The 144179-nt window shown below is 41.5% G+C and overlaps 1 long non-coding RNA gene across 4 annotated transcripts; it reads left to right on the plus strand.

The window, feature by feature from the left end:
- The first annotated feature begins 40227 nt into the window (after positions 1-40227).
- LOC129700959 (uncharacterized) lies at positions 40228-91203 on the plus strand. 4 transcript variants are annotated; one of them, XR_008724128.1, is made up of 5 exons: positions 40228-40819; positions 49693-49804; positions 61072-61267; positions 85765-85953; positions 90482-91203. It is a non-coding gene; the product is annotated as an uncharacterized LOC129700959 (long non-coding RNA). The 4 variants fall into 4 exon arrangements; XR_008724126.1 differs by lacking the exon at positions 85765-85953 and having other exon boundaries at positions 61072-61193; XR_008724125.1 differs by lacking the exons at positions 85765-85953; positions 90482-91203 and adding an exon at positions 64795-65426 and having other exon boundaries at positions 61072-63259.
- Positions 91204-144179: the final 52976 nt, after the last annotated feature.

Consider the following 144179-nt stretch of genomic DNA (forward strand, 5'->3'; position numbering starts at 1 on the left):
GATGAAGAACAGTGATATAGTTCTAAGTCAGGATTGTGTGCAGCCTGGAGGTAAACTCCATACAGTGGTGATCTGCTGTGTCTGAAGACCTTGTCCTGCTTGGTGGTGGATGTTGTGGGCCAGTGAAAGTGGTAGATTTTGAATGTGTAGGAAAGACCTGCAGATGCTGGTTTACACAGAAGATAGACAAAAATATAGGAGTAACTGAGCGGGTAAGGCGGCATCTTTGGAGAAAAGGAATAGGTAATGATTCGGGTCGAGATCCTTCTTCCAGTCTCGACCAGAAACGTCACCTATTCCTTTTCTCGAGAGATACTGTCTGACCCGCTCAACAACTCCAGCTTCTGTAGTAACGAAAAATAGTTTGATAAATGCTGAAAGAGAGGTTTCCATGGTAGTGGATAAGGGAAATGGAATGGACCTAACTGGAAAATCATATGTAAATGTTAAATTTAAATTGAAACTAAAGAGCAGACTGGACATCTGAAATAAAAACTTAAAATGGCGGAAATACTTAATAGACCAGGCAGATCTGTGGAAAGAGACACAGATAATGTTTTAGGTTAAAGACCCTTCTTCAGAACTCCTCTGGTCCTCACTTTATATCTCACCAGCTTCCTCATTCAATGAATCATCTTTGGAAAGTCATCCAACTTCAACACAAATTCACCCCCAGACACATCTTCTCTTTCCCTTCTCTCTGAAGGGGCTGTTCTAATCTGCGACTTCCTGGTCCACTATTTCTCTTTTGCAATCACTCCTTTCTCACAGCACTTTCCATGCGACAACAAAAGATGTACAATGTTAATTAGGTCCCTTCCCGCCATCCAGGGATTCAAATAGTTCTTTCAGATAAAGCAGCAATTCATTGCACTTGCAATATAGTCTCCTCTACATCAGTAGAAACATCTTCATTTAGTCTGCAGAGGTGACACTGAGCTTCTAATTGCCTGTTAATTATTTCACCGCCTCACTTTACTCTGATCTGTCTGTTTGTTACCTTCTGCTCTGTTCCAGTGAAGACCAATATAAGCTTGATGAAAGCATCTCCTCTCCTGTTTGGCCATGTTGCAACTTTCCAGACTCAACACTGAATTTAATAATTTCGAGCATCTTATTTTCTCTGTTACTGATCTGACCAGTTCTACTAAACCATTGTCTATCTTTAATATTGACTCTATTTCCCTCCCTCCACATACAAGACTTGATCTGATGAGTATTTCCGTTTTTCTCCTTTTGATTTCAGTTGTTAGCAATGGATATGACCTGCATTTCATAGGTTTTTTATGTCCTTTTGTTTTCTTTCTAAAATCCTTAATTAATCCATCAATCAGTCGATTTAATAAACAACATATTACCATGGTAATCATGGTACTGAGGTTTCTCAGTGCAGGGGTGAGAATAAGTAAGATTCTCAGTCATTCTCAGTAATTGGCCTGTGAATCCTTGTAGCTGGTTTTTGGATCTACTGCACCATGGTAAGCAGATGAGATTAGTTTATTTTGGCATCATGTTCAGAATAGACATTGCCGGCCGAAGGGCCTATACCTCTACTGTACTGTGCTTATTAGGTCAAACATGGGCAAGGGCTTCGCAGAAAATACACTGTGCATAACAAAAGGCACAAAACTAACTCTTGGTAGGAATTTCAGTCTCCAGGACTGGCTTGATAACACCTGTATGCACTGTGCTGACTGAGTCCTGAAGGGCAGACTTCAGACTGGGAGATTACGAGGTATTGAGAGAACCAACACAATAAAACAAACCTATTTGACCTTGTCTGGACACTTACCACTCCAGGCATACCTATCTCCCTTCATTATAGTTAACTGAAACTTGTTTTCAAATTGAAGACACTCCCTACATCCTCCCCACCCCCACCACTACCCCCCAAGCCCCATTATGTCGTGCAGCAGTACAACTGCCTCTATTAGAAATATTTACTACAAAACGAAACTGAAGAAACTCTGTGTTCTATCACAAGCAGTTTCTGTTCCCTCAACATCTGGCATTTCAATATGGTCCACTGTTACCTTTAAGCCTGAAACCCAAATCTGGTTAAAAAATAAAAGTGAAGGAAAGCATGTTAGGAACAGTGTTCAAAATGAGGTGCCAATCTTGTGAAGCTACAACACAAGGATATACACATACCAGCTATGGAGGAAAGTGCACTACAGACTAATCTAAGTAGTCCCAGAATCAATGGATGTGTCGATACCCCCACCACATCCTGCCTTGAGTTAAAAACCAGAGGAGGAAACTACATGATGCTCCTCAAAGATGGTGGTGTGCAGCACACCTGCACAAAGAACAAAGATGTTATTCTTTAAACACCATTATCCAAAGAGGCTGAGCAGATGATCCAGTGTTGCAATCTCATGAGCAGTCCAACATTTCAGAGGCCAGACTGCACCCACTTTAATTCACTTCTCACAATATAAGGAAATTGCTCTCGATACCGTAAATAATGTGTATCCCAGTCAATATACTGAAGACAAGGCCCAGAGTCGGCAGCAACTCTTTGCAATAGTACAGTTTACACACATATATTAATTTGTCATTTTCTAGACATCACATTAATTGTGAATCCCCTATTGTGCCTGAAATGGTAGTGATGATGGCCTTCTTGAAACCCTGTCGTTATTCTACCTACCTCTATTCCTCAGCAACGGAACACAACACACCACTTCGTGCACTATTAGGCTTTGTTTACAAATTGTGTATTTTTGCTCTCATGTCTTGTTTTGCACAGCCTTGTTTTCACTGTCTATAATTTATGTACGATTGATATTTTTCAAGTGTTGTGTGAGTCAATGTGTCTGTAATGGTGCTGCTGAGTTGAGTTTCTGTTCAAATGATATCCAGGATGTTTTAAGACTCTTTTTGAAGAGAGCCATTGCCTGGTACTATTGTGATGTTAATGTTAAGTATCAGCCCATGACCTGAATGTTGACCAGGTTATGTTGTATGCAGGCAGGAACTGCATCATTTACGAATGAGTTGTAATCGGAATTGAATGTTTCAAATATCCACACATTTGATTATGACCTGAGGTGAAAGATTTCCCGGATTAGAATTCTCCATGTAAAAGGATAACTCCGTGATACCAGCCCAGCAATCCACTCTCAATCATCAGCAAATATGTTGGAGGTGCCTTCAACATTACAGTGCCAAATATGTGCCACTATGGAACGTCGCTTTGTACATGCCAGAATCTCTAGGTGCAAGTTATCCTGACAGCTTTGGTCTTATAGTGAGTGGTCTTAACATTAAGACAGAATTTAATGTAGCATGTCTTTGAAAATCCCCTGAAATACAGTCAGTGCACAGCAGGAGGAACAGTCTCCACTCCCTGGAGTCAAACATAAAGCAAGGAAAGTCCTATCAAAGGGTCCTGAATCTAAAACATTAAGTATTCATCTTGTCACCATTCAACCTGACCTGCTAAATGTTTCCAGAGTTTTCTGTTTTGTTTCATATTTCTACTAACTGCAATTTTTGCAAAGTAGTTGACCAAAGTTTTGACCAGAAATTCAACTGAATCGGCCTATTGAGTATAAGAGGCAGGAAGTCATGTTGTAGCTTTATAGGACTTTGTATTTAGAGTATTGTGTGCACTTGCAGGTTGGAGTTTGTGCACTCTGTGGAAAATGAAATCCTAATCCTATTATCTTTGTTCAAAGCGCAATGTCGAACAATCCTTGTTCGAGGCGAACTGTGGCCCTATTCCCGAACTCTACCTCTGCTACATTGACCACTGCATTGGTGCTACCTCCTGCATCCATACAGAACTCACTGACTTCATCCATTTCACCACTAACTTCCATCCGGCACTCTAATACACATGGACTATTTCCAACATCTCCCTAATGTTTTTAGACCTAACTATTTCCATCACAGGTGACAGACTACTGACCGACATCTTCTATAAACCCACTGACTCCCATGGCTATCTGGACTACACTTCTTCCCACCCTGCTTCCTGTAAGGACTCCATCGCCTATTCCCAATTCCTCCATCTACGCCACATGTGCACCCAGGATGAGGTGTTCCAAACCAGAACTCCAGAGATGTCCTCATTCTTTAGGGAACGGGGGTTCCCCTCTTCTACTATAGATCACCAGGGTCTCTTCTATACCCCATAACTCTGCTCTCACTCCCTATCCCCCACTCGTAACAAGGCCAGAGTCCCCTTTGTCCTCACTTTCAAACCCATCAGCCGTCACATACAACAGATAATCCTCCGACATTTTCGCCACCTCCAACGGGATCCCACCACTGGCCACATCTTCCCATCTCCTCCCCCTTCAGCTTTCCGCAGAGACCACTCCCTCTGTAACTCCCTGGTCAATTTGTCCCTTCCCACCCAAACCACCCGCTCTCCTGGTACTTTCCCTTGCAACCGCAGGAAATGTTACACTTGCCGCTTTACCTCCCCCCTTAACTGCATCCAAAGACCTAAGCAGTCTTTCCAGGTGCTGCAGAGGTTCACCTGCACCTCCTCCATCCTCATCTATGGCATCCGCTGCTCTAGGTGTCAGCTGCTCTACATCGGTGAGACCAAGCATAGGCTTGGCGATCGCCTCGCCCAACACCTCCGCTCAGTTGGCAATAACCAACCTGATCTCCCGGTGGCTCAGCATTTCAACTCCCCCTCCCATTCCGAATCCGACCTTTTTGTCCTGGGCCTCCTCCATGGCCAGAGTGAGGCCCACCGTAACTTGGAGGAGCAGCATCTCATATTTTGCTTGGGTAGTTTACACCCCAACGATATGAACATGGACTTCCAATTTCAGGTAGTCCCTGCTTTCTCCTTTCCCCTCCCCTTCCCAGCTCTCCCACAGCCCACTGTCTCCGCATCTTCCTTTCCTCTTCCTCCCCCCCCCCCCCAACCCCCACATCAGTCTGAAGAAGGGTCTCGACCCAAAACGTCGCCAATTTCTTTTGCTCCATAGCTGCTGCCTCACCCGCTGAGTTTCTCCAGCATTTTTGTCTACCTCCTAATCCTATTAAATATTTTCTCCATTTGTATGGATGAATGTCAAATAATTCAACTACATTCAAGAAAAATAAAAAATGTATTTGAAATATCATGAAGCTCTATTTTATCTTTTTCCATCACTTCTGTACCATGCCTACACTGTGTGTGAGGTGGAGGATTATATTCCAATGCTTCTTCGATAATGTCATAACTATACAGAACAATCCACTTTGACCATCCAGAAAGACGAATGTCACAGACTCATGATGTCCCAACAATCTCATCACAAATGATTGAGACTCTCAAGTTCCTAAGAACCGTGACAAGGGCCCTTGCATCATTCTCCAGACCCTCTTCACAAATCCACACTCAGCTAAGAGTTCAGCAAACATTCCCTCTCCATATCAACCATCCCAAGGTCCTCTAATTCAGGAAGGATCTGATTGGGAGGGCCCCTCTCACCATCAGTCAAGCAAGGTCTTGGTGCTTGCTGGTGACTTCTGCTGATGAGGTATTTCACCAGATAAACTGGTCAGTCTGTTCAGCAAACCACCCCACAATGTCCTCCATTGTGTCCTTGTCCTGGAATACCAGCAGCATGTTCTGTGTGAACAGCTGCCGGATGGAATTGTGGCCAATGGAGTTGGTCTGGAAGAACTTTTTCATGAAAGACAGATGGTGCAGCAAATCTCCGGTTGACTGGCACATCTGCAGCATTGGTACCAGGCCCATCCTTTGCAACACAGGGCACACATAGAACCTGAGCAGGTAATAACACTTGGGGCCCACTTTAGTGGCCAACCTCTGTGGTTGCAGATACTTCACATCAAACATTATTGCTGCTGTATCTACTTAATAACAGGCGTTTGTGCAAAATTTATGCTGAACATTTTGATGTTTTGTAATTTTGATGGTTGGAATTTGAAGTCTGCAGTGTAGGCTCAAAATAGTGAATGAATCAAGCCTGAAATTGCGGTAAGGTTTGTATGAACCTCGGTAGAAAAAAATGTAGAAACATGGCCCTCTTTGGAAGGCTGATATGGTGAAGAAGATATGGTTTATTGAAAGGCAGGATGTTATAAGCATGGCTTATTATATGTCACAAGGAATGCAATTAAGTGGTTTAGATACGTTGCAAAAATGGAAGTCGAGTTATTGGCCCGAGTGCAAATGGAACTACAGAGACGGTCAGCTAAACATTGTAGATGGCAGAATTGTCGAAGTATTAAGCTAAAATCGACTTCCAACTTTATAATGAGAACGCTAAATGATGTTTTATGCCAGAAGACGCGTCAATGAATGAAATAATAAACTTATGATGATATGGCAACGTGAACAATGCCTCTGACAAATATCAGAAGACATCAGATAGACACAAAAAATCTGGAGGAACTCAGCGGGACAGGCAGCATCCTTGGAGTGAAGGAATGGGCGACGTTTCGGGTCGAACCCCTTATTCAGACTGGTTAGGGATAAGGGAAACGAGAGATATAGACGGTGATGTGGAGGGATAAAGAAAAAATAATGAAAGATATGCAAAAAAGTAATGATGATAAAGGAAACAGGCCATTGTTAGCCCGTTTGTAGGGTGAAAACGAGAAGTTCGACGCGCGGGGGAGGGATAGAGAGAGAGAGAGAGTGAGAGAGAGAATACGCCTTTTCGTTTCCTACATGAATGCTTCTTCATGTTTAAAGGATGGACTGCTCTATTATGGCCGAGTATCAGAATCACTGGGAACGGTGAACTGATGTTAGTCGATCCCTGCCCTTTGCCAACAAAGACAACTCGAAAATAGTTGTTTTATAAGCAAGTTTTTCGCTGCTATTTATTACCATATCAGTTGCTAAGAGACGTCACAGAAATCGGAACCTGTTCTCAGGTTAAAGACCAAGCTTTAAAGCAAACATCATTCCTAACCCTACAATCATCATTCTTCTTTGTCCTTGAAGTCTTCTGCGCCCTTTCATGTATCAGAATGATGTTTTCCGCGGTCAGAGTTGACCCATACTTTGAGTGCCAGAGCTGTATAATTTCACAGGCTGGAAGCTACAAAGCAACAACCAGAGGAAGCAGTCAGTGCCCATGTGGGTCTCCGTCAGCGCACTCACTGATCGAATGCTTTTTTTCTAGGCGACAGGGAACGTTTCGAAGTAGTGAGGGTAAAAAGTTCGCCCTTGTCTGGAACACAACAGCATGGGCCGCCAGTCCCAATGAGCTAAATGGGCGATGGTGCCACTCGCCTAACAATTGGCGCATGTGTCAAATAAACGTTTTAGGAAACTCGTGAAACTACTGGAGACTAGTGCCACTGTTCGCGTATCCCTGTCGTTAGCACATCTTCCCCAGCAAGCAATGGGCCATTATGGACTCCACCCATCATGAGATCACCTGTTGCCGGTCCTATTTTGTTCTGGCCTTCTCTATCTCTCGGTCAGAAGAATGGTCTCGACCAGAACCATCGCCCACTCCTTCTCTCCAGAGATGCTGCCCGTCCCGCTGAGTTACTCCAGCGTTTTGAATCTATCTTCGGTATAAGCCAATATCTGGAGTTCCATCAGCATTTGCGTCGAAACAAAGATTTGTTCAATCAGGCCACTTTCGCAAATTCAACACATAATTCAACTAACTACAGGTGTGTTCTGTGTCACCAAACTTCCAAGTAAACCCGCCTTGGGCTCAATTTGCTTGAAATGAATGACGATTGGTAAAAGCACAATTAAATGCAATCGGAACAATCAAGCTGAGCTCTCCATTTCACGGATGTATTCACTTTATTCGATATTTTCTATACACGACTTCATTCGACTCCCCCACCCCAAACACACACAGATATCCAAAATTGTCAAATAAAGTCGTACATCCATGCAACAAATATAAAGTTTGCAAGAAAATTCCAGCTAAACTGAAATAAAAATTGTGCATTTTAATGTCAAACCATCAAAAGGTTTCAACTGGTTGTCCCCTCTGATCCCTCGGATCTGGAGACTATGGAGGTGGGGCAACAAGCTGCATATAAATAGAAAGATTATAGAGAATCAATTTCTGGTAAACTCATTAGGATTGCGTGGCATTGGCGGCTGGTTTAAGTGACCCCCTCCCCGCTCGGCTGTAATTACCGCACAAGTCACATTTGGCCTATGTTTCGTAAGTTTCATAAATGAAGGTTAAGTTTACTTAACCGCGCAGGATTTGCCATACATGTTAAGGCATAAAATCGCCTGGCCTTTGGGTGCTCCTGCTTTAAGCGGACTTCAAAAGCAATGTTGATTTAACGAAACTAAGGTTAAATAGTGGCTCCTGTGTCGGGCTAGTTTATAATAGAGGAGGTGGAAAGCTGGGGCTGGCCAAGCCGAGACCACAAGAGTTCAAGACGTAAGGAAGCTTTGCTGAACAGTTAAGATAAGATAATCACTCTCTCTTCCAACAAAACTACTGCGAGTCGGGTGCGCTGAGTTTAACGGAGTAGGTTACAGCAAACATCCCGTCGCTCAATATCTATATGTTTATATTCAAACCCTGCAAATGCGAAGAGGCTTTAAAACACAAAGCTTTGTTGTAACAAGATACACATTGGACACATCATGTTCTGTTTTTCAAATGTCAGCCAACGTAGTAAAATGATTTAATAATATTTAAGCCGCGTTATTTTACTTCATAAAGCTCCGGGGACATTTAAAATCGAATAATTAATAATATAGATCTCAACTGTTAAACACAAAGCATTACCAAACGTCCGGGGGAAACAAGGAAGATTAAAACAAATCTTAGGATGTGATCATTTTTGTTTTGAATCCTAATGTCGTCGATTATCGAGGTGTTTAGTCATAAGTATCACGCTTCATATATAAATCGTTATTTTGATCCAAAGAATTATAGATTTAATTTTTCTCAGGAGAAAACAGTGAGAATCGCAGATCCCGTCGGACCACTAGAATCTTACACGGTTTGGATTTAACGGACTTAAATGCAGATTCTCCACAGCTCCCTTCAGTATATTTGAAATTCAAAGTTATAACCTCCCAGAAAATACTTCAACCGTTTGATTCTTCATCACAAATTTGCCCTTGCCATTTCATGTTTTCTGTTGCGTAACATATAAGCGGAAAGATACACTCCCAACCACTTTAAATAAACTGAGAGCTGAACCATTCTGTGAGAATTGATCATTTGTCTCATGTGTAAACGAATGGTGTTTTTTTTTTTTGCATGCGGCCTAGTAAAGTATTATCTATAAAAGAAAATGTTCTTTCTCTCTTATGACATGTTGGAAGATGCAAATACCGCTTGAAGTTTGCTTTTCTCTGTACTACTATTATAACTGAAGCACAGATCCGGGTTCTAATTGTAACATCGCCGAAACATCATACGATATTATTTGGAATTTATTTGCAGGTTAGAAAGTCCAATAAGAATTCATTCATCGCCATGCCTGCGGGAAGGTGTTTCCTTTGCTTTTGCATAGCCTGGTATTAAACTGTTTCAAAGCACTCTCCTTATTTCAAAACGAAACAATTGTGTGAATGAACATAAAAAAATGTCAAGGTTGTAGCTGAGTTGTTTGTTATTCTCTACATAATGTTTTCAAATTCCAATTAATCTTTGAACCAATAAATCGCAACATTTAAAATTACAAGAAAATCTAACGGAATGAAATTATTCACAGAATTATAAAACTACCTCTACTGTTCTTCCTAAATGTTGATACGGCTTAAATCATTCGGTGCCGACTGGAAATACTACAATGAACAAATTAAACTAATTGTCTTTCACGTGTTTGCTACAAAATAAGTGAGTGGCAATATTGTAGGTATATTTCGTGCCAAAAATAATGGAAGCGTAATGGAAAAAAGAGGATGATATTCTCCAGGGGAAACGATTGACCGTCTTGATCAGAGCGGATTAGGGTAATGGCTCAAGATGTGATGTGGCCTCAACCAGTCAGCAATAACAATAACTGGCAAACACTGGAGAGTATAGGGCAGCGGAAAAGGGTAAATATTTTTGTTTTTACAATATGTCCGTTTCAGGGTTGACGTTGTTTCATTAAAAGTGTTAAAAAAATCCAGAAGTGTACAGCACCTTGCCAGTCTTCATTTCTCAACAATAGGCATAGACTTTGAACAGCTTAGTTTGTGGGTAATGTTGTACAAAATAAACTCTTACAAAATCTGAAGATGAGAAAAGCATAATTTATAGTGTATTAATATGATATTATAGAATCAATTTTCTGTTTTAAAACGTTATGAGATATGCGTTTTAACATTACGTATTAACAAGGTAAGTGTATAAACACCCCGATTTGCACATTTTGAGTTGCCACTTGAGAAGAAGAATCTCTCTCTATATATCCTTAAATATTTGTTTTATAATTATATTATTACATGCGATCGAATATTAGTAATATAATGTTGCCGTAAAAACATAAAAAAGACGTGATTTTTGCCCTGGTGTCTGCAGCAGCGAATTGAAAGTTCACTGCGGATAAGTATGGTGACATTAAAATTAATATCCCTTACTGGCGAATGAGTGCGTTCTTCAGTTACTTTTATAAAACGCCCATATTAAAATATAAAGTGATCTTTCACTGTTGAAAACAACTGCGCTTCATCGGCTATATATTAACATTTATACATGTTTGAAATAGATGAAACACCATGGTAGTGTTTCTGAACTCTGAACATTCGTCAACGATCACATGCAATTAGAGGTCCATTATTAGTTAATTTGCACATTTCTATACCTTCAGCTGGAAACTAGTGTGGAAGAAGCTTGAAATGTTTCGATGATGAAAATGGATTATGTGCAAAAAAATAGTTGAAAATCGACAGTTTGGCAAGATTTTCCTGTATTGCTAAAATATTGGATATATGAGTCATTGCCACTCGACACATCACTGCAGTGACTCTGGATGAGGAGGCAAACTATCCGATTCAAGGGGCGGGAAGATTGGAACCTTGTCACCAAGAGCGTAAGCTTTCTTTAGGCGAGGAGCAAGTTTTTTTTATCATTACCAAACAAAATAAGACACCGTAAAATTGGTTCAAACGTCAATGCACCATAATAACCCTAAAAATAATGAATTACCACGCTGTTACAGGGACCAAACGCAAGATTAATGCAAAAATAACCAATTAACGGATCAAAACTCCACAGACGAATTAAATGCATCATGTTTGTTGTAATAAAAAACTGTACACCTGGAATGAGTGTACACCGGATCAAATATATATATATCGGGTTGTTTTATTCGAGTAGGCGATATATTCTCAGGTGAATTAGGTATATAATCCCGCTACACAATTAGCCTAACAGGATTAGTGCTGTAGTGATTATCCAATTTGAAACTATTGGTCTTTGGCAGTGTCGAATTTCATTCTTTTATTGAGTGTTTGTTAGTAGGCTTTCTGGAATAACCTGTAACTTGTTTCCATGTGGCAGAATAAACGGAGTCAATTTGCCCTTGTGTGAACACCGTGAATGTACTAAGCAACAAACAGTGCCCTCCATAATGTTTGGGACAAAGACCTATCATTTATTTATTTGCCTCTGTACTCCACAATTTGAGATTTGTAATAGTAAAAAACATATGTGGTTAAAGTGCACATTATCAGATTTTAATAAAGGCCATTTTTATACATTTTGGTTTCACCATGTAGAAATTACAAATGTGTTTGTACTTTTTAAAGTACTTCTTGGCAAGCTGTAACCAGGCCAACCTATTTTTGCGGCTAACCAGTGGTTTGCATCTTGCAGTGTAGCCTCTGTATTTCTGTCCATGAAGTCTCCTGCGGACAGTGGTCAATGACAAATCCACACCTGACTCCTGAAGAGTATTTCTGATCTGTCGGTCAGGTGCTTGGGATTTTTCTTTATTATAGAGAAAATTGTTCTGTCATCGGCTGTGGAGGTCTTCCTTGGCCTGCCAGTCCCTTTGAGATTAGTAAGATCACCAATGCCCTCTTTCTTCTTAATGATGTTCCAAACAGTTGCTTTTGGTAAACCCAAGGTTTGGCTGATGTCTAACAGTTTTATTCTTGTTTCTCAGTCTCATAATGGCTTATTTGACTTTCATTGGCACAACTTTGGTCCTCGTGTTGATAAACAACAATACAATTTTCCAAAGGTGATGGAAAGACTAGAGGAAAGACTAGGTGCTGAGAGCTCTCTTAGCACGAAGGAGGTAATTAAACACACATGAGCAATTACAAACACCTGTGAAACCATGTGTCCCAAATATTATGGTGCCCTGAAATGGGGGGAATATGTATAAACACAGCTAAAATTTCTACAAGATGAAACCAAAATGTATAAAAATACCCTTTACTAAAATCTGACAATGCGCACTTTAACCACGTGATGTTTTCTATTATAAATCTCAAATTGTGGAGTACAGAGGCGAATACATAAATGATGGGTCTTTGTCCCAAACATTATGGAGGGCACTATATCAAAAGGAGGTGTACATCTGGCTATCTTAATGAGCAAAAATATTCCTATCGTTCAAAACATTCAGAATTATAAAGAGGGTTACAATATATGAATTTTCAATAAAGTTAAACGTGATATGTGAAGTGAATTATTCCCTTGAGCACTTATTAAAGAATACATAAATACCAAATACTGCACCTGAGCTCCATCTCAATGGAGAAATATTGCGGAACAAAAGAGACCACGTTCGCTGTAAACATTTTGTACAGGCGAAGAGCAGAGACTAGAAAGGAGCAGGCTAATGGAAGTCAATAGAGGTGAAAATTAATAGGGAAGAAAGCAAAATCGTAATGTTAATGCGAAAGGGCGACCTTATTATCATGGCCTTTGTTCCAAGTGCATTTTAATGTCCAATTTGCCTAAACAAGATTAAATTCATTGTTGTTATCTCAAGCCATAATAATAAGCATAATTATGAAAGATTTCTTGATATCTATCTATTTTGATGAATCTCATTTGAAACTTTGTTTCTGAGGATTAGAAATGCACCAGCGTGCGTTATACTCACACTATTCTTTTTCAAGTCTCACTAATTTTAAAATCTAATTCGGGTCATTTATTCGAAAAGCATAGGCAGTAGGAAAAACAAGTTTCAGAAAGACAACATAGAAACAGGAGAGGTATGTTAATCACATTTGTTCATTTTCAGGAAGGATCGTTGGCTGGACATAACTATTCATAATTCTCTCTGCACACACTGAGCTTCACATTATGGAACTTGTTTTATTTCCAGCTATATATTTTAATTGATACCAAGGGGGATACAAATCAAATGATTGTGCCTATGTATTATGAATAAAGTTAGATACATCATTGAATCTGTTGAATCTTTAGAAATGTTTATTGTGCCAGTGGAAGTCGGCGCATTCTGCTGTCTTTGACTGTGAATGTACTGCTCAACAGCAAAACGAAATCCTCTTCATTTCAGCCGAGTCGAGTATCTAAAGTGTAGTTCAGGGTTTCTTCAGGCTGTGGAGATACTGCCATTGTACAGCTCAAAACAGCGAGGTCTAAGAGAGGGAAAATCTATTGAAGGGTTGCGGTGACGAGTGGATCTTATAATGAGCAGTATATCGGATTATTTCTCACAGTTTATGAAAAGTTCTGCAGGAAGTACTTCATCGACTTTCATGGTCCACTATATGGATTGGAATGCTTCTCCGAAATAATATTCTGAGTTCGCGTCTTATATTTAGATAGAATAATTTATATATTTCTGCTCGTCTCCTGTGTTGAATGTAGAACATATATTCAGCCGCACAATACATAGAGAACAGAAAGTAATGATAATGACATTTCGAACATTACCGTCGTGACTACATTTCACTGCTCACTTAGAAGCATTTCGTTGGATTTCAAGAGCTTCGCGGTGTCATGAAGGCGAGAAATTGTCTAAAACTGCAAGATTTACATTTTGTAGCATTGTCCTCCAGCTAACCCAGGAAGTCAATTATACGTTGATTAATCGACACCATAGTTATTGTAGCCAAAACATCAACGGACTGCTTGGCCAGCGTATCAGGAGAATTTCTCTTGGTAACTGTATCATCCTTGACGAAATGAAACTAATGTGTCCTTATTAACCTTTCATGTAACAGAGTAGGTAGAGCAACATAAGGCCACGGCAGGAATTACGAATAATGCCTAACGAGCGAAATTCATCCGTCTCACCCAACCATCGTGAAAACAGGAACAATAGGTCACTAGTGTCGTTCAAACCGACATTGTAATCGGTTTCCGTTGTGGAGCTAATGTGTAGAAAGGAACTACAGATGCTGGTTTACACCGAAGATAGACACAGAAACTCGTCCAGCTGATTCACTTTTCGTAATTATGGAACAAAAAAAGAAATGAGCATCATTAAATTAAATAATGTTCTTTGATGGATACGGTTACTGATCTTTTTTGAGTCCACCAACAGCAACGATTGTACTAGCCTGCTAGGAGCCCATTTGTTGTTTTGAATATAACTGATATAGAAAAAATGAACAATTAGGTAGAAATTACCAAATTATAACATTGTGGGACAAAAGGCTGTTCTGATCCTGTACTGTTCTAAGGTCTGTGTTCAATCACCAAATATAACATAAATATAATGAAAATTACAATTCTAACCATATGCACAAATGGGAGAGGGATTGCAGGATATGTGAGGTGAGAATGTGTCCCAACTAGCTCCACTCTAGTCAATTCAGATCAGAAGGCAAATCCTAATTCAGAAAATATATTTCTTATACATTTTCATTCATTTAAAATGTCCTACATGGTTGTGCATTTGAAAACATCTACAATTATGTTATAAAGCACACTTATGCTTTTTGTAGTATGCATACATTGATACATTTTATAATTTAAGAATTAATCCAATGAAATAGTGGACATTTATTAAATAGGTATGTTTTATTCTTTTTGGGGTGTTTGATGTTTTGTCAAGCATCAGATGTGTCATTTATCACCAAGCCGATCTGGGACATCACCACCAACTGAGGGTCATCCTTCCAATCCTTGTCCTGGAAGTATACCGCCATTCCTTTATCATCACTGGGCTTAAATTGTAGAATCCCTGAACCAACAGCACTGCAGGGTCTTCATCACCAGAAAGACTGCACAGGTACAACAAGGTGGCTCACAACTGCTGTACTTTCTTAAGCAAATTAAGGGGAGGATAATAAATACTGGTCATGCCAAGGTTCCCAGACCTCCCAAAAAGAAGAATATATATATTTTTAATAGATTTACAGCATCACGTTGAAATATTTTTAAATTATAAAATGTATCAGTGGGGCTACATAGTGACGTATCCCAGTGATGTTTGACAGTAGATGGATTTTATACTCCGTGATCACCTATTGTAAGTAAATAGGTTTTAATGGTATTCTCTGGTTCCATGGTTTATTATACTCTTACAAGTCAATACTTTTACAGGAAGTGTTCAGCTTCAGCTTTCCACCTGTATATGATTCTTCCAGGTGCTCACATCGGTCTTGGATGACCAAGTAGCAATTTCCTATATATATATAGGAAATTGCTACCAGAGAATACCAGAAATAAAAAATATATATATATATATATGTCAGAGAGCATCAGTAAAATACAAATAATTACATACTGAAAACAAGCAAGGTGCTTTCCTGGATTTGGGAGAGAAGCATTGAGTTAGTGCTTGACCTTTGTGGAAATGGGTTATATATGAGTTATACAACAACAGTTTACATGGGTAAACACGCTATAAACACTTACATTTCATTTTTAGTTGCTATAACACACCTACAAATCAACAAAGTGAACCAAATACACAAACTAAAGAATGTATATGATTTTAACATAAATAATTATAAGCATTTAACTTTGAGACAATAAAAAGCCAAGTCCTCTGTCCCCCTCCATGTATATTCCTTCCTCTGGCTTCACATGTTATGCCTTTTCTATCCCCACCTCCTTATTTCACCCTTTTCGTAATCTTGTCCAACCATCTGCCAATCCACTCTTGTGTCCATCTGTCACTTGCTAGGTTTTGTCCCACTTCCGCCTCTCTTCTGGATCCCCCCCTCCCCCACCCCTCCAACTACAATCAGTCTGAAGAAGGGTCCCGACCCGAAAGATCGCCTGTCAAATATGTCCTCCACAACAGATATACTGCCTGAAGCACTTTGTGTCTTTATAAACAGAATATAAGGGCAGGAACTGTATTGAACTTCAGTTAGGTCGCGGCTTGTACAATTCTGGTCGCCGCATTACAGGAAAGATATGTTGCGCGGGACACGGTGCGGAGGATGTTGCCAAGGCTGGGAAAAACTTAGCTATGTTGAATATAACCATGTATGGGCATTGAAAACATAAATATCCAGAGTGAAAGAAAGCCAGCATCGTTGATAAAGTAGAACGATCTTTGGAAATGGCAGGGTAACAACCGTTTATATTTCAGCAAGGAGTCAGTGGCCATTCTGAAAGAGAAACGAATGGCAGAAAAGGGGAGGAAATGCAGAATGAATAGAATAAGAATAATTGTAATATTATGTTGACAAAATTATCTTATAAAATATGAGCAGATGTGACAATTTCATGGATGTATTATTTTAAAGACCTAGGTTTAAGACATCCCAAATAAAGGATAACCTTTTGACAGATGAAGTAAGCAAGCTGCTTTAGAAGTAACACCCTGGTCTTTGCACGAGCCTTTTGAACTTCTAAATAAAACCATGTCATAGAGTTCTGCACAACTGTCGAACTGTAAATATGAACAATGAGAATCTCCTCAGAGGAGCAAATACCCCACTAAGTGACGTTAGGTGTGGCAACATTTAACAGAACATGGAACAGTACAGCACAGGAATAGATTCGTTGGTCCACAATGTCTTGCCGAACATGATGCTAAGACCAACTCTTATTTGCCAACACATTATCCATATTCCTCAATTCCCTGCATATTCACGCACTTATCCAAAAATCTCTTAAATGCCACTGATGTATCTGCCACCACCACCCACGCAGCATGTCTCTGGAACTCACCACCCTCTGTGTCAAACAAATCTTGCATTGCACATTTCCCATAAACCGTGCCCCTCTCTCCTTAAAGCTTTACCCTCTAGTAATTGATATTTCCATTCTGGTAAAAAAAGTTCCGACTATCTACCCTATTTATGCTTCTCCTCATTTTACATACTTCTGTCAGATCTCCCCTCAATCTTCGGCGATTGTATTTGTGACATTTCTTCACCATTTGATTTTTGTGAGATGGAAATTAAATGAAAATAAAATTGCTGAGTGGAAATGTATTGCCTGAGAATATTATAAGTTTATTTTTATTTACGGAACATATTGGCATACAGCCGTCGTGTGTTCTTTTTATGAATGTTGTTATGCATTTTATAGCCTGATCACTCAGAGGCTACCTTTGCTGAAGGTTCTTCTGATGTATGTATACCGTGGCTCACATTTGCAGAACGAATGGAAAAGTGATTTCTCTTCTCCGCCCTGGATTTACAGATCTTCTGCGTTCTGCTGTGTAATCCGTGTCAATAGCCCCGACTGACGCATACAACCCATTAACCATTCCGTCTTATCACCTGAACTCACCTGTTACCAGGTAACGTCAAGGTTATGTGGCTAGTAAAATTCCATAGTCAATGCAATTACCTGGGAGGATAATAAAGTACGTTCTAAGTATATCATATTTTCTAGTCGTCCAGAGTCCCGAAACTCCGGCAGAACTCTTGATTACTGAGTTTGAACAATTAGGGGGAAAAAAATCTCGTTTCCTTTCACAAAGAAAGATTACGTGATAGGCAACTGTTTTTTAGAAATAGGTCCAACGTTGTTGAACCACAAGCAAGGACGCGTGCGTGTTTGTGGCAAGGAGTTGGCTGCATTAAAACTAATGTTTGCTGGAGCTTGCTAGTAGAAAACATATTAATCATTTGTCATCATTGTAGCGGCGGTCAAAGCAGATACTCTTCTTTGCTCTCTCTTCACATTGTGTTTTTGATTTTTTGTTTTTGGACTGAATTTTTTTTTAATTTGTGTTTCTGTGATGTCTTTATTATTTATTTTATTCTGATTATATGTTTTTTTATTCCTGTTAATCTCTGTAAGGTGTCCTTGAGATGTCTGAAAGGCGCCCAAAAATAAAATGTATTATTATTATTATTATACTGTATTGAGAAATGATGTACTGCAATATATAAGGCGTGGCGCGCACTTACGTTTACACAGTGTTAATGATGTTCTTTTGATGGATTCAGCAGAACAGCCCACAGTTTGTACAGAGAATGCAGAAAATAACTGCTTGCGACACTCGATTACCTATCTTATTTTTAAAATAATTCATAATCAACATATTTGAAAAGTAGTGTATGTCGTTCTTAGTACAAGTTTGAAGATATTACAAAATGATGCAGTAGTTCTAATATCTGACATGACAATGATAAGAACATAAGAACAATGTGTCAGTATGAGTAATATGTCGTGTCTGGGCTGCAGAAAATCTGCATGCGAGGTAATATCGAGGTCAATATACGGTGTTACGCGGCATACTTTTCTCTTTCAGGGGAGGAATGAACAATTTTGTTTGAGTGTCAAAACGTGAGCTGAGCTTCAACTTTATTGCAGGTGAAAATATTCCCAAACCGGAGCTTTCTACTGAGCGGTTCGCCATCAAAGCAGATCTGTAGCTGACATTTTGGCTATCTAGGATTTCACTGACATGTGCTTGTGCAAAATGCTTTCAACAAAATGACTAAAATCAGTTCGGAAAAATCGAATGAAATGTCTCAGATACAAGTAGCCACATCCTCAGCTGGAGATCAACACCTTCAATTCTTATCTCGACCATTTAAATAGCTCTGTGGCTAAGTAGTCTAGGCAAATGCTCCTCTGTGTCCAACAGGTAACTGCTAATGCGCGGTAGTTATTATGAACTACTTTGTGCTCTATGATTTGGGAATGGGAATTAGGACTGGAATCCGCTATTTTGATGAAAAACAAATCCACACATTTAATAAGAATTGTGAAGGCTCGACGATATTCAAGTTTAAGAACATAATCAAAGGCATCGTTTGTTTCCATGGGTACGGGTTTGAAATCTGGCCCTAGTGCACATTGATATTAAATATACGGTCAGCAAATTCAGACATAACTTTTAGGTAACATAATTTATGAAATTCAATACATATTGTCAAGTCTTTCCATGGGTATAATAATATATTTCTTAGAACTGAAGTAAATTTAATTCAACCCACAACGAGTGAGGATGCTATGGCATATAATGCCTATTTGAATAAAAAGCCATGAAGAGGAAGTATTTAAGAATCTTGGCAGGACAGACAGCGAGTATGGAGGAGGATGTCCTACTATTGGTCATGATTCGGGAAACATCGAAGAGCTTGGAGCCTTCGAGTTTTTTTTAATTTCCGATTCCCAGTATCCATCGTATTTTCCTTTTGCAATCTTAGATGATTCCGCCTCTCCCACTCGTAATTCCTTTCGATTCGTCTTTTATTTCTTCACGACCCCCCCCCCCCCCCCCCCCCCCCCCCCCTACCTTCCTTTTTACCTTTCACTTTCATTCAATTCATCTGATGAAATAGGAAGGGTCTCGACCTGAAACGTCACCCATTCCTTCTATCCAGAGATGCAGCCCGTCCAACTGAGTTACTCCAGCATTTTGGGTCTGTCATTTAATGTCCCCCTGTTTTCAACCCACTCACAAAACTTCCCTTCTGTTTTCACCGCTACTTAACCAGCAGGTTTCAATTAAAATCCCTATTCTTTCTCAACTTTTAAGAAAGGACCCTGAGATGAAATCTCAAAACTCCCCATCTCTCTCTTCAGATGCCGCCCGAACTGCTACATAATCCCATCACCTTCGATTTTAATTTCCTATTTTTGACATTCGCAAGGTTTGGCATCTGTGTATCTTCAGGAGTTACACTTCAGTCAAAACCAGAGAATGTTGGAGATATCCAAAAGTTCAGGCCGCATCTGCAGGAAGAGAAACAGAGTCAATGTTTCCCGTCGAAGGGAGACTTGCTTAGATTGTATTCTTCTTAATGCTGTACCGTGGAAGGAAGCAATTGGGGAAATGAAACACACGACCTCCGTCCACATATCTTTGATGCTTTCAATTTCTTGTTCTAAAAGTATTGAAGTTGGAGAAAATCCTTCTTCACTAAACTCTCTGGGATCAGAGAGTTTAAAATTTTTAACCATTAAAAAAAAAATGTACGGGAATCAAACCAACAGTGCAGTCGTTGGAAATTTCAAAATGAAACAATAAAATTCGTACTAAATTGGAGGGAAGAAGACTAATTTGTAGGACAGTGGGGTTTTTTCTGAGTGAGGCCAAAGTTACCCTTGTGATAAGCTGTAAATTGGTCGATGGGTTAATAGGAGCAAGTAGGAAGATGAAGAAGGGAATATTTTATTCGTAAAAGCTATGATATGGGAGCAGTTGGAGAGTGATATGATAGATATGTAAGCTGTGAAATATGGGGCTGCGGGACATACCCAGCACGGCAGGCTGTGTTGATGAAGATAGAAAACTGAGCCAGCACCATAGACGACCTGACCCATTCATATACTGAGAAAGCCAGATGTCTCTTGTAGACGCGATCAACTTCAGGCTATGGGATCTTGAGCAAAACACAGAATGCTCGAGGAACTAAGAGGGTCAGGTAACATCTGTGAATGGAATGGACATGCGACGTTTCGGGCGGGGACCCTTCTTCAAACTCTTGGGTGTTGAAGAATTTGACATGGAGTCTGGAATGCTCAGTAATTTCCCATGGAAGGCGATGTTCTGTTCCTCAAGCTTGCGTGGAGTCTTATTGTAACAGTATACGAAGCCACAGTAAGTTAGAGGTATAGTGGCAGAGAGTCGGAAGATCAGGGTCACTCCTGCGGAATGAACCCAGATACTCTACATAGCATTGTGTTCCCGACCCCTAACTGCTCGTATTAACCAGTGGGCCAGATGACCTTGTTTACAGCTGACCCTCAAGGGAACCCTGGCTGGCTTCGTCCTATCAGAGACATTCCCATTATCCTTCCCCGCTGTCTCTGCAACTTAATATTTACAGTGATTGTTTTCGCTTTTTTCGTTTTGAAGGAGGGGTTTCGACCTAAAATGTTAAGAGTTTCTCTTTCCACAGTCACATTCTGTGATTTGCTGAGTGTTTCTAGCATTGTCTGTCATCTATAATTCCATCAACCTTCTAAATGTGTCAAATTGGCATATTTTTCACATGTCATAAAATAGACATTAGCCAGCCACTTAATTTTGAGGGTTGATCCAGAGTTTTCGTTGCATTGTAACAGCAAATCAAGTGCGTGTGTTTCGAAGTCGTTGCTTTCGAAAACAAAATCATGTTAACGTTATCTTTATATCAAAAGGTTTAATGGAATAGAAGTCAAGTTATCCTCCGGTAGATATATACGATTTATGTCTTTCTGTGTTTATTTAAGTGCAATGCCGTCTTCAGCGTGTTGGAGGAGCAGTGAGATCGGGTCTGAAGTGGCTGAACAGCCGAAGAGATTAACGCGACCTGGCACAAAAACGGAGGGGGGTTATTAAACAAGCAATATGATCTGCCTTCCAGCTGTTATATACTGCACGTTCACACATTTCCCTAACAGATCCATCCTATAGTGTAGATATTTCGGTGACAGCAGATAATTGGCGTTGAACTATTTTGGTAAAATACAGGAGCGCCACTCGTTTCATGTTACCATACCGATGAAAGGGAAGGAGAGAGTGACAGTCTCCAAGCAAGCCAAGGGTCGAATCTATAGATAAATATTTGAACTGGTGTGCACGTTTTATCATCATCAATTAATAATTGATTATTGTTAATACATCGGAGAGAACATAATACTTTAATTTGGCTCAGGGATTTAGAACTATTTAATTTATTAAAATTCAGTGAAGTCTACTTCATATACCAGGCTTGGAAATCTTTAGAAATGGAACTGGTTTCGAGAAGATATAAATGAGACCTTAAAGATTGTTCACCTGGTTGTGTGCTCCATTCATAGCTCGAGTCATGGTGCACACCAGTCCAATAAAACATCCTTTGTAGTTTTGTAAGAATACACGGTCTTTTGTCCGTGCATTTCTATATAAATGCAATTGTGGACAATGGACGTATTGTCCCAATCAACAAATCGTTTAGGTCATTCAAAACCTATTACGGTGTTATGGACTACGAGCCCCCAAAACGGCACTTTATCTTATCACACGAACCACTGCTTTTGAAATACTTCAACTAGAAGTCCTGTTGTTCAAGCCTTTGTCCCGGTCTGTCCATTCACCAGTAAATCACTTCAACTACCCAAATATTCCTTCTGATGAAGACACTGGGTGGCATGTCCGATTTTGCTGTTCTCTTCCCCATGCTCCTTTATTCAGACTCTCTAACGTTAAGATACAAAATAACCCCCCCCCCCCCCCCAATCTGTCGAAATTATAATTTGATGGCATTTTAGTACTATTGAGATCAATGTTTACTTAATTTTTCGAGGATGATATTTATTTCATCTTGCTTTGAGTATTTTAAAAAGCTTAAGCAAGGCTATTTCAGTTCTGAAATATAATACTGTATTAGCGAAATATATTGAGATACCACCGTATCTCTCTCTCTCACTCACACTTTTAATAACAGTTTGTCCATGTCATCACAAGACATGCCGTTATTTCTATTACAGCACCCCCATACATACACTGTGTACATTTCATTACGTTTTTTTTTTTGGGGGGGGGGGGGGGATCTAGTGCATGTACGATTTGTTAAACGACTGTGGTGTTCTTTGTTGTGCTGCCTTCAGCCACCACTGATAATTATGCACCCTCTTTTGACCCTCGTTTTGTAGCTTTCTCTGAATCTTTATTCGCTGACTGTCTCCTATACAATCCGTGCCTCGTCTGAGCCAGTGACGAGTGCATTGGGTCCACTCCATCTGTCACTCAGTATGTGCTCCCACTCAATAAGCAAAATAGGGGTCATCCTTTTGGATCACACACCACAGCACATTACAAACGAATCCAAAATGCTTTGATGCTTATGTTTGGACACAAGCAATTATCTCTAATTATTGTTTTTCTTTTCAGTTTGCCCAACTTGGAGAGTTTTGCAAGAAGCTGAACGAAGTCGGCGGAGGGATGGGTGGGGGGTTGGTAGATGGCTAGATTGCAGTGGGGGCTATGTATGGGGGGCGGAAACGCATTCGAGTGAACACACTTCTGGCATTGAAGCGTCCCTCTCTCGCACTGTTTTTGTTCTTAAGAAATTGTAATGCACAGTATGGTCCTCAGTATTTATGGCGCTTTCGAGACGGTGTTTTCTTTTCAGAGCGAGATATATACAAAGTACAGATGGAGTGTATACTATTGAGACAGGATACTTAATGGCGAGGAGTGGGGGGGGGGGGGGGGGGGGGGGGGAGAGTTAAGGGGCGTAAAATTATTTTCAGATGTAAACAGCCACACATCGCCCGATTTTAAGTGTGTGTGTGGGCGAAAAATGGACACACTGCATTCGCCTATGACAACATTTGAATTGGGATTTAAGGGGTTTTTTTTGCATAAATTCAAGGGATGCAATAAGATACCATATATGAAATTTCTTAAATATTAATGGTGACTGCAAACAATCCACAAAACGCGCCCCAGTCAGTAATACCATTGAACAAAACCTGAACCAGTAACAAACATTATTCAGCAAGTGGCTTCCCCTCAACAGAGGTGACCCTTGTTTAATTTATTTCACAAGGTCCAAGTGGTCGATCCAAGCAAGGAGAAGCCTGATAATATATACCTTGCAGAGAGATATACACCCCAATCTTCTAATCAGCGAATCAAGTCGCAGATTACATTTTCGGGGGGGCGTATATATTAATCCAGTTTTGCTCTTTGTACTCCTAAACGATGCGCAGACTACACCCACATGACTGCCAAGTTGTGCATTTGCACACTCAATGAAATAAAGAGAGTTAGCGTACATTTAAGATTGATTTATTATATCATCATTCAATGAAACATGTGTAGGCTAGGTGAATCTCTCTGGTTATAAGGAGAATCGATGTGCAGGTTTCAGTCGGGGACTCGTGGTCTGCTATTTGCCGGAGCGCTCTGTGTCTGCAAGTGCGGCATGATCCCTTTGCCATGGGGTCGGCGCACTCATTCGGGAGGGAGACGCACAATTGCCAGCTAACAATGGCAGCTTGAGTAGAAATGTGTGCGGTCCCAGGCCTGAAGTTCTAATTGAACTGGTACACAATTACACACTACAGAGGCTAGCTAAAAATCAACTCCTCCTATTCAAAACGCCGTTTCTGATGTTGTCCTAAAGACCACACACATATACACCCACAGGGGTAGTTTTATTTTGGGGAAAAAATGAGCAGAAAGAAGGAAAGGCCAACCAAGCGTATATAAAAGGATTAATTAGACCATGTTGCCTGCAGAAAAATGTTGAAAAAATGACTGCTGAATCAAACGGTTAAAGTTTGCCCCCATATGTAGAGAAACACACTCAAGATCTGTTATGTTAAGTAACTGATTGAAAGTTTGAACCGCATTTCAATGTAGATGGAATACGACCCGTTTTAGTTTACATGGTAGATTTTCAAACGATGTAATGAATTTACATCTTTGAAAATAATACTGCATTATTAATAAAAGGTATTTAACCGCAAAAGGTTTCAAACCCCCTCGTCTCACCTCGAACTGCTTTTGTTAGCAATCAGCTGGAAAGTAAAAATTAAGCAGCAAATTATCATTATGTCAAATTACAAGCTTTAATGTAATTAGAATAAGATCAAGTATACACACGGTGGTGGCTGGATCAGCAGTTTTGTTTTCCTGGTGTATTTTCTCGTATGTATTTACATCAAGAACATTATGCTACATCATCCGACGAGGAGCGTCCAAGAATTGTACATCGCTTTTATGTGCGTTAAAATCTCTCAATTCAGTCGTGGCTTTTTTGTTGCACCATCTTACATTTGCAGTTGAAACAAACCTCAGTAATCAGCGTCACTATCTTTATTTGTTTCCACTTTTATGTATCTAATATGCTATGCTCGCTGTTTTAGTTAACGTATCCGTGAAGTACAAGTTGTCTTCAAACTGCAGCGGGAACTTCAATAAAATTAATGACTGACATTTTATATCAACATAAGAGTGTAGTCCGAAGAAGGGCCTTGACCCGAAAAGTCACCTATCCCTTTTCTCCAGAGATGTTGCTCGACCCGCTGAATTAATCCAGCATTTTGTGTCGAAAGGATTAGTGCAAACGATGAGAGGGAGAAGACCATCTGGGCAATGGAGCCTCCGTGAAAAGCATGTAATTCCTGAAACGCCACAATTCCTACTCACTAGCAGCCATGTATATCTTGGGAGAGACATAAACACCAGGTTAAATATCCCAAGGCAATGGCGGAAGGGGTGTAAGTGGTTGTGTGGAATGACCCCTCCCAACCCCGCTCCACCCGTTTGTTTAAATGGCCGAAAAGGTAGTCTGTTCATGTTCCCTGGTATTTCGTCTATTTTTTTTCATAACTTGTGATTTCTACCTCAGCTAACTCCAGCGCTTTTGAAGGGTTGCAGAGAACTTGTGGCAGAAGTGGAAAACTGATTCTGAAGATCCTATGGAAAACACTGTCCTGTCTACAAGGGTCTCGACCCGAAACGTGACCCATTCCCTCTCACCAGAGGTGCTGCCTGTCTCGCTGCAATACTCCAGCATTTTTTGTCTATCGTGGGTTTAAACCAACATCTGCAGTTCCTTCATACACGTAAAATCTAACCTAGTTCTATCATTGCTCAAGTTATCCGTAGTACCCCAGTTTCATATCACCAAATGCAAAATGTGAAGATATATATTCTACCCGGCGAATAATGTTATTTACCTTTATCAAATGTATTCGGCATATATCCCTTATAATGAATAATACAATCTTCTAAACGCCCTTCTCGGTCACCCTATTTCCTTGTTAAATATAAGGGCATGGAACAATGCAGCACAGAACATGCCCTTTGGCCACAATGTCCGTGCCAAACGTGATGCCAAGTTAAACTCATCTCTTTTGCCTACACGTTATCCCTCCATTCCAAACATGTCCATGTGTCTATCCAAATGCCTCTTAAATGCAACTACTGTATCTACCTCCACCGCCAACACTTGAAACGCGTTCTAGACGCCCACCATTTAAAATAAACCTGTCCCCCACAGTTACTTTAAACGTTGTCCTCTCACTTTAAAGCTATGCCCTTGTTTCCAACCTGGGATTCAGTTATGGAGGGACTATAGGCGTATTCTTAAAGCCTCATTCCTACTCACCAGGGCCACGATTTAACATGTGTGACAATTATTGTTTATTTTGTATATGTCTAAACTGTATTGCCAAGTCAATGGATATTTTCAAGGCGGAGCATGACGGATTCTTGAATGGGCCTGTCCCACTTTAGGTGACTTTTTAGGTGACCATAGAAGGCTATGCCGTTGTCAAATGGTCGGCAAATGTTCACGGGTGGTTGCCGGGCCGTCATCTTCATGGTCGTGAAGAGTTCCCGCATTCTGGGAACTAGTCGCAGCCTCAATATGGTCACCGTGAATTTTTCAACATGTTGAAAAATTAGCGGAGACAAGAATGAAGCCGCCATGGAGAGTAGCGAGAATTCTCGAGCTGTAGGTGGATCGCCAGGAGGTCCTAATGGGTTTCCAGAAGGTCGAAGGTGCTCGGAGGTTCTCTTACGTTGTAGCCGGTGGTGACCGGTGAATTTAATTGGCTCATTGGGGAAAAAAGGTTTCAGAACCAAGAACCAAGGATAACTGCCGAGTTTCACAGCCGTGTATCTCTGGCTTCTTAAAAGTTGTCTCCTCTCCTTCCCCCCCCCCCCCCCCCCCCCCCCCCCCCCCCCCCCCCCCCCCCCCCCCCCCCCCCCCCCCCGCTTTTTTAAAGGACTAAAGGGGCTGTCCCACTGCGGCAACCTAATTGACAAGTCTCGAAGATTTTAGGAGAGTTTGAAAAAATGTCATGTTGAAGACTAGCTTTGACTAGCTTCAGGAAAACTGGACACCGAATGGTGGAGAGTGAAGACGATCTCCTTCGACCTCCCTTCGACTATGTTGAAGACTATCTACGACTGCCTTTGACTACCTTCAATTACCTTCGACTACCCTTGATTACCTACGAATAACATGCCAGCCTACTTCGACTAAACCTACGAGTAAAAAAAGCATTGATTTTTCCCATGGCGACCTTTTTTTACTCGCAGGCATTTTTCAACATGTTGAAAAATACGCCGTGACCTAGCTGAGGCCTCGAGTACGCGGGCATGAAGGAGAGTTAAAAAGACCTCCTATGACCTTGCATCAACCATGCAGCGAGCATGAGTCGATGGAAAACGCGCCAGAACTCGTGGATTAGGTCGCTGCAGTGGGACAGCCCCTTTACAGTACACTGTGCTTTAGCTGTCTTTTTACAATGCCAACCTTCCTGTTCATCGTGGTGTGTGTCTATTTCACCTTGGGTTTGCACTGTGTACATTTTCTAGTCAATGCTCCCCCCACCTGCCCTGTCCCCGCCCGCATAACGGGCTGGTGAAGGAAACAATGTGTTTGCGTGTGCGTGTGTGTGTTCCACTCTGACAGTCACCGTTCCAGTTGCCGGTTTTCAGGCGACTGCTGGTAACTTGACAATCGCCGGCAGTCCGCTGAAAAATCACCTAAAAATTAGACTACAGCACGGAAATGGACCATTCGGCCCGCCAAGTCCGTGCCGACCAGCGATCAGCCCGTACACTAATCTACACACATTAGTGACATTTCTGTTTCCAATGTACCGAAGCCAACTAACCTGGACATCTTTGGAGTGTGCGCCACTGTGCCACCCTGCTTGCCAGGGGTTTAGAGAAGAAGGCGATAGAATGGGGTTGGGAGGGAAAGATAGATCAGCCATGATTGAATTGTGGAGCAGACTTGATGGGCCGAATGGCCTAATTCAGAACCTATAATGTATTAACTTATGAATTTATGTCTGACGATGCCATGGAAGAACATTGTTGACTTTTTAGGTCATTGGTTATGATTGCTCAACCTAAAAGCTCTATTACATTTAACAAACATTGATTTTATTTTCCAATATATGATCTAGTTGGTAAGCATCTCAGCAAGCTTTTCGACTTCCAATCTAATAACGCAAACAATATTGCTATTAATACAAAATGTATAAAATTCCAAAACTGAGAAAGTCAAAGTAGTTTGAAAGTAACCCATTGATTCTAATCCATCCCGTGTGCAGTTAGAAACCTAAACCATGTGAAGTATGTGTTTACATATTTCAAAATGGAGCATGACAGTTCCGCTCAGGAAAAAGGAGTTGGGTAATGTTTCTTAGATATAGATATAGATATGCCATTTATTGTCACTATACATGTACAGTGAAACTGAAAGCTGCTCGTACTCAGTGCATACATACAATTTAGCACAAAAAACAAGAAACAGAAAAAAAAAAAAAAAAGGGGAAAAGGAAGGGGGGGGGGGGATAGATGCACAATTCTGCTGCGCTATATGCATATATACATATATACAGATGGAAGTCCGTGTTGGGCGGTGTAGTCAATGCATGTGTGAATTTGAATTTATAGTAGATATAATTCTCGGAAAGCAACTATTCCTGAGTCTGTTTGTCCTGGATTTGATGCACCTATAGCGCCTTCCAGAGGGCAGCAGGTCGAACAGTCCAAACGCAGGATGGGAGCTGTCTTTGATGATCTTCTTTGCCCTGCTAAGGCAGCGGGAGGTGTAGATGTCCATCAGGGAGGGGAGAGGGCAGCCAATGATCCCTGCGCTGTCCTGGTTACCCTCTGAAGCCTCTCCCTGTCTGCCATGGTGCAGCTGCCATACCATGCTGTAATGCAGTATGTCAGCAGGCTCTCGATGGACGAGCGGTAGAAGGTCAGCAGCAGGTTAGAGTCCAGGTTGTGCTTCCTGAGGACCCTCAGGAAGTGCAGCCGCTGCTGAGCCTTCTTGATGACCGCTGTCGTGTTGTCCGTCCAGGAGATGTCAGCAGCGAAGGTTACACAGAAAAGCTGGAGAAACTCAGCGGGTGCAGCAGCATCTATGGAGCGAAGGAAATAGGCAACGTTTCGGGCCGAAACCCTTCTTCAGACTGATCAGGGGTGGGGGTGGGTGGGGACAAGAAAGGAAAAAGAGGAGTAGCCGGAAGGCTGGAGGGTGGGAGGAGACAGCAGGGGAGCTGAGGAAGGGGAGGAGACAGCAAGGACTAACAGAATTGGGAGAAGTCGATGTTCATGCCCCCGGGGTGCAGACTCCCCAAACGGAATATGAGGTGCTGTTCCTCCAATTTCCGGTGCTGCTCGCTGTGGCCATGGAGGAGACCCAGGACAGAGAGGTCAGAGGCGGAGTGGGAGGGGGAGTTTGAAGTGCTGAGCCACTAAGGTTATTGCGGACCGAGCGGAGGTGTTCGGCGAAACGATCGCCCAAACCTCCGCTTGGTCTCACCGATATAGATCTGCTGACATCTAGAGCAGCGGACGCAATAGATGAGGTTGGAAGAGATGCAGGTAAACCTCTGTCGCACCTGGAACGATTGCTTGGGTCCCTGAAAGGAGTTGAGGGGGGAGGTAAAGGGACAAGTGTTGCATCTGCTGCGGCCCGCAAGGGAAAAGTGCCCGGGGAGGGGGTGGACCGAGAGGGAAGGGAAGAATTGACAAGGGAGTTATGGAGGGAGCGGTCTTTGCGGAAGGCAGATATGGGGGGAGATGGGAAGATGTGGCCAAGGGGGTCACGTTGGAGGTGGCGAAACTGACGGAGGATTATTTTTTGTATGTGATGGCTGGTGGGGTGAAAGGTGAGGACTAGGGGGACTCGGCCCTTGTTGCGAGTGCGGGGATGGGGAGAGAGAGCAGTGTTGCGGGGTATGGAAGAGACCCTGGTGCGAGCCTCATTTATGGTGGAGGAGGGGAACCCCCGTTCCCTGAATAGTGAGGACATTTCAGATGTCCTGGTGTGGAACGCCTCATCCGTGGAGCAGATACGGCGTAGACGGAGGAATTGGGAGTAGGGGATGGAGTCCTTACAGGAAGCAGGGTGGGAAGAAGTGTAGTCCAGATAGCCATGGGAGTCAGTGGGTTTATAGTGTATGTCGGTTAGAAGTCTATCACCTGCAATGGAGATAGTGAGGTCAAGGAATGGTAGGGAAGTGTCGGAGATGGTCCAGGTGTATTTCAGTGCCGGGTGGAAATTAGTGGTGAAGTGGATGAAGTCAGTCAGTTGTGTGCGGGTGCAGGAGGTGGCACCAAAGCAGTCGTCGATGTAGCGGAGGTAGAGGTTGGGGATGGGGCCCTGGTATGTATTGAACAAGGATTGTTCGACGTAACCTACAAATAGGCAGGCATAGCTGGGGCCCATGCGTGTGCCCATAGCTACGCCTTGTATTTGGAGGAAGTGGGAGGAGTCGAACTCGAAGTTATTGAGGGTAAGGACCAGCTCCGCTAGGCGGAGGAGAGTGTCAGTGGCTGGGTATGGGTTGCTTCTCTGGTGGAGGAAGATCCGGAGAGCTGTGAGGCCATCGTGGTGGGGGATGGAGGTGTATAGTGATTGGACGTCCATGGTGAAGATGAGGGGGTGAGGGCCTAGAGAATTGAATGCGCGGAGACGACGGAGAGTGTCTGAGGTGTCTTGGACATAGGTAGGGAGGGATAACAAAGGGTGATAGGATGGAGTAAAGGTATTTGGAAATGAGTTCGGTGGGGCACGAACAGGCGGAGACAATGGGTCTTCCGGGACAATCTGGTTTGTGGATTTTAGGGAGAAGGTAAAATCAACGATGAGTTTGGAAAATCGGTCGGGTAGGGCCTGGAGATGGTGGCCTGGTGCTCGTCATGGGGTCATGGTCCAGGGGTAAGTAGGAGGAGGTGTCCGATAGTTGGCGCGTGGCCTCAGTTTGTAGAGATCGGCGCGCCAGACTACCACGGCACCTCCCTTGTCAGCGGGTTTGATAACCAAATCTGGGTTGTTGCGTAGTGAGTCGATGGCAGAGCGTTCCTGTGGTGAGAGATTGGAGTGAGACAGGGGAGTGGAGCAGTCAGCAGCGATATGGACGCCGAGAAACCGGAAGGTGTTGACCCTCTCCACACACTCGCCGTTGATGTGTAGGGGGGCTAAGTCGGTGCTGTCGGATCTTCATGCTAAGGATGATACGAGTGAGGAGTTCTCCCAGTATAAGCGTTCGTTGCCAGCTCACTGATATCAAATCTGAGATTTAAAGGTTTTTATTAGCATAGGATATTGAACTAAAACAATTAAGTAAGGATACGGATCAAGTGTAGTTTTCGTGAATGGAGTAGGCTCAAAAGCTAATCTAATTACATCTTTCCGCGTCTTCAACCTCCACGTTGAACATGATATTAAAAGCTAAATTAAAATTATTTTCATAATTCAGCAAAACACATCAGTTGTATTTCATTTTGGAGTCTGAACAGGTTTATTGACCCATAAATGAGATGTATTTGAATTATCTAACCGCTGAAAGTTTAAGTTTTTTAAAAGATAGAGCACAGAAAGAGCCCTTCGCCCATCAAGTTCATGTCGACCATCAATTACCTATTCTCACTAGTTCCATGTTATTCAATTTTCTCATCCACTTCCTGCTCACTAGAGGAAATTTACAGAGGCTACTTAGCCTACAAAAGGTTTTAGGATGTGGGGGACACTGAAGCACCCAGAGGAAACCCACATAGTCACAGGGGGAATGTGCAAACTCCACACGGACAGCATCCAACGTCAGAATCGAACCCGGGTCTCTGGCGCTGTGAGGCAGCGGTTGTACCAGCTGCTCATTGTGTTGCCTTCATTATAGTGATGGGGTGCTCTGCAATAGTGATCACCTTTCAAAGCTTTTGAAAGCCATGAAAAATATCCGTATTAAGACGGCGCTATTTGAAATAATGAGCATGCCCACCTCTCTAGTAGATTAATCAAACACATTTCCTCATTCGAATATTTCATGCGTCTCTTCAAAATATCATAAGCAGGAGATTCTGACTCAATACCATGTGCATATGCAGCGATTAAATTATGAGGGCTGCTGTGGAAGTTTTTTTTTAACTCTTCGACTGCTATTTTTCCTATGAAAATTATACATTTAAGATGATTTAATCACAAAAGTCATGATAATCATCGAACCCTTAATTTAAAACAAATTATCTAATCCAGATGTGGTACTTTCTCTGTAAACACTTAGTCCAACAGGATAATAAAATAAATAAGCATGAAGCGGGTTTGGGTTTCAAATGATGTCTAACACAGCCTGGGACCTTTGGAACTCAAACTGAAAACAGGAAAAATGTAAATATGGTAATATTTAGCTCGTGTTTAAAAATATATCAATTTTCACTTAACCTATATAGTAAAGCCCACACGCAAAGACTCCCATCTGTTTCGTGCAACATTAGTTATTACTTCAGGTTAGGAGAATATTACATGGTTTCTCGCTTTGAAAATCAGACGTACAGTAGAAATGAATTTCAACCAAACAAAAACAGTTCCATGCAAACACTTGTTATTTTATTAAATGGAACGCATTGAAGAAATAACGTGATTAACCAATATACAATCCATCTGTCTGTATCTATGCTCTTTGCTCAGATTTTGCCGAGTGTTTATAAACAGATCGCATATTATGGTATTTAATATGTTTCAGATGTTTTTTTTGTTCATCTATTCCTACTATGCCCTTCGAGAGCGTTGGTAATGAATGGAGGAATTTTACCTCAGCCATCTTCCCTCCATATAATTAAGGAATCATTGGATCAGTTTCCACTAACTTTTATTCAGCCCTTCGGTTTTTTTTGTCCATCCAATTTCATTTCATTTCAACTCAATTCCCGCCAGATCTATTACACACGTGACTGTATTAATGGTTTTGCAAGACATTTCTTCCTGCACAGGTGGTAGATGTTATTGATAACATACACTTACATTTAACGTGACATTGTACTTAGGCACTCTAACATACAATAAATCTGAGGTGCTTACATTTTATTGCATCATTGCAGTTTAAGCACAGCATAATCAATTTTAACCAAATGAAACACATATATTCCTATCAGATGTCTTGCCAAATCTTGTTGATTTCAAGGCACTGATCACCTTGATGGTATGGACAAGTTGGCCACGGGGTCCTTTTATCTCTCAATTGTTATTCAAAATGCATTAATGCAAACACTGTAACACAACACATTCATTAAACAATTGATGAAGTATGATAAGCTTTTCATTTTCTTGTATGTCCATAGACATAAAATTCAACGTTGTTTCTCTCTCTGCAGGTGCTACCTGATCTGCCGAGTAACCCCAGCAATTTCTGTTTGTTATTAATTTAATACACTATGTTCTGAAAACTAAGCTGTATCAATAAATAACGGAATGCATACATTTACACTGCTTTGAAACCAGTAATTGTTCCCAAATTACAATCACTGCACATCTCGTATTTGTATGTGATGAATAAACTTGACTTGAATGTTTCCAACTTTCATTTGACACTCTACTTCATTAGGTGGTAATAGGAAAGATAATCAATATTTGGTCAAGGATCAAACCTTGCATCAAACAAGGAGACATTAATCAAATCACAGTTACACAAAAACAGGCCTTTGGTCCAACTTGCCCATACTGACTAATCTCATGTGCCTGCATTTGCCCCATATCCCTCTAAATATGCCCCATGCCCCATATACCTACCCATGAAACTGTCCAAATTACTTTTAATGTTGTTATTGTATCTGCTTCAACTCCTTCCTCCTCTGTGTGAAAAAGTTGCCCGTAAGGTTCCTATTAAATCTTTCCCCTTCCACCTTAAATCTATGCCATCTAGTCCTTGATACCCCTACTCTGGGACCACCCTAAGAGAGTTGGGAGACAGAGACATTTAGGCCATGAATTCCGATGTGTCAGATTTTGGTAGCTGGAAACAGTAACTAACACTCAAATGCTGCAGATTAAGAATTCACAAGAAACTAGAACTGGATGCTGAGAATTCAAAAGATTGTTGAACAATAGTAAGTTACAGAGATGAAGAATGGAACGAAAAACCCATGGAAGGCTTTGAGGCCAAACCTGATAATTCTAAAATCATTGTTGTTGGGCCATGAGCCAACATAGGTCAAAGCACATAGTGAGCCAGTATGAAGAGTTTCATAGGATATATAAAGAAAATAATTATTTCCACATGGTTTAGTGTGTAACTTGAATAAGCCGCTGAAAAGAATAACTGGGGGGTTTGGGAGATTATTTTACACTAAGTTGTAAGTTTGAGAAGGTTTCACCAGAAACAATAGTGCCTATGGGATTCTAATAGCTTTTAAAAGAAAAGATAAACATTTTATTAAAACTTTGACTTATAGGCCACAGTTACTTCCCAAAGCTATGCCTCAACTTAATACTTCTGCCCTAAGTTTTGATTCCTTGTTAAGGATAACTTGCAACGTTTAAATCCATGTCATGCATCATTTAATGATCTAATGTGTTGATATATTTTTCTTTTGATTCCAACAGCTTTTTGTGTGTAGTTTTTTTTTAATATTGAAGGAAACATGAAAGGGAATATTCAAACCTTTGTTCAGATAAGGTTCATATTTAATGTATTTTTATAAAAGCTTTGTGAGTTTATTGTTGTATTTATTTGATAGAAAAGAAAATGTATAAAGTTTATACATTTGACACAACTTTTGCTTTCTTAGAATTAAAGAAGAAGTAATAGAGAATCAAAGGGAATGATTTTGACGTGCAATCTAAAAAAGGGTTGAAAATCAATGTTTATCTGAAGGGCAAAGGACTTATTTTCAGCTATCAATTTGAAGAAGCTTCAGATATGAACTGGGTTCTCTTTAGCACCTTTACAACTTGGTATGGAAGAAAATAAGATAGCTGCTAGATGAAGTTGCCAGTATGGTGGGGACTTTTTGAGGGGGGAGCAGACTGTGGTCGCAAAAATGGGTTGAGAGACAAAATGTTTCTGTCAGGTCAGAATGAGTACGGGTGTCACATTAACCCTTTACTAAAGCAAACAAAAAAGGTTTTCTACTTCATTAAACTGTTGACATCTTAATAAACAAAAGGCCATTAACCATTTCACCTGCTCAACTCACCTCACATTGAAAATTGCAATGAAAGTTAATAGCTAAAATAGAAGGAAGAATGGCAATTTCATATTCTGGCTTTTTTGAACCTATGGACATGCTAACATACTTATCAAGTTTGTTATTGTATGAAATATTTTAATTCTCTATAAAGCACTTCCGCAAACAGCAGGGAAATAAATAAGCAGGACATTTATTTAATATTTTGGTTGAACATGCGGGAACTCCTTTATTGCTCTTTACACTTGCTCTCAAATCTGTAATGGTAGATGAGAACACTCTGTTTTGTGTTTATTCTAAAATATGGCACTTTTGAAAGTATTATCCTTCGTCAGTGATATACAGAAGTGCCAGTTAAGATTATTTGCTCAAGGCTCCAAAATGGACTTGTCAAATTCATAGTCAAAACTGATTGACTCTCTCGCTGTTTTAGCTCCTCGTCTGCTTTCTTTTTCCATTTAATCAAAATTAGAATTCTAACATTTTCTTTCACCAGGTTACTTAATAAAATATAGTAATTTTCTGGCTACATTAAAGACTTTGTAACATTTGTTCTTTGGTGCTCATGCCGACTTGCTGTGCACATGTTGGCTGCCAGTCATCCAATATGCTAAAAGTGACTACATAACCTTTTCTTTCACTGTCCACCCTCTCTTTATTATGCCCTCGTTCTCTCTTTCTTTTAATTTTTCTCCACGTGTCATTTTGTAATAAAATATAATTGTCATACACCACAGAAATAGACCCTTAGGTGCATGGAGACTGTACCAATGAATACATATTTACACTTATCATATTTTATTTCCCCCGCAGAGCAATTAACTGCCCCCCCCCCCATACTAACACTCAACTCAGGGGAGTGTTTACAGTAGCCAATTAACATCATTGGCATGTGAGAGGAAATTAAGCATCAGAGGAAATCCATGCAGCCACTGTGAAGACTGGCAAAGTCCGCACAACCTCACCTGAGGTCAGGATTGAACTCAGTTACTGCAGCAGGGAAGCAGCAGCTCTATTAGTTGTTTTTTTCCAGGATGTAAATATTGAATACTGGGGGGCATAGCGTTAAGGTGAGGTGTGCATAGTGTTAAGGTGAGAGGGGCATGTGCAGGTCAGGTTTTTTTTCACAGAAACGGTGTTGTGTGCCTGGAACGTTCTGATGAGGAGTAATGGTGGAGGCAGATACCATGCTGGCATTTAACAGATTTCTAGTTAGGCACATACTGTAGATATGGAGGGATGTGGATTTTGTGTATGTGGTTAAACATTGGTCTTAGCATCATGTTCAGCACATACACTATGGGCTGAAGGGCTTGTCCTGAGCTGTACTGTTCTATGTTCTATGAATTTACACATCTCTCATTTACAGATGAATCAAATATCACTATGATACCATATTTTGCTTTGTAAACAGGAATTATTTCTTAATAAGAAAAGGGAAGGGTTTGCGAGACAATGCGCTGGGGAGCACTTCGGGTCCAGTGATCACAATACCATTAGTTTCAATATAATTATGGAGAGGGTCAGAACTGGACCTAGGGTTGAGATTTTTGATTGGAGAAAGGCTAACTTTGATGAGATGCGAAATGATTTAAAAGGAGAACTGGGACATTTTGTTTTATGGGAAGAATGTAGAAGAGAAATGGAGGACATTTAAAGGGGAAATTTTAAGAGTACAGAATCTTTATGTTCCTGTTCGGTTGAAAGGAAACAGTAAAAATTGGAAAGAGCCCTGGTTTTCAAGGGAAATTGAACATCTATAATCCTACAATAATTATAGGCAGCATGAAGTAAATGAGGTGCTTGAGGAGTATAAGGAATGTAAAAAGAATCTTAAGAAAGAAATTAGAAAAACTAAAAGAAGATATGAGGTTGCTTTGGCAAGTAAGGTGAAAGTAAATCCAAAGGTGTTTCTACAGCTATATTAATAGCAAAAGGATAACGAGGGATAAAATTGGTCCATTGGAGAGACAGAGTGGACAGCTATCTGCAGAGCCAAAAGAGATGGGGGAGATATTGAACAATTTCTTTTCTTCGGTATTCACCAAGGAGAAGAATATTGAATTATGTGAGGTAAGGGAAACTAGTAGAGTAGCTATGGATACTATGAGTTTCAAAGTAAAAGAAGTACTGACACTTTTGAAAAATATAAAAGTGGATAGGACTCCAGGTCCTGACAGGATATTCCCTAGGACATTGAGGGAAGATAGTGTAGAAATAGCCAGGGCTATGACAGAAATATTTCAAATGTCATTAGAAACGGGAATAGTCCCCGAGGATTGGCGTACTGCGCATGTTGTTCCATTTTTTAAAAAGGGGTCTAAGAGTAAACCTAGCAATTATAGACCTGTTAGTTTGACTTCAGTGGTGGGCAAATGAATGGAAAAGATACTTAGAGATAATATATATAAGCATCTGGATAAACAGGGTCCGATTAGGAACAGTCAGCATGGATTTGTGCCTGGAAGGTCATGTTTGACTAATCTTCTTGAATTTTTTGAAGAGGTTACTAGGGAAATTGACGAGGGTAAAGCAGTGAATGTTGTCTATATGGACTTTAGTAAGGCCTTTGACAAGGTTCCTCATGGAAGGTTGGTTAAGAAGGTTCAACTGTTGGGTATAAATGCAGGAGTAGCAAGATGGATTCAACAGTGGCTGAATGGGAGAAGCCAGAGGGTAATGGTGGATGGTTGTTTGTCGGGTTGGAGGCAGGTGACTAGTGGGGTGCCTCAGGGATCTGTGTTGGGTCCTTTGTTGTTTGTCATGTACATCAATGATCTGGATGAAGGTGTGGTAAATTGGATTAGTAAGTATGCAGATGATACCAGTATAGGGGGTGTTGTGGATAATGAAGAGGATTTCCAAAGCCTACAGAGTGATTTAGCCCATTTGGAAGAATGGGCTGAAAGATGGCAGATGGAGTTTAATGCTGATAAATGTGAGGTGCTACACCTTGGCAGGACAAATCAAAATAGGACATACATGGTAAATGGCAGGGAATTGAAGAATACAGTTGAACAGAGGGATCTGGGAATAACCGTGCATAGTTCCTTGAAGGTGGAATCTCATATAGATAGGGTGGTAAAGAAAGCTTTTGGTATGCTAGCCTTTATAAATCAGAGCATTGAGTATAGAAGCTGGGATGTAATGTTAAAATTGTACAAGGCATTGATGAGACCAAATCTGGAGTATGGTGTACAATTTTGGTCACCCTATTATAGGAAGGATGTCAACAAAATAGAGAGAGTACAGAGGAGATTTACTAGAATGTTGCCTGGGTTTCAACAACTAAGTTACAGAGAAAGGTTGAATAAGTTAGGTCTTTATTCTCTGGAGCGCAGAAGGTTAAGGGGGGACTTGATAGAGGTCTTTAAAATGATGAGAGGGATAGACAGGGTTGATGTGGACCAGCTTTTCCCTTTGAGAATAGGGAAGATTCAAACAAGAGGACATGACTTCAGAATTAAGGGACAGAAGTTTAGGGGTAACATGAGGGGGAACTTCTTAACTCAGAGAGTGGTAGCGGTGTGGAATGAGCTTCCAGTGGAAGTGGTGGAGGCAGGTTCGTTGGTATCATTTAAAAATAAATTGGATAGGCATATGGATGAGAAGGGAATGGAGGGTTATGGTATGAGTGCAGGCAGGTGGGACTAAGGGAAAAAAGTTGTTCGGCACGGACTTGTAGGGCCGAGATGGCCTGTTTCCGAGCTGTAATTGTTATATGGTTATATGTTATAATGCCAAAAATCTTCCAAGCCATGAATTGTGTAAATACAACATCATATCTGAGTGCTTTGCTATGCATAATATTTATAGCAATGATCATTGCTCCTATTAAGGCAAATACACACAATGATCTGAAGCAGGGAAAGTCACAAATCCTTAATTAACATGAAGTAATTTATAAATCTCTCATATACAGATGAAACAAAATATCACTAAAATATATATATTTTTATAAATATGGATTATTTCTTAAAAGGAAGAGTTAAAAACAGTTATGATTTTTAGAGTTACTGCAAATACTTAGTTCCATCAGACAACTCCAAAATGTCTTCCAATGGGTGAATTGTATAAAAGCAACATTGGGGTATCTGAGTTTGCTATGGTGATTTGCTGCTTGACAATTCCTGCAACACTTAGGCTAAATATTGGAATTTAAATTTGACAGTTTTCAAGAAACATTTATGTGGGTTCTTAATATATTGTGGTAAATGCCTGGGGGTGCATGCTCTTCACCTGTACATTTTTTGAACCATCATTTTTTGAACCAAAGCCCATTTCCTTGCATGCCAAAACAACTCTCAACACTGTAAAAACTCAAAAAGCTGGAGTAACTCAGCGGGACAGGCAATATCTCTGGAGAGAAGGAATGGGTGACGTCTATCTTCGGTTTAAACCAACATCTGCAGTTCCTTCCTACACATCTTAACATTATATCTCCATCCTTGCAACATACACAAGGGTGAAGGAGTGGGATGTCATTTTACTTGATCAAAGTCTTTAATTCCAGCAGCAATGTTGATTCTCCTGGGCACTTGAGAATTGAGCGGATGTTTGACAGAATTGGATGTTCTGGATTTTGAATTAACCCATTTCAATATCATGTATAAAGTCTACACATGAAAGTATTAGTAAGCAGAAGGCTTGAACATTAGAACTGGATACTGGAAAACATCCCCAGACTTGTTCTAACCACCCAAAACAATGTCAAAGGTTATGTGATGTAAGAAATGGGTTTGCGAGCCCTGTTTTCCTTATCCAAGGCCTTATTGAATGGTAGTGTGTTAGGTTCAGCAAGGCACAAACAATATACGTTTGATAGCACAGGACAGGTTCTTTGGCCCACAAAGTCTGTGCAAATATGATGTGATGATAAACTAATTTCATCAGCCTGCACATGATCCATATCCCTCCATTACACAGCACCTTTAGTGTAGAAAAGTGGCACTAGGCAGCTCACAGAAAGAAAAACACAGTAGATGATTAAAACAACGACTAAAAGGTGTTTTTCGTAAGTACTTTTAAGGGGGGGGGGCTTTAAGGAAAAGATAAAGGGGAAGAATTCCAATGTATACGTGACCAAGTGAGCACAAGGGAGATTAGTGCATGGTACAGGTCTGAGATAAAGGCTGGGAAAATGGGTTTCCATTGGCTGAAGTTTATGGAGGGATGAAGGCCAGCCAGGACCGAATGACCGAGGCTTTAAGGGACATAGGGCCCGATGCACCGGTGTGTGCTGCTGGACGGGTAAGTGCAACATTCAGGCATCGGCCAAAAACTAGCGTTTCTCCAGTCAATGTATATTCACGTTTACAAAGCCAAATTGAACACAAGCGATGTTGGATAAACGTCTCCGCAGAGTGAAGTTAAGCCATGACTCTAGATTAACACCGAGAGCAGAGTTGGCAGGAAGCAGAACGCTCTGTGCATTGAAGGCACCTCGTCGTGTGAACTCAGCCGCGCTGTGCAGGCTCACACGTGGAGGGTGCTCGCCAGCAAAAGGAGCTGAATTGCGGATGACCAGAGGTACACACGCTTTTGCGGGAGTGATCTTTAAGGGAGAAGAACGCGAAAGGGGTTGATCTGGTGCTGTTAGTGTGAGCGGTGCAGGAGGAAAGTGCGGGGGTGATGGGAATTGAGCGAAGAACAACAACATACCGGAAGCAACGGGAACCAGATGAAGGTAATGTGATGTCCATCTCTCGGATTACTACATGTGCGATGTATCTGTATGCTTATAAAAATATATGGCCAGTGAAAGTATATCCTTAGGTCCCTTTCTCTTGTAAAACAGGTTGTGCTGAAATACAGATGAGCAGACTTCTATTTACATAAGCGGTGCCGAAGCAGAAGAGGCCGCTTGTCTAACGTGTAAACGTAGTCAGGTTTGTTCGAAAGCATGCGGCGATCCGTCCGTGCATGCAGGCAATTAGTTTAGCTGTAAATATAGACGCCTATTTATCAGCCAGCTCTTGGTGAATATGCTGGCGAGCTAATGTGTTTCAGATGTATTTTGCGAGGTATTCAGCTGCGCTCCCGCCATGCTGTGAAGACCAAAGAGCCTCAAAGGATGACTGACGGGGAAAGCTGCGAGGTGCTTATCTGGCGTTGCCAAGTTGTTTTTGCAAGCAAGATAAGCAAGCGCGAACGCTATTTCTCCTCCTTATGCCGCACTTTCAGATTGGAGAGGCGCAACACTCACATTAGCAGTGATTTCCCACAGTGGTTGCAATGTTTTTGTTGTTTTATTTGTCCGCGCAAGTGTGTTCTTAATCGCAGAGTCCTTAACGCGTTTTTTTTATAAATTCACCAATCAGGTCAAAGTAGAATCTGAACAAAAATAAAAGGACCGGTTCGCTTTCAGCAAGTGCACAGCATCGAATTATTGCCAAACGACAGTGACATGACAAAGTCACGCGTATCTTACAACTTTGAAGAGATTGGGTCAGATATGTTGAACGGTCTCCACAACACCCAGCAATTCATTGTTGTAACCCACGTGTCTCCGGAATCAATAGATTTAAAACATAATTTAAAAATTATGCGTCTCGCTTGTTACTTAATAATATATTTATACTTTTTATATTTCCTATATAAACAACTCGGCTATATAGATGAAGGTCCAAGGTCATCCGTGGCCTAATACAGATACTGTTTCTCATCCAGATGTTGCTATGCATAACGGAGTCTAAAAATTCGGCATATACCATTTATTTTTTTGGCGAATGCTTCAGTCAAACACAAGCGAACTGTATTTACACGAAATATTGATCTAATGTAATAGTGGGCACACATATCTATTGAATGCGGAATACAGGAAACATAACAGAAAATAAGCACCACCGGGTTAAAATAAATTCACAGAAGATCGGCATCTCAATGCAAACTTACTTTGAGTTGCTTTCCACTCACTGTTAGTGCGGCTTAGTCTCCAAACACTACAGCAGAGAAGAGCACTTTGCAAACTTTCCCTTCCCCTCCCTTTCCCTCCTGAGATATCAGTGCCAGGCAGGTTTGACAATTATTTAACACCTCGTGTTGGTATTTACAACAAAACTAACTTGCGACAAGTTAATTTTGCTTTTTATATGACTTTGCCAACCAACGATGTACTTTGACACGAACCCCAGCCTCCAAGACGCTGGGCTGTAAACTTGGTTGTAAACTGTAGCAGAACAAACACGTCTTAAATCTGGGAAATGCCCACAATCTGCATCGTGCAAAGGTGCCAAACGGGTGGCGAGAAATACTTCAATATTAAAAGCCGATGATGGACGATGAGTTTGAGATTATAATGGCAAAGCGGATTCCTTCACAACCGCGCTTTAGATGAAATTATGATTTAAAAAAAAAAGTCTGGTACAACAGCGCAGTCAGACTCAATGTATCATTTGAGAAAAATGGCAAGGCAGCTTCAATTTATTTGAAAGTACTCGACAGGAATGTGAACGAATCTGATATGAGCAGTTAATATGGCTTCACGCCCAATAACTTTCATTCCCCCCTGAAGCATACTCTGTGTATGCACGTCTCTTGGAAATAAAATAACAAGGTATTATTGTCGAGATGCTGCTTTTAATTTACAAGTGCTACCGGTTCTAAGTAATTTGTAGCGCTATTTTTATAACTCTGGTTTCCTATGCAGATTCCTGGTACAGACCATCGACTGGTTCCCACCTGACCCTGTCTAACTGAATCCTCTCACTCTTTGAATGGCATTCTTGCAGTGTACCGAGTATTGGAGCATCGATTAGATCCGCTATTCATCGCCAATCATATGATCGATTGCATTGATCTCAGTTGGAGCGTCCGGCACTGCGCAGTTTCAAGTGTCACATCCCATTGGTAATTGCAAATGGCCAGCAGAATGTGAATCGTGCATGTACTTAATTAGCATCTGATATACCAATTATCCCAGGTCTGGTCTGGTCGTGAGCTGATCTGAGCTGGGCTTGTTCCTGCTGAAGGTAGATAAAATTGCAGGAGAAACTCAGCGGGTGTAGCAGCATCTGTGGAGCGAAGGAAACAGGCAACGTTTCTGGCCGAAACCCTTCTTCAGACTGATCTGCTGAGCTGGGCTGGGCTGAGTTGAGATTACAAAACACAAAGTGCCGGATTAACTCAGTGGGTCAGGCAGCATCTGTGGCAGGAATGGATGGGTAACATTCGGGCTGGAACCCTTCTTCAGATTGGTCTGAGCTAAACCGATCTGACTCGATTTGAGCCGGGCTGAGATGGGATGGGCTGAGCTGATGTGGGCTGGGTTAAGGTCGGTATGTGAGGATAGAGTGAGGTTGGTGGTGAATCGGGGCTAGGTTTATGGGTGCTGAACTGGTGGTGGTGTTAGGTTTGAGTTGTTATGAGGTGGAGTGGATGAGAACGTGGTGGAATGCGGGTGATGGTTTGGTGGTGGTGGTGGTGGCGTTGTTTTGAGCTTGGGTAAAGATGTGGGATGGATTGTTGTGGTGCTGAAAGTTTTCTCTGGGAGGTAGAGGCCCATTAATTTCTTGAGAACACCTCCTTTGATGGTTGACCTGTCTCCAGTGTACCAATGACCACATTGGCAACAAATCTCCCCACACCATCAGTTATCACGTCTATTGAGATCCATATTTTGTTGCATGCAACTTCATCTCTAATTTTCTGCACAACAATGTTGAAGTTGCTGTCAACATAATTTTTCCGTAATGATGACTTGCTTGGTATATGTTCCTCTGTGTATTTCCCTAAAAAACCTCTGAGAGATTTGTTTTCTAATTTCCAGTGGAATTCCAGCATCAATGAATGCGTTGCACAGATCACTCGGAAATTCAGATTTGCGTTTCGAGCCAGCAGTAAATGTTGTGAGGAGACAAGATTGCATATTTCCTACCTTCTGTTTCTCTGCCGCCAACTTGTGTTTAGCTGTCTGTACATGCTTGGAGATGAAATATTTTTTGTCATGATTCACTGCTTTCTCACATGCATTGCAAAACAGCACACAGTTGTCTGTGGAGAATATATCACTCCCGTATACTCTCACCAAATCGTTCAGGTTTTTTTACCAGGCGTCGACTTGACTTTAGGCATTTTGACGCTTGCAGGGGTAGATCCTACAGGAGCGGGGATGCAGACCTCTACAGACAGGCCAAGTACAAGCTAAGAAGAGGAGCTGCCAAGGAAAGGTACTCTGAGAAGTTGAGGTGCAAATTCTCAGCAAATGCCTCTTCTTCATTGTGGAAGGGCTTGCAAGAAATCACAAGCTACAAGAGGAAAACCCCCTCGCTCCTTGGACAATCGTCAGCTGACCAATGACCTGAGCGAGTTCTACTGCAGTTTCGATAAACAGAAACTTAACCCTGGTAACCCCAACCAACACCTACTCACAGCTTGATTCCAATTTGAAAAGACTGCACCCTTCCCCACATACTCCTCCCCATTCACCACTTCACACCTACTTAAAGCATGACTCCACTTTGTAAAGACTGGACCCTTTCCCACGCACCCCTCTCCAATCACCACTTAACACCCACTTACAGCCGGGTTTCACTACGCTGGCATAAATTTTCTTGTAAGTTACGTTAAAACGGCAAAAAAGTCTGATTTCGGCACAATCGTGAAAAAGGCATTATCTTCCTGAAATCATCAAAAAAGGCATGAAAAGGCACATGGCATTTATGGCAAAATCCTGGCTAATGATAACAAAAGCAGCAGCCAGGTCTTTGACATCAAGACTGGCTTTGGCACACAGCAGGGAAGGGTAAAGTCAGATAGGGCGATAGGGTTAGGAGACTTGATAGAATAGGGAGACAGACAGATTCTGTGGTTTACAAATGGAGCACTAGGGTGGTGTGTTGTCTTGTAGGTGCCAAAATTGAGATGTCTCTAAACCGCTGCAGAACATTCTCAAGGGGGAGGGTGAGCAGTCAGACATTGTTAAGCACATTGGCACAAATGGTAGATGGAAAAAGGGATGTCCTGCAAAGCGAATATAGAGAGTTAGGCAAAAAGGTTAAAAAGCAGGACATCAAGCATAGTAATATTTAGATTACTCCCAGTGTCACGTGCTAGTGAGGGGGGGAATAGGAAAATAGAATAAATGCATTTGTGGCTGAAGAGTTGCTGGAGGGGACAGAGATTCAGATTTTTGGGCCATTAGGATCTCTTCTGGGTCAGTGATGCCCTGTACAAGAAGGACAAATTGCATTTGAACTGGAGGGGAACTAATATCCTGACCAGCAGGTTTGGTAATGCTACCCAGAATGATTTAAATGACTGGCAGGCAGATGGGATCCAAAGCGGTATTGAGGCAGATGAGAGACTGGAAGTTGGTACTGAAGTCAATGACAGAAAGTTCAGTAGACAGGACAGACTGGAGCATGGCAGGGAACAAAATAAAATTGTTGGATTAAATTGCATTTATTTCAGTGCAAGAATCCTGACAGGTAAGGTAGATGAACTCAGGGCATGGATACGTACTTGGGATGGAGAGGAAGTAAGCAAGAATGTCGACGAGGACAGATTGGTAGACATAGTCCATATGAAGGCAAAGCTTTTTCCTAAGGTCCCCACATGGAGGCCTCTCTGGAAGGTTCGATCACATGAGATACAGTGAGAGCGAGCAAATTAGATACGGAATTAGCTTGATGATAGGAATCATATTATGATATTGGAAGTTTGTTTTTTGGACTGGGGCTATGACTAGTGGTATGCCTCAGGGGTCAGTACTGAGCCTATTGCTGTTTGTCATCTAGATCAACAATTTGGAAGATTATGAACAAGGCATTAATAGTAAGTTTACAAATGACACCAAAATGGGTAATATCACAGCAGGGTCAGATCAGTTGGGTAAGTGGTCCAACAAATGGCCAATAGAGTTTAATTTGGCTAAGTGCGAGGTATTGAATTTTGGGAAGTCAAACCAGTGTATGACTTTCACTGTGAACGGCGATGCTGTCGGGGGTGTTGGAGAGCAGAGGGACCCAGAAGTACAAGTTCACATTCCCCCAGACAGTGACATCACAGGTAGACAGGGTGATGAAGAAGACTTTTGTCAATGTTGGCCTTCATCAGTTAAGGGGCTGTCCCACTTGGGCGACCTAATTGGCGATTTTAGAAGCGTTTGAAAAAATGACATGTGAAGACCTCCTTCGACTGTAGAAGACCGCCTTCAGCTATGTTGAAGACCAGCTTCGACTAGTTACGACTAACTTTGGGAAAATTGGACACCAAATAGTGGGGAGTGAAGGCAACCTCCTTCGATCTCCTTCTAAAAGACCTCCCTTCGACTATGATGAAGACTACCTACAACTACCTTCGACTACCCTCGATTACCTACGACTAACATGCCAACCTACTATGACTTACTACGACTATACCTACGAGTAAAAAAAGTATCGATTTTTTCCATGGCAACCTTTTTTAACTCGCGGCCATTTTTTAACATATTGAAAAACCACCGCGACCTAGCTGAGGCCTCGAGTACATGGAGACCACTCTCGAGCATGAAGGAGAGTAACGAAGACCTCCTACAACCTCATGTCGACCATGCTGCGAATATGAGTCGCGGATTAGGTCACCCAAGTGGGACGGGCCCTTTAGGGAATTGAGTATGGTATGTTGGTCTAGTACAAGACTTTGGTGACATCACACTTGCAATATTGTATTCAGGTTTGGTTACCCTGATACAGAAAAATACATTAAGGAAAGAATGCAGAAAGGTTTATGAGGATGTTTTCAGGACCTGAGGTCTGAGTTAAGAAATGTGACTGGGCAAGCTAGGACTTTACTCCTTGGAGTGTAGGAGACTGAGGGAGATCTTATGCTGCATAGAATCATGAGGGCGTAGATAGGATGAATGCACGCAGTCTTTTTCCTAGAGTCGTGAATCAAGAATCAGAATGTGTAGATTTGTTGGGAGCAGTAAGATTTAAGATAGTAAAGTCAAGAATTGAGAGTCACAAAAGTACAGCACAATAAAATTCTTACTTCAAATGTTGGTAAAGCTTAGATGGGCATCTTGGTCAGCATGGATAAGTTTGGCTGAAGGGCCTGTTTCCATACTGTAAGATTTAATGACTCACCGACTCTAATGGTGAATGTAAACGTACATCATTGGAATTCTCCATCAAAAGTTAGGAGTTGCAATTCTGACACTCCATGTTCAGGAAAAACAGCAAACTTTCAGAAATAACAGCCTTCACATGTTTCATATGGTTGTTGAAATTAAATGCAGAAGAGGGTGAGGGATACATTTTTATCATGAATAAGTTAAATGGTTCAGTTTTATGGGAGCTACTAGTCGAGACAAGCTCATGGGACCTGGTGTACAAATCTTTAATCGCAGTTGGAAAGGTTAACAATGTAGCAATAAAGCAAATGCGTATCTGGCTAAAGACACAATGAACAAAAGCCAAGTAGATACATCAAATGGTAAAATCAGCTCCTGCTGGAGTATTCTGTCCCTGTTAGGAAGAACATTTAAGATCTTGGAGAGGTACGATGAGACTTGTAAGGATGGTTAAAAGATGAGGGATTGTGTTTATGTGGATTGACTGGAACAATTTGGATTGTTCTTCTTGGATCGTGGAGGCCAAGAGATTTGACAGGGGTATTTAAAATGCTGGAGGACTTGGGTAGAGAGAAACTTTTCCAATTTAAGGTGTCTGGCAAAAGAACCAAAATCAACACAAGGAAAAATAACTTTACACAATAATGGTTGGCTTTTGCTCACTGTTGATTGGGTTGTGGATTAAGATTCAACTGGAACTCTCAAAAGGGAAATGGATAAATACTCAAGGAGCGAAATGTGAGAAACTTAGGGGACATGACTGGCCTGAAATCTTATAGCTTGAAAAATTGAGTGGCTTTTTGACCTGAGCTGTTCTGTGGTTCTTTAAAATTGAAGGTACGATTTTGCTCACATTGGGACAAGGAAACATGTGAGCAATATTTACAATGAAACTAACACATGGCACTATAAAAGATTAACAAAGTTTGAATATGGAATCAGATGCGGCAGAGTGCATTTTCAAACATGCAATTGCACCCTATCACATACTGTATGCACATACAAATTTTTATGTTCCACATTTAGAGTATTGTGTTCAGTTTTAGTCATCTTGTTGTAGGAACAGTATTCTTAAACTGGAAAGACCGCAGAGAAGATTTATGAGGATGTTGCCAGGACTCAAGGGCCTGACTACAGGTAGAGGTTGAATAGGCTAAGACTTTATTCCGTGGAGTGCAGAAGGATGAGGGATAATTTTATAGAGGTTTATAAGATCATGCGGGGACTAGATAGTGTGAATGCACGGTCTTTAACCCAGAGTAGTGGCATCAAGAACTGGAGAACATAGGTTTAAGGTGAGAGGGGAGAGATTTAATAGGAATAAGAAATACATTTAAAGGACATCTTTCTCCTTGGCATTCTTGGCTGAATATGGCTGCATTGGCCTGCCTTCATCACAGAGTTAACTCAAGGATCTGTAATCCCATCTCATTGTTAAACTAGTTGAGTTCCCAATGTGCACTAAATGTAAATATATAGGAATGGATGGGATTTGCACTCTGATTCTGAAACATAGCTCAGGGGCCAAATTTCCACCCCTTTATCAGAAGTTTCTTCTTACTTAGTATGATGCTTTATATTCAACTGCATGAAGGTTTATCTGTCATTGTTCTCGTCACTTTTATATTATGTCAAACTCATTCTACATTTTCAAAATTCTTCTTTGCATTCCACTTTTCATTGCAATAAAGAAGAATGTAAATATCTATCATTGAATTCCTAAATCTAAGTTAATGATGGAGTTAGTTACAATGTTTCCAATAGAGGCTCTAGGATACTACCCTCAGCAATTATTCCAAGTTGAAGTGATGTACGAAGAATATACTTTATTTCCTATCTTCAAAACGCTTTTGTACCTGTGATAGAATTTATTCAAAATTCCTGGAAGTTTTGAAATTAATACATGGATATTTGCAATGAACTTTGTCAATTGCCTTTTGATGTCAAGGCAACTCACATGATTGTGCTTTCTACAAGCCAATCAGCATGTTACATCTTGTTGGATCTTCCTTTTCTGAAATACATTGCTGCTAACCAGTTTATTATAGTTGTATGGATAATTGTCATATTTCATCCAGAAAATTGATTTTGTTATTTTAGCCGAAACAGTAATAACTGTAATCTATCTGTACCTAACTGTCTCTGTTTTGTTGGCCTTTCAGAATAAAGCACTATGTTTGCCTAATTCCATTAATCTGGAACCTCCCTAGGGAGCAATAGTCCCTCATAATGATTGTCAGTGCTTCACAAATCACTTCCCTTGTGTTTTTCATCAGTCTGGTGTAAATACTACATGTCCCAGAGGGGTTATTGATTTTGAGCCTAATTAGCTTGTTTCTGATGCATCTAATTTATGAAAATGTCATTGATTTTCCTTGAAATATCTCTGTTGGAGAGGTTGACTATGTGGAGGAAGTTTTCAGAATAGTTATTGTCCTGTTAATTTTCAGTTTCAAGCTTGTATGGATATTTTATGTTTTTCATGTTTGTTTCATGGACTTTTGCAGGTGTACAGTAGAGAGAATACAGACCGGATGCATCACCGCCTGTTTGGCAACTTGAATACCCAAGAATGAAAGAGACTGCAGAGAGTGGCAGATACTGTCCTGTCCATCTCAGGTACTGACCTCTCCATCATCAAAATAATCTACTAGAGGCTCTGCCTCAAATCCAATATCATTATAGACCCCCTCCCCCCACCCAGGCCACATTCTCATTTCTCACCTACCATTGGGAAGAAGGTACAGGTCAGATAACTGTGATCACCAAGTTCAAGAACAGCTTCTTCTCAGCAACCACCAGGCTCTTGAATATTATACCACACTAACCTCAGCAACAATCTATCTATCTATCTATTATTATATAAATGTCTGTGGCTGCCGCCTGCCGTCCGTCTGGCTTCCGGCTGCCTTTCTTCCTTTTGTTTCGCTGCTCCTTCCTATCAGCTTCCAACACACTTCGAAACAAATTTGCAAGACAGGAACACTCTGAACTTTTCAACTCAATGGAATATCACAGCAAATGCTTCAACAGGAGGGGGAGGGCCAATTGGTATTGCAATTGGAACTGCTGCAGCAGGCAGGGAGGTGCAATTGGAATTTATTTTCAATCCACTGCTGAGGGAGGCAGGGGAGTGCTGGAATCTTACATTTGGGAACGGCTTCAGTTCCGTTGGAGGAGACGGGTGCATGGTAGAATATTGGGTTGGGGGATCACACCATTGGGGAGCAGACCCAACGGGTCTGCGCTTGGTCTAGTACATAACTAAAACTCTGATCATGTGCTCCTCCGGTTTGCAGAGTTTTTCTATTTGCACAAAAACGATATGCAAAAGCACTACAATTCTTCGCCAGGTTACTCACCGTTCTCCTGTGCTGCGAATGCAACAAGTTTTGTTCTGATCGGTGGTATATTGTAAAAGTTATCGAGGTATAAATATCTTAAAAATATCTTAACGCGCGTTGCGTTAAGTCTGAAGAAGGGTTTTGGCCCGAAACGTTGCCTATTTCCTTCGCTTCATAGACACAAAATACTTCAAGATGCAAGTAAATCCTAGAATATATAATTGTTTTAAATAAAGTCTGGCTGACTATAGGATGAATTTTTAAGGATTATTAAAAAAAATACATTGACAGCTGTCAACAAATTCTAGATTTCTTTACACATTCACAGAAACCAGAGAATAATTACTTTTATATTTTTGAATGAATTAGGACAATGAAATGTGATAAATTTACACTAAATTAGGACATTTTTAATGTATTCTTGATGGACTGTAAAAGTGGATCTTTGTCTAGTTGGTTAGCTGCAGACAATCCTCAGTGTCCACGTGCACGAGTGATTAATTGGCTGCTGAGCCAAGTTGTGACCTGAAGGTATTACCTTATTGTGAGAGATTGTTAGCAGCCTTTTGACATCGGATGTAACAATGATGTCAGGGGTCAGTTGTTGGTTGAACCACAAGGACATCTAAACCTTTGATGTGTGTTTCTATCTCACACAAAGAAATACTCTGCTGTTTAATAACTGCAGTAAATACATTTTAAACAAACTCTCTTCATAAAGAGCTTTTCTATAGTGACATTTAGTTCCTCATTTAATTCAGCAAAAAGCAAGCTCTTGACATCATCTTCTCCTGAAAACATAATTTCATGATCTGAAGCTATTATTAATTGATTACCTTCAGGAAGTGGCACATAGATAATTCTGAGATTGCCAGACTCCACTTTTAAATTTATATTGGTGTAGCAATCTGCAAGCACATTGATTTCAATGGGGCTTGTAAGACCGCAGATGCAGAGAAAGAAGTTGTTTAAGAAGGAACTGCAGATGCTGGAAAATCGAAGGTACACAAAAAAGCTGGAGAAACTCAGCGGGTGCAGCAGCATCTATGGAGCGAAGGAAATAGGCAATGTTTCGGGCCGAAACCCTTCTTCAGACTGAAGAAGGGTTTTGGCCCGAAACGTTGCCTATTTCCTTCGCTCCATAGATGCTGCTGCACCCGCTGAGTTTCTCCAGCTTTTTTGTGTACCAGAGAAATAAGTTGTTCTTTTTTTCCTTAGTTTTTTTTTCCATCAACATATTTAATTATTAGAATTACTCCAGGTGTATTTCCATTTTGGAAGTAATTTATGAAGGTCAATTACAAGTTTATCATTTTTGTTCATTATTGGGAGTCATTAAATATTTCGCAGTGCCAAGGGACATTGTTTAAGGCTTTCCATTTGTCAGCAATTGCACCACTCAAAATATTTGCCATTCTGGATTTGGATGGCATAGATTTGGAAGAGAGGGGACTCTGATCAGTGTGTATGGGCAGTGGGCTAGTGACAATAAAGTCCAGGCATCTATTCACTCCCGGCATCTATTCAGGTAATAATATTAGGTGGCTATCAGCTCTCTGTGATGTTTTCTATTTTTGAGGTAGGACATCAAAGGAAATAATGCAATAATGTGAAAATTAGATGTTATTTAGCCCAATATAAAAATAACTAACCCATCCTTTCTTGAATAACTAACCCATCCTTTCTTGAAGAAGGATCTTGGCCTAAAACTTCACCTATCCATTTCCCTTCATCGATTTCCTCCAACAATTTGTGTTTTGCTCATTAACAATATAAATTCTGACACACCTTCTGGGAGAGTGGCTGCGTTTCAAGCATCATCAGGATACCAGGTGTTGAACCCAAATTTGTGAGGCATTTTCTCCATTTAACAACTCCTATCATCGCCCAGTATAAGCTGATTAGTGTTAAAAATTCCCTCTTGTGAACATGGCATGACGGAATAAAGTGAAAAGACTTGAATGTGGTGTCAACAATCAATTTAATTTGGCCCGACATAGATTAATTTTTGCAGACACAAATATTCATTGAATACTCATGTTCTCTTAAATTATTTTCATTATAAATTCAGTTTTATTTATTCTCCCCGAAACTAATTGATTCAAATCAATTTAAACGCTAATATTTCATTCTCTCTTCCAAGTATGAAGCCACATCTGCCTACATTTGACTCTGTAAAGTAAATGCACACCACTAATAGCTGACTACAAAAATTACTACTAATATGTTAAAGATAAATATATTTGCAATAATTTCCTGACATCTTAATTGTGTTCATTTATCGAACTCACTTTGTCCAACCCACAGAGATCGCAAGAGAAATATAAAACGTGTGACCTGTATTCAGTTTTCAAAGGTGGAACAAAGCCTTTAGGACCTTATTCACTTCCTCTATTAAATTGTCATCATCTGTTCTCAGCTGTTTAGGTTAACATGGCATCTTTTTCCTGCTATTATGGATAAAAGTAAAAGATAATGTTGCATGACGGAGCCCACCCAATGACATTATTCTAATTTCAGTAATGAATCAGAGTCCACCATAGTGTGGACTTTAAATAGAAAGTGATTCATGGATTCATTTACCAAATACATTATGGATCACTTACTGATAACTCATAAATTATAGTATTAATGCTGTGAAAAAATAAGAGAAATAAACAAGTGACTGGCTTTATGTTAGATCAGTAGCAAGGGATGAAATGCTGCATTTACCTTTAGTCTCTAGATTTAAGAGTAAAAAAGCCATAGTGGTTAATTTCTATCTTCATCTGAATATTAGTGGATGATAGCAGATTAGGCACAATAGTATTAGCTTGTGGGGTAAATCAGATTAATGACGATTGTTATTTATGATCAGCACAACAACTTTCCACCAGCGCTTTAATATTGCAAAGCATCTCAGGGCTCCTCACAAAACCAAACAAAATCAGAGACTTGAAGGAGGGTTCCAATTCTTAATATTGTCTGTCCATTTCCCTCCACAGATGTTGTCTGACTATCTGAGTTCCTCAAGCAATTTGTTTAATGCTAAACATAATCAACACCAAAATGCATCATCATTTGATGCTTTTTGAGGTGAGATACCCTACCTTTGTGGAAAACATGACATGCTCTTTACATAGCAGAAGTGTTTGAAGATAAATTGCTCATTTTCAAGAATATTTTTCAGTGATCTCATTTTATTTTAAAACATAATGCAGTTTATTGCTTCAGGTCAAACACCATACATATAATTAAGTTTTATTTAAAAGTCCACTTTCAGAGAGAATGAAGAAACACTTGAGCAAAGTCTGGAACTATCAAATAGTGATCATGAGATATTTTTATGAATATCCATGGAATACAATATTAGACAAGTAGGTAGAGGGCAGCATGAGTCAGTAACACCAATGTAAAACATGAACATTACTGACTGTTATCACTGAGCCTGAGAGGTGCCAATAGTGGACCTGACTTTATATTACAAACATGAAATTAATATTTCAATTGTCCTACAACTTTCCATATTTAAAATTTATTGAACATTAAACAGGATTGTGAATTAAACATTAATAAATATAGTTCTAATTGAACTCTCTATGCACAGTTGACTCAGTCTTTCTTGACCTACAGTGATTTGGTTATCTGTGAAAATATATTATTCTGTTTTCATACAGAAACATTTAAACATCAAGCTTAATGTAAATGTAAGTGACGCCAAAATTCAGAACTTAACTTCAGAGTGTTATCAAATAAGGCTGGAAACATTTTGTAAATCTACTGTATCTGATCTTAATGTAACTACAGCAATGAAACAGGCAATGGTAGAACCAGAGGTAGACAAAAAATGCTGGAGAAACTCAAGGTAGCTTTTTTGTCTCGCCCACTGAGTTTCTCCAGCATTTTTTGTCTACCTTTGATTTTACCAGCATCTGAAGTTCTTTCTTAAACTATGGTAGAACCATGATTGGAGATGGGTCCCAATCCAAAACCCTGTCTGTCCATTCTCTCCATAGATGCTGCCTGAGTTCCTCTAGCATTTTGTGTTTTACTGAAACAGGTCACTTGTCCCAGAGTGTTAATGCTGGTGACCATATCAAGTGCTTCGTCATCTTTAATTAGTTATTATTATATTCCCCCTTCATGTTAAGGTTCTTCTTAAATCGCAATGGTATCTGATTTGGGTAGCAGCAGGTTCCACATTCTGACATAAATCAATGCTAAAACATCTATAACTTTTGTTTGATGGATCCATCATTATTCTGCTTTTAAATGCCTTTATTATGTAAAATGGCGGCGACTCGCGGCAGTGGCCCCTGCAGCCCGTCTGTCTTTTTTTAATTTTGTCCCGTTGAGTGTATAGTTTGTTGTGGTTTATATATTGTTTTTAGCTGTTTATATGTGGGGGGCGGGGGAAACTTTTAAATCTCTTCCCTATACGGAGGACCCGACCTTTCCCTGACGGGTCCCCGGTACAGGGAAGAGATTTAAAATTTCCCCCACCTCCTCCCCCCACCCCCCACATATACACAGCTAAAAACAATATATAAACCACAACAACCTATACCCCCCAACCGGGACAAAAATAAAAAACCTGCTGGAGCCAGTCGCGGAGCCCACGGACCTACCACCGTGGAGCTGGCCGGCTTCGGAGCATGGAGAGCTGTGGTGGCACGCGGCTGCGACCCAACTCTGGAGCTTCGGAGGCTCCAGCCGCAGGTCCGGTGGACGGAGACATCAGGAGCTCGCGGGTCCCTGGTGGGAAACCGCTTTTCGGAGTGCCCGCAACGGCAACTTCTCCCGCCCGAATTGTGGGTTTGAAAACGACCCGGAGTGGGGCTTTACATCGCCTGCCGCAGCTTTAACCGCCGCGGGACTTGCCATCGCCCGCCGGGGGCTCCAACATCAAGACCCGGAGCAGGGCCTTACATCGCCCGGCGCAGCCTTGACGGCCGCGGGACTTGCCATCGCCCGCCGGGGGCTTTAACATCGGGAGAAGAATGGAGAGAAGGGGAGAGACAAGACTTTGCCTTCCATCACAGTGGGGAGAAGATTCACTGTGATGGATGTTTGTGTGAATTGTGTTAATTGTGTGTCTTGTTAATTGTTTCTTCTTGTTGTATGACTGCAGAAACCAAATTTTGTTTGAACTTCAATTGAGGGTCAAATGACAATAAACGGTATTGTATTGTATTGTATTGTAGAATCACCACATATGAAAACAATTTCTCCATATCCACTCGATTCAATGCTTTCAAAACTTTAAATTTCTCTAGTCTCCAAACTTACCAGGAAAAGGGGTCCAGGCCATTTCATCTTGCTTGATTATTGCATCTTCTCAATTCTGGTCCCACCTTAGGAAATTTCTTGAACAATTTTTGTAGTATAGAAAGGAAATTGCACATGTAATTCACAGTTTGGTATAATCACAGTGCGGTATAATCACGTTCTGTATAGGTTTACAATTATACCCATGTTTTGTCTTCTGTATCTTTAAATGAATGCCTGTAATTTGTACGCATTAGTTCTGGAAGTATCAACTGGTACTACTACTTTAACAGCCAGCTACCGCAGGGTTCTAATTTGCACATCTCAGCATGCTCTACTTGTTTTGGCCTGCTTCAGAATTCTATGGGTGACAGGGCTAGACCTTTATTTCATTTCCTTTGAAAACAACGATTAGATGCATGCTCATTAATCTGTTCCACATACAATTTTCCAAATCATCCTAATTAAGCCATGATGTCAAAAAACCCCACTCAGGAAAGCATATGCAAAGCCACTTGTAAAGGGGTTACAAGCATGAACCACTTGTCGCTGTCTCAACTTCCCTGGCCAGTCCCACACCAACCTATCTGTCCACAGCCTCCCCTAATGTCAGGGAAGGCCAAATGCAAACTAGCATCTCATACTCTGCCTGGATAGTCTATAACCCAGTGACATGAACCAAATTCTCCAGTTTCAATTAACCCGCAGTTTCTTTGTTTCTTTCTCCTTTCTCCCCATCCACTCAGGCCCTCTCGTACAGTCCCTACATTCCCATTCACTGTAGTCTTGGTTTCCTGTTCTTCTCCTGGTTTCAGCTGTCTATTATTGATACACTCTACCCATTCGGTCCACTCCTCCGTTCCCCTCTCAACACTGTTTCTCTTTTGCCTTGCGTCCTCCCTTATCTGGTTCCACTAACCACCCTCATTTCTGAGCAGATTCTGTAATCCACAATTCCTAGTGATTTAGTTTAGTTTAGTTTAATTTAGTTTAGATTAGAGATACAATGCGGAAACAGGCCTTTCGGCGACCAGCACCAACAAGCGATCCCCGCACACTAGCACTATCCTATAGACTAGGGACACTATTCCATTGCCTCTATAGATGCTGCTTGACCCGCAGTTTTTTTTTACTGCATATCCCAGTATCTGCAGTCTCTATCAATCCTTTCCCTGATGATACCTTTGGGGAACGTTTAGATTCCAGTCCAGTTTTTACCAAAGCCAATTAACCTACAAACCTGTATGCCTTTGGAAAGTAGAAGGAAACAGGAGCACTCGGGGAAAACTCACACGGTCATGTGGAGAATGTACAAACTCCGTACAGACTATTATCTTTTTCCCATTCTTAGGCTTAATTTGGATTGTGTTTCAAAGCTAAATATTTAATGCCATACTGTAAAAGATCTAAGGAAATAATGGCCCAGAATTAGCAGGTGAATTCAGCAGTTACCCAAAGACTAGTTTCATTTCATGGATAGGTTCAGGATTCCTTGTATGCCAGTATAAATGACACTTTTTGGCCAATATTGTCCAACAGTGCTCTAATGGTGACTTTCTTTGGAATCCATTAACAGAACAGAAAATACTGGCACTTGCATTGGAGAATACATTCAGTCATAGAGTAATGCAACAGAGAATAGGTCCATTGGCTCAATTTGTCCATGCTGATCTGGATGCCCTTCTAAGCGAGGTCTATTTGCCTGTCTATGACCCATGTCCCTTCAACCTTTCCTATCCATGTACTTATCCAAATACTTTTAAATGTTATTGGTCCTGCCTCAACTTTTTCTTGCAGCTTGTCCCATATATGCACTACACCTTGTGTAAAGACGTTGTCCCTCAGGTTCCTTTTAAATCTTTTCCTTCTCACCTTAAACCCATGCCCTTGAAGTTTTGATTTCCCTTTCCCTGGGATAAACCTGTGTGCATTCACCTTATTCAAGTTGCTCATGATTTTAGCAACCTCTCAACCTATGCTCCACAGAATAAAGTCTTAAAGGCCATTCTCACGTTACGAGCTGACGCAAGAGGTAACCCGAGTGAAGAGGTCGTGGTTGATCACGATATAACAAGTGAAAGATCAAGAGGTTAACCGAGTTCCCATGGGTAGACGGCAGTTTCCCGTTTACTTGTCATTTCTGCGATGTTCCCAGTTCGTCTCCCGAGTTACTCTTGAGCCAATCCTGATTGAAGTTTTGTTTTAATAAGCAGCAGTGTTATGTTTTAATAAGCAACATTGTTAAAGAAGACCTCTCCATCCTGTGGCTTTGTTTTAAAGATATAATTCAGAGCGGCCGCATCTATTGATGTGACCTACAAAGGGAAAATGCGCACCATCCAGTGCCAGAGCAGTTATACTTATGATTTGTTTGAAACACACAGGTTTGATATGTTTTAATTGAATTTACTGCCATTTCTACACACTGCGGGGAGACGGGAGATTAAATCTTTGAATGTGGACGGATGTGCACATCAGATTGTTGTGAGACGGAGCTCAAGGTTCGCCTCCTGAGTTGCTTTGGTGCCCAGGCGTGAGTTGAGATGGAGAGAGGTTGGGGGGGGGGCGGGGGGGGGGGGGGGGGCGTCATTAATCTGTCTGGGGTGACATGGCTCTTGGGCTAGGCTGGGATCATTCTCTGCGGGGTGATCTTTGTGCAGGAGACAAGTGTAGGAGAGGTGTACTGACTGTGTGGGCAGAACTTTGGAAGTGATTGCCCACCAGTCTCAATAGCCGCTGTGTCTCCCTGTCCCTGGGATAGCAGGGGGCGATCATACAGCACAATACCCCCCTCCCCCTCTCCAGAGGAATCCGCTCCCCGATGGGCCGCTACGGTGACAAGTGGCAGTTCGCCCACAGCCCGAGCTGCGCCCCCTCATCCGCCACCCCAAGAACAAGACGTACCATGCACACCATCAGCTTCTGCCCCTAGAGCGTGTTCCTCTGGAGTTGGAGCAGGGCTGGGCTGGAGTTGCTGCTGGCTGTGGGTCTCTGGGATCTCCTTGCTTGCAGTGGGCCTGGGGGTTGGTGCCCCGTTGGTCCTGACGTCTCCGGCCACCCCCCTGGACAGGAGCTGAGACTGGGAACTGTACCGCCCTTGCCCCCTCCCTCTGCAACCAACCACACTCTCCTGCTCACCTGCAAGGGCGGTACAGTTCCCAGTCTCAGCTCCTGTACAGGGGAGTGGCCGGAGGCATCAGGACCAACAGGAACCCGCTCCCCGATGGGCTGCTACGGCGACAAGTGGCAGTTCGCCCACAGCCCGAGCTGCGCCCCCTCATCCGCAACCCGGGTACCTCTGGATTGGAGCGGGGCTGGGCTGGAGTTGCTGTTGGCTGTGGGTCTCTGGGTTCTCCGTGCTTGCAGTGGGCCTGGTGGGCCTGGGGGTCAATGTCCCATTGGTCCTGACATCTCCGGTGACTGGCACGGACCTGCTGGCATTGCCGACGTGAAGACAGTGCAAAGGCCCCGCGCCGGTGCAATGGGCGGGGAGCTGGAGAGGGGAGGGAAGGGGTCACACACATGGCCGGGAAGCAGAGGGATGTAGGTGGGGGTGGTGACAGATGGGGCCAACAATGAGTGGAGAAAGACAGAAACACCGACGTGCAAAGGAGACCTACAACAGTGCATGATCTCTCTCGCGTGGCAGGTGACTGTCGCTGGGAAACTGAAGGGAGCGACAATCTGCTGCTGCCTGCCTGCTGAGTTAAAGAGTTCCCACGGTAGACTCACGATACACTAAGGTAAACGCACGGGCCACTACGTTCTTAAATCGAGTTAAAATATTTCAATTATTAACCACAAGAGTAAAATTGACTCGTGGAAAATTTCAAACATGTTTGATTTTTTGCAAGAGTAGACAAGTTACACGAGAACCTGCCGTTAGCGCCACGATGCACTACGTTGCGTCCACGAATGCCATACGTTAATCGTACGTTATTACCACGAGGTTTAACTCGGGTTACCTCTTGTGTCAGCTCGTAACGTGAGAATGGCCTATTAGGTATACCTGTTACTGAGGGGATGGCCTCAGAGAAACCCAGCACTATATTCCCACTCCCACTCCCATTAACGTCCCTGGTCATCACTTTCCTGGTCACCAGCGCTGCTTGCACTGTAGGTGTGATCCCCTCACTACTGTCTAAGATGCTCTCAGCAGCTTGAATGACACTGAGTGCATCCAACTCTAGCTTCAGTTCCTTGACATGGTCTGTCAACATGGGCACACTTCCCATGAGTGTAGGCACCAGGGAGACTGAATTTTATCATGATCTCCAAGTCCTGCAGGAGAAGCATACTACTGTCCTAACTGCCATTCTGACCAATGTTTGAAACGTGAACTGGAAAACCTTTACCAGTTCTTCCCTATATTTCTGCTCAACCTCCTCACAAAAAGCCTCACAAGCCTAAGCCTCAGCATTTATTCCTCAAACACGGCCACTTCCAAAAAGGCCATTCTTCTACACCTTTTATTGACTGCTGTGCCTCACAATTAGCAATCAGAAATGCTTCCTCTGCTCCTAGAAAATTGGCATTCCCCACTGCTTCTCTACTCTACATCCTGGGTGGAAAATTACTCTAACTACTATATGCAATTTCAACATCGTGTTGTAAGACATTCTTGCCATAGAGGGAGTACAGAGAAGGTTCACCAGACTGATTCCTGGGATGGCAGGACTTTCATATGAAGAAAGACTGGATAGACTCGGCTTGTAGTCGCTAGAATTTAGAAGATTGAGGGGAGATCTTATAGAAACTTACAAAATTCTTAAGGGGTTGGACAGGCTAAATGCAGGAAGATTATTCCCGATGTTGGGTAAGTCCAGAACAAGGGGTCACAGTTTAAGGATAAGAAAGAAGTCTTTTAAGGCCGAGATGAGAAAATCATTTTTTACACAGAGAGTGGTGAACCTCTGGAATTCTCTACCACAGAAGGTAGTTGAGGCCAGTTCATTGGCTATATTTAAGTTAGGTGTGGCCCTTGTGGCTAAAGGGATCAGGGAGTATGGAGAGGGCAGGTATGGGATACGGAGTTGGATGATCATATTGAATGGCAGTGCAGGCTCGAAGGGCCGAATGGCCTACACCTGCACCTATTTTCTGTTTCTATGTAAGCATCTCCACTCACCTGAATGGGAAGTATTGTCGAAGAGGGATGAAAGTAAGTAACAGATAATTCAGTTTAGTTTTGTTTAGAGATACAGAATGTTAACAGGCCCTTCTTCAGCCCACCAAGTCCATGCAGACCACATGCTCATGCTATTTTATGTTATCTCACTTTCTTATCCACTGCAGGACAATTTTACAGAGGCCAATTCACATGCACAACCCACGCGTCTTTACGATGTGGAAGCAAAGCAGAGAACCCGGAGGATACCCATGCAGAATGTGCTAACTTCACACAGAGAACATTTGTGGTGAGGATGGAACCTGGGTCACTGGCGTTGAGAAGCAGCAGCTCCACCAGCTGCACTACTGTGCTGCTCCAAAAGTATTTATTTCTAAATTAACTCTGCTGAGTTAAGATAAATGTTTATTCTTCTTAGTGTTCTTAGGATCTTTAAGTATTTTAGATATGGTTCAAATTTTCACAAGCATTTTTAAATAACATTTTGTGAACCACTGATCATGGGAGGGATATTTATCTCAAATGTATGGATGCATTTTGGCCAGAGTACTGGGAACAAAGTCACACTCTTCTTTGAGTAGTGCAATGGAATATTTTGTTCACCTGAGTCAGCATATGAGCTTTTGATTTAATGTTGGATTTGAAAGTTATTCCCTAAATCACCTAAGATCTGTACTGGAGCCCCCGCTAAGATTTTGAACACAAGTCTCTAGTAATGAACGTGACCTCATAGTTTTCTAGCTCTGCATTATGAATGCCACCAACTGACCAAGGGCTTGCACTTAAGAAGATTTATCTGATACAGGAAGAGAAGTGGCAGACAGTTCCAGAGGCAATACTGGTGGAAAGTTCGTTAGCCCACCAAAATTCATCCAGAAAGATGTGTAGACCTGGTGCAGTTTCTGAGACTTTCCCTGGAGCTCAGTTATGTTTCCAGCTGTGGCAGCTGAGAACCTCCAAAGCTTCATCACTGAATGGCAATCATTGGCTGCGCTCCAAAGACAATGAAAAAAGGACGCGAATATATTGTTCCTTCCATTTCTTCAGGACATTGCAAAATGCAAATAGTTCGGAAAATGTTAGAGAAACCAACCACAATTCTCAACTTTGACAGCAAAAGCTCATGGGAACCAAATGTACTTTTGCCAGATTAATTCATTTGGTCCATTCTCCTTTCACTTTAAAGCATGTTAAAGAGCCACATTGCCCGGGCTGCTCAAGTTTTACAGTTTTGCAGTCCTCCTCCACAGAAGGACATCAGATTTAATTAAATCAGTGGAATCCCCAGTGTGTTCTTAATTGTAGCCAAGTATTGTGTTCAGTTCTGGGCACCATGTTATAGGAAAGATGTTGTCAAGCTGGAAAGGGTAGAGAAGATTTACTAGAATGTTGCCAGGACTAGAGGGTCTGAGCTATAGGGAAAGGTTGAGTAGGCTGGAACTCTATTTCTTGGATATGAGGGGTAACATTTTTACACAAAGGGTGATGGATGTATGGAACAAGTTGCCAGAGGAGGTAGTCGAGGCAGGGACTATCCCAACATTTAAGAAACAGTTAGACAGTTACATGGATCAGACAAGTTTGGAGGGATATAGACGAAACGCGGGCAGGTGGGACTAGTGGAGCTGGGACATGTTGGCCGTAGTGGAAAAGTTGGGCTGAAGGGCCCGTTTCCATGCTGTATTGCCCTGTGACTATGACTAAGTAATGCACAAGTCCTAACTAAGAATCAGTCAACTTAATGAAATACAACGATATCTATTCTCAAACATGTGGACTGTTTTCAATGATAAGGGCAGCTTCTTCATGGTGATTCAACTATACTGTGGACTGCCTGGATAATTCTATATCTTATTCCTGTATCCCAGCTCCAGACCAAGATCAAGAGCAAAAGCAAAAGGCTTGGTAGCTGTTGGAAGGCACTATCCATGGCTATAGAAAAATGATAGATTTATGGACATTGTTAACTGGTCATTTGCATTAAAATGATTTTGTCATGAAGCATTGAAACAAAATTGAGAGCTCTTTGAAGATGGCAGAATGAGGAAAAGAAAATGTAACACGGTCTTGTACAAAACTAGGTGTCTAAAATTCTCTCATAGGTACATGGCACAATATAATTTCTTCAACGTGGGTTTGGGAACTTCTCGAAGTCCATAATTTTTGTTTTGAAATAGGAGGGTGACACGGTGACACAGCGGAAGAGTTGCTGCCTTACAGCGCTTGCAGTGCCAGGTAACCGGGTTTGATCCTGACTACGGGAGCTGTCTGTACGGAGTTTGTATGTTCTCCCCGTAACCTGCGTGGGTTTTCTCCGAAGTCTTTGGTTTTCTCCTACACTCCAAAGACGTACAGGTCAGTTATGTAGGTAAATTGGCTTGGTAAATGTAAATATATTCCCTAGTATGTGTAGGATACTGTTAATATGCGGGGATCGCTGGTCACCGCAGACCCAGTGGGCTAAAGGGCCTGTTCCCTGCGCAGTATCTCTAAACTAAACTAAGTGTTTCAGGTGCTAATTCAATGAAGCATATGAATATGCACAGAGGCATCCAATGGCATCTAACACAGGTCTGAGTGCTGCATCAGTGGTACATGGCATGCTCGCCTTTATTGGTCAGAGCATGTAGTATAAGAGTCAGGCAGTCATGATGCATCTCTATAAGACTTTGCTAAGGCCACATTTGGAGAATTATGAGCAGTTCTGATGGGCCCATTACGGGAAGGATGTGGAAACTTTGGACAGGGTGCAGAAGAGGCTGAACCGAATACTGCCTGGATTAGTGGGTATTAGCCACAAGGAGTGTTTAGACAAACAGATTGTTTTCTCTTGAACACCAGAGGTTGAGGAGGAGACTTGATAGGTCTACAAAAATATAAGGTGCATAGATAGGGTAGACTCTCAGAACCTTTTTCCCAGGGTGTAAATGTAAAAGGCTAGCGAGGAAAGTTTTACAGTAAGGAGCTGTAAAGTTTACAAGAGATGTGTAAGATCCATTTTTATACAGTGGCTGGCAGAACACCTGCTGAGGGTGGTGATGGAGGAAGATACAATAGTAGTTTAGGAGGCTTTCAACTAGACACATGGATATGCAGGGAATGGAGGGATATGGGACATGTGCAAGCAGTTAAGATCAGTTTATCTTGGCATCACATCACCATCGGCACAGATATTATGGGCTGATGGGCCTGTTCCTGTGTCACCATGTTCTCTGTTCTATCTTACCCCAATTTTCCTTGCAGTGTGGACAATATGAGCCACCAATGTAGATTTTCACATGAAAACAACACCCAAGCAAGTGAAAAAGATCAGCCTCAGCAGGTTCCAGGGCATGGAATTTGGTGATATATGATGGTGGCCTTTAGGTAGGTCCACATTAAGACAAGAATGTCCTCTTCACTGCAGCTCTCTCTTGGGATGTATTCCAGTTGTAATTTCAGCCACCTTGCAGAAGGTCAGAGCAGCTGATAATAGTATCCACTCATGTTCTCAACATTCCCTCCCCTTCGCTTTGTCTCCTCCATGCCATGGGCTTCCATCAATTCTCCACAAACGTGATCTCTCTGCACGTTCTTTGAAGTGGTGGGGGGGCTTTTGAACATATTAACTTATGAGGACATAAATAAAACAATAGCCTCAAATTTTCTCCCACGACAAGCTACCATATCAGCCATACCATATCATTGCAAGGCTGACCTGGTTCAAGGCAACTCATAAAACTGCAAAATAAAGTGTGGTAAACTACATCTCAACCTATAGCTGGCTGTTATACATGTCCAGAACTTTCAATGTCATTCAATATATCTGTCATATAGAAATATATGTAAAAACCATAAAAAAAATAAATCTAACAACTAAACTAAAATAGAATATGTTTTCAAACCATAAGCTACAGTTAAATCCTGGAGAATTGCCATTCCTCAGCAGCACTTGAATCCAATGTCAGTGCATTGTCAGAAAAAATGTTTACGAAAGAACTGCAGATGCTGGAAGGTTGACAAAAAATGCTGGAGAAACTGAACGGGTGAGGCAGTATCTATGAAGAGAAGGAATAGGCGACGTTTCGGATCTCTTGCCAGCACAACAATCCATGCCCGTGACAGTTCCTCTGTCTGTTCCATCTTCGCCTGCGCCACAGTCTCCTGCTTCGACCTCAGAGGCGTTGGTCCACTCCCCCACGGTGGTGAAATCACCAACTTTGTCCCCGGAGAAGAGGAATGGAGATGGCATCTATTGTACACGTGCCGGTCGTGTTAGCAAGCTGGTCGTGAAGTATCTGGACTATGTTTGACTTTACATATGTCTGTCCTCGGTTGTGATATTTGCTTTGCTTAGTTATGGGTGTACAGTGCTATTGATTCTTTAAGAGGGTGGATGTAGGTTGGTGGCTCATGCTATGTCATGCTTTTGTAGTTACGCCCACTAGCTTATTAGCGTCATGGTCTACTGCACTCTGCAGTCTAAAGTGATCTCTCAAGTGAGACTTGTAGTTGTTTATTCTAAATAAACAGTGTATAACCTGACATGATGTGAGGTTTTTATTATTACAAGTACTCTAAATCAACAGACCCTTCTTCAGGTCTGAAGAAGGGTCTCGATCTAAAACAGCGCCATTAGTTCTCTCTCTAGATGCTGCCTCACCCGCTGACTTTCTCCAGCATTTTTTTGTCTACCGTCAGGAAAAATGTGATTACCAAGTTTGGAATGTTTGGGTTAATTTGGGAATCTTGACAATTGCAATGGAAAAAGCTACGTTCTTCACTTTTAGACAATAAACAATAGGTGCAAGAGTAGGCCATTCGGCCCTTTGAGCCTGCACTGCCATTTATTGTGATCAGAGCTGATCATCAGCAATCAGTACCCCGTTCATTTCTCCCCATATCCCTTGACTCCACTATCTTTCAGAATTCTATCTAACTCTCTCTTGAAAGCATCCGGAGAATTTGCCTCCACTGTCTTCTGAAGCGGTGAATTCCACAGATTCACAACTCTCTGGGTAAAAATGTTTTTCCTCATCTCTGTTCTAAATCACCTACCCCTTATTCTTAAACTGTAACCCCTGGTTCTGGACTTCCACCAATATCGGGAACATGTTTCCTGCCTCTTGCGTGTCCAATCCCTTAATAATTTTACATTTTCCAATAAGATCCCCTCTCATCCTTCTAAATTCCAGTGTACACAAGCCCAGTCGCTCCATTCTATCAACATATGGATTTCCCTATGAATCCACATGATATGTGTCCTACTGCAGGAAAATATATGTCTGATTTTGGGCAACACATTCCAAGAGTGGGAGATGGCAAAGTAAGGATTTACAAGTGTGGTCCTTGGATAAGAGAACACAGTTACTTGGCATAGACTGGAGAAGATGGGATTGATCACCTTTAAGCAAAGAAGACTTGATTGATTCTTCTAAATCATAAACTGTTCTAATGGTCAAAACAATTGACCAAAGAACAGAATGCAGAATGAGGATAAAGGTTTTCACCACAAGTGCGTGGATTTCTATTTCCTATTGGTTGGTGGGTACAAATTCAAAGTAACTTCATAAGGGAATTAATAATTATAATTAGAAATGTATATGCAATTCCATTGGTGAACAAAAGAGATGACACTAATTTGATAAATCATTGAAGTGTCTGGTTCAGGCATTGATGAGTCAAATGGCCTCCTTTTGTTTTGTATTAATAAATATTATGTTTTCCTGCCAGTGCTCAGGAAAAGTCAGACCTCATTGTGCAAATACATTAGCGATTGAAATACTGCAATAATTTCAATCCAGTACAATAAACTGATTATATTCAGTTTCACAAAAAATAGACCAGTTCTTCCCACAATGTACAAATCCCCAAAACAATGGTTTCTACTGTACACCATTTGCAGACTTGTACTGCTTGAGACATCTTCCTGAGAGATCGCTGCTTTATGGCACAGCTTCATTGTTTGCTGTAACTTAGTTCATATTCACAGCCAAACACACATTTATTCAAGTAAAATTATAGCCAGCGGTGAAGTTCATGGGAAGGGGTGAAAAGAAGTGAAAAAAGCATGCTGTCATTATGTTACCACATGGATGTTATCATGCATCTGTGCAGTATAACAAAAATCCCTCCCACAGTTTATCATACCACACATGTGGTAGAAATCAAAGTATCAGATCTTCTGGAAGGCAAAGGATGTCCGTTTAAAAAAAGTGCCCAAGGCTGCATACGCTCACCCACATGGAGGATAACATTTGTTGGAGTTTCAAAGCTTTGGAGGCAAATATAACTGATCACAAGATGTTTCTATAAACTTTGAAGTTCATCAGTAACAAAAAGAATATGATCACAATACAGGATGTTTCACTAATCACAGCTAAGTCTATAACGTTCCGCACTTATTAAAAGCAGATCCTTTTGCAAGACATTACTACAGTAAGTTGAAAAATCATCCATACTCGCAATTAATACAAACATGGTTAAGTGTTCTTTGTTTTATAATTCTGCAGACGTTTGTAATCTTTCACTTGGTACTAAATATCTATAAGGAAAAGCCACCTTCGGTCACTCATGAAAGCAGTTTTACCTCACATATACTTTGAACATATTTATTTCTAAATAACAAACACTTGATGCTTGGAAGACTTTTTTAAACTGAAGAGAGAATCGTGGTGGTTTGGTTAGAATGATTGTTTTTAGCATTATATGTACATTCTTGAATAAATATAAATAATTCTGTTAAAGTAGATAAAGGGAATTCAAATGTCTGGCTGTCAGAGAAACAGAGAAGGAAACAAGTTGATTGATCTGAGGTCAGCAACCACTGAGCTCCCACAAATGTGAAATGTATTTATAAATTGTCTGATTCAGCAAGATGGAAGTGACAACTCTATTGGGTTACAGAGATATTCTGACATTTTGCCCAGGAGACAGCATAACCTCTGGTTATTTAAATGGTTAAATGATTAATGGCCCAGATACCGTCTCTGTTTAGAATGGAACTGGGGTATATAGATCACCTGGCTGATCTCAGCCAAGGTGATAATAAGGGGAGTATATTTGGCTTCATTGCCCTGTGTTAAGCAGGGGAGAAATCATTCCATGCTCCCATGTGTATTTGCTATTCCATCAGCTCTGTTGGAAATGATCCAACATTGAGTTGTAGGTAAGGAGCCGAGAATGCTTGATATGATGGCCTCCACTGAAAATAGCATACTCGATTGTTGATAAACACAAAAAGCTGCAGTAATTTCGCGGGTCAGACAGCATCTCTGGAGAAAAGGAATAGGTAACGTTTCAGGTTGTCACCTTTCTATACCCGAAACGTCACCTATTCCTTTTCTCCAGAGATGCTGTCAGACCCACTGAGCTAATCTCGCTTTTTGTGTCTATCTCCAGTTTAAACCAGCATCTGTAGTTCCTTCATGTGTGAACATGCTAAGTTATGTATGTAGGGCTGCTATCATTTGTGAATCCACGGTGAGACAGAATTGTCAGCTGGGAAGGGAAGGGAATAATTCAGACCTGAAACCTGACATTCCAGGGCCTACTGTAGATAAGGCTAAGATCATATTCAACTGATTAATGGGATTATAAATTGCTCTATCCAACTGCAACACGGCAAGAGAAATAGAATTTGTAAACAGTCGCTTTATGTTGCACATAATTCATATGGCTGAAAATAATTCGAAAGACATGTGATACAACTTATAGTGAACATTTGTCAGTTTAGATGTGGAAAGTTCCTTTAGGAAATAATGAACATCAAAAGAAGAATATCCCATGTACCCATATTTGCCAGGTGTCATGCTATTTGTGAAATCCTTGACACGGTTCATCAGTATATTACATTCAAGTATATTACATTCAAGCACACACGGGCATTATTAGGAACTGCAGCCCCAGGCACATTAATGTAACATGGTTCTGCCAGCCAGAAAATTCCCCACTTCGTACAATACATGTGCAGAACAAACAAGTACGGGTTCAAAACTTGTTTCTCCCAAAACTCTGTGAACATAAGATATAGGAACAGGAGAAGGCCACTCAACCCCTCATAGCTAGATTAGATTAGATTAGGTTAGATTAGATTAGACTTTATTAAATTGTTTATCAGCTATTCCATCAATCTATAATTTCATGGTCTACCTTTTACCTCAGATGTCATCCCATTTATCCCTTTACCTGGAGTTTAGCTTGTTGGCTATGTAACTGGACAGATAATTTGTGGCAAGAATTAAAGAAAGTCAAGAGCTGTCATGTGGCTTACATGGGCGGAGTAAATGAAATCCTGAGTTTGAATGAATTTCTGAAATGAATTTCAGTCCTGAAAATAAAAAAACTAGTATCAGACAAATTAATGTTACTAAATGCTATAAATTCCCTGGACTTGGTGACCTAAGGCACTAATGTAGGTAGATGTGGATCTTCCAAAATTTCATGGGTTTGGAACAGTTGCCGCAGATTGAAATATCACAGATGTAACCCCACAGTTGAAGAAAGAAAGCAGAGAAAACAAGGAACTATAAAACAATGAACCTGATACTAGTGGTTGGGAAAATGCTGGAATCATTATATATGTATGTAGCATTAAATATAAAGAATGCAATAAGGCAATGTGCATGTTCATCAACTAATTAAAAAAGCATACAGTAAATTGGCCTCTATAGAGGATTTGGAACAAAGGTAGAGGCATCATGAATTTGAGTTTAGTTTATTGTCACACATACCAAGGTACTGTGAAAAGTTTTATAATCTTGCTCCCATCATACAGAAGCCTGGCGATGCTACACATGGAATATTGTGTATGGGGTCCAAGCTCACAGCTCCCTGAAATAGCAATACAAATAGGTAGAGTGGTAAAAAAGGTGTATAGTATGCTTGCTTTTATTGGTCGGGGAATTGAGTATAACAATGAGAAAGTCATATTACAGCTTTATAAAACTTTGGTTAGGCCATATTTCAAGTGTTGTGTCATGTTCTAGTCACCCAATTTCCGGAAGGATTGGAGCATTTGGAGAGAACACGGAAGAGGTTCACCAGGATGTTGCCTGGATTAGAAGGTATTAGCTGTACAGTAAGTGAAGGTTCAACTATCTTGTGTAGAAAGGAATTACAGATGCTGGTTTAAACCGAAGATAGACACAAAAAACTGAATTAACTCAGCCTGTCTGACAGCACCTCTGGAGAAAAGGAATTGGGAAAGAAAGGTAAAAATAGCACCTATTCCTTTTCTCCAGAGATGCTGTCTGACCCGCTGAGTTACTCCAGCTTTTAGTGTTCATTTATCTTGGATTGTTTTTTACAGAGGATCAGAAAAAGGCCAGGTAAAAGTTTATAAAATGATGAGAGGCATAGACAGCCTGGACATGTCAAATACTCGGGACATATCTTTAAGTCAGAGTGGGACTTTTAAGTAGGCACATGAATATGCAGGGAATGGACACATATGGATCACATACAAGCAGAAGAGATTATTTTAATTTGGCATATGTTTGGCACAGATATTGTGGGTCTAATGGCCTGATGCTGTGCTGCACTATACCTGTACTTGGTGCTATGTTGTACAGCTCTGGCCTCATTACTTGCAATGGAGACAGTTCAGTGAAACATTATCTATTTAATTCTTAGGATGTTGTAAGAAGAGAAATTAAGCAGAGGGGGTCTATACTTGATGTAAGAAGTAAGAGGTAATCTCATTGAAATGTACAAAATTCTTAAGAGATTTGACAGAGTAAATGGTGTTGATCTTTCTCTGCTGTGAGGTGCGTACCAGATTACGCAATTTTGAAATAAGGAATTTGTCATTCATTCAGGACAGGGGTAAGGAAATGTCTTAATGCAAGCATTTGGAATTCTCTACTCAAGAAGGCCATGGAGGCTCAGGCATGGAATACATTAGAGGCAAACATATATTTTTTTTATTTTTGATATTCGGAGAATTTACAGTTATTGGAGAAAGTGGCAAAATGGTAGCTGTGATCTTCTTGAATGGTAGAACAAGCACGAGAGGCAGAAGAGCTGCCCCTGCTTCTTATGGTTGAGTGTTCTCAGGTGCCTTTCAAAATAGCTAGGTCATAACAAGATACTGAAAAAATGGAATCTGCAAAATGCAAAATTATATCTGGCAGGACATAATGGCATTGCAGCCTAAAAATGCAATCACATAACATTCTTTTATTGTATTTTATCATTTAGGGCATGTACCTAAATTGCACTATTGCAGATTACACAATAACAGGCCTTGACATCATTGGGCCAGGCGATCTGACCCCACTTCTATTCCCAGCCTCTAGAGCTTCTATTTCACCCTCTCTTGGAGCTTGTTGTCCCCTCCCCTCCCCATACCCACTTGTTTTTGCAGCAGTCTTTGTAAACCAAACCTAACATGTTCCAGGCATGACAATGCACAAGGAATGTTTATCGAGAAAAATATGATAGTTTCCAAGGTAAAGCACTCCACAGATGTAATTTAATGGCTTGGTTTAAATGTTATGAAAAAGTATAAAAAATATTTATTTAATTTAAACTGTTCTCACTCAGAAATAAAAGTGCCCACTGATGTGTGCAAATTGCCATAATTGATAACAATATTACTCTTCTGCAATGTTTGTCTTGTTCACAGCTTAGACACCCATTTTTGAAATTTATCTCATCATTTAGGCAGTTCCTTAATTATCACATCTGTCAACCCATTTTAAGCCAAGGGTGTTTATAAGATATTTCAACTGGAAAGGACTGCTTCCAATGTTTATGAAATACAGCTATGACTAAAAAAATATGACATTTGCTAATGCTGGATAATTATGACGTAAAAATGAGACAACATAATACAGAATTTCAATTATTTTGTTAACTATTATCTGCAAAAACACACGTTTTGCTGATTGCTCCCATTCATTATTAGCAGTATACTAGCAGTATGATTCATGGGCTCCCACAATGATTATAACACAGAAGGAGGCCATTTTTCAAACATATCTATGCCAGCTCTCTATTGGACCAACTCTAGTTAAACCCTAGCCCCTTTCCCCAGAGCTTTCCAATGTTTTTCTTCACAATCTATTTATTCAATTCCATCTTGAAAGTCACAATTTACCTGCCTCTAAATCTGCAGGTAATGCATTCCAGATTCCAACCACATACTTTATTTAAAAAGATTTACCTCATGTTCCATTTAATTCTCTCAATTTTCTACCTCTGGCCTCTCATCCTCTACCCTTCCATCAAAGAGAATAGTCTCTACTTATTCACTGTCCAGACCCCTCATCATTTTATTTATTTCTGTCAAATTTCCCCTCAGTCTTCCCTTCTCTAAAGGAAACAGTCAAAGCTGTTTTAATCTATCCCAGTAAATGCAATCACTCATCCCAGGAATCATTCTTGTAAATTTTTACTGGACTGTTACTTATGCCACCTTATTATGTGGGACCAGAATTAAACACAATACTCTAATTGAGACCTCTCCACCTTTGTATTCCATACCTCTATTGATAAAGCCCAAAATTGTCTATGATTTATAAATGGCTTTCTCATCCTGCCTTGCCATTTTCAATAAATTGTGCATTCATACCCCAAGCACCATCTCTGCCCCCCCGCCCCCATTTCTGCATCTTTTGTAGAACACCATACTTTATTCTATATTGCCTCTCCTCATTGTTCCTACCAAAATGTAACATATTTCATAGTCTCTGCATTAGACTTCAGCTTCTGCTTCTGCCCATGACATTGGCCTGTGTACATCTTGCTGCAATTTTGAGCTATCCACTTCACAATTAATGATACTGCCACCAACACCCAAACCCAGGAATGCTACTGTGCACCTTCCTCCAGCCCAAAAAACAACTATTCACCATAACCTTTTGTTGTTTGTTATCAAATTCCATATCCATGTTGTCAATATACCCTCAATGCACATGCTTCAACTTCACCATGACCCTGCTATTTGGCACCACATCAGAAGCTTTCTGGAAATACACTTACACAATGTTGACTGCTTTACTCAGATCAAATCAGTTACCTCAATAAAAATTCTATCCAGTTGGTTAAACACAACTTGCTTGTAACAAATTCTGCTGGTTTGCCTTAATTAATCCACTTTCCTCCAGATGATTGTAATCCTGTTCTGAAGAAACATTCGTAAAAGCTTTCCTACCACTGAACTAACTGGCCTGGGAATAACATATCCAGTTTTCTGGCACTACTCCTGTGTACAGACAGCATTCGAAGATTGCGGTCAATGCTCCTGTGATTTGCTCCAGTTTGTCCCTCAAAATCCAAAATGCTTCCCTCTAAGTGAGTTGTCCATGTTAAATTCAGTCAGATTTTCAAATACTCTTTGCTATCAATTTGTAATGCATCCAGTGTCTCTCAGCAGCACTGCCAATGAATGAGCTGCCCAAGTACAGGAAGACCTCACTGCCATATAGTGGCTTGAAAGGGAGCTCAGAACTCAGTGTGTGAAAAAATCCTACTTGACATGCCCCTCACCAATATTTGATGCAGGAGACTCTGTCCATAAGGGTATTGTTAAGGGAGTGTACAAAACATTTGTGAAGAATTCATCCATTCCTCACAACAAGGACATCCTCCATCATATTGTGAGGCACTTCCACTGGGCTGTAAGGGATGGACTGAGCATAGATTTATTAATTCAGGCTGAGCATCCACGAGTATCTGTGGAACATCATCAGGAACTCAATGATATTTGAGTAGGATTTGCCTGGATAGCATGCAAAACACGGTATATGTGACAATAATAAATCAATGTCATGATACTATATTTACCACACAATCTGTGAACTTTACTATAACAATGAAGCCAGAGAACTAACCTGGGTTCAAGGAGGATCATAGTGCAACAGCCCCATATAGACCGAAAAAATGAGGTGCCCATCTGGAGAAAATAAAAGGTGTGAATGGATTTGATTAATCTCTAGAGAGCTGCCAAATCCCATAAAGGGAGTAATAGGCAATTAAACAACTAATGAGGGGAAGAGGTCCCATGTACATAATCACCTTCAATGAAATTGGATCCCACCACTAGCAAATAAAAGAGAAGTCTGAAGTGTTTATAATCACATTGAGCCAAAAGCTGTGGATAGACGATTCATCTATTGTATTAAAGTTTTAAAGATCCAGTCTTCAGGCTCTTTGATTTACTCCAGGTTAGGTTAAAAAATAACTATGGAATCTGATGATATTGCCAACTGCCTTGATAAACACAAACATAAGACATAAGAGCAGTAGGTATACTCTACCATTCAATAAGATCACAGTTGATCTGACATCAACTCCAGTTACCTGGCTGATCTCTGTCACCATGTTTAGTCATCACTGCTGTGCTCACTGACCTGCACCAGCTCCCTTGATTTTAACAGTTTTAGATATGTTTCCACTTCCTTCTATGACTTCATCGCTCTCTATCACAGTAACATCTTCCAGTTCAAAGATCTTCAGAGATATCTGTGCCCTTTGGATTTGGGACTTCTTTGAAATAATCACTTACTTTTTGAAAGTATTATTTGAGGGAACCAGCATTCTAATATCTGGAATTCCTTCCTTAAACTTCTTTGTAGTTTAGTTTAGTTTAGTTTATTGTCACATGCAGCGAGATACAGTGAAAGGCTTTTTTGTTTTGTGCTATCTAGTCAGTGGAAAAACTATAGATGATTACAGTCAAGCCATCCACAGTGTACAGGCACAGGATAAAGGGAATAACATTTAGTGCAAGATAAAGTACAGTAAAGTCCAATTAAAGATAGTCTAAGGGTCTCCAGTGAGGTAGATGGTAGCTCAGGACCGCTCTCTAGTTGGTGATAGGATGGTTCAGTTGCCCGATAACCTCTGCCTCTTTTTCATTCTTTAAAATGTTGGCCTCCACCTGGATTGTTAGCTCTTGTCTTTGCTTTCATGTGTCGAAACTACAGACAGTAGCTTCAAATCCATTGGAGTCATTCAGACACATTCGTTTCAATATCACATGTTGTTATGACTGCACACTTCCTCAAAATTCTGGTTTTACGAGAACAACCAGGCAGTGCAGATTACCAAGTGCATCTGGATACTCTGGCTCCAGTGCTTTTTCTTAAAACAGCTTTAAAAATTCTGATGAAAGAAGGAACTGCAGATGCTGGCTCAAAATTTTGATTTAGCCTTATGCTAGATCAAAGGATAGCGTCAGGACCCTACACTCTAACGATCAGGAAGCAAAACCACTACTTTCCAGTATGGATGTTTACAGATTTTAAAAAAAATTGGATTCTCCTTTTCCCCAAACTGATTAGCTGATCAATAAAATTACTCTTCTAATATTTTCTTCTGTTAAATTCAGTAATATAAATTGCAAGCTAAAAGTAAATATTAGCAAATTAAATTACCAACACAGCTAATAATGATTATGAATTGATTAAAACTCTTAGATAGTTACAAATGTTGGGATTAAGAACGGTGTCAACTTTCTGTCAATTTAAAAAATGACAGCTCATCTCAGGCAGGATAGCAGGGCAAACTATAGAGTAGTGGAGAACATTTCCTCTTGAGAGTCCTCTAATACATGCTCCCCATAGACATGGAACAACAGAACGTTTCTAAAATAAAAACAGATGGTAAATTAAGTTGCTCTTTTTGTGTAGCAGTCATAGCATAGGCCATGCAGTGGGTCACTTGGCCTAAAAGATGATAATAGAAAATAACTCACAAAAATGTGTCGCAGGCTTAAAGTGAGGAGGATTAGATCAGTATCTCCTCTTCCCGGGCATCATATTGATGTACTTTTTCTCCAGAGGCACTTGTCAATGGAGTTGGGATCTTGTCAATGGATATGGGATCTTTAGCATTTGTCAATAGCAATTCTCTGTTGGCAGGGACAGAATTCCAATATGTTCACGGTCAGCGAGATGAAAAGCCTAATCATGAAAGGCAGTTTAAATACTGAAATTGTATTCTTTGGAGTTTAGGCTCTCCCTAATAAAAGTGTCCTCCTAAAAGATGTCATTTCATTTTCTCTTTTACAAGACCCTTATAACAACACTGCCTGAAGTAATAAAATTTTCCATGTGTTATCCAATTATTACTTGTAAACACAGCTTCCCACTGTTGGTGTCTGCCAAAAAGGCAGTACAAGGAAGTACAGGAGAATGCCAAGTATTTGATAATGAAATCAGCCTGCTGTCTGTTTTTGTTTATTTTTATTTTAGGTTGTCAGTAGGGCAAGGGTTAGCGGTTATAGGGAACCGAATGGTTTTCTACATTCTGGCTGATGACAGGAAGTCCTCCTATGCCACGCATAGAGGAGGTCAAAATTGACAATGCAGACTCTTCACACAAACTTCAAATGTCCCCTCCAACCTCTTTTGGTTTCCACCTTCAGATCTCAACACAATAGTTATAAATGATTCTTGCATAGGCAAGTTCCAACTAGCAACATCAGCCCACCTCAGCAGACCTTGTCACTGACAAGAATAAAACAACCTATTTAGTCTGGTTTCAAATTATCATGCTGAGAAATAAAACTAATTTCTTCAAAGATTAAAGTCAATGTATTGCATTATTATCAGTCAAATGTTTATTTGTCTGATTCTTTGAACATTTTCTTCAATCCATGTACCAGAAAGAAATAAAACTAATTATCATTGGATTCCACAATGGCAAGCTGCAGTGAAAACCTCTCACACACATCCTTTTTCCAAGGCAATCAAAAGTTATCCAGGTGACGAAGTGGACCTGAATAGCTAAACCCTTTCTCAGTCCATTATCTACAGCATAGTTTGATTGGCCAGTCCCTTCTAGCGAGCTACAAGGCTGCTAGATTGAAGACAGTTAACTGAGCTTTATATAGTAAAACAAGTACATCTGTAGATGCACAGTGTTCATGTCCAGAAAATATGTTCAGTGGTAGCACTCCAGTCTCTGAAACGGAAGATTGCACTTTTAGCTCTGGGTCCAGAATATAATTTTGTTGGCTTCTGCTGTGGCTGCAACCTTATTGATAATGTGCAAATGTGTAGATGAGTTGTGTGCATTCTGCTTCTCATCTCCGCCTCTCTTTGCACATATCTCTATGTGAGGAAGTTCTACATGGCTGAACATGGCTGGAGATCTTTCACAAAGTTTTAACCAGAGATCTATTTGCGTTCTCAGGGGCCTATCTAACATCCCATTCTCTTTTCATAGAAGTCTTCCTGATTTCAATATTGATTCCTCAACAACTCTCATGGAGAAATATTCATCTGGTTAGGATCTTACTATGCACATATTAGGAGTCACATATTACAAAAGTATAACGGTGACTATACTGTCAAATGGGTTCTACATAAATCTTTTTTTCCCCTTTTTTAAAATCATTATGCAAAACATAAACAATAAACACGATTTTATTTATTGTAAAATCACTTGTCTATGGGATATATTAAGATATTTAACTGCTCCTGAATTAAAGTTCTGAAGGAGGCATCTAACCATTTTATGTACTAAAGTCCCATATTTTTAATAAACCTTGTTTTTACTGTGGAATTAATGTGGTCTTTTTTTATGTAAATCATATCTCCATTGTCCTTTGGTCCATGGAGATAAAAGGAAGGAATGATATTCTGTTCACAATTCTAAATAGTAGGGCTGGAAACTATACTACAGTGAGCAAAGTGAATAAACATCTATTTCCCCCCACACTCCGTCTGCTAAAATTAGACAATAGACAATAGGTGCAGGAGTAGGCCATTCGGCCCTTCGGTGCTGACAGTTCTTTCAGTTCTGTTGCTGACAGTTCTTTCAATGTCATTGTAGGTGCTAAAATAGAGATCAACAACTGAGCAAAGGGTGTTGGAACAAACGTTTCCATCCTAAAAACTCAGAGACTGCATTAGTTGCTCAACTACTCTACTTGTATACCCTAACTCCTCATCATTCACTCATGCTATACTCTTTAAGGAAATTACATGGTCTTGTTAAAGCATTAGATGAACAGGATGATATTGTTGAATGCATTGGTGTTTTGTTGAATAGGAAATGCTTTAACAGTGTTTTATATCTGATGCAATGCCTTGACATTTTGTCTCATATCTTGTATGTGTTAATCTCTGGCTTTTGTCCAACCATCTGCCTGTCAGAATCCCCCTCGCCTGAGTTCACCTATGATCTGCCAATGCTTTGCCCTGCCCCTCTACTCTTCTACCTTCTTTTTCCCCCACCCTTGCAATCAGTTTGAGGAAAGGTCCCAACCCAAAACGTCACCTCCCATGTTCTCCAGGGATTCTGCCTGACCCACTGAGTTACCTAGCATTTTGTGTTTTTCATCATTCCAGTTCTACAGTAAAGGCGACAAATCTGTCCCCAGTGACAGACCTCAGCTACCCTGAGGCAAAAATGTCACCCCTGTAAAATCATTTGGGGTCAGATCCTCCTAAATAGAATGCTAAACACCCTCCTCTTTCAGCCTCTTCTGCGAGGTAGGTCTTGCTTTTGGGACCGTTCTTTCCGAGCCTGGCCCTGCTGCACTCCTGTGAACACGACTGAACCACCAATTTTTTTAAACCTCCTCTTCAGCCTTCTACGTGCACCCAGATTTATGAGCTCACCTCCAAATGACTCCTGTGCAAATATTCAAGTAATTAATCGTGAGATTAGTATACAAACTTAAAGCACATGGTATTGGGGTTCAGTATTGATGTGGATAGAGAACTGGCTGACAGACAGGAAGCAAAGAGTAGGATTAAACGGGTCCTTTTCACAATGGCAGGCAGTTACTAGTGGGGTACCGCAAGGCTCAGTGCTGGGACCCCAGCTATTTACAATATATATTAATGATTTGGACGAGGGAATTGAATGCAACATCTCCAAGTTTGCGGATGACACGAAGCTGGGGGGCAGTGTTAGCTGTGAGGAGGATGCTAGGAGGCTGCAAGGTGACTTGGATAGGCTTGGTGAGTGGGAAAATGCATGGCAGATGCAGTATAATGTGGATAAATGTGAGGTTATCCACTTTGGTGGCAAAAACAGGAAAGTAGACTTTTATCTGAATGGTGGCCGATTAGGAAAGAGGGAGATGCAACGAGACCTGGGTGTCATGGTACACCAGTCATTGAAAGTAAGCATGCAGGTGCATCAGGCAGTGAAAGAAAACAATGGTATGTTAGCATTCATAGCAAAAGGATTTGAGTATAGGAGCAGGGAGGTTCTACTGCAGTTGTACAGGGTCTTGGTGAGACCACACCTGGAGTATTGCGTACAGTTTTGGTCTCCTAATCTGAGGAAAGACATTCTTGCCATAGAGGGAGTACAGAGAAGGTTCACCAGACTGATTCCTGGGATGTCAGGACTTTCATATGAAGAAAGACTGGATAGACTCGGCTTGTACTCGCTAGAATTTAGAAGATTGAGGGGGGATCTTATAGAAACTTACAAAATTCTTAAGGGGTTGGACAGGCTAGATGCAGTAAGATTGTTCCCGATGTTGGGGAAGTCCAGAACAATGGGTCACAATTTAAGGAAAGGGGGAAATCTTTTAGGACGGAGATGAGGAAAACATTTTTCACACAGAGAGTGGTGAATCTCTGGAATTCTCTGCCACAGAAGGTAGTTGAGGCAATTTCATTGGGTATATTTAAGAGGGAGTTAGATGTGGCCCTGTGGCTAAAGGGAGAGAAGGCAGGTACAGGATACTGAGTTGGATGATCAGCCATGATCATAGTGAACGGCGGTGCAGGCTCGAAGGGCCAAATGGCCTACTCCTGCACCTATTTTCTATGTTTCTATGTTTCTATGAGATCAATTGAGATCAAGTGAGATCGACCGATTGACCAAATGGTGCCAGCACAATAACCTGGCTCTCAACACCAGCAAAACCAAGGAACTGATTGTGGACTTTGGAAGGGGTAGGGTAGGGACCCACAATCCCATTTATATCAACGGGACGATGGTGAAAAGGGTCAAGAACGTCAAATTCCTTGGCGTGCACATTTCCGAAGTTCTTTCCTGGTCCTAGCACTGATGCAATTATAAAGAAAGCACATCAGCGCCTCTACTTCCTGAGAAGACTACGGAGAGATGGTATGTCAAAGAGGACTCTCTCGGACTTCTACAGGTGCACAGTAGAGAACATGCTGACTGGTTGCATCGTGGCTTGGTTCGGCAACTTGAGCGTCCAGGAGCGGAAAAGGATGTAGTAAGTTGTAACCACTGCCAGTCCATCATCGGCTCTGACCTCCCCACCATCGAAGGGATCTATCGCAGTCGCTGCCTCAAAAAGGCAGCCAACATCATCAAGGACCCTCACCATCCTGGCCACGCACTCATCTCTCCGCTACCATCGGGCAGAAGGTACAGGAGCCTGAAATCTGTTACATCCAGGTTCAGGAACAGCTCTTTCCCACAGCCATCAGGTTATTAAACTCGCCAACTAACAGACTCTGAACTGTAATAGCCTATTGCACTTTATCTGCTTATTTATGTGTATATTGAACTGAACTGTTCTGTATTTTTGCTTACAATATTTTGTTGTGCTGCAGCAAGCAAGAATTTCATTGTCCTATCTGGGACACATGACAATAAACTCTCTTAACTTGATAATCTTGTTAAATAGAACAGGCTTGCCTCTGATGTTGAATCTGCTTTACTCTGTGTAGCAAAAAAAAAAGCACAACGTTGGACTAACTCAGCAAGTCATCAGCTTCTCTGGAAGACATAGTTAGGTGAACTTTCCTGTCAGGACCCTTCTCCTGCCTTTTGCCTGTCACTCTGTTTTCAAGGTAATAATCCCAATATAATATTATTTAAAATTCTGTGCCATGCACCATTACTCTGTGTAATTCATGGTGTATTTAATTGCATGAATGGCTGTCAGTTTTACAGAGGAGATTTCAATTGTGTATTCCACAAGCATTGAAATCACCCCTGTGCACTCTATATTCTCCAAGTGTGCATGCACATGGCACACAATGAACCATTCAATTGAGAACCACATTGAACTGTTCATGCTGTTAGTTCCAGATCACATATACTAATTAATTTTACTCTACAATGCGTTATTACACTACATGAAATATTGGTAGGAGAGTGAATTTATCAGCTATAAGGTTCTTATGTGTTTTGTCTTATTCACTCTGTAATTTATTTCTATCCAAAACATTATGAAGTATAAATAAAATTGGCACCTTTGCGGAAACCAAGCAGTGATTTAACTCACTGGAGGAATGATAAAGCTTTTCACATGCAAGTGGTAAGGTGCTCTGCTGTGAGGCACATTTTCCATTGCCTTTTGACCCATCCCATGACCTTGAATACAGTTACTAATTTAGTAACAACCAACACAAATTAAAGGCAGTTTTGTACTGGGGGTCCTGCTATCGAGGAACTGCACTGAGGCCGCCCAACTTCACAAAAGGGAAAGTTTTGCCTGGCTCCCTTTGAACTTAGAGCCCAGACATGAAAAGACAACATCTAACCTACTCTATTCCATCGCCTTGAAATTTGCAGTTTGAAGATCTAAATATGTGAATCTCAAATTGATATCAGCTTAATGTGATTCAGAGCTGCTGGATCCAAATCACATGACATCTGTGCTTCATTGGACCTCACACAGAGGTTAAAGAGCCAGGGACTCCACATATGTAAGCTTCGATGCTCAATCATTGTTCTGCTTCCAGGAAACTAATTTATAGCATTATTGTAGTGGAAAAAAACCTCACAGCTGTCGGTAAGTAAGGAAAATCATATATTGAGTTTCTGAAGCACCCATGCTCTAATCTACTTTTAAAGACAGCGGTTATTAGTTATGATGTCACCCTTCCCTCAATGGGTCTTCTGTCACCTCTGTATTAGAAGTCAAGAGTTCAAATCCCAGTTCAGAGTGATAAACATGTAATTTAAGTTGATATGCTGCAGGACCGAGGAGGTGCTGCATTGTTGAAGGGGAAATCTTTGGGATGAGACGTTAATTAATACAAGGTATGATCAGCCATTTAATTTAGATTCATGATGCCATTAGAATAAGACCAGTGGACTTCTCTTAATTTGTATCTTGACCCGCACTTCTATAGCAGGTTGTGTATATATTTACTGCATTGCTATTGTTAACCCTTGGAGTGTATACAGATTGGCCATGCGGTGGGCCAAGCAGCCGGATTCAGAAGACCCGGCAGGCTACGGCCTCTATGGGGAAACTGCCTCTGTTTGTTCCCCAAAGACCAGAGACAGGGGAGGAGGAAGCTGGCAATGATGGACATAAAGAGCAAGGCCGGTGGGAGTATGAACTCGGATCTTGCGTCCTGTCCCCTCAAGATCAGCAGCGGTGGGTGCCCCGGGACACAAAGTTGTATGGGTGAGGAGAGAGTGGTCGGTGCGCTGGATGATTGGGTGAAGGAGATGTCTGGAAGCCTGCAGCCTATGGCTCACCTGGATCAGGCTCCAGAGCTTGAGTGCGGACTGGACTTTGCAATGTTCCAAAACCTGCCACCTCTTGCATGCGGTCTCACTGGACTACTCATGTACACTTTGCTAATCGGGGATTGTGCATGGGTATGGCAATACGCTACTATGTGTAGTTACTAAGTAGTCGGGGAAATAAGAAATGGATGATAACAGTATGCAAAAAATGAATTTCACTGTGCGTTTGCAAATGTGACAATATAGAACCATATATTTCATGCCGTTCCTACATTGTCATAGTGACTCCACTCCAAAACACTTTGTTATAAACCTTTTTGGGAAATCCATTGTCATGAAAGGTGCTACATATGTACAAGTGGGGTGACACTAGTGAAGAGGTAGAGTTGCTGTCTTACAGCACAGGAGACCTAGGTTCGATCCTGACTACGGGTGCTGTCTGTACAAAGTTTGTACATTCTCCCTGTGACCACATGGGTTATCTCCGGGTGCTCCCACACTCCAAACATGTGCAGGTTTGTAGGTTACTTGGCACAGTAATATTGTAAAATTGTCCCTAGTAATAGTGTTAGTGTATGGGGGTGATCGCTGGTTGGCATGGACTGGGTGGGCTGAAGGGCTGTTACCACGATGTGTCTCTAAAGTCTAAAGTTGTTCCTCCTTTTCTTTTTGTGATATTCTTACATAGCACAGCAATTTGTGCTGACACTGGATTCCACATAAGCACATTAAAATGATTTTGTTTTATCAATGTACTTTAAAAGTCACACTTCCAAGCTGTCACTAATATAGACCGAGGTATAAAGGCAGCTTCAGGGGGATGTAATTTATCATCATAGAGTGGGGATCATATCGCACTGAAAATATGATGGACAACATACCCTCCCAAACCCCTTGACACCACATGTTATATTGGGTGGGATTTTGAAACAGACAATGCAGGCTATCATCAGAAAATATCTCTTATTATTGTTCCATGTAATTTAAGGGTCCAATAATATCATTAAAGCTCAGGTTCAAATCCGAAGGAGCAACAAGTGAAGTTACACTGCACAGGACTACCCTGTTATTATATGACAGAAACATTCTTGAAGCGATTATTGCAGTAATAAAAAAAGCTCATGTTTCCCACAAGATATACTGTAAAAAGGTTTTCTGAAATGACTGATGAACAGCAGATGAAACAGAATATACTGTAGAAAGGTATGAAATGCTAAGTTTTGACTGAGACAATATAGGCTACTTGGTGTAGAGAGCAATGTGACCTTTGTGCATTTATGAATAAATCCATGAAAGTTGCGGCACGTGTTTAGAGAGACGTTGTTAAAGCATATAGAATCCTAGGATTTATAACAGATGCATAGTGTCCAAAACATATGAAACAATGTTGAACTTGCATAAAACATATGGAATATAATGACCATTTCTGGTTACATCACTGTAGAAAGGATGGAAAGCTGGAAGACCGAGTGTGGAAAAAGGTTACTCAAAATAATCTAGTAATAATAGAATATGGGGTTAGACTAGAGAAGCCAGGACTGTTCTCCTTGGAGCAGAGAAAATTGGGAGAAGTTTGATAGAGGTTTACAAGATCTGGTCTGATCTGAAGGTCAATAAAAAGAAGAGGAAACAAAAAACAGATCCTCTAAGGTTATTAAATAGATTTAATATTTTGAGCAAAGATGCAAGAGGATGTGAAGTATAACTTCTTTAATCAATGGTTATGATCTGAGATGTCCTGTCTATAGAGTCAGTCGAAACACAGTTGGATGGGCACTTGATGATGAATGAATTACAGGCCTATGGGGAAAGAACAGGAGAATGGTACTAATTGAATTGATCCACGTGGAGTAAAAGAGGGGTAGGTGCCTGAAACATGCTGCCATGGGAGGCAGGGGAAGAAGATATGATAGCAATGTTCAAGAAGTATTTAGACAGGCACAGGAACAGGCAGGGAATGGAGGGACATTGACCATGTGCAGGCAGATATGATTAGTTTAAATTGCCATCAAGGTTGGCAAAGATATCATGGGCTGAAGATCATGTTTCTGTGTTGTACTGTTCTATGTTCTATGCTATTCAAATGAGGCCAGATTATAACAGCATTTTGAGCCTGCAGTCACTTCCATCGGCATATGTCACCCACCTTCCACCTTAGGGATGCAAAACTGATCATAATTGACACTTATAACATTTAATAATAATAATACAATAGTCATTTACATGTTCTCACCATACATGGCCTGATCATACATTATATTTAGACATATTTAGAACTTAAAATTATAACCCATCAAAAATATCATTCACTCATTGATTTAATTTCTATTACACCACAGGCAATAAACAAACTGGAAAATGTCAACAGTGAAATAGGCAGTTGTAAGATGCTACTGAACATCTTTATGAATTTATTTTAATAAATCATTGCTATACATATGTTACACATATGATATCTTAGATGGTAATAAAATTGTTACGATCTAAATAATTTTCAGAGCAACCATCAAAATATATTTTGGTAGCTGCTCTTGTTTTCTTTATGATTATGATGAATCTGTCTAATTCTATAAGCCAAGCTTACTTTTTTTTTTCCTTCTGCCTTTTTGCATTCCACTTGTAATGTCTGATAAAAAAAAATGAGCCTTTAAAGTACTATAACGGAGAATCTAACAAATACAGTAACACAATACAGCGGAAAGCAGATATAATCTTTTCAAAACCATTAAATTCAGTCACCCGCAGCAACATCTGCAGAGCAAGATGTAAAATAAACTGTAAAGGAATCAGATAACCCATAAAGGATCAAGCTGGAAGAAGACCCATCAGTCTCCCCACATTTTTGCTGTCATTCTGATTGAGAAAGTAATATCATTCTGATGTTTGCGTTTAATTTTAGCAACAAACATCTGGAAATCATTCTAAGGGGGAACGATGAAGAGTTTAAGCTGTAGAATACAGACTAAATTCCAGGACTCCCATTGATCGAGGGAGTCCAGTTCACACTGAATATATTGCATTCAGGTTTGATTTAATTGTCCAACTTTTGATTCCTCTTTTATTTTTTCCCTACTTTTTAAACAAGCAATGTCAGTAAGGATAAAACCAAAGGGAGGTTATTAGGTGAAAGTAGGCCATGAAGTTTACAAAATACGTTCAGCTATTGCACAGTAATGACATAATTGCTTTCAGGTTAAAAACCCATTACCCAAAGTTGGGGTGTCCCAAAGATATAAACAGCAGTATATTTGCAATATGTTTTGTGATTGAAAGAGTAGCACACAAGAAATGCCTACATCCATTCAATGTTGTGCAGTTTAACAGCAGCATTAATGATACAAAATGCAATTAATTATATTTTTAAAAAGGATACAAATTGCTGGAGTAACTCAGTGAGTCAGGACACCTTGTATTCTTTTGTGCAAACCAGTATCTGCAGTCCCTTGTTTCTACATGATGAATTATATTGTTTTGCTTCATTGCCTTTCCTTATGTTGCAGATTCGATGTAGAAGACTGAATGGGCCAAATGGCCTGATTCTGCTCCTATGGCTTATGATCACTCTGATGGGCAAATCAAAGAGCAAACAAACACAGGATGAGAAGGGACAATGATCAGTCTGGGGAATTCACAATCGACTCTCTTTGGTTTGCGCATCCATGTAGAAACAATGCATAGAATAATCTATTGTGAGTTATCAGGGATTACTTTTGATTTACATACTAACACACACCAATAACAGCACTAGGAAATGTTTGAAAAACAAGAGCTTCATATCAATTTGTATTAAGCTTTAGTAATTAGTTTGAAACTAATATGATCTTAAGTTTAGAAGCAAAGGCATTGAAGATATGTAACAAAATTAACTGAGATAATCTGAAGAACTATGACTGGGGATAGCTCAATTATGTTACACTGTATTTCTAAAATTCTGAATATGCTATCAATCAAATAGAGCCCACCCCACAGCTCCTCTCACCCTCATCTCGACTTCTAACTCCAATTGGTTTGCTTTCATTACAATAATAAAGTTACGGACAAGAAAGACTATTCGATCAGGATATTCATACTGCATGATGATCATTCTTTTTGCAGAGATGATTTTCATGATAGCATTTCTAAATTTGATTCCTAATAGTGTTTTAACACACAATTTTCTTGGTACTGCTTTTATACTAGCTATACAATTTATCATTTTATGCTCCTCCACAGGTTATCTCTGGAAGTGGAAACAAACAAGCAAATGTTACTATTTAGTACTTTGAGCACTGCTGATTGGAGATGAATAATTAGCCTACTAAGTAGTGCTTACAATAGACAATAGACAATAGGTGCAGGAGTAGGCCATTCAGCCCTTTGATCCAGCACCGCCATTCAATGTGATCATGGCTGATCATCCACAATCAGTACCCCGTTCCAGCCTTCTCCCCATATCCCTGATTCCGGTATCTTTAAGAGCCCTCTCTAGCTCTCTCTTGAAAGCATCCAGAGAATCTGCCTCCACCGCCCTCTGAGGCAGAGAATTCCACAGATTCACAACTCTCTGTGTGAAAAAGTGTTTCCTCATCTCCGTTCTAAATGGCTTACCCCTTATTCTTAAACTGTGGCCCCTGGTTCTGGACTCCTCAGGTCATTACCAAAATAACATATTATTTTCAACTATAAAATGCTTTTGAATGTACTAAAGGTTCCAAATAACCTTCCTGATATCTCCACATCAATATACATGAACAAATATTGTTCTGTAGTTACAATGGAAATATTACCTGAAAATAATGAAAAGTCGCGAGCTTAACCAGTCTTTAAATTCAGAACTAACTTAGCGAAGTTCGTTTGTCCCATTGTCTTGGCACCAAGCATCATTATAATTTATTTTTAGACGAGCTGCACTCTTGGCTATTATTTATTGAGTAGAACAGTTTAAGAGTTATTTTTCACTCTTTAAGTTGATTTTAATAACTGATATTTTGCTGATTCCACTCTCCTTCTCCATACAAGCACATAAGTGCAGACTTATTCCAGCGATGAGCAGATTAAATCCCCTTACCTACTTTCCTTAGCTCATAGCTTATTCAAATTATAATTTCATATATTATATATAGAACATAGAACATAAAAGAACATATTATATATAGAACATAGAGCCAACACATTTCATAAAAGCTGCACATTTCAACAAGTTAAATGAATCTCCTCTGCCTGCATGTGATCTATATTCCTCCATTCCCTGCATCTCCATGTGCTTCTAAAAGCCACTTAAAATGTGACTGTCAAATCTGCCTCCACCACCGCCCCAGGCTGCGCATTCCAAGCTCACACCACTCTCTGCATAAAAAAATATGCCCCACATATCTCCCTTAAACTTTGCCCCCTCGCCTTAGATATGTTCTCCCTATCTTTGAATGCTTTCCAATGTTTGACTCTTCATAATTGGAGTAGTCAAAATAGAAAGCAATGTCTTAAATGAAGTTGTTTGGAAAATAGTAATAACCACACATATCAATACAGGTGCACAACCTTTTATCCGGTGTTCCAGAAACCGAAAAGCTCCGAAAACTGGCCATTTTTTCCAGATGTCGTCTGCGCACCAAAGCTCGCGTTTGGCGCCAAACCTGACCCAAAACGACCCACAGTCAACCCAGGTCTGTACTACTGTAGCGGCTGCCTCCTCCCTGGAGACCGGGAGACGCTTAAACATCTGTAAATCATTGCTTAAATGTTAGTCAGTTAGTTTGGAGGGCTTTTATGTGAAGGGGGGTGAAGGGGTAAACTTTAATTCTTAGTCCCCTACCTGGTCGGAGAGGCGGGGAGCGGTCAATGCCTTACCGGGTCGCTGTGCAGTAAGCTCCGCAGCACTGTGGCCGGTGGGGCTGCGGGCGGCGCCGGTTGTAGCTCCGACCCCGGCAACTCTACCCCTGGCTGCGAGGCGCTCCAAATCCAGCGCGGCCCGCGGCCGGACGCCCCAGCTCCGCGAATGTCGGGAGTCGGCGGCGTCGCAGCGCTGGGATACCAGCGGGGTGCGGGCAATGCCTTACCGGGTCGCCGTGCGGCAAGCTCCGGAGCGCTGTGGCCGCCGACACACAACATCGCGGAGCATCGCTGCATTTGGAGGAGCCGCGCAGCCAGGGGTAGAGTTGCCGGGGTCGGAGCTCCAACCGGCGCTGCCCGCGGCCAGACGGAGCCCCCAGCTCCGCGGCTCCAAATCCAGCGACGCTCCGCGAATGTTGGAAGAAGGCGGCCACAGCGCTCCGGAGCTTGCCGCACGGCGACCCGGTAAGGTATCCCCGCTGGGGGTCCCAGCGCTGCGACGCCGCCGACTCCCGACATTCCCGGAGCTGGGACGTCCGGCCGCGGGCCGCGCTGGATTTGGAGCGCCTCGCAGCCAGGGGTAGAGTTACCGGGGTCGGAGCTACAACCGGCGCCGCCCGCGGCCGGACGGAGCCCCCAGCTCCGCGAGGTTGGGAGTCGCCGACCAGGTAGGTAGGGGACTAAGAATTAAAGTTTCCCCCTTCACCCCTACACCACCACCACCACATAAAATCCCTCCAAACTAACTGACTAACATTTATGCAATGATTCTCCCGGTCTCCGGGGAGGAGGCAGCTGCTCCAGACTTTTCAAGCCGCCCGCGCTACCTACCTAATCTACGCTAAAAATCTTCCATTCTGAAATCCGAAAATGTCCGAAATCCGACAAGTGTCTGGTCCCAAGGCTTTCGGATAAAAGGTTGTGCACCTGTAGTTATTTATTGGATGAGTAGTTCATGAACATCTAGCAATGTGAAAACTAATTGTATGTTATAAAAAGTATACACCTCTAGCAAAGCACATGGGAGTGTTCAGCGGCACTGGACACTCCCATCTGTGTAAACAGTGCTAAAATAAATAGCATTTATGCAATTTCATTTTTTGTCAATAATGCAAAGAAGTTACATCAAATCAACCAGTTATGATAGAAAAAGATTACTTGGGCTGTTACGTTATCATAAATTGTCCTATTGAATGAAGGATCCAGTGCTCTGTGAACAATGGCATCAAGAAGAATCACCCAAGAAAGTGAAAACTTGCCAAAATGTCACCCATTCCTTCTCTCCAGTCTGAAGGCTGAGTCTGAAGAAGGGTTTCGGCCCGAAACGTCACCTATTTCCTTCGCTCCATAGATGCTGCAGCACCCGCTGAGTTTCTCCAGCATTTTTGTGAACATACCTTACATTACAGCATTACATCATAACATTGAAATATTGGGTTATTTTCATTATGTCACTCACAATTGTGAAAGGCCAAATGTATTGCAAATGGAATTAAAATTAAGGTTAATTACATTAAGGAACAAATATATTGAAATTCAAGTTTGAAAGCTGGGTTTGTTGCTAGCCAAAGACATTTTCTGAACTAATGGAAACAGAAGCCTTTATTTATTCCAAAGCAATATTCAAAGCAGTTCAGCTGGTTGGGATGTACTCCTATTGTAACTGTGTAATTCTGGAAAAGTTATCTGTTGTTGCTCAGATTGTTGAAGTTAAGTTGGTAATTATAACCATTGAAACTGTAGCTAATCATTTTTTGTTGTCATTGTGTTTAAAATGTATAAAACATTACTGTACTGTTGAGTTCTGGGACAGGGGAAATAGATTCTACAGTAGGCCTGCACATGATGAATAAAGACCTTTTATATCTACCAACTTCCATTTTTTCATTCAGGTTGTGCAGCTCCTGCAAACTGGTATATATCAGTAATCAGAGCAGATTTCTACACCATTCCTGCCCCAGCCTTGACAAATGACCTTTTCATACTCAAGAGAAATTACTACAAATATGTTGAAGGAAAACCATTCTTGCCCCATCTTGTTGTTAATTTCCTACATAGAAAGCAACATTTATTGCATTTGCACGTTGTAAGTAAAAATGACCAAAAATTAAAGCAAGTTAATATAATTTCAGAATTTCAATCATACCTTCAATCATACATAAGTGAAAAATTTACGTATCCATTGAAATATCATAGTCAACTTTATATCTGGACTCTATTTGTGTAAGTCACAATGGTTGAATGCATTATTTCCTGATCTTTTTAGGACATTATTTGGTTTCCATTGCATATCACCATAGTGGATGGTACCCTTCATTTCAATCCATTGAAAGAATATTATTGTCTTATTGAGAGCAAGATTTGTGTCAGGATTACATGTCTCATTCTCTCCTCTCTTTATTTCCCCAGATCTAGGGGTGGCACGCACGCCCCCATCCACATCAACGGGACGGAGGTGGAAAGAGTTTCAACCTTCAGGTTCCTGGGGGTCAACATCTCCGATGACCTCTCTTGGACCTACAATACCTCAATTCTGGTCAAGAAGGCTCACCAGTGTCTCTTCTTCCTGAGGAGACTGAAGAAGGTCCATCTGTCTCCTCAGATTCTGGTGAACTTCTACCGCTGCACCATCGAGAGCATCCTTACCAACTGTATCACAGTATGGTATGGCAACTGCTCTGTCTCCGACCGGAAGGCATTGCAGAGGGTGGTGAAAATTGCCCAACGCATCACCGGTTTCCTTGCTCCCCTCCATTGAGTCTGTCCAAAGCAAGCGTTGTCTGCGAAGGGCGCTCAGCATCGCCAAGGACTGCTCTCACCCCAACAATGGACTGTTTACCCTCCTACTCCCGGGAGGCGCTACAGGTCTCTCCGTTGCCGGACCAGCAGGTCCAGGAACAGCTTCTTCCCTGCGGCTGTCTCACTACTCAACAATGTACCTCGGTGACTGCCAATCACCACCCCCCCCCCAGACACTCCTCCCACAGGAAAAACACTATGACTGTATACATGTAAATAGATCTATTTATTGAAATCATATTCTATGTTGCTCTTCCAGGGAGATGCTAACTGCATTTTGTTGTCTCTGTACTGTACACTGACAATGACAATTAAAGTTGAATCTGAATCTGAATCAGATCTCATTCTCTCTCACTTATGCCCATCAACACCACTTTGACTCTTTTTGCCATTAACCTACCATTTTACTTCGGAGTCACGTGATTGACTACATAGAAACATAGAAACATAGAAATTAGGTGCAGGAGTAGGCATTCGGCCCTTCGAGCCTGCACCGCCATTCAATATGATCATGGCTGATTAGCCAACTCAGTATCCTGTACCTGCCTTCTCCACATACCCCCTGATCCCTTTAGCCACAAGGGCCAAATCCAACTCCCTCTTAAATATAGCCAATGAACTGACCTCAACTACCTTCTGTGGCAGAGAATTCCAGAGATTCACCACTCTCTGTGTGAAAAATGTTTTCCTCATCTCGGTTCTAAAAGATTTCCCCCTTATCTTTAAACTGTGACCACATGTTCTGGACTTCCCCAACATCGGGAACAATCTTCCTGCATCTAGCCTGTCCAACCCCTTAAGAATTTTGTAAGTTTCTATAAGATCCCCCCTCAATCTTCTAAATTCTAGCGAGTACAAGCCGAGTCTATCCAGTCTTTCTTCATATGAGAGTCCTGACATCCCAGGAATCAGTCTGTTGAACCTTCTCTGTACTCCCTCTATGGCAAGAATGTCTTTCCTCAGATTAGGAGACCAAAACTGTACGCAATACTCCAGGTGTGGTCTCACCAAGACCCTGTACAACTGCAGTAGAACCTCCCTGCTCCTATATTCAAATCCCGTTCCGGGACTGAATGCCGAATTAGATGATGACCAGAGCCAAAAAGCAGAGCCTGCAATACCGTGCCTGGCCCAAAGGTTTGCCATTCCCAGCCAAACTGGGGAACCATTGGGGGATGAATTGGCAATGACAATTAATTCTTTGCTCGCCCATCAGCTCCAGGAGCTCACGATGGATGAGACTGCAAAAAAAAATGAAACCCCGCAGAACTGTGCACTTTTGGGAGTCCCAGTAGTTAATAATGTAATATGGGGTAATATGGGCATTGCAGTACGCGCACAAGAGATGAAATTACAGCGGGTGCTGAAGCTCCTTGGATCAGGCATTGCAGCTTTCGCCAAAGGGTTGGATGAGGGGCACCTGTCAGTATCTCAACAGGATTCCTTAGCACTGATGTGTAGTGCGCACTTTGAAATTAAAAGTAAAAGGAAAGGTGCTATAAGACCTACCGTACACCCTAAGTTTGCGGCGCTCTGTAAACCATCTAATATTCAATTGCCTAATTTACTCTTTTGAGAGGACCTGGCAAAAAAGGTAAAAGACCTGAATGAAGAGGCAAAAACCGTGGGAATGATGAAGCCTCCAGTGCTCGGCAGAATAGTTAGAAGACAGTTTCCCTACAGACGTGTGGTGACTGGTGCTGGTGAAGGAACAAGTCGGTCTTTCCCGTATATGCGTTATTGGCGCACTGCTCCTGGGACACGTAGAGGTTACAGTATTCCCACTAGGAGTAGGGGACAGCATTTTCCATTGGCAAACCCCTAGGTAGGTGGGTCTTGTCCGGGTAGAAACATATTAAGTGTATCACACTTACAAGTTGGAGGGAGGTTACACTTCTTCCTAAAAGAATGGCAAGAAATAACATCTGATGCATTTATACTGTGCAGTATAGTGGGGTTTAGAATTGAAGTCTACCCAAATTTGGGTCCTTCTACTCAGCATGTTCCAAGCCGGACATGTACTTTCTAACAAGAAGAGAATATGGAGATTAATGCAGAACGAAAAATTGTGTGAAATAGGGTTAATTGAGAAGTCAGTTCACCAATGCCACCAATTTGTGTCAAGTATTTTTCCTAGAGTAAAAAAGGATGGTGGGTGTAGAATCATTGTCGATCTGACGAGCCTTAATCCCTTTGTACAGTATAAACATTTTTAAAATTGAGACATTTGCTAATGCTAAACAGCTAATTTCGAGAAAATGCTATATGACTAGCATAGATCTTCAAGATGCATATGACTCTGTGGCTGTGCATGGTAAGGATCAGAGATATTTGAAATTTAGCTGGATGAGTCAATAATGGCAATTTAAAGCATTGCCTAATGGTTTAGCCTCAGCTCCTAGATTGTTTACCAAATTGTTAAAACTAGTCCTAGCACTTCTGAGAGCTCGGGGCCATTTGGTAATGGCCTATTTGTATGATATTTTGATTGGGAGGGACACTGGGGCTACAGCGGAAGCATCGGTGTCAGTAGTTAAGCTCACCTTCGAGAGAATGGGGTTTATCATTCATCCAGATAAATCCAAATTAACACCAGGCACAGTAATTGATTATTTGGGTTTTACTATTAACTCAGAGCACATGGTAGTGACTCTGCCCAAGGATAAAAGGCTGCAATTAATTGAAGGTTGTATCAAGTTCATTACACAGCAACAACCTTCAATTAGGCAGGTGGCAAGCTTGCTTGGAAAACTAATCACTTCATTCCCGGCTGTGCAGTTTGGACCACCATTATCAGCAATTATAGCGAGCAAAGGTACAAGCATTGAGGATGCAATCAGGGCATTTTGACAGGCCCATGCAATTGCCAGTTGCAGCCATTACTGAAATACAATGGTGGATCAGGAATGTCTCAAATGCTTCCAGGAAAATTCTGGTTGAAACACCTTCCATTGTCCTACAGACTGATGTAAGTGCTCTAGGTTGGGGCGCTACTAATACTATTTCCAGCTGTGGAGGTAGATGGAATGTGGAGGAAGTACCTTTGCTGCAAGCACAAGGGATTAATTACTTAGAGCTTTTAGGAACATTTTATGGGCTTAAAGCTTATTGCTCTACTATGCATAACTTGCATGTTCAGGTGCAGATTGACAACACTACGGCAGTAGCGTATGTTAATCATATGGGTGGAATCAAGTCAGAATCTTGTGATAGATTGGCAAACGTGATCTGGAGCTGGTGTATTACCAGAAACATTTGGCTTTCGGTAATCTACCTACCAGGTAGATTCAACATAGTTGCAGACATAAGGTCATGTAAATTCAATGACAATACAGAATGGATGTTGAATCGTGACAAATTTAATAAGGTTGTTGCACGGTTCGGAATGCCAGAGATTGACTTGTTTGCATCCAGACTAAACCACCAATTACCTAAATATGTTTCATGGGAACCAGATCCTGGGGCAGTAGCGGTGGATGCTTTCTCGCTGCATTGGGGTGGAATGTTTTTGTATGCATTTCCTCCATTTTGCCTCATCAGTCGGTGTCCACAGAAGATCAAACAGGACTCCGCTTCAGGAGTATTGGTGGTACCAGATTGGCCTACACAACCATGGTATCCTCTGGTGTTAAAAATGATCACAGAACCCCTTATGATAATTCCCAAACGGGAAAACCTACTTGTACACCCTGTAACTGGTGATTCGCATCCTTTACATGATCGTATTGGTCTGTTGATTTGCAGATTCTAAGGAGGCCATATCTCGGAAGAGGACTATCAGATCGTACTGTGGCGGTGGCATGGAGGAATAGTACCCAGAAGCAGTACATTTCTTATATAAGGAAATGGGAGGTGTTCTGCTTAAGGCAGAATATTTCATACCACATGGCAGACATCCAAGACGTGTTAGAGTTTCTGTCAACTCTCTATTTCGATCTTAAGTTAAGCTATAGTGCGATCAATACTGTGAGAAGTGCCCTCTCTGCATATCTATGGAGGGAATCAGAACAATATCCTGTAGGGTCACATCCTTGGGTCTGTAGGTTTATGAAGGGAATTTTCAATTCCAAGCCTGCTAGACCCAGGTATATAGTAATCTGGAATGAAAGGGATGTGCCTATGCTCCTTCGTCAATGGACTCCTGTTTCAGCTCTGTCATTGGCCAAAGTTACCATGAATGTAGTAACGCTCATGGCACTGGTTTCAGAACAAAGGGTGCAGACATTGCAGAAACTGCGAATAGACAGGATGGAAATAACTGCAGATGCCATTACATTCTATGTCTATGATTTCCTCAAACAGAGCAGACCTGGGGTCACGGGGTGTAAGTTGATTTTTTCAGCATATCCTACGGATCCACGTCTATGTGTAGTGTCATATTTGCAATGTTACATTGAAGCCACCAAAACCTTAAGAGGTGCAGAATCAGCATTCTTTATCAGCCATAAGAAGCCACATAAGAAAGTGTTGGTTCAGACTATCTCAAGGTGGCTGAAGCAGGTGCTGGTTGATGCAGGTATTGACACTGACAAATTTAAATCTCATTCCACCAGGGCGGCATCAACATCAGCGGCCAGGGATTTGGACGTCCATAGACCATATCCTCGCGGCCGCAGGATGGGCAAGTGAACGGATGTTTCACAAATATTATCATAAGGCAATTGCCGAACCTCGGTTATTTGGTGATGCTGTTTTGGATTCTGTTATATAAGGTTTCTCCCTGGGATAGAGGGGTTACTATTGTTTTGTTGTTATAAATAAACCGTTAATTGTTTGTATCAATGTTATGGTTTTTGCATTATTGATGATTTTACTCATTCTGAGTCAATCAGTGCAGTGAGACGCCTGGATTTGAATCTACGGCATGAAATCACAGAGCTTTGAAATCTTCACGTATTCGCACGTGACTCCAAAGTAAAATAGTATGATTAAAAGAGAACTTACCAGTTTGAAGTTTGATCTTTATTTTATGAGGAGTTACGATGTGGGACTACGTGCCCTCCACTCCCACCCCTCATAAAGGTCATCTGGTAGTTCTAGTCTTCACTCATCTTACTATTATACTTCAGTCAATATTATCTGTGATTTCACACCGCTGCTTTGAAGATTGTCGCGTGTGCGGCTGGACGGGGTCTTTTTCACATAGTCCCTCATAAAATAAAGATCAAACTTCAAACTGGTAAGTTCTCGTTTAATCTTACTATTAACCTACCAATTTAGAATACTGTAGATGCCAAAATTTGATTTAGAGAATTTAAACAACATTGATGTTTCTACCTAATGGTATTAATTTTCTTAAACAATTCATTTACCATCAGGATAACTGATATAAATGATTGAGCTATAATAAGCTTAAATGGACTTCGGCACCACTTCAATTTCTGTGATTTTCTTTGTACTAGTTTTAATACTTATTACTATTACTATAAATAGCCTTCACCTACAAAACAAATAATTCCTCAAGATTAAATTAAGTACCATTGGGACTTTATCATAATTGTGCTTGTTTGCAGACCTCCTAGGAAGCTCCAAAAATTAAACTGTTTTTTTTTCTAGATATTAATGGATTTGTTTTGAAAGCTTTTGAATGGTTTTTTTCCAGAAGTTAATTTCCGGGTTTTAAAATTACTCACTGGCACAGTGGTTTAAATGCATACATTTTGTGATAAGCCCAGCTTCAGGTGTGTTAATCAAACTCACCACTTAAATACAATAAGAAAAAATTATTGCAGAAAATATTTAAAGAAATGCTAGAAATGCGTCCATGAAATGCAACTAAAACGATGTTCATGTGTCCTTACATGAACATGAAAGAATATGAATTATATTTGTCTGTATCAAAACTAGTGTGGTTTACTGACAGAAGAAAGTCTTCTAATATCCTTCTGAACAATATTTAAAGTTACAGACACATTGTTCTTGGTGCATGTTGTGCAACTCTGCAAAAGATGCCTCTGGAAGACTGATCCAAACTGGGTTTATATTTATTCACACTCCATGATGGTTCAGAAGCTGCAGTTCAAAACCAAGTGGCCAGAAATGCCAGAAGAATCTTTCCATATTGAGAAATGGTTCTACACTCATGAAATGAGAAATGAGTAGACAACTAGAAAAATACGTAGCATCCGATGGAAGAGGTAGCACTAAATTCCTCTCTGTTCTTAAAAAGGGTAATAATAAACAGCCCATAAATATGGTCATAAGGAATAGGAGTAGAACTAGGCCATTTGGCCCATCACGTCTACACGGCAGATCTAGCCCCCTTCTCCTGCATTCTCCCATACTAATCAAGAATAAAGGGTCACAGCAACAGCACAATAGCACACTTTTAGCCATGGGGAAGCCTTAACTAGCAATGAGTGCACAATATAAAGATGAAAGATTGGGGTGAGGGCTTTGGCTGAATTTTGCAGAGAATGGTGTATTGGACCAGCGCAGGTTTCAGAAGCACATGGCTTGCAGAGAGCAACATGTTTATGCAAAGGAAACTAATGTTGGCAAATTGCCAGGAATAGTCTAAGGAAGGCTAAGACTGCATGGATGTTAGGCGGCTCTGCAAACAGTCCACCATATTCTCATTCCATTGCATTCACCAAACATTGAAGAATCACTACATTGTCAGTTGAACTGTTGTTGACTTCTGCCATATAGTATTGAACAGCAAAGTTTCATATACAACCGAAACAACCTGAGGCATGGTCTCTGAAATTGAGGGAGACCAGGACTTAGACTTTGAGCACATTGCAGAGATTTATGCCTATTTATTACACGAGGTTTCTCTATGATCTCTGTAAACCACAATTACAAATTAAGTGTATTCTTACATGATGGAAGCGTTAAGCTCAATTTTGGAATTGGCAATACCAATTTTTGTAATTTTGCTGAATTTCCTAAAACAGTGTTAGGAAAATTGCTAATGTCATATTAATGGCAGAAGAACAGCTCAGATCAATTTCTGGGCTAAAGTTTAAAATATGCTGTCCATTTGTGCTGATTCATGTATCCAGTGATGTACAAATACATTTGAACAAAGACTTGGTATGGGGGCAGGGCCAGGAGCTGTGGGGAATGCTTTCAAAACTGGGGGCAATTTTGAGTACAATTTGAGTCAGAAACATATAGTGCAGAAATTGCACCTCAAGGAAGACATGATGAGAGCATATCAAAATACCTGGGATGAATTAGCCAGGAAAGTTGAATACTGTACTACACAATAAAGAAAACTACATTTTGCAAGAATGGGTTCAACATGTGGCAACATTCAAAGAGCAGAGCTGTTCCCCAGTCAGTCAATTGTACAGGAAGTCGATGACACCAAACAAGAGGGTACATATCATCTACTTTCTGGAAGAGGATGGAGCCACATGAATTACCTTCCATTGATCTAGTAAATTAATATTCCACATGCATGTAATTTACTGTGCAGTGAAACACATGTATTTTATTTTTATATAGTTAGCAATGTAGTATGTAAAACATCTGTATATATTTGTGAAGTCCATTAGTATTCTATAGATTTGAAGAGACAGTGGAGTTCAAAGTTTCAAAAGGAATGTTAATAGATGTAGAGAACATCTAGAAAATCCTCTTCTTTAGGGTTTGTTTAATCCTGAGGATTTGCTTATAAGTCAAAAAATAACCAGCTCATTGTCTAACTAAACAATTTGGGTCTAATGCGATTCTAGAACAGAGGATGAGATCTAGAAATCTCCAGATTTTCAACATCCAAATAGAGAACAGACCACAAAGTAAAATTGAAACACAAGGAACTGAAAGTACTGGAGTAACTCATGAGTCGGACAACATCTGTGAAGAACATGGAAAGGCAACAACATGGAAAGGCACCCAAAACATTGCCTATCCATGCCCTCCACAGATGCTGCCTGCCCTGCTGAGATAATTTGGCTATAGACCATAAAGTAACTTCAATGCTGTCATGCCTGAATGCAGACTCTCCAAATGTATTTTAACAAAGAGGGCAGTTTTGTGAGAAGCAAGAATGCTGGACACAAGAAATAAGAACTTCTAGACAAGAAGGGACATGTCAGGAATTGAACTTTGACCACTTTTGTTGAGGCAATTTTAACAGATGTATATGGGACACATATGTCCATGTGTGCCACAGCTGAGGTGATGGCAGGACACATAGACTTGCTGTTTCCAATGAGTTTGATCATTGCCTGATACCACATTGATTCCATCATGTTGGCTCAAGACTAGCTTTTGAAATTATGGAAATCTCCAGAGAAGGCTGAGAGAAATAATTCACTTGGCGCTTCTGGTTGAAGACAGTTACAAACATCTTGCATTCACATGTTAGGGTTCAAGTCACTGATAATGAAAATGATCATGCAGCCCATTCTTTTGAATGAATGAATGAATCTCTTTATTGTCATTGCACATGGTACAACAAAATTTTAAAGTCAATCCCACGGTGCGATTCACAAGAGCAATTTTAAATATATAAGAAAAGGTAAAAATATATACATATTAAAAAAAAATTACAGATAAATAACAATAGCAGCTGAGGCAGAACCATTCAGTTGAATGTGAGTGTTATTTCTTATTTTGCATTGTTAAGTTCACGTATGGCTATGGGGTAGAAGCTGTCTCGGAGTCTGTTTGTGCGAGTTTTGAAAGATCTGTACCGTCTGCCAGAGGGCAGCAGGTGCAACAGGTTGTGTCCAGGGTGGGAAGGGTCCTTCAGGATGTTGGCTGCCCTGCCTAGGCAGCGAGAGCTGAAGATGTCCTTCAGGGAAGGCAATGGGCAGCCAGTGGTTTTTTGTGTGGTGTTGATGACCCTTTGAAGGGCTCTGCTGTCCGCTGCAGAGCAGCTGGCATACCATGTGGTTATACAGTACACCAGCACACTCTCGATGGAGCAGCGGTAGAAGGACACCAGCAACTTCTCCTCCAGGTTGTTTTTCCTGAGGATCCTCAGAAAGTAGAGTCGCTGCTGGGCCTTCTTGACTGCTGTGGTGGTGTTTGTAGTCCAGGAGAGATCCTCCGTAATTTGTGTGCCCAGGAATCTGAAGTCTGAGACCCTTTCCACACAGTCCCCATTGATGAATAGGGGTTTGGGGGCTGCACTGTTCTTACGGAAGTCTATGATAATTTCCTTTGTTTTTGTGGTGTTTAGGATGAGGTTGTTGTCTGAACACCACGCTGCCAGTCTTTGGACTTCCTCCCTGTAGGCTCCTTTACATCAGCCCATTCATTTTCCATCACCTTTCATGATGGGATGTGGCAGGACAGCAAAGATTTGATCCCATCTGCTTGTAGTGAAGTTGCTTCATTCAGTCTTCCCATGCTACATCCTTGCTTCCTTGTGTTGCAGCTTCATGAGAATGGCACCTCATTTTTATCTTGCCCTTATGTTCTCCTTCGGACACTCTCAACACTGCTCACTAACTTAGGGTTGCTCCTAAGCTCTCTTATGAGAGAGGGGTATATCAGAACGTGAAGTTGAAGACTCTATGAGAATTATATTCCGCAGCTGTTGATAGCCTTTAATGCCTTATAGATGTTCAGGTTTGAACTCAGTTTTACAAAAAAAACAACAATTTTGAGGAAATTTGTGCCTAGTTCCAGAAAACATGTTGACTTTCTGTAAATAATATATCTACATGTACATAGAAAATTACCTGCTGGTACTAATTATTGTAACTTATCATAATGTATTCAAATTGGTTTGGGTATTTAAAACAAATGATCCTAAAGTGATAAGTGTGTCAGACATAATACGTTGTGGTTTGAATTGCACCCTATTCATATTTGGCAAAAATGCAATATGTTTATGAACTAACCTCCTTAACAATGGGATGTATTAAACATACTTCAAATATGGTGCATCCTCAGGACGAGGAAAAGTGCAGCCAATGTTATCCTTATTAAATACACACAAAGTAGTGGCATGAGTTGTATTTATTTATCTATTATTTGAAAGATATACAAACCAAATGCAGGCTAATGGTAAATCTCATAATTTCTTAAATACTGCCAATTGTAGCATATCACAATCAATACTACTACCACACACAGATAATCCCGACATTCAGTTATTCCTCTTCAGCAAGTAATCGGGTTGCTTTCTGACAGCTCTAGAATCAAAAGACAAGTTGGATAGAGGTTACCCTTTTCAACTGTCGTTCTTGATTGTGAAAACAGTCAGCAGTCAATATTGTTTATCTTGTCCTTTTTAATTCCTCTCAAAATGTAAAGCAGTTAATCAATGTTGCTTATCGCTGTGTCCTTCTTGAGATTACAGTACAAAGCTTTCGAAAATGATTTTTTCTCAGGCCACTAATAGTGTCACCTTGTAAACAGGAGACATTGTGCTAGAATCTATGTTAAAAATAACAATGAGTGTAACCATGAAAACTGTTAACAAAGACAGAAGTGCGTATGTGCAGCTAGCCCTGAAAATCCACCAGCTGATTTCTGAGAAGTACAGTTCCACCAGAAATGGCATTGATCTGATTTAATTTAATACTATTTAATTGTACTGCATGCTGTGAAGTTCCTGAATGCGCAGTGAGAAAAGGATCATACATGCCAAGGAAAAGTTAAGTTTATCCATTTCAGTTTGAGCATTATTTTAATAACTTTATATTGTTTCTGCCAAATTATCATCCTGGTGCTGCAAATCAACTTCTACAGGCATGGAGTCTCATTTGACCATTGTTAGTTATACAGTTTAAAAAAAAAACAAAATAACAAGATATTATATTTAAATCTCTCGTTTACTCATTACACTCTCTATTTTTCTCTACATTTTTAATCTACATTTACTGGTTCACATCGTGCCCATTCCTTCTCTCCTTGGATGCTTGCTGCCTGTCCCACTTAGTTACTCCAGTGTTGTGTGTCTATCTTTGATGTAAACCAGCATCAGCAGTTCCTTCCTACACATTTAGGATTCGGCAATGGACCTGAATGGATATGACTAATATGTCACTGACTTCATAGGGAAATATGTGGAGGACTGTATTCCCACAAAAATCATCCAAGTATCTCCCAACCAGAACCAAGAGGTCCACAATCGTCTTTGGACCAAGAAGATCCATACAAGAAGATCCATACAAGAAGTCCAGGTACGACCTCAATAGCCCATCCTAAGGCCCTGTCGCACTTTCCCGAGTTACTCACGAACTCTCCCGAGTTTTCCCCTTGATTCAAACTCGGGGAATGTCGGTAGTGAGCTCTTAGGAGTCCGTAGATTTTTCGTAGTGGCTCGTAATGCCAGCCGTAGGAACTCGGGGCATCAGGTAGGTCAGGACGCTTTTTCAACATGTTGAAAAATGTCCACGAGTTTAAAAAAAATAGCTCCGAGTACCTACGATCGCCTATTACTGTAATTCTCCAAGTTCGAATCAAGGGGAAAACTCGGGAGAGTTCGTGAGTAACTTGGGAAAGTGGGACAGGGCCTTAAAAAGGGCTCTCACTCTAAATTGGAGGATGTATGGTAGCTGTAGCAGGGCATGCCATTACTTCCCACAAGACAAAACTAAGGCAGCTCAAGCGAACGCGTGGCAACACTCCTGGATGAGTTCAACACGTTCCGCGCACACTTTGATAGTGAGAATACTGATGTGCCTTCTTGGGTCCCACAGTCATCAAACCTGTGCGGACCAACTGGCTGGAGTTTTTCCAGACATCTTCGATTTCTCATTACTGAGGTTCCCACCTGCTTTAAAAGGTCATCATTCATACCAGTGCCCAAGAATTGTAAAGTGACATGCCTCAATGACGATCGACCAGTGGCACTAACATCCATGGTGACCAAGTGCTTTGAGGTGTTGGTTATTGCCATATCATCTCCTACCTTAGCAAGAACTTGGACACACTACAATTTGCCTAATGCCACAAAAGAGCTGATGAGATCTCACTGGCTTTCCACTCTGCATTGGACCATTTGGACAATAAAAATACAGCGGCATTTAATATCATCATTCTCTCCAAACTTGTTAGCAAGCTCAGGGAACTGGGTCCCTCTGTGCATCCCTTTGTAACTGGATCTTCGACTTCCTCATCAGCACAATTGCTACAAATTGGCAACAACACTTCCTCTTTGATAACCCGCAGGCCAGGGACACCTCAAGGCTACGTGCTCCACTGCTCTAGTCACTCTATACCAGGCACATGCCGTGATTAATTACTCAGGGTAGGCAGTCAGTCGGCTTTAAAAAAATCTTAAACCACGTGTGCGCAGATTGTTCTTTTCGTAAAAATAAAAAAAATAAAAAAAGAACAGTAACAATTCAATTTGACCAAGGCTTCCAAATCTCCTTTATTCTGAATTACTGAATGGGTGGGGGGGGGGGGGGGGGGGGTGAAGGGTGACGACAGGTGGAGAGATGATGGGGAAAACGGGAGTACAGGGAAAAGTTGAATCAGTTGTCATCTTTTTGAATGACAATACTAGTTCAAAGGACCAATTGGGGGGAGAGTTCCTTTCACAGCGTGTGGAGAGTCTGTGCCAGGGGTAAAGTTGCGGAGAGGGCAGGAGTGTTGAGAAGGAGGGGGTCGGGGGTAATGCCAGTAACTCACTCACTCACCGCTGCTGCGGCACTCTGGACGTGGAGCCACCGCAATGTAGCCTGGAATAGAAGCAGCTCGGGTGGCTGCGAGCGGCCGCCGGGATCCGACAGCAGAACTGACCGCCACTTCAGCGCCTTCAGTTGGCCCGCTCACATCTGGCAGTGCTCTCCGTCTGAACACCTCTCACCTGCCGCTCGCCGACTTCGCTCATGTCAGCCGCTTCCTGCAAATCCTTAAATTCCCACAACCGAGTAACCTCAATCGCGCCGTCAGAATTTAAGGATTTGCGGGAAGCGGCTGACATGAGTGAGGCCGACGAGCGGCAGGAGCGAGGTTTTTAGATGCAGAGCTGCCAGAGGTGAGCGGGGGACGGCAGAAGGCGTTGAGGTGGCGGCCAGTTCCGCTGTCCCGCCCGGCGGTTGCTCATAGCCACCCGAGCTACTTCTCCCCCCCGCCTCAATGCAGGTGGCTCCATGCAAGGAGCATCGCAAGCGGGTTACTGGCATGATCCAGATCCCCTCCTTCACAACCCTCCTGCCCTCCCCGCAACTTTACTCTGGGCTAGACTCCCCAAAGCCCCCCTTGCATCCTATCTCAATATGGCTGAAATCATCCTGTTGGCCCTGCTACCCGTGCTGTCAGTAGATTTCTTCCACTGTTTCTATATTTCTCTGCTGATCAGAGTTATTGACAGTTAAAAAATATTTGGAGTGCCCAGTGATGCAGCGGTAGTGCTGCTGGATCACGGCATCAGAGACCCGGGTTTGACCACAGATGCTGTTTGTGTGGAGTTTGCACACTCTCCCTCTGATCACATGGGTTTCTTCAGGTTGCTCTGGTTTCCCCCCACATCCTAAAGACAAGAGGGTTTGTAGTTTAATTGGCTTCTCTAAATTGCCCCTAATGTGTAGGGAGTACATGCGAAAGTGAAACAACGTAAATCTATTGTGAAAAGGTCAATGGTCGACATGGACTCAGATTGGGCGGTGGGACCGATGTTGCAGCGGCCACTGCAGTCCATCTGTTTTTTTTTAAATTTTTGTCCCGTTGAATGTATAGTTTGTTGTGGTTTTTTTATATTGTTTTTAGCTGTGTATATGTAGGGGCGGGGGAGGGGTGTAGGGACATTTAATCTCTTCCCTGTACAGGTGACCCGAACTTTTCCCTGTTGGGTTTCCGTTGTCATTGGGACCTAGCACCGTGGTGCGGCCTCCAACCGGAACGACCTGGGGGCTCCAGTGAAGAGCTCTGGTGATGCATGGCTGCGACCCGACTCCGGAGCTCGGAGGCTCCAGCCACTGGTCCGGTGGACTATGACATCGGGAGTTCACGGGTCCCTGGTGGGAGATCACTTTTCAGTGCACCCGTAATGGCAACTTCTCCCCCGCGAGTTGCGAGGTTGAAAATGGCCCGGAGCAGAGCCTTACATCGCCCGGCGTGGCTTTAACAGCCGCGGGACTTGCCATCGCCCGTCGGGTGCTCCAACATTAAGACCCGGAGCAGGGCCTTACATCGCCCAGCACGGCCTTAACGGCCGCGGGACTTGCCATCGCCCGCCGGGAGCTTTAACATTGGGAGAAGAATGGATCACAGGGGAGAGACAAGACTTTGCCTTCCATCAGAGTGAGGAGGAGATTCACTGTGATGGATGTTTGTGTAAATTGTGTTGGTTGTGTATCTTGGTTCTTTTCTTGTTGTACGACTGCAGAAACCAAATTTCGTTAAACCTTCATTTGAGGTTCAAATGACAATAAATAATTATATTGTTTTGTATTGTATTGTATTGTATTGTGGGCCGAAGGGCATGCTTCCATACAGTACCTTTCAATTCAATTCAATTCATTAAGACAAAATGATATTGAATGTCATTTGAAAACACATTCAATTTATGTAAAATATAATGCATTTATATTAATTAAGATAAAATATAGTTTTAAGAAGCACATTCACTCATATCTTGTATAGTGTAGATTGGAAACCTCATTCCAATAAATTGGATGTATAAGATGTGCCAAACCTCGGGTGGCCAGGTGGGAAGTTTATCTGACCCCTCATTCACCTGGATTCAGTGGTGAATCTGGTAGCTGAGCAATGGTGGAGGAAAAGGGGTGTGAAATTTAACAATATCTCTGACCTCAAACATACTCCTTACTTTCACACAGGAGTGCACAGATATGGAAATCCAGAAAGCACCGGCCATCAGTATAATCTGGCCCATTGAACGCTGGAAGAACTCTAAAGATTGTACAGCAACTGTGGAGGGAGCTATAGATATAACAGCTCAGATTGAAGAAAATCTTGTAATTCAATAACCGCATCATGTAGCCAATGCACAATCACCTAAAGTTGTAAACTGCTTCAGTACTGCACGCGTTGGCTGGAATTGGACTCGTGTGTGTGCACCAAATTATGTTGGCAAGAAATTTACTAGCTGATTTTCATTACAGCTGTTAATAATCTTATATATCACCCCAAAATACATTCCATTGTCTGAATGTCATGCGAGCATTAGACTTGGTCCTTATCTTTGACTAATTCCCAGGAAGTGTAGGAATACGCAAACGCTTCTTACCTCTCCAAATGTTGGCCTCCTTCATCTGAGAAAACCTTTTTTCTACTTCAAGCATCCATCTTACAGCATGACAGAAACTAAGCTCTGGTCATGAGAGTGATCAGGTGTCAATAGCATGGTAACTGTATTTGTACCAGTGTGCATTCAATACAGCACTTCAATAGAAAATAAAGGCAAAACATTTAAATAGTGAATCTATATGCAATCACCATTAAAATTACATACGTATGTGGCAAACACATAATTTTCCAGGCAGGTTCTAGTACTGCCACTACCCAGAAATTGTAGCAGTTTTACATCCATAATTTTGCACTCACTGTACAGTACTTAATTGTTTCCAATCCACATAATTACCGCAACAATCCACCGACTACCAAATTAGATTAGACCACATTAAGCATGACGGGAAACAAGACCAGAACTTGAGAATTATTGTGAAGTACAAGGGTAATCACCAGTTACTTTTCTCTGATACTACTAGCAATCTCTATTGAGTGCTTTCTCCAGAAAGATCACCCCCACATCCAACAACTGTGACAAACACATGGTTGTCTTTGTCACTAAGATTGATGCCAGCTGTCTCTTCTGCTCTGCAGTTAGAATCACACCACACAGAAGGAAGCTATTGGGGAAATGTGTCTGCGGCAGCTTTATGATCTACCCAATTAGTCTACTCCTCTGCTCTTCTCTCAGTCTTGAAAATTTGTCCTTTTCAAGTATTTCTACACTGCACTTTAGAAAGTCACTGTGAAACTACTTCCACCACTTACAAGGCAGAATATTCCAGATCACAACAACTTGCTGTGCTAAATATTCTTCTTGCTACTTCTCTTAATGTTTTACTGATTATCATGAAAATCTACATTATTCAGCTATTTATACTACTTCTAATTTTTAGTTTAGTTTAGAGCTACAGGGCGGAAACAGGCCCTTTGGCCCAACGGGTCCACACCGACCAGCGATCCCCCGCACACTAACACTATCCTACACACTCAGAACAATTTTTACATTTACCAAGCCCATCAACCTACGAACCTGTAGTTACGAAAAGCGAAGATCTCGGAGAAAACCCACGCAGGTCACGGGGAGAACGTACAAACTTCGTACAGATAGCACCCATAGTCGGGATCGAAACCGGGTCTCCGGCGTTGCATTCGCTGTAAGGCTGCAACTCTACCACTGCGCCACCGTGACCGCAAATTCTTCATGCAGTCTATCAAAACCGATCATTGTCCTGAGCATCTCTTTTAAGTCTACCCTTGATTATTTAATAACCCCATCTGCCAGAGAATATATACACACAACAGCAGTTCTTCACTCCTGGTCTTGGCAAAACATTCTAAGAATGAGGATATTCTTTTCATTTTAACCTTATCCAGATTCAGGAGAATTTGTCGGCCAATCTTCAAGGTACAAACCTCTCGACAGATGCTACACTTGCATTCTGAGGAAGTTTCCTACCTGAAACCTGGCCTATCCATTCCATCCACAGATGCTACCTGACCCCCTGAGTTAATCCAGCACTTTGTGTTTTACTCAAGATCCCAGCAATTTAAATTCCTTGTGCCTCCATATTTGTTGATGCTCCTTTCCCCATTGTTTTCCTATTCCCCGTTTGTTTACAGCCTGAATTTCTCACAATGTAAGGACCATTCTTAAAGACATTGCAACCAAGTAGTTTCCTCATTGATTGAATGAAAACCCTGGTAGCATTTTAATACATTTCCTCTTTACCCTCTCTAAAATCTTTCAGGTACCATGGTAATCAGAATTGAACACAACCTGACCTTAGAAACTACAGGAGCACATAGTTTGGGAGTGTATACTTAATACCATGGAAGCACATTGGCATGTCCTGTAGAGCTGCTACCTCACAGACCCAGAGACCTGGGTTCAATCCTAACCTCAGGTGCTTTCAGTGTAGCGTTTGCACATTCTGCTTGTGACTGTGTGGGTGGCCTCCGGCTGTTCCAGATTCCTCACACATCCCAGAGACATGCATGTTGCATTAGTGTAAAAGCATGGTTCATGGTCAGTGGGCCAAAGGGTTTGTTTTAGTTTTGCATCCCTCTATCATTCTATAACATTTTGAAATTGATAACTCATTGGAAATCAGCTCCAACCCAATCATTTATTACACTACAGTAGTGCAGTGATATGCTTGTGAATAAGTCCCTAAACTAGCAGTCAATTCCATTATGTTAATTGCATAATTTCAATGTTTAAATGGATATGTGGTTTGCCTCGGGCTCACTCACTAGTGGCAGCAATATAGGAATGAAACGGGAAATGTAAACTTTTGTCAGAGATCTAGCAACTATGTAATGAAACTTTGCATTTTGGATAAGGACCACGAAAGCTAGAAGTGGGTTGTTGGTATGGGGAGAGAAGCAGCTGCTGTGTATAGATCCCCAGTGTAAAGGAGTGATGTCTAACACACTGTGACCTTTACTGAGTCCTTTATTATAGCACATGGCACACACGTCCCAGCACTGACTGCATCTAGTCTTCAGGCGTGCTGGGACCAACAGGGAGGAACAAAGGGAGGATCTCACTGTTATACTGATATGGGTAGGCGTGGTTAGTGGTATTGAGGTAGCTACGTTATAGGTTGCATGCATAAACCATCTACACCCAGCTTCACAGGAAATAGCACATCAGTAAAGAGGCGCAGCTCCTAGGCATAAATATTCATCATATAGACTGCTACAAAAGAAGATACATTGTCTCATCACTTTGGAAAACCAGTTGCTTGCAATGATTTAAATGGATGCTGGCAATTAAGTTGACCGAGTTGCTTTGCATTACAACTACTGTAGTATAAAAATCCCTACTACCCATAACTTCTTGCTTCTGTATACTTCTGAGGATCTGCCAGAGTTATTGGCCAGATCTCATCAGTCTGAAGATGGGTTTCGGCCCGAAACGTTGCCTATTTCCTTCACTCCATAGATGCTGCTGCACCCACTGAGTTTCTCTAGCACTTTTGTCTACCTCTTGTCAGCCAGATCTCATGATTGGCTCCCCACAGCTACATAAGACAAGTGACTGATGATCAGGCCAGGACCAGCAATGATCCCAACTCCTCTTACAATGAAACCAGTCAGAAAATGCTCGTAGTTCAATGTGCATGTCTAGGCATCTTCCTAGGATCTCTGCTGGCAGTTCCACCTTCACTTTTGTAAAGTCAAATTGATTAGGTGGCATAACGGACATGGACACCAAAGCATGGGTTTGGATAACAGTCAGATGAAAAACATAAGAATTTTGAGCTGAGGCAATATTTACAGGTCTCTAACTATCTCCAATTTATCTAGCTTCCATGTAATTGTTGGGTAGAGAATTCCTGAGATTCACCACACTTCTGTTTTGTGAGAAGAAATTCTATTCACCTCAGATATAAATGAGATTCCCCTCTGATCTAGAAACTACGTCCAATCGTTCAAGGCTCCCCACTTAATGAAAACATCTCAACGTCTACCATGTCATTCCTCTTTAGAATCTTATATGTATCTAAAGTTCAAAGAATATACATCTAACTATCTCAGCCATTTGTGATAGAACAACCCATTAATCTCAGACATTAGTCAAGTGCATTGTTTTTGGACTGTTCTCCCATATTAGTACAGTGTATAGACATAGAAACATAGTATATTTTTTTAGTGCATCTTTTCAGAAGGAAAAGGGGCCACAATTGTACAAATAAGTGAATTCTTCAGACGGGTCCCAACACGAAACATCACCTATTCTTTTTTCTCCAAAGATGCTGCCTGACCCGCTGTTACTCCAGCACTTTGTGTCTATCTTTGGTATAAACCAACATCTGCAGTTCTTTCTTTCAACAGATTGGAGTTGCTCATCGTAAAACAAAGTGCCATGATGAGATAATGGGTACGTTTTTACACTCCTGGTTAGATGGAATAAATTGAAACTTCATTGCAATTGCTTCACTTTGGCAAGGCACTCATTACTAAATAGAAAGCTAAAATGTCCAAATTAATCAGTCACTGCATGCACACTCCAGAGATTCTCAGTTGTTTATTAATGACCCAAATATTACCAAAGGTAATGAAAACTAATTACATCTACTCATCATTGAGAAGAACATCTATCCAATCAACATGGTGTTTAGATAACATGACTCAGTGAGGATTATGTCACATAGGAGCTAAATGTAAGGTGTATGGCTTTGTATGACTGATGATCATATTAACAAGTAACAATTTTATCACAATCAATTAAGAGGTCTTTAATCGTATTTCATCAGAACAGTTAATTATTTTAATAATCAGCTTCAATAAGATTTCAAAGCAATTCCATTTGTGCCCTACCTGCATCTTTTTCCCTCACCACCACCTCTTGCTCACCTCACTCTCCATTCTTTTATATGGGTTCAACAAACAATGCTATCTGATATTTTTTTCATAAAATAAATGCAAGGGAAACAACTATTAGCTTAGTTGAAGCTAATTTCAAATTCACTTATATTGTCTGCTGAGGATTATTATTTCTCCACATCAACTTTAACAAACATTTTTCACACAAGGTAAAAGGCATATTTCTTGGTAACAAGGAGAAAGCTAAAAACACATCTGTGAAATAGCATTGCTTTTTCATTACAAAACAATGTCACAGAACCACTTTCTTGTGTGGTATAAGTTTTCAGGAACATTCAAGATGTGGCCATCAAATATTTTTTAAATATTTCCTGTTGCCAAACCACATTAATCAGCAAGAAAGTCACCAGATTTTATTTAAGTATTATAAATGTGCAATGACAGATTAATTTTTGACAAAATGATTTAACCACAAATTTTGCCTTCCTTATAAATTGAAATGAAATGACTACACACAATTTCAAACAGCAAACAAACATTTCCTTTTAAATGGGGCAAGGACTCTAACCATGAACAATTTGTTGGTCTACTCGCAGAACAGACAGTTCATTGTTGATAGTGGAATCACTATAGCCAGTGACACCGTGGTTTCACCTTTTCTACTGATTAATTTTGTACCAGATAGCTGGCTTGGTGTACGTTGCCAAGGTATCTGAGGCTTCAAGCTTAACTTTCTGTATGTTTTAAAATGCATCCCTAATGCCAGAATTTTATTCTCATGTATGAGTAAATTTCAGCTCTTGACATTGAGCAAAGGGTGATCGTTTCACTAACAGCCCCCACCCTTATGTATACTCCTGTCCTCTCACGCCAAGCCTTGTAGTGTGCTCTCCACCAAACTGTGGAACGTTCAAAAAAATACATTGTTCTAGTCAATGTAAATTCATTGTGCTCTTACAAGCAGAATGCAGGGACTCTTTTGTTTAAGTCGAGTACCATGCAATCATGCTTTTATTGCAACTACTATCCACTGACCCCTTCTTCACATGAGAGCCTATTCATTAGAAAATTACACCAGATCTGCAGTGGAAAAATGTCCCTGTGTTTCAAACCTATTCAATTTTGTGGCCATAAAGGTGAGAAACATAAGTGTAAGCCTCTTCTCTCCCAATTCTGAATGCTCACTGACATGCAAAGGCTTATTGAGATCAACTGGCTTTGTTTCCCAGAGAAAGGCTAGTTCAAAAATATATTGGTCAATAAAGTTACCCAAACTCAATTACAATTTGCAAAGCAACAGACGCTAATTGTGGATATAACATCAAGGCACAACACGTTTGTATATAAATAGTCACGTTGCATTAATTGTTTTATCTGAACAGCCTTTCTAAATAAATTTTCTTAAAAAAATGATCCACAGCCAAAGAAATAATCATGGAATCTTAGACATTTAATACAAATGCCAGTTTACTTACCTCCCCAGAATGCTCAATTTTAAAATAGTCACGCCTACTCCTGTTCCTGTCATGTTCTTTCACGTGTTGCATCAATCTGGGATTGACATTAATTGCTAATTAGTAAAGATTAATGGTTATGGAGATTGCTGATCCTGAAAATTGCAGACTAGGATTTTCTTAATTCTAATATTGTCATGATCCACCTCACATAATTGTGGCATCATTGTACACAATATTGCTGTTCACTGTGGAGATAAAAGTTTGATTTTACTTCTGAGTGACTACGTGAAGACCCCGTCCAGTACGCATGCGTGCCATATCGTCTATCGCAATGCGTGACATATCGTCTAACGCATTGCGTGACGACTGGCAGGGTGAACGTGATTCTCCTGCCAGCAACAGACCTGAGGTAAGTTTTTTTTAAAACTTTCAGGTTAAATCTTCTTGCAGGAACCACTACTTAGAGGTCCTGCTAAAAGTCCGGGGCAAAGTCGGGACAGAGGGGAAATCCCAGTCTCGAACTTCAGGGAACCCCGGTCACAGGGAATCCCGCCCACGGACCTAGGCGCTCGGAACCGCGGAATGCGGGTAGCGAGCGGTGGTGGATTCACCTTTGAGCCGCTGGCAGTAGAACCAGCGGCTTCCTATTGGTGGAGAACCAGCTCGGGAGACCGCGAGAAACGGGGAGCGGACGGCGGTGGATTCGCCTTTGAGCCGCAGGCGGTGGTGCCAGCGGCTTCATATTGGTACCGGGGGCACCTGGACAGCCGCTCCGGGGACCGTGGAATACGGGGAGCGACCTGAGAACCCGCTCCGTAGACTGCGGGATGCGAGGAGTGGACAGCAGTAAGTCACCTACTGTGCCGCTGGCAGTTAATCCAGCGGCTTCATATATCCCCCCCCCCTCCCGAATTTGTAAATCACGGCTATCCCTTTTATAGGGACCGCGGGGATATCCCGGCTGCAGTTACTGCGGGGATACCCAGATCGGAGGGAGGGGGGGGAAGAAAGCCCCGACTGAAGAACACCGTGGAGAAGCCCTGTTATAAGGGACCGCGGAGAAAAAGCTCTGGTGTGAAATAACCCGCAATGGAAGTGTTTCTACAAGGACCACAGAGGATCCCCAGCTGTAACAAACCACGACCACGAGACCAGGCACGGGAGGAGCGTTGCCCCGCAGCAGTAGGTTTAAAAAGGACATGCAGGTATATTCCTTACTCGAAGGTCGTTTTGTGCTATTTTGTGAGAATATGTTACAGGAATGGACCGCATCCAGACTGACTGCGGAGGACCGTGGAATTGCGGGCAGTCAGCAGCTGTAGACTACACCTGGATCGCTATTGATCAGCAGTCTCCAACCTGGCACCTGCACAGTCGGAATCGGCACCTCAGACTGGTGGGAAAGCAAAGCAGAAGTCGGACAAGTCAGGTTGTGATGACTCACCGCCAGCAGGAGCAACTGTGATCGCATATCCCGCATGGAGCGGTCGATGGATCAGAAGCTCCTATGTGACATGCTCCGGTATATGGAGTTTAGTCACCAGGGGGTCCTGGGACGCCCATGGCAGCACCTTACTGAGGGCTGCATAATGCATCTCCCTCAACAGAGGGGAGCATTAGGAGTCACTTCTGGGCTGACTCTGAAGACAGGGGTTTGGCTGAAGAAACCACAAGTGTGCAGGGGGTGCAGGAACAACACTACCAGCAGCAGGAGCTTGGCGAGTGGCCGTCGGGTTCGGGAAGGCCACATCATCACGCAAGACCTCACATCTTCGACGGCAGTACTCACCAGCAAACCACGATGAACTGAAGCTGGTGAAAGCTTGAAGGCCGTACAACCAGGACAAAGGTCTTTTTTAGGCCACAGCCCAGAACGGCCTTCCTGGAAGATGCGCCAACCTCGTACTCGAGCTCCTCTACTTCCCAGGAGCAGATGTAAAATCATGCACACATGTTTGAGGCAGCTCCTGAGTCGGGTTGCATAAGTCCTCCCATTCGGATAAAGGTATGGAACCTCATCGATGATGTCTCCTGTCATGGATACAAGTTGGTAATATTAAACTGGTTTGAATATTTACACTGGTTTGGGATAATATTAGATTAGTTTATACTGCACACAGGTATGGTTGGAGTTGCATTTCAAGACAAGGCTCACAAGAATGGGATGTGGACTGATCATTGTCAACAGCCTCAACCCGCATGTACAGTATAGACTTTTCTGAATAACTTCCATGTGATCATTTCCGCTCACAGGGTTGAAGATATTTGAAATTTAACTGGATGAGGCAACGATACACTCAGAGGCGTTACAAAATGGGCTAACTTCAGTTTCCAGATTATTTACCAAATCACTACTATCAGTACTTCGGCTACACAGAGCTAACAAATAAGTAGCATGGCCAATCTGGATGATATTGAACATACTGTATTTTACTAAATTAGCCTTTTCAGCCACATAGCTATATTTGAGGAATTGGTTCTCACCCGTCCAGTTAAATTTAAATTAAGTTAATACCAACTGAAACTATTGATTATTGGGATACAATCATCCATTTATTGGTCTGGGATCAGCTCTGAGACAAAAAAATTAGACCTCTACTATTTTTGGCTGAAACAATCAAAGTCACAATGATGGACAGCTTTGCTCCACTAAAACCTCTTATCCGTAAATCTTCAGTCATTTCCAAACTGATGCTATTGCCCAAAGATGGGTAATTTACTAATACCATCTCTAGTTACGGAGGCAGATGGGATTAGCATGAGTTTTCAAGTGTTCAGTCATGGTATCAACTACCAATGGCTACCAGGTGCATTCTGTGCATTAAAGGGTGTGTGGATATGCATATACGGCATGCACAAGTCCAAGGCGATACACTTTGATAGAACACTAACTATTGAGTTGCTTGCATCCATTTTCAATCAACAATGAACGAGGCATACAGTGGCGAAGGGTGCATTCTCGCTACACTAGGAAGGAATGTTCTTTTATGTCTTCCTCCATTTGGCCTCAATAGACGGGTCTTGCAAGATTCCCGCTTCCGGGTTTTCATAGTGCCTGCCTGGGTTATATACCTATGGCTCCTGCTGAGGCGAAGAATGAACATAAAACCTTACATGGTTAATTCCGGTAAAAAGATGCTGGTTCAGTTGTGATGTTGAAACCATCCTCTGCATGATATAATCAATCATAGACTTACAGACTAAGAGATCGTTTCTGCGGCTCGGGTTGTCAAACCATAAGCGTTAAGAGTGCTCACTACAGATTGCAGGGATAGCACCAAATAGCAGCAATCTGCATAGGAGATGGGAAGCATTGTTTATGCTTCCTTACGTTTAACTCGGCACGGATGACTGACACATTAAAATTCAGTTTTATGGGATTATAACATTAAGTTACTATTCCATTACTGTGCCTTAAGTACCACCTCATCATTTGGCTGAGGAGTACATAAACCACTTTGTCCAGTCTCGCTCTCTGATATCCAGAATATGAAGATATCATCAGCTTAAAACCTCCCAGGCTTAGGGACGCAGAGATATGGGTTGTTAAAATTGTACTATGTCACTTCACCGATGGGCACCAGCAACATCCCTGTCCATGGTCATACTCGCGTACTAGTGATTACGCCATGGCACTGAGTACAGCGCAATGGGTCCAGTCATTGCAACACTGGATAGGATGATCATATCTGCAGGCTATAATAACATGTTTTGTTTATGATTAATCAAGCAGATTAGACAGGGACACAGACCAAACTAGATGTTGCATATCCCATGGACCTTGGGTTGCGTGTGATCACGCATTTACACCAGTATGTCAAGGTTCCTAAGAGTCTTATAGACTGACAGCAATATTATTAGTTACATAAAATCTTGTTAGAAGGAATCACTACGAACCTTCTCCAGATGGTTATATGGGTCTGGCATATACAGGAGTGTACATTGACATTGAGTCACACTCCACCAGGACCGCTATACCTCAGCAGCAGGGATGGACCACATCCTAGTGGTTGCAGGATGGCCAAACTATTGATCTGTCCAAATATTCAGAATAAACCTATTGCCAGATCAGGGGTATTTGCCAACTCTATGTTAGGTATGGTTCATACTTCCTCCAGGTTGAGGGAGGTTACTATTGCCACTATTATTCATTAATAGCATCAACATGTCTATATCTATGTCATGTCTGAATGCATTCTTAATGTTCACTGATCATTGGCCTACTGATGCAGTGTATGAAGCCTGGACTCGGTTCCACGGCATGAAATCACAGAGCTTTAAAATCTTCACGTAGTCACTCACGTGACTCCGAAGTAAAATAGTAAGATTAAACGAGAACTTACCACTTTGAAGTTTGATCTTTATTTTATGAGGAGTAACGTTGAGGGATTACGTGCCCTCCACTCCCAGCCCTCTATCATAAAGTTCAACTGGTATTATGGTTCTCTTATTTTACTATGTTCAGTTCAATAACTGTTATCTGTGATTTCACACTGCTGCTTTGAAGATTGACACGCATGCGTACTGGACGGGGTCTTCACGTAATCCCTCAACGTTACTCCTCATAAAATAAAGATCAAACTTCAAACTGGTAAGTTCTCGTTTAATCTTACTATTGTCTCTACAACCTATGTTATTAGGGATAGGTGTGTCTGTGACAGCCTGCTTGGTAGGCAAAAGGTCAAATAACAAATCATTCTTGGTAGGCAGTATCTGCAAAAGGTCTTATAAAATCAAACTCTTAGTTGCTCAGGTGAATTTGGGACTGCTGAATCAGGGGGAAACTTCTTTACACAGAGAATGGCAAATGAGCTCCCTTGGAACTGGTGCTTCATTGGTATCATTTAATAAATTGGATAGGCATATGGATTTGGTAGTGGGGCAGGTGGGAAAGGTCCCGGCATCTTGTAGGGCCGAGATGGCCTATTCCGTGCTGTCCTTGTTATATGGATATGGTACCCATATTTGTGGTGGGCATTACCCCATCAACTGTATTCCATGTCAGGCACAGGAAACAATTTTTCAGGCTGATAGCTGATTTGGTTATTGTTTTTTTTTAGGGGGGGGGGGGGGTGGGGGGGGGGTGTTGGAAGAATGCATAAAATGCAGTCAGTATCATCAGCAGAGTTACTTTGACTTTGTTTAATCTAAACCCATGAATTTTGAAGGAGTTTGGAATCAATGTCGAAGAGCTCCCTAAGGTACTGCCCTCATCACTCAACTGATGTTTGTTGTTGAATATAGTTAAGACTGAGATGGATAGATTTTTAGATCAATGAAGTCAAGGAAACTGAGGATGGAGCAGGACAGTTGAGTTAGGAGATCAGCCATCTTCTTGTTGTCTGATAACAATTTTGAGGAACTGCTCCTGCTCTTATCCATTAAGTTTCTTATCTTCTTATAATAAATAATAGTGGAAGATTTGAAATTCACCTCTGTCTTGAAGTTGACGTAAAGGCTTAATATAAAGCCAATTATCCTACAAACCTGTACGCCTTTGGAGTGTGGGAGAAAACTGGAGATCCCGGAAAATCCCATGCTGGTCATGGGGAGAACATTCAAACTCCATTCAGACAGTACCGGTAGTCAGGAACAAACCCGGGTCTCTGGCGCTTCTTCTTCTTATCCAGTCCACACACAAGATTAGAAGTTGTTCAGCCAGAGCTGAACACACTTCTCAGCATCTGCATACAATGGTGTCTGTCTTGCGCTTCTTGCGCGTGGTGGTGGAAAGAATGGTGGAAACAGGGCTGCGACATGAACGCTCTTTCCTTGACCCCGGTCTCTGGTGCTGTAAAGCACCAACTCACTGCTGGGCCACCATGTGCCCCGTATGACTGTATGTGATGTTACAGACGTATTGTGGAGATTAATCCTTGTGGAATCCCTGAGGCTGAAGATTAGGACCAAAAAGTTAAATTGTTACTGAAGATGTTCCAGCTGTCTTTGGGCAGGTGAAAATGGAACCAGGTGAGGGTAGTTTCATGAAGCAGGACAACAAAGGAAATGTGATAAGAGAGATTGTTGGGCTTGACAATATTAAATATTCGGGAGAAATTGAGTAGGACAAGCTGCAATAACTTGATAGATTCATTCATCATCATCATCATCATCATCGTCATCCTTTATTGTCATCTTCCAAAGCAATAGTTGTACAGTGCAAAATGAGAAGACATTTCCCTGGGAATACCAGAGCATCGCACATAAAACATAAACATTTCACGCATAAAAACAAAAAACAATTAAAAAAAAAACACAAAAAAAAACAATCCAGTTCCTGGTAAAACAGTACGAATAGTTTAAAAAAGTGCAGGTTAAAAACAGCAACATTAAAATACAAGTAAAAACAGTCATAAAATGTCCAGGGCAGATGATTTAAGTGGCCAGAGTCAGTGCCAGAGTTATTACTCAGTGCCAGTTATTAAATTGTCAGTGCAAAGCAGCAGAATCAGGTGGAGTGACTGTTTAGCAGCCTCACAGCCTGTGGAAGGAAGCTGTTTAGCAGTCTGGTTGTCCGGGCTTTGATGCCACGGTATCTCTTTCCGGATGGCAGGAGATCCAGACGTGTGTAGAGGGGGTGAAGTCTATCCTTTGTGCAGTCTGTCCTTTGCTATGCTCAGTGCTTTTTTCAGGCAGCGGCTCTGGAACAGTTCTTGTACCGAGGGTAGGGAGATGCCAATGATCCTCTCTGCTCCCCTCACTACCCTCTGCAGAGACTTCCTGTCTGAGCAGTTACATTAGGAGTACCACGTGTTCATGCAGTACGTGAGTACAGACTCCACTGTGCCCCTGTAAAAAGGTATGAGGATGTTGGTGGGGAGTGAGGCCTGTTTGAGTTTCCTCGGGTAGTGCAGTCACTGATTGGCCCGTTTGACAATCTCAGTGTTGTTCCTGGACCAGGTGAGACTGTCTGTGATTTGCACTCCGCGGAACTTAATGCTCTCCACTCTCTCCACCGTGGTGCCACTGATGTTGAGGGGTGTGTGTTTGGGCTGCGACCTCCTGAAGTCGACAATCATCTCCTTTGTTTTGTCTACATTTAATTCTAAATTGTTGTTGCCGCACCAGTCCACTAGTTGGTTCACTTCCTCCCTGTACATTGTTTCATCCTCTCCACTGATGAGTCCCACCACTGTGGTGTCATCTGCAAATTTTATAATCCTGTTGTCCCTGAATCTGGCAGCACAGTCATGTGTGAGCAGTGTGAACAACAGCGGGCTGAGCACACAGCCTTGAGGGGAGCTGGTGCACAGCGTGATCGAGCCAGAAGTGTTCTTGCCAACATGGACTGATTGTGGTCTCTCGGTCAGAAAGTCCAGGATCCAGTGACACAGGGTGGTGTTGAGGCCCAGCAGGGTTAGTTTCTCCACAAGTCTCTGTGGGATGATGGTGTTAAAGGCTGAGCTGAAGTCGATGTACAGGATTCGGGCATAGGTGTTTTTGTTTTCCAGATGAGTGAGTACTGTGTGCAGCGTAGTAGAGATGGCATCTTCTGTAGAACGGTTGGGGCGATAGGCAAACTGGAGCGGGTCCAACGATGAGGGGAGGCTGGCAGTAATGTGAGGTTTAACCAGGCGTTCAAAGCACTTCATTACTATGGGGGTCAGGGCGATAGGGCGGTAATCATTTAGGCAGGCCACAACTGATTTATTTGTTATTGTGGAAGTTTTGAGCCATGTGGGAACAATGGCTTGACTAAGAGAGATGTTGAAGATGTCTGTTAGCACATCTGCTAACTCATCCGCACATTCCTTGAGCACACGTCCTGTGATGTTGTGGTGTCATCTGTAATTTTTATAATTTTCCTACTGCTTTCCACGGGTTGACCTTGGACAGGGTTCTCCGTATGTCCATTGAGTCTATGATCAGGACTGGCTGAATTTGATAAGACCATCCTGTGCTAAAGATGGATTAAAGGGTTTTTGTATTGTATTGTATTGTATTGTATTCAAATTTATTGTCATTGTCTCAATTTGAGACAACGAAATGAATTTCCCTTACAGGCAGTATCATAAAAAAATCACAAAAAAATAATAAAAATAAATAATAAATAAATAATACAACATATTAAAAATAAATTGAAATTGAATTAAAAATTAAAATTTTTTTTAAAAAAAATAAAAAAAAAAAAAAAAAAAAAAAAAAAAAACAAGCACAAACACAGAAAGTCCCCGACACAACATAACATAAATGGCACCAAGGTGAGGAAGGCACCATAGTCCAGCCAGCCTCCCCTCCATGTTCATCCGTGGTCGGGGCCTTCCGAGCACCCGCAGTCGCCGCCCCGGGTGGCCCGATGTTCAGGCCCTCACGCCGGGCTGGTGGAACGCCGACGCCGAACCCCGGCGGTGAACATCCTCCTCCTCAGCGGCCCGGACCTCCTGATCAGCCGCCTCACGCTGCCGGAGTCTGCAGCTCCCGAGTCCGCAGGTCGAGCCGGGCAGAGTCGCAGGACCCCGCGCTGTCCATCAGCGCCGCCCGCGTTGGGAGCTCTGCAAACCGCAGCTCCAGGATGTCGGTGCAGCAGGTCCAGCACTCCGGGCTCCAGACGGCGACCCCCGGTAAGGCATCGCCAGCCCCGCGATGTTTCAGCGCTGTCCCGCCGCTGCTGGAGCTCCGGTCGATCCAAGTTGGGAGTTTCTGAAAAAGCGCTGGGCTAGGAGAACAAAATATGTTCATCTGTTTTAGCAAAGAAAGGAGGTTTGTGGATTGCATTGAGGTTGGTGAAGATAGAAAGTCGAGGAGTTGTATATTTGAAAGAAGGGTGGTGATAGATATTTTCAAAGTGAAATATTTGGGACTCCCATTGTACAGACACCATATACTAAACTGACCAACATGGAGCTTAGGGATGTTAATTTAGTTGTCAGTAATTTAATTAGGTGTAGACGAAAAATCAAAAGTTGTGCAAAATGTTTCAAAGAAGAAAGTATGAGCAAATTTGACCTGACCTGTCCCACTTGGGCGATTTTCCAGCGGACTGCCGGCGATTGTCAAGTTCCTGGCAGTCGCCTGCAAAACCGGGAACTGGAACGGCGACTGTGAGAGTGGAACGAACACACACACACACACACACACACACACACACACACACACACACGCACACACACACACACACACACACACACACCGCTGTCTGAAGGAGGAGTGCTGTCTGAAATTCACATGGTGCAAAGCCAAGGTGATACAGACACACACACATGGCCAGGAAGGATAAGACGGCTAGCACAGTGTACGGTAGGGGGGGGGGGGGGGGGGGGGGGGGGGGGGGGGGGGGGGGGGGGGGGGGGGGGGTAGTCCTTTAAAGGAGGTGATAAAGGGAGAAGGGGGGGGGGGGGGGGGGGGGGGGGAGGGGGGGGGGGGGAAAGGGGAAGAAGGATTGGAGACACTTTTAAGAAGCTAGCCAACTTTTAATAAGCCAGAGATACACAGCTGTGAAGTTTGGCGGGCATTTAACATTACCGGTCGGTTATCCTTGGTTCAGAAAACTCATGCTTACGTTTCTTTTCCCCAATGAGTCAATGAAAATCCCCAGTCAGCAAGGCGATTAACTAAAACTACCTTGACTACCCATAAGTGTATGGCGACCCTACTACAACTGCACCTACGACAGCAGGATTATCGATTTTCTCCATAGCGACCAATTTTTGGTCACAGAAAAATTTTCAACATGTTGCGGCAACCAGACTGAGGCTGCGACTAGTTCCCAGAATACGGGAACTCCTCGCAACCATGAAGGAGACTCACCAGAGACCACCAGCAAACATGTGGTGACCATGTGGCGACCATGATCTTGCACTCGTCTAAAAAGTCGCCTGTGGGACACGCCCTTTAAGCAGGCAATGTTTGAGTGGCAGCAGAATGCAAAGGTGGCATTTGAATGGGTTGGCTCAGTTTTGGAGGCAAGGAAATTATCCAAGATAAAACTAATTGAAATCCTTAACTTTTAATATTTACTAGACCAAGTGGAACCCGTTGGGTCCCGTCCACTCAACGTGCGGTTGCGGAAGGGGGGGGGGGGGCGGCATGCAGCGTCACACACATACACACACTAACCACCCCCCGCACACACACTAACCACCCCCTTGATTTTATATTAATATTATTCATTTGCTCCTTTTACCCCATACCTGCCCCATCCACTGACGCATAGCCCCCAACTCGCAAGCGCATCTAGAGAGGGTAGAGAGTGAGGGCAGAGAGAGAGGGAGCAGAGACGGAGGTAGAGGGGGGTGGAGGGGAGGGGGTTGCGGAGATAGAGAGAGAGAGGGGTGGAGAGAGAGAGGAGGGGAAGAGAGAGAGGACGGGAGAGAGAGAGGAAGGGAGCGGGGCGGCAACTCGCGGGGGGCGGCAGCCTCCCCACCAGGCGCCGGGCCCAAGCGACGCCCGAAGCAATCTGAGGACTGTCAAAAGCAGCGGAGGGCCGGCCGATCGTGGCTTCCGTGAGGGGAAGACCACCCACCCGCCTGTCAAACGATCGGGCAGGGAAGACGGAGAGTAGGCCATCTCCCGTGACGGCTGCCACAGCCACATTTCCACTGCGCTTCCCCGCGCCGGAGCTGCGATAACGATCGCTACCGTCATGTTGTAGAACTTCAAGGTGCCAAGCAGAGCGCGCAGCACGACTGAGCAGCAGTTTAAATGCGCAAAGTGACAAATGTAAAGAAATGAAAGTTAAGAAGCCAAGAAGAACAGAAGACAGAACGGGGTGACATCACTCGCAGCGCAAGCAGACGCAGGCAGTCAGATCCATTGTGACAGCGAGGCCATCTCGTTTATTTTCAAAGTTATTTGAGATTTGTGAACATTTTCATAAATAACTCGAGAAATAATGCATGAAATTTTCAGATAAGGCAATTTTTGATTTCACGGAATAAATCTTTACCGGAATATGTAACCATTTTCCCGTTAACCCGTAATTTCTTCGAGTAGATGTGATCGCACACAAATAAATACACACACGCGCACATACACACACACATCCAAGATCAGAGTTTAAATAGTTGCTAGACCAAGTGCAGACCCGTTGGGTCTGTTTCTCCATTACGCGTTTGCCGGGGGGTGGGGGGGGGGGGGGTTGCTGCTGAATAACTGCTTAATAATTAAAAAATGAACTGGAGGACTTCCTATTAGTCAGTAATTATTTTGCAAAGTTGGAAAAAAACTTTAGACTATTATAATAACCACCATTTTCCCTTCAAATTTAACACTGGCTTTGTGCTTTCTATCTTTGAAGGCGAAAAGTTTTATGGTCACTCTCAAATCAGAAAAATCTGGTTTCTGGTTCACAAAAATTAAGCGTAGTCATATACTGGGGGAATTTGGTCCCAAATGGATTTCCAGATGTAAGATTAATCCCCCAAGAAAACCATTTCATACCAAATGGATGTAGCCCAGTATGAGCAATAGCTTCTGACCACAAGGAAACTGAATTTAGAAAACATTCATGTACTATAATTTCTCCTTGTCTGTGACTAAAATCATTGTGGAATATTTTTAATTGGAGCAACATGTACTGAGATGGTACTCATATTGGCATAAGTACAATCATTTGGAGGACTTGTTCAGCCTCTTGTTCAAGTAGGAGAAATAAATATTTTGGAAATATTTAAAGAGTTTTATAAATGTCCTGGTCAGTACTTATCTTCAAACATCACCATGACAAAAAAAAAATGTGTTTCTTACTTTAAAGTGGCTGCAATTCAATGGTAATCATAAGGGCAGGCACAACAAGGCGGAGAATGGAGAGATATTTTTGGATTTTGGAATTTTAGATAAGGAACATGGAACATGGAGCACCTGGATTTATTTGAGAACTCATCACCAAATATTGTTTTAATATTAGTGCTTAAATAGAGAGCAGAGAATCTCAGAGAAATTTTGTTCCACAGGCAAAAAAGCAGAAAAATCCCCACACCATCAATAGCAACACAAGGAACTCTGTGACTAAAATTGACTCCATCAATTATGCTTGAATGCATTTCAAGGGCAGATTACAATGCACTGTAATAAATATACACCATTGCAAATGTTACTTATAGGGGATGAATTTCTAGGCAATAGTTCTTTGTCATGGGCCATTGTTGAAAAATTATTGCATTTTTTATGAAGGATATTATTATTGTTTGATGAAGAGACATCCATGGCTATGTTGAGTATGTATTTGTTTCAGATAGCACTGGGAATGAGCAGACATAGTTGGAGGGTAAATGGACTAAATGGCTATAAGCTTGTTTGATTTAAAAGTTATATTTGTGCAAGTTTTAAAGTGCAGAGAAATGAGAGGGTGTGTTGAGAATAACACGGTACATTACATGAACTGCAGAGTTGATGTAATTAATGGTTCAATGGTTCTTTTTTGCCATATATGCAAACGCACAGTGAAATTATTTTCTTACATTCGGTCCAGTAAAGTATTGCCATATTTAAGCACAATCCCCAATTAGCAAAGTATACAGAAATAGTCTACTGAGCCCGCAAACAAGATGCACCGGGTTTTAGCTCTATTTTCAAAGACCATACCGTGCTCTAGGTCTGATGGGTGTTGCCCAATCCAGGCAAGCCCCAAGCTGCTGTGGACTTCCAGCCATCGCCTTCCTTGGATGCGTGGATCAACCAGCAAACCGACGTCCCTCTCCTCGCTAGTCCACATCTGTGCCCTGGGGACACCTCCCGCAGTCGACCTTGAAGGCGTGGTAGGCCAGACCCTGGTAACTCTCCAGAATCCCCAGATGGAGAGAATCTTGTGTTGATACTATCCGGCCCACAGCATCAGCAGCAGCACATGTAAGCACACGTTCAGTAAGTATTGTGTATAACGGGTATTATTTCAGGCCACTTCTCATTTGAGTAAAAAATATTTATAGCCAAACCACACTTCTTCTCGTAAGTAGCAAAATAGATTCCATGATATTAAGAAAATAAAAATAAAATATAGAGCATTAATTCATTAAGAGCTACTCAGGAATTAGTTCATAGCTTGCTAAATCACTTTTCATTTACCCACCCCGACACTAAACCCCAAATATCTTTCTTACAGCTGGTTAGAAGAATGTAACCTTTAGCCTGAAGATTATATTATTTCCAGTGTTGCATATTTTTATGGATTGTCCATGGATTGTCACCTTGTCGTGGTGGAGAAGCTTCTGTGGTCCTGAGATCCAGAGAACAATGCCGTCTGGAGCTATCCTCCTGGTAGGGCCACCCATGGCGATAAGGTCGAGGGGGAGGACTCTGACAAAGAGCAATCCTACCAAGACCTCAACGGTGGAACAGGCAGAAGACGATGGCTGACCTTAGTGGAGCGTCAAAACAGCTAGGATGAAGGCTGCAGCAGAAAATGGTCTCCAGTCGTCTTGGACTCCATGCCACTGGATCCTGACCCAGATCTGTCAAGGACCGTGTGATGGCTGTCTGTGCACCAGTCTCCCCACGTTAAACAAAGTCACGCACTGGCGTCCTCCAAACCTGGAGGCACCCATGGTCAGCCATGACCGAAGGGGGCCTAAGAAGGATATTTGTATTTTAATGGTATTAAAATGCAGAGTTACAAAATGGATCAAAATTGATCAAAATTACTTGACCTGCTTCTGCAAACATGTATCATGTTCTGAAGTAATGCCAAGCTGGGATTTTCAGATTTTACCACAGATACATTTCACATTTTCACTTCACAACCTTAGTCTGTGGAGTCAGAATTTGAGAGAAATAATCAAATATTATTTAAAAATATTGGTTTTTGGAATAACAATAAAATTCTTATGCAGTGTTTATTAATTATTTGAGTTTTTCAGATGGCACTATGGCTTGTAATGTACACAACCCTCAGAGAGCTGTGTACATATCACAGTGATTCATAAAAACCATTAAAGCCATATTAAGAATGGAACATTTTGACACACTAATGAAATAGTATATTGGTAGTATGAGTTAGAGTAGTGTGAAATATTGGACATGAATATTTAATGTACACTGAAGATGGCAAGTCACAATCAAGCTGTCATCTGAGGAATAGATCCCTGCCTCTTACCTTTAATTGCTCCCAACATCAGATACAGAACAAAGTTATCATTAGACAGGACATTTATAACTACACAAACAATAGCAGCCCATGACGTGATTTAAGCAGGGAGACCTTTGTGAAGGAAGTTGGTCATTGTCTGAATTATAGTTGACTCAAGAAAGAAGACGTTAGTCAGATAGAAGAAATTTAACATAATGTATTTATTGCATGGTACAATTCGAAGTTATGATTAATATTTATGATTGAATTTGTGGGTTGGTTTTTGACATGCTGATTATCTAATTAATGGAAATATTGAAATGTTCCAATGACCTGAAGAAGAGTCGTGATCCAAAGTGTTGACAATCCTTGTTCTCCAGAGATGCTGCCTGACCCATTAAATTACTCCAGCTCTTAATGTCTTTTGGTGTAAAGCAGCATCTGCAGTTACTCGTGTTTAGATTGCCCTTTTACTGATATTGGCATTACAGGTTCACATTTGATATACCCGTGAGTTAGTTACGCTGCATTTGTTTCTATAATAACGTTTGAGGGTTTATTCAAATTTTTTAATTTGTGTTTTCAGCATGAGACTCAAGCTTCTCCATGTCATATTACTCCAAGTAATGTAACGTTGTTACTAACAATCTCAACGTGAATAAACAAGTTCTAACTCACTTGAATACAAAAATCCAGAGACTTTGATGTTGAATGTTTCATGTAATAAGTCATTCACCTATCAACCCAAAGCAGCTGTAAACCCCACATACAAATCCACATCTGCCTGCGGTAAATGACAACAATCACTGGCATGTTTAGGAGGGTTTTCTTACCTTTCAATCTCAATTTAATTAAAACATTTACTTTTGGTTTTTGCATGGAACATTTAATACTAAAGTCATTAATCTATATCAATAAATCTTTTAAACAGATGTACATTTCCACGAGATGAAGAAAACAGGGAGAGAATGAGTTAGTGGGGAACACTAAAAAAAATGTTATTTTAGTCTTTTTGTATGGAAAATAGTTTTACTGGCTCACTGATGTGTGTTCTGAAGATTTTATTTACTACATAAATAGAGATTTCAAGACCTGCCCTTATTTAAATAGTCAGGCCTATTTTGCAGGGTTCACCAGCATTTTGTACAGCGTAAAAGGTCAAGTGGAGTACAAACACTTTATTGAATGCTCTGGGAGGCTTGGTTGCAGGGATTCAAACATCTTGGTTTTTCTTTTTTTGGCATCAGATTTTGAAGATAATGCATTTAGCCTTACGACAGATGATCTGTCATTTAACCACAAAGCCACCCGCTTTGGTATGATAAATGAATTGCCCAATGGCATTAAAGCAAATTAAAGTCCAGAGGCACTTTAGATATCACTTCAAAGTCCTTCAACCAATACAAGATGATTTGCTATGTGGGTCTAATTTTATGTTGCCTTTGTTCAATCTGTTTCCATGTGTAGGTTTGCTGGTCTATTTATCATGTTTGATGAATGGTTATTTGTCAGGAATTAACTAATTACAGCACATGCTGTTTTACATTAACCCTGACACATGGACACTGATGTATACATAATAGGTAGGTTACTGTACAGCAGGAATGATTGATATAAATTCATGATAACTCTCGAAGACACCATTTTATGGTTTAGTAAAGATTACAGTTTTCAGTCAGAAATAGCAATGCTGCATTATCGGGGATTAAGGCATGCATAATCAAGTATCTGCCATTAATTGAATGTTTTACCAAGTCTGCTGCATTGGTGGTGGATTTGTTAATCTATGAATGCAAGTGTACACACATATCAATTTAACTGAATGTGCTCAGTTGTTATTTGCTGAAACAACAGCTGTCAACACATAAGCAAGGTAAAATGTAATCTAAAGTATCCGAAAAGGATTTTATTTTCTCTCTTGCTTACTATGTCTCTGTCTCTCTCTCTCTCTCTTTCCCTCTCTGTCCCTTATCTCCCCGTCTCCCTCTCCCTCTCCCTCTATTCCTCTCTCCCTCCCTCTATCCCTCTCTCCCTCCCTCTATCCCTCTATCCCTCTATCCCTCTATCCCTCTCTCCCTCCCTCTCCCTCTCTCTCACTCTACATAGAAGGAAAGTGAGAGAGACATTAAGGTCGTTTTAGATGTGGATTCTGATGAACTGCAAAATTCATTGCAATGTGTAAAGGAACAAAGGGATTGTGAATGCATGTTGCATAAATCCTTGAAAATAGCAGGGCACTTAGTTATGGCAGTTAAGAAGGCACAAGGGATCAAAACTAAAAACAGAAAATGCTGAAAATACTCAGAAGGTCAGCCCATGTCTGTGGGAAGAGAAACAGTTAATGTTTCAGGCTGAAGACATTGAGCATTTGCAGTTCTACTTTGACTTTCCATCACAAGGGACACTAGTCTTTAGTGACCGAGGAACAGAATGGACAAGAGGGAGGAACTGTAGAATGTTGGCATTGTACAAACAATGGTCCACATGGGCCCAAATTCTCACTGATTTAATATTATTTGTCTTTATTTTTGCCCACCAGGAGCTGAGCCACTGTTTCAGAGAGAAATTCCACAATACCACAAGACATAGCAGGTCATTGTGGCTAACTAGACTTCAAGCGGAGATGCAAAGACCTCGCTCACAGATTACCCAGATGGCCTTTACAGATCACTACTGTCAAAGGTCTTTGTGTTTTGAACCTTTAATATGTCTGATTGGAAGAAACGTTTAAGAATAGTTCAAAGTCCTGTTGGAAATCAGCAGGTCAGGTAGCATCTGTGAGGGAATGGACAGGCATTTTGGGTCGGGACCTTTCTTCAGACTGATGGAGTAGGGGGAGAAAGCTGAAAAAACGAGGTTAATTTGTTTAGTTTAGTTTTATTATTGTCCCGTGTACCGAGGTACAGTGAAAAACGTTTTTGCTGTGTGCTATCCAGTTATAGAAAAAACTATACCCGATTATAATCAAGCCACCCACAGTGTACAGATACAGGATAAAGGGATTAATGTTTAGTGCAAGATAAAGCCAGGCAAGGGATAGGTGGATATCGGTGAGGGGGGCCTTGCTTAGCAGTTGGCTGGAATAGGTGACAAAGCCTTGAGATGGAAAGCAGACAAAAGGGCATCAGATAAGGAGAGAAGAGGAGGAATGAATGAGCTGGAGGGAGGGATATGGGTGGAAGCGGGGAGGAGAAAGAGGGAGATATGTGACGGAGGTAGGGTAAGGAGGATGGTGGCTGATCGGTTGGTGAAATGTGAGCGCTCCAGGGTGGAAGGGGTGTGAGCATGGGAATGAGACAAGGTAGGGCAGGGGATCATTACTTGAAATTGGAGAATTAAATCTTAATACCATTGGATTGTAAACCACCCAAGCAGAATATGAAGTTTGCATATGGCCTCACTCCGGTAATGGAGGAAGCAAAGGACAGAAATGTCGGTATGGTAGCGATAAATTGCCAACTGCGATCTTTCTAGGCCATCATCAGTCTCTCAAGGAACTTCATGATGGTGGATGTCAGAGCCATTGTTTGTCATGCTACCTATAAGGCACGCCACCTTACCTTTCTATGATACCGGAAGGATGGTGGTCTTTTTGAAGCAGGTGGGGACACCAGATTGAAAGAGAGAGAGGTAAAAGATGCCTCTGAGCAGTTCTGCCAGTTAATGTTTCCAGGGACACTACCCAGACCAGTTGCTTTCAGCAGATTCACTCTGGAAGACGGATCCATCAACTGCCACAGTCGGCCTGTCCCACTTAGTCCATTTTTCAGGCGACTGTCAAGTCGTAGCAAGTCGCTGGAAAACTGGCGACTGGAACAGCGACTGTCAGAGTGAAACACACACATACACATGTTGCTTCTATCACCAGCCTGTTATGCAGGCGGGGGACAGGGCAAGCGGGGGGAGCACTGTCTGAGTGAAATTCACACGGTGCAAAGCCAATGTGATACAGACACACACCCCGAAGAACAGGAAGGTTGGCGCTGTAATTAAGATGGAGAAAACACAGTGGACGGGGAGGGTCACTTAAGTCGTGTAAAAGAGGGGGGAGAAGATGGGAGAAGGGGGACAACCTTTAAGAAGCCAGAGATACTCGGCTGTGAAGCTCGGCAGACATTAACATTACCGTTCGATTATCCTTAGTTCTGAAAACTACTCTTTACATTTTTTTCCCAATGAGCCAATGAAATTCACCGGTCAGCACCGGCGACAACGACAACTTTTGACAACCTACGACCTCCTGGCAACCCACTATCACTGCACCTACGTCACGAGAATTCTCGCTACTCTCCGTGGCGTCAAATTTCTGGTCGCCGCTAATTTTTCAACATGTTGAAAAATTAGCGGCGACCAGAATGAAGCCGCGACTAGTTACGAGAATGCGGGAACTACTCACCACCATGCAGGCGACACCCCGGCAACCTCCGGCGAACATGTGGGGACCTTGTGGCAAACTCATAGTTTCCTGTAGTCACTTAAAAAGTCGCGTAAGTGGGACAGGCCCATTACTGTAGGTACACCAGGAACGCCCGAGAGTGGTTGGGTGGATGGCTTTCTTCCACCTACCTTCTGATCAAGTCTGAAGTAGGGTTTTGGCCCAAAACATTGCCTATTTCCTTCGCTCCATAGATGCTGCCTCACCCGCTGAGTTTCTCCAGCATTTTTGTCTACCTTCTGATCAAAGCAGGCTTTGAATGCATTTGGTACTGTCCACCCTCACTTTGTAGCCCATTATAGAATGCAAGTCTTGCCACAATCTACTGGTATTCATTTCATTGCCTCGGTACTCCAGCTTGCTCCAGAATTCCCTTGCCATCCTTAATGGGTCTGCGAAGATCCTAGATAGATTTATTGTAAATTACTTGGGATCATTTGACCTGATTGGTGCAGACCTGGACTTCGCCTGGGAGTGAACCTCACTGTTCATCCATAGTTTTTGGTCGGAGAACACATGTTTTGACGTCTCTGACAGTCCTCTGTGACAGAATTTTATCAGCAAGGTTAGACACAGAGTTCTTGAACATGGACCAGTCCACTGAATCAAAGCTGCCCTGAAGGATTTCATCTGTTTCCTTGGACCAGCACTGCACAATCTATTTATATCTGATCCTCTCGCTTCAGTTTCTGCTTATAAGCAGGGAGTAGAAACGCATCTAGGCGATCAGATTTACCAAAGCACAGTCTGGGAATGAAGCGGTATGCGTTATTGATGGTCGTGTAACAGGGTGCTTGGGCCTCTGATAGGGAAGGAGATGTGTTGCTGGTATTTTAGCAGCACGCTCTTGGTGTTGGCCAAACTGAAGTCCCTGGCGATGAAGACCATTCATATTCAGAGGACATCCAAGCCATATTCTTAGGTACACAAAAATGCTGGAGAAACTCAGTGGGCGCAGCATCCATAGATGCTGCTGCACCCGCTGAGTTTCTCCAGCATTTTTGTGTACCTTCGATTTTCCAGCATCTGCAGTTCCTTCTTGAACACAAGCCATATTCTTGTTGCTTACACCATCAACATTACACAACTGCTCGCCAATCATACTAAGGTTTTCAATGTGCTTACAATCATTTATAACTGATTCAAAACATTGTATTTTGAACAATGAAGTAGAGAACATTAAAGTAGGCTATTCAGTCTAAATGCTGTTTAAGCAAAACTTGATTCAAGGACGTTGAATTAATTCTTGATCCACAGGAAACCGTGTATGACCTGATGACTCACAGTGTCTTAATCTACTGTTTGAGATAGATTAAGTATTATTCCACATAGTTCTGTTACGTGTGAAGGAGATGGGAGTGAGCTCATTCGCAAACTAACAACGTTAATATTTAACCTACAAATTGAGTGCAAATAGATGGAAATGAATGCTGAATCTTTTCCATTGGGTTGTGCCATGAACAGTGCTGTAGCTAAGTTTTCAACCAATGGCAATGCTAAAGATGAAGCAGTTCTGAAATGAGTGACTGAAAGCCCTGTACTCTGATTTCCTGCGATGGCTACCATCTGAAGTAAACAGTCCCTGAAATCTCGCAGTTACTGTTGCAATGTGTAGGCTGTTAGATTCTTAGATTCAGTTGTGGCTGTAGAAGAGAAGGCATGGTTCAGGCAGAGACCACAGTGCTGTACTGAGGGCGTGCAGCATTGACTAAGCTGCTATCCTTTGAATGAAATCGTATCTGGACCCACTAGTGGAAATAAAAGATCCCACGACCCTTTTTCTCATAGCATCTTTGCCAATGTTTATTCCCTAACCGATTTAATCAAAAACAGATTAACCTGGTCCTATCACAAAGTTGTTTATAAATACATTGGCGACGGTAAATTGACTATTTTCAATATTCCTCGTGTAAATCGATCATAAAGGTTTGTCATAGCTGTAAATATCTTTACTTATTTTCAAAGGAAATTCTGACAATATCAAGGCAGCAGTTTATTTTTTAATATTTATTTGTGTTTCTGTGCTTGCCTTAAGATGCTGCTGGTAACTTCTGTCATGCTTCATATTTTGCATCTGTTCATTAAAACCAAACTACTGCACTACAACTTCTCATCTCCCTTCACCCCATGTATTTGTCTTGTATTTTAGCTTATTTGGAAAAAAATAAGTATGAACAATCACAAATGTTCTTCATGACTCTGAAGCTGTTTGCCTTGGCCAACCATGATAAAATAATACAATTTTCCCGTCACAGAATAGAGAATCTCCCCTCCAGCTGATTTGGCATATGTTTATCTCTATGAGGAATAAATTAAAAGGCTTTGAAAGCAAAATTATTTTTTTGGTTTACTGATCCTATTCTTATGCAATTCCATTGTCCAGTATAATAATGCACCCAGTGTCCAGGATAATAATGTCTCCACAAAGACAGCGGCACAAAGTAAGTCACAGGAGTCAGAACTAATAAATGAGTATGATTTATAAATCAGAACTTGTGACGGCTATATGTAGAGTAATGATCATAAACCGTGAATATCCATTATTGCAAATATTATGCCAACTGCTTTGATAAAAGAAAACCAGCCGGCTTTCTAATAGAGATATTAGTATGTGTCCTTTTAAAAACTATAGACTTTTTAGGAGATCAAGTAGATATAACAAAGACCCAATAATAAAGCAGTACAACCATCTAATCCAATTCCATGACAGTCTTGACACCACTATCTGAAACTGTTCCCAACTACAGGGACATATTTTCTATGCAAATCGTCAGTTTCACTTAATTTTGCAGCGACAAATTGTTTCATTCCAATTCATGTTTTATTCAGTGGTAAAACTAATAATTCTTTAAACTCTTTTCTTTCCTAACTGATGAACATTTAAAAATTACACAACTAAGGATAAAAGAACTTCAAAGTGACTTCAAATATTAAAACATGTCAAATATTAAAACAAATCATTCTCGTGATATAATCTGATCATGGGAAAGAGATTATCCACAATAGCAAAACATTAATATAAACTGATTACTTAAAGTTTTGAATTTATCAGCCTGGTTCACCAAGAATATTTTTTACATATTTACCCATTTTGTTATACTCACTGTTCATCAATATAATCTGAAGCTACATTTCCATAACTTTAGAATATATATTTTAAGAAGAGTGTTTGACAAGTAGAAGGATTGTGTAAAGCATGAAAAAGAAAATATCTTCTCAAAGAATTCTTATAAATGTATCAGTTATCTCTTGAAATATGTACGAGCTACATCAAACCATTCTCTCTTCATCCAGACGACGGCACTTTCATACTTAATTGAAGTCTAAATATTCCCTAAATGCAGATATTAAACTAACTGGCCTGTAATTACTCAGAACAACAGTGTTGTTTGTAAAAGGGATACTACAGAGACCACCTCAGTTCTCTGGTCAACATCCACATTTAAAAAGTATGCTAAAGTACGGGTGGCAATTTTAACCACTGCCACCCACCCACCTACTTCCCTTGTTGAGCAAATTTTAATCCAATAGTTAAATCCTTAAACATTGAGATTCAGCCTCTAACTTGTCATGTTCCAAACCATTGTATTATTTACAATGATAATTCAAACCAAGCTAAAGGCCACCAGTGGTCTATTTCTAAAAGTTGTGGCCAGATGTAACATTAGCATCAAGGCAGAACTCCAATACAGTTTCCTGTCCAACAGTAGAACCACATCAGGAGGAACCAATGGCAGGAAACGACAAGAGAAATTTAGGAAATCTCTGACTGTTTGTGGGCAAAGGACCAAAATTGGCCAGCCATATGATCTCCTCAGCCACAGCCTCCCCTAATCATAAGAGGATGGCTGTCCCCTTTCCTCCAATCGATTAACAATCTACCTTGTTCCCGGCATCCATCCTCCTACAGAGCTGAAGAAGACACCCACATAATCCCCACTGCTAAGGCAGCTGAACCAAGGTGGTCTCTGCAAACCCCAGTTAAAATGGATCCCTACTGTAAGGAATGGGCTGACCTCTCTACATGCCCAAGCCCTGTGGGTGCTAACCTGATATTAAGCCCAAACTATTAAGGAATTCTGCAATTTTCTTCTTTAATACATTTAGGACCATAGGCTATATTCTAATGCTCTGTAAATCTGCTTTTCCTTATGGGCCTATCCCACTTAGGCGACTTTTTAAGCGACTGCAGGAGACCATACGGTCGCCACATGTTCGCGGGTAGTTGCCGGGTAGTCGCCTTCATGGTCGTGAGGAGTTCCCGCATTCTAGTCGCGGCCTCATATGGTCATCGTAAATTTTTAAACATGTTGAAAAATTTGCGGCAACCAAAATTTGGCTGCCATGGAGAGTAGCGAGAATTCTCGTGTCGTAGGTGCAGTTGTAGTGGGTCGCTAGGTAGTTGTAGGTAGTTGTAGGTTGTCGTAGGTTGTCGCTGTTGCTGATCGGTGATTTTCATTGGCTCATTGCAAAAAAAGTATGTAACAGCTCCACGTGGTGACTCGAATGCATTGCATTTAAAAGAAGATTATTTTTATACATTTTGATGAATCTAACAAACAATAAAACAAAAGCAATTCACTGCATTTACAAGCAGAATCTTTTTATATGTTTTGATGAATAAAACAAAAACAAGCAAAGCATTTAAAAGAAGATTATTTTTATATATATTCATGAATCAAACAAACACAAAGACAAGCAGTGCACTGCATTGAGAACAATTATTTTTAAAGATATTTTTGTCACTGAAAGAAACACAAACTCAAGAAGTGCACCATTTAAAATTAAACTCTTTTGGCAGGATGTGGATGTACCTGAAAAGGGACTTATCTTGTGGTCTGCAGTGGGCTCTCCTCCTGGAGTGGTGGACTTCTGTTTGTGGTGTGAAATGTTTGTTGCTGGTCTTCATATCATGCCATTCTGTTGTGGTACACTGTCTAGTTTGGAGTTGTAGTAAGAACAGAGATGGTCCCTCTCTTCCTTGGCACTCTTTCCGACGGTGTTTCCAGGCAATCTCTCCAGTGGCATCTTAGCCTGTCCTCCAGTTCTCCATGAGCCTGGTGTGATGTTGCCTGTCTGGTTGTCCACTCGGTCACCCTCCTCCATAGCTGCTGCTGCTGCACTTCTAGAACGTATGAGGATGTGGAGGACACATGCTGCGTAGTCAATGGTCTCCACATTCCTGGGCTCCTGCTCCATCGTAGTCAGCAAGCATCTGAATCTGCTGGCGAGGATGCCAAAGGCGTTTTCCATGACTCTCCTAGACCTGGACAGCCTGTAGTTGAATATCCTCTGCTCCCTTGACATCTGACTGTGAGGGGAAGGCAACATCAGCAACCAGTGTGTAGTGGGTGTTAGGGTTGTCTTCTCCTTGAAGAGGTTCTGGATCAGGAAAGCCTGCTGTTCCTCTTCCACTGCTTTCCTAATGGAGATCTCTTTCCAGATCCTACCATCTACGACATGGCCAGGTATGCCCAAATCCACAAACAGGAAGTAGTTTGCATCCACCACAGCTAGGAGTACGATTGAATGGAACTTCTTGTAGTTGAAGTACATTAAACCTCCCTTGGGTGGACCCCTGATGGCCACATGCTTGCCGTCAAACTGCCCCACATGTGTGCTGGAAGTTCCATCTTTTATCAAAGCCCTGCACCACTCTCCTCCACTCATTTAGTGTACTAGGGCAGTCCTTGGACATTTTTATAAGCCTTGATGATGGCCTCACAGGTCTCTTGGACAATCTTTCTGATGGTGTTGTGGGCCACAAGAAATTTGTATGAGGCTCTTGTACAAGTCTCCTGATGCCAGGTAGTGGAGGGTGATGGCTAGGCCCAGGCCTGGTTCCAGTGGCTTCCTCATATACTGTAGGCCTCCTTTTTTCCAGGAGAGGGCCCACCATTGCCTCCAGCTCCTGAAACAGGGGATTATAGTGATAGAAACATAGAAACATAGAAATTAGGTGCAGGAGTAGGCCATTTGGCCCTTCGAGCCTGCACCGCCATTCAATATGATCATGGCTGATCATCCAACTCAGTATCCCGTACCTGCCTTCTCTCCATACCCTCTGATCCCCTTAGCCACAAGGGCCACATCTAACTCCCTCTTTAATATAGCCAGATGTTTTTGAGAGCATGTTCTTCATGGAGCACATTCATCAGGTTTTTATACTGGCCCAACCGGCATCTCCTCTGGAAGAAGGGCTTCACCCACTGAGACTTCTTCTTGGGCTTCTTTTTCTGTCTTCCAGATGTATAAGCAACATGGGCTGCTGAAAGCAGCAGAGATTGTATTTCTACTGAGCGTAATGCCCTCTGAAATCCTTTATGGCAGTCATGTCTCAGAATGATTTGAAAACCCACCCTGCAAAACATTTTTTTGTAAAATACGATGATGTCATTGTTTTGGTGGTAATTTTGATGCCTACAGGGTCGTAGCTTGTCGTAACTTGAATTTGGTGGTCGTGGGTGTAGTCGTAGGTGAGTCGAAGGTGGTCGTCCTCAGTCTCCACTATTGGGTCACCGGTTGTCGGGAGGTTATCGTAGTGTGTTGTCGACTAGGTCGTAGGTTGTCATAGCTTGTCTTAGACATAGTCGTAGGATGGGGTTGAGTCTTCGGATTTTCAACAATCGAACAAGACTATGACAGTTGCCGGCAGTCCCCTAAAATGTCCATTAGGGACAGGCCCATTAGGGTTACAAACTTATCCAAAATATTTACTTGACCTGGCAATAACATCTCCTATTGGATTCTAAACTATTTAAACATTCACTCTGTACAACATATCGTTACATCACTTTAACAGCTCAGAAACAGGCCATTCAACCTTTAGACTTTCAATGTACAGCATGGAAACAGAGAACTCCATGCTGACCCGCAATTAGCACCATCGTACAATTTAAAATTAACAGAAGCCAATTAACCTACAAAGCTCTTCAACCTAATGTCATGTAGATAAAAATGTTCATAGAATTGTTTTCCATTTTCCCCATTATACACCATTTGACAGATCTTTTCATATCCACAAACTATTTATATCCATTAATAGTCTCCTTATGTTATTCACAATTTTTTTCCCCTACCTTTGTGTTATTAGTAAACTTAGCGTACAAACTCTGTAAGGACAGCATCGGTAGTCAGGATCGAACCCGGGTCTCCGGCGCTGTAAGCAGCAACTCTACTGCTGCGTCACTGTGCGGCCCAAATAGGACCTATTGAGTCCTTGCTGCTGTTTATCTTCCATACGAGATTCTAGGTGAGGACTCCTATACCTGTATATCGATGAGACCAAGCACAGGTTCAGCAATTGTTTCGCTGAACACCTCCGCTCTGTCTGCCTAGACCTACGTGATCTCCCAATTGCTAAACACTTTAACCCTCCCTTCCATGTCCATACTGACCTTTCTCTATTTAGGGAAGGATATCAATGCGTTGAAAACAATTCCAAGTAGGTTCTTTAGACTGCTTGAGAAATGGCTGGCTTTTCTTGTGAGGAATTCCTGGCAGGTGAACATGCATCTGTTGGACTTTAGGAGTGGGGACCTGATTGTAACATATCCTTGAGAGGATGAATATTGAGTAAATGTTTCTGCATGTTGGAGAATCTAGAACTTGGAGTTACTGTTTACAAATAAGAGAACATTTACTTAGGAGAGAGATGAGGATTTTTCTTTCTCCTAGATAGTTGCTTGTCTATTTTTATCAGCAGGATGCGTTCTGGATTGCTGAAACACAAACTAACTATTGATGGGGAGTTTATCATTGCAAAAGTGCTGATTGATTGCACTGTCTATAACACTGTCGACACTTTGCCAATGACTGAGTAGTGCGGTGATTAGTCAATGCTGCTGAGTTCCTCCCGCAGTTTGTTTTAAACACAAGTACTGGCAAAACCTCCTCCCTCCTGCTTCGACTCTGTCCAGGGACGCCGACAGTCATTTCAGGTCAGGCATAGGTTCATTTGCATCTCCTCCAACCTCATCTACTGCATCCGTTGTTCAAGATGTGGACTCTTATACATCGGCAAGACCGTAGACTGGGCGATCATTTCGCCGAACACCTTCGCTCCGTCCGCCTGGACCTACCTGATTTCCCAGTTGCTAAACATTGGTCTCAGCTCAGTGTGCGTGACTGAGGCACTGCAAGTTCCTTCAACTTACAGTAGGGAGCTGAGCAAGTCAAGAGACTCAACCGTTAAGAGTATTTTATTGTCATGTGTCTTAGATAAAACAATAAAATTCTTACTTGCTGCAGCACAACAGAATATGTAAACATAGTACACTGTAAACAATATGATAAACGAGAGAGAAAAAAAGTCCAGTGTGTATATATCCACATACTCACAAGTACACACACACATATCTATATAACTAAAAGTCTCATCTTGACCACTTCCTGTCAGCGCTGTATATTGATTTTAGAAAAAACTCTACCCTATATCGCTATGAATTTTGGCCATCTTACTCGTAGTCCTCCTCCGCTAAGGCAGCCCCGAGGAATTTTCCGATCGATGAAAAATAAAGAAGTTATGAGTGCTTAAACTGAATTTGTAACTAGATGAATATTTTCATGTCATATTACTTTCGATATTATTTGAGGAAGCTTAAAGCCGGAAAAAATGTAAGAGAAATCCTATTGAAAATTCCAGTCAAGTTTCCTGATGAAAACCAAGACGTCCATTCTTGTACACAAAACTGCAGTAACCCAGATTAAGCAAATGTTTTATTGCACAGCAGCATCTATCTTGGAATTGTTATGCATAGGAATGTCTATAGTGGGCTAGATTGACAAGAAATTGAATGCAGCTATCCATTCATGTCTCCATGTTAAAATTGCAGTTATATCCCAATGATATTATCAGGATTGGACATATGTTGGAAAAGACCACATTAGCTTTGGCATTATTGTCTGTGGGTTCAGTATGTGGCTATAGGTGATCTGAGTATTTTTGGCTGCCTGTCTGTTTGGTTTCCATCTGGTAGCAAGAATAAAGCTACCTCTATTTTATTAGAAGCACCAGTTTTCTCTCATCTTATTCCTCTCATCTGATTTCCTAGTCAGGCAAACACTGGAATTTAAAACCAGTTCATGCTATTTTTAAACTGAGGGGGAGATTAATAGCTTTTCAGTGTGCATCCAATTATTTCCTTGCCAGAAACAATGGCATGTGTGCATCACGTATTTTTTTTATTAATAATCAGGCTTAACAATCAATACTAATGACTTCTGCGTGCTCTTACATTCCTTACTGTGGACAAAGGTTATGCCAAAGTACACCAAAGTTATTTTTATGCATTTGATTGTCAATAGCATGCAAGGGAGAGTTAAATATTTTAACCAAATGAAGTGGATTTAGTACATTTTAATCAGTTCCACACAAGACATGAAGATTTATTTTGCTCTTTAGATTTTGGAACTTTTAAATAATAATTAATGTTGACTTGTTAGCCAAGTTACCTAGTCTATGCTCCTTTGACCTGTGATGGAACAGACATGAGGATTTTAGTGAAACATAGAAACATAGAAAATAGGTGCAGGAGTAGGCCATTCGGCTCTTCGAGCCTGCACCGCCATTCAATATGATCATGGCTGATCATCCAACTCAGTATCCTGTACCTGCCTTCTCTCCATACCCCCTGATCCCTTTAGCCACAAGGGCCACATCTAACTCCCTCTTAAATATAGCCAATGAACTGGTTTCAACTACCTTCTGTGGCAGAGAATTCCAGAGATTCACCTGTGTGAAAAAGGATTTTCTCATCTCGGTCCTAAATGATTTCCCCCTTATACTTAAACTGTGACCCCTTGTTCTGGACTTCCCCAACATCTGGAACAATCTTCCTGCATCTAGCCTGTCCAACCCCTTAAGAATTTTGTAAGTTTCTATAAGATCCCCCCTCAATCTTCTAAATTCTAGCGTGTACAAGCCGAGTCTATTTAGTCTTTCTTCATATGAAAGTCCTGCCATCCCAGGAATCAGGCTGGTGAACCTTCTCTGTACTCCCTCTATGACAAGAATGTCTTTCCTCAGATTTGGAGACCAAAACTGTATGTAATACTCTAGGTGTGGTCTCACCAAGGATGTACTTGCCTCGTAGTTCGTACAGTGCAGATTCATTAAGTTGGTCTTTGCAAATACGTTGTCGCCCTGTGTGATGCAGGACTGATGTCCTCATTTGAGTTTATTGAATTGAATTAATTGAATTATTGAATTGAATTAATTGAATTGAATTGAATTGAATTGAATTCATTGGAGTTTAGAATGAGAGATGATCTCATTGTAATATCTAGATTCTGCATGACAGAACAGATGCAAGGAAGCTGCTTTCTCACTCTGTAGTGTCAAGGACGAGCATCTCTGAATTATGTGTCAGGCATCAGCAGGAGAAATGCTGAGGACTTGTAGAGTGAGCAGGATGATGGAAACCCAAAAGGATCAATCGCGATACTATTAAATGGTTGAACAGCCTCGTGGTGCATTTTGACACGGGTTCTATTTTTATCATTTCTACCAGAAGTAATAGATCAAGCCAATTTATTTTGAAGGTTGTGATGATATATCAGGACTGTAAATGAACAGAGTATGGATTGACTGAAGTAGAAACAGCTTAAGTACTTGGTGTACAACAACCAGTCCAGTGTATTGTCCAAATGATATAATGACAAAGTAGACCAACCAGCAACAGACTGCAGGCAGGCAGCTTGGTTCTGATTGTGGAGAACATTCAAAACAAAAGCAAACCTTGGATCTGAAAACATAGAAACATAGAAAATAGGTGCAGGAGTAGGACATTCGGCCCTTCGAGCCTGCACCGCCATTCAAAAATGACTGCCTTCGGAGTCAGCACATTATACATATGATTTTTCAATTCCTATACTCCCCTTCCTGGAAGTACAAATATGAATGAACGTTAATTGGGCCATTGACAATTTCCTCCCTTTAAGTTCTTGTAGGAAGGGACCTGATACCTTTGTTGATGCTATTTAGAAGATCACTCATTATTCTTCTGGTTCAGATGAGCTGCTGCTGAGGAACAAATGGACACAAAGACTTGCTTATTCTGTGCAAGCTCACTGTGATCCAGCTGGAGTTCCACTCTCTGTCTCGTGCAGCTCTGAAAGGCCCCCAGGGAACTGCTTTTGGCTTCATTGAGAAGGAGATCCTTTATTGCACCCAGCTCCCTGTCCACCACTCCATTGCAATAAGACCTGTGCTATTCAGCTGGGGGTTTCCTCCTGCTTCAGGCACTGCCTGCTGACACATGGTCTTGTCTGTTTGCTACTCATCCTCTGACACTGACTTCAGTTGACTAGGTTATTTAACATGCAGTATGCCGTGATGGCCTGATTGCTGTGTATAGCAAAATGCACCTGGATTATTGCAGGCAATGAAATCTCATTCTTAGAATGGCATTTTCAGTGATGATTCTGTGTGACATTTACTGCAATTGGTGCTCTTTGGTTGTGCCAAGTGTGTGGTACTTGTTCCAGGCAGTGCTGGCTACTGAAAATGTCCAGCTGCAAGGTTTCTTCCAGGATAAAGGTACTATGGAAGATCTTCTGATGATCCAAAGCCAGCTACCCCACGAGGGAGTGAAAACATCTCCTGCTCAGGTAAAGGTCAAGGTTTGTACCGAGATCCCTTAAGAGCACTCATTGGTTGGTTCCTGTCTACACTTGTGGGAAGCAAGTATTTGTTTGCGAAACGCTGTCTGGGTTGTTCCATTTCATTTGGTTTAGTTCAGATTATTGTAGTACGGTTTAAAGCTTTTGTTGCATGCTAACCTCAGAGAAAAGACAATACATAATTACAATCGGGCCATCTACTGTGTGCAGATATATGATGAAGGGAATAACGTTTAGTGTACGATTAAGTCCAGTAACGTCCAATTAAAGATAGGCTGAGGGTCTCCAATGAGTTAGATAGTAGCTCAGGACTGCTCTCAAGTTATTGATAGAATGGTGCAGTTGCTTGCTAACAGCTGGGAATAAACTGTCCCTGAATCTGGAGGTGTGCATTTTCACACTTCTATTTCTCTTGCAGCAATCTACCAGCATTCTATTTTCTTTCAGGAACTGTGTTCAGGGACTGTGTAATTGAAGATCAAAACATAGAAAACTACAACACAGGAACAACCATTCATTTCCTTACGTTTGAGATTACCATGATACCAAATTAAACCCTCTCCTGACAGTGAGTTCCAGCCACCAAAATTTTGGGACCTTGAGAAATACACAGTTACCATTTTGGTGTATTTTTCGTAATGTAATCCATCCTAGCACTGTTTCAAAACTCTTTTTGACCAATTATTTGCAGGGAAATACCACACCAGATGCTTCATCCCCCACTTCCCCAACCCCCTTCCTTCCATTGATTCCATTCAGGAGAAGTTAAACCACCATTGGTTCTGGTCTCTGAGGCGGATGCATAGATGACTAGCAGACTGAATTAAAATCAGGCATGCTGTATTAACCTAGTGAACCACATTGAAGGGTGCAGCATTTGCTTTCAAGATAAACATAGTTTTTTTGATTAAGAAAAATTCTCTAATCTAATTTGTACAGGACGTTACCTTTGGGGGAAAACTATCAAGGTTTTTAATCTTGATCTTTGGAATGAACATGCCTGCTTGTAAAATGCAGATATAAAAGCAACATATTTTTCTGACCAAGAGTTAATCAAAAAGGCCATTTAATATCATATGCATACCTATATCCCCAAAAGTGATGTAAATACAGTATGGATGTTTAAGATATTGAAGCCTTGAAGCAGTTGTCCAGCCACAACAATTATTTCAAGGCTTACTGTTCTTCTCTCAATAAAAATGTGGTGCTTTCCTTACAGACTAGAATCAGGACCAGCTGTATATAATTCCAGCAACGACCCAGCTGTAGCTAATGTTGTTTTTTCTCTAACCGCTACTATAGTTCCAAATGAAGAGACTGTATTTTTCAAACAGACTTATCATTGGCGACTCCACTCTGTGATCAAGTGATGTCCTCACATTTGGTCATCTCTCTTCTCCTTCATTTTGGTAATGTTATTTTCAATATTCCCACTGAAAGAGAAACATGTGACTTGTTTTATTGCAGAAGGTGTGCTCCTATTCTCCATTACACTGGAATGATTTATGCAGACTGCATTTTGAAGAGCAGAGTGCTCCTTGGAACTTTGCCCAAATGTTTTCACTGCGCTCTATGTAAACACTTGTATCATTTTTAACACACAGGAGCCTCCATTAATTCAGAGCCTCCGTGGAACACTGATTAAAATCCATGCTGCTTTGTATGTTGAAAGTAAATCTACTACATCACATAAGGACTAAACATCCCTTGAACTTAAGTATGCTTGAATATTACTGGAGCTAAAACATCCTTATTTATTACAAAGTTTATCTCTTTATGCTATATTGTTAAACAAAATCAGAAATTGCTCAATTTTAAACATTGCCTTTCATATTTTAAATTTCTTTCTCACACTTATATAAATTATTATTTATGAGATTTAATAGTTGCCATAAAACTGTAGTCCCATATTTCTCAAAAGTTGAAATTCATGCAGAGATGGCAATTATACTGAAGGGTATGCCCCTCTGCAGCAAGTATTGCCAGCTATTTGACTGTGTAAGCATCACATTTGTGCCTGCTTCTGTCCACACTCAATATTCATAACATCAGTAAAGAGTCACAGGAACATAATTAGGAGAAAGAGCTCTTCTAATCCTTTTCCATGTTGATGAGTGATTATAGCATGCAACATTGTCACTATTCTTGCAATATTTCGTTAACTTTATTCCCAGGAAACATGACTCCAAGTAATGCCCCACATTTATGATTTGATTTATATTTAAATTAACGAATGTAGATTGACATATCATTAGTGCATCTGTGAAATCAAAGAATGCCCTAACACAGTCATCTCTTCACTATTTTTTTTTTTATTTTTTTGTTCCATTTTCAGTGAAGTAT

The sequence above is a fragment of the Leucoraja erinacea genome, chromosome 10 (genome assembly GCF_028641065.1).
Source record: "Leucoraja erinacea ecotype New England chromosome 10, Leri_hhj_1, whole genome shotgun sequence".
NCBI classification, from domain to species: domain Eukaryota; kingdom Metazoa; phylum Chordata; class Chondrichthyes; order Rajiformes; family Rajidae; genus Leucoraja; species Leucoraja erinaceus.